This window comes from Larus michahellis, chromosome 20, assembly GCF_964199755.1.
Source record: "Larus michahellis chromosome 20, bLarMic1.1, whole genome shotgun sequence".
Taxonomy (NCBI): Eukaryota; Metazoa; Chordata; class Aves; order Charadriiformes; family Laridae; genus Larus; species Larus michahellis.
This window is the reverse complement of record NC_133915.1, coordinates 6,593,609-6,730,291: the sequence shown is the minus strand read 5'-3', so window position 1 is coordinate 6,730,291 and position 136,683 is coordinate 6,593,609. Positions and strand designations below refer to the sequence as shown.

General features: G+C 51.6%; 7 protein-coding genes, 3 long non-coding RNA genes and 1 other non-coding gene across 17 annotated transcripts; 7 read left to right on the top strand and 4 right to left on the bottom strand.

The window, feature by feature from the left end:
• Positions 1–32,083: 32,083 nt before the first annotated feature.
• On the top strand, positions 32,084–40,896 carry DUSP26 (dual specificity phosphatase 26). Of its 5 annotated transcripts, none has more exons than XM_074563673.1 (8): positions 32,084–32,264; positions 32,398–32,552; positions 34,519–34,585; positions 35,310–35,520; positions 36,678–36,774; positions 38,800–39,072; positions 39,449–39,657; positions 40,121–40,896. In XM_074563673.1, the coding sequence occupies exons 6-8, from the start codon at positions 38,894–38,896 to the stop codon at positions 40,318–40,320; spliced, it is 588 nt and encodes a 195-aa protein (XP_074419774.1). In that variant the 5' UTR covers positions 32,084–32,264; positions 32,398–32,552; positions 34,519–34,585; positions 35,310–35,520; positions 36,678–36,774; positions 38,800–38,893; the 3' UTR covers positions 40,321–40,896. The 5 variants fall into 5 exon arrangements, with proteins under 5 accessions (XP_074419774.1, XP_074419775.1, XP_074419776.1 ...); XM_074563674.1 differs by having other exon boundaries at positions 32,120–32,264; positions 32,394–32,552; positions 35,299–35,520; XM_074563675.1 differs by having other exon boundaries at positions 32,128–32,264; positions 32,394–32,552.
• A 2,736-nt stretch (positions 40,897–43,632) lies between these two features.
• RNF122 (ring finger protein 122) lies at positions 43,633–51,725 on the top strand. The gene is made up of 6 exons (XM_074563678.1): positions 43,633–43,892; positions 49,241–49,397; positions 50,308–50,353; positions 50,597–50,638; positions 50,982–51,064; positions 51,273–51,725. The coding sequence occupies exons 1-6, from the start codon at positions 43,868–43,870 to the stop codon at positions 51,385–51,387; spliced, it is 468 nt and encodes a 155-aa protein (XP_074419779.1). The 5' UTR covers positions 43,633–43,867; the 3' UTR covers positions 51,388–51,725.
• Positions 51,726–51,870: 145 nt separating this feature from the next.
• LOC141733506 (small nucleolar RNA U13) lies at positions 51,871–51,966 on the bottom strand. Its single transcript, XR_012584318.1, has one exon. It is a non-coding gene; the product is annotated as a small nucleolar RNA U13 (small nucleolar RNA).
• TTI2 (TELO2 interacting protein 2) lies at positions 51,927–56,709 on the top strand. 3 transcript variants are annotated; one of them, XM_074563750.1, is made up of 7 exons: positions 51,927–53,102; positions 53,378–53,564; positions 54,064–54,156; positions 54,539–54,723; positions 54,805–54,948; positions 55,461–55,623; positions 55,906–56,044. In XM_074563750.1, exons 1-7 carry the CDS (start codon positions 52,450–52,452, stop codon positions 55,984–55,986), a joined length of 1,506 nt encoding a protein of 501 aa, XP_074419851.1. In that variant the 5' UTR covers positions 51,927–52,449; the 3' UTR covers positions 55,987–56,044. The 3 variants fall into 3 exon arrangements, with proteins under 3 accessions (XP_074419851.1, XP_074419852.1, XP_074419853.1); XM_074563751.1 differs by lacking the exon at positions 55,461–55,623 and having other exon boundaries at positions 52,226–53,102; positions 55,906–56,709; XM_074563752.1 differs by lacking the exons at positions 55,461–55,623; positions 55,906–56,044 and adding an exon at positions 55,163–55,303 and having other exon boundaries at positions 52,226–53,102.
• On the bottom strand, positions 55,995–59,564 carry MAK16 (MAK16 homolog). The gene is made up of 10 exons (XM_074563753.1): positions 59,468–59,564; positions 59,014–59,063; positions 58,670–58,779; positions 58,473–58,537; positions 58,178–58,329; positions 57,821–57,875; positions 57,656–57,730; positions 57,206–57,313; positions 56,924–56,980; positions 55,995–56,644 (listed from the first exon to the last, which is right to left on the bottom strand). The coding sequence occupies exons 1-10, from the start codon at positions 59,480–59,482 to the stop codon at positions 56,456–56,458; spliced, it is 876 nt and encodes a 291-aa protein (XP_074419854.1). The 5' UTR covers positions 59,483–59,564; the 3' UTR covers positions 55,995–56,455.
• A 4-nt stretch (positions 59,565–59,568) lies between these two features.
• On the top strand, positions 59,569–64,386 carry LOC141733416 (uncharacterized). The gene is made up of 4 exons (XR_012584290.1): positions 59,569–59,736; positions 61,098–61,241; positions 62,820–62,983; positions 63,123–64,386. It is a non-coding gene; the product is annotated as an uncharacterized LOC141733416 (long non-coding RNA).
• Positions 61,236–70,736, bottom strand: SLC18A1 (solute carrier family 18 member A1). Its single transcript, XM_074563749.1, has 16 exons — positions 70,624–70,736; positions 69,452–69,645; positions 68,867–69,227; positions 68,139–68,197; positions 67,801–67,884; positions 67,426–67,518; positions 67,040–67,129; positions 66,044–66,087; positions 65,881–65,941; positions 65,626–65,721; positions 63,804–63,882; positions 63,638–63,689; positions 63,364–63,427; positions 63,141–63,260; positions 62,803–62,936; positions 61,236–62,483 (listed from the first exon to the last, which is right to left on the bottom strand). Exons 2-16 carry the CDS (start codon positions 69,573–69,575, stop codon positions 62,370–62,372), a joined length of 1,575 nt encoding a protein of 524 aa, XP_074419850.1. The 5' UTR covers positions 69,576–69,645; positions 70,624–70,736; the 3' UTR covers positions 61,236–62,369.
• A 4,805-nt stretch (positions 70,737–75,541) lies between these two features.
• On the top strand, positions 75,542–85,317 carry ATP6V1B2 (ATPase H+ transporting V1 subunit B2). Its single transcript, XM_074563748.1, has 14 exons — positions 75,542–75,724; positions 78,426–78,481; positions 79,180–79,278; positions 79,917–80,010; positions 80,109–80,186; positions 80,694–80,833; positions 80,967–81,068; positions 81,450–81,547; positions 81,798–81,921; positions 82,357–82,507; positions 82,870–82,952; positions 83,044–83,148; positions 83,364–83,493; positions 83,617–85,317. The coding sequence occupies exons 1-14, from the start codon at positions 75,571–75,573 to the stop codon at positions 83,757–83,759; spliced, it is 1,557 nt and encodes a 518-aa protein (XP_074419849.1). The 5' UTR covers positions 75,542–75,570; the 3' UTR covers positions 83,760–85,317.
• A 5,155-nt stretch (positions 85,318–90,472) lies between these two features.
• LZTS1 (leucine zipper tumor suppressor 1) lies at positions 90,473–110,118 on the bottom strand. The gene is made up of 4 exons (XM_074563746.1): positions 109,973–110,118; positions 95,823–96,310; positions 94,579–95,400; positions 90,473–93,289 (listed from the first exon to the last, which is right to left on the bottom strand). Exons 2-4 carry the CDS (start codon positions 96,171–96,173, stop codon positions 92,624–92,626), a joined length of 1,839 nt encoding a protein of 612 aa, XP_074419847.1. The 5' UTR covers positions 96,174–96,310; positions 109,973–110,118; the 3' UTR covers positions 90,473–92,623.
• Positions 110,072–115,066, top strand: LOC141733412 (uncharacterized). The gene is made up of 3 exons (XR_012584289.1): positions 110,072–110,218; positions 112,572–112,769; positions 113,949–115,066. It is a non-coding gene; the product is annotated as an uncharacterized LOC141733412 (long non-coding RNA).
• A 5,399-nt stretch (positions 115,067–120,465) lies between these two features.
• On the top strand, positions 120,466–134,945 carry LOC141733455 (uncharacterized). The gene is made up of 3 exons (XR_012584296.1): positions 120,466–120,515; positions 132,859–133,820; positions 134,514–134,945. It is a non-coding gene; the product is annotated as an uncharacterized LOC141733455 (long non-coding RNA).
• Positions 134,946–136,683: the final 1,738 nt, after the last annotated feature.

The window sequence follows — 136,683 nt, the reverse complement described above, 5'->3', positions numbered from 1 at the left end:
GAGCACCGTGCCCATCTTGGGTCCTGCCATGTACTATGAATAACCAGCAGTGGAAACCCATGGCAGTTTTGGGCCTGAAGAACACTACGGAAGAAAGTTTGCAGGGCTTTGTGGATAAAAAGGAATTCAGTCTCTGAGGCTTTCAAAGAATTTTATTGAACTGGTGTGAAAACTAATATGAAGCAAAGCTATTTCCTTGTTCCCTGATCTCATAGACCAGATGCAAACTGCTGAAGGTGGCCAAGTTCCTCACCACAAACAAGTGTATCTTTATGTATCTTAAAAGCATTAGTAGGACTGTGAGGCGAAAAGGACAGAAATAGCACTTGCTTTCACAGTGTAATTGCTTATATTCCATCTGGGGAAGAAGTGCGCGTTTTCTAATTTGCAGAAGTCACAATCTAAAATGCTTTAAAATGTACTCTTCCCCCCCGCCTTTTCCACCCATGGAAAAAGTGCTGAGGTAGATTTTTCTTTCCCTGTAAACAGGTTGCATTTTATCATTGTGGTAGGTACACTGCAAACTTTACAAAGAAAAGAGAGTGGAAGTCAGAGTGAGAAAGAGAATCACAAAAGCTTCACAGATTGAATTTGCTCCCCTGTATACTGGAGGGAAAGAATAGGAGCATGTTGGTATGGAATGAGGTCTTTCATTGTATAAAAAAAAAATTGGAGGAAGCTGCAGAGGTAGGGGCAATTTCTGCATAACTAAGAAAAAAATTGTTTGGTGCTGCTCAGAATTTTTTCCTTTCTCATCACTGTCTCTGACTACTTGCTTTTCTTCTGCTACTGTCAGCAAAGTTTCACAGAAGACCCAGGTTCCTTTTCCTGTTTCTTCAGTGACAGGGTTGCATTACTTGGGCTGTGTATTTTGTAAGGGTGAAGCTGCTGAAGCACAGGTTTACATTTGCCCACCTTCTTGACCTACACATTTTCTGCCCACATAGCCTTCTGTTAGCCTGGCTGTACCTCAGGGCTGTTTATTCTTTAATATATGTCTGCGTGGTACCCTAGTATAACGGTTGGGTCCCCAGAGTCTATAGCTGCAGATGTAAATAAGAAGTAACTAGATCTTACTGCCAGGAAATAGCATACCGTGAGGATTCCCTTCTGCAAGACTGACTCTTCCCCTTTCCAGAAAAAGCCATGGAGGTTTTTTCCCCTGAGGGAGGCCATGACTATTGACGAGAAGCTTAAATGTAAGCATCCAGCCTGTAATTTGTTTGTACATCCAAGATCTCTAAGCCTGAGATGTAGTTCAGATGAGATCACACCTTGGAACCAGCTCTGCATGCTCCTGCCCTCTCCAGTGCTTTGCCCATCGATGGCTACAAATCGGTGTCCCCTGCTCTTGTGAGAAAGGCCCTTGCAGGACATGTGACATGGGCTTTCTGACTCAGCCTTTGGATAAATTGAAAGCTCTTCATGACCATCCATCTTGTTCTGGTGCACAAACGGATGATGAGTAACCTTATTCTAGTTCATCCTCTGCCCATCTGTCATCCACTGTGCTACCTGCTGTCCCCTTAATGAAGGGAACAGAGACAGATGAGAGCTAGACAGACCAACGGACATGCGCTGACAAAGGGATACACTCCTGGGTTTCACTGCTCTCAGCACCATATGAATAAGGGATATATGGAGCTAACTGAACTATTTCCCCGTGATGCAAACTGTTCCAATTAGGGTTTTTTCAATATTTTTTTCCTCAGGGATTTGCAGATAACAATTAACTTGGGAACAGTTAGACACGCGTTTGGGGGGTTTAGGTAAAGCAGGACTCATTAACCAAAAGATATTGGTGGGAATGACTCATTCTATAGAATACTTCTGTGCTTTTGTGATACAGCCCACTACAACATGGCGTGCAGAGAAAGACAGGATGATGTCTCTGTACAAGCAGAAGAACCCTGTAGCTTCATGAGGAACCTAACACAAAGGCGATTGACATCTGGGCAAGACTGCAGTGGCCTTTGGATCAAGCTTATATTCGCAGAGTAAGACATCTACAGCGTTAATTGTACTGGGGACTTTTATGGCAAGTAGCTCTTAAAGCAGTTTGCAAAAGCAAGCACTCTCTAGTACACTGTCCCTCGTGCTGTGTTGGTATGTCACCCTGTGCATGCCAGTCATGCAGTGGAGGTAATAAAAAATATCTCTGGCAGCCTTCTCATTTATGGTCTTAGATCAACACTGCCTACAAGGAGGAACTCTACCCTTATGTTTGACTGTTGTCAGAAAAACAGTGACAGAGCACCAGTTTCCTGACAGCCTTATCTCTCCCAGAGAAACCTTACATAGTTTCTTCTAACCCAAAGAAGATTTGCTTCTGTGCCAAGAGAACATATAAGAGGACGTGTAAGGGCACCATCTGGAGCCCCCTGCTACAGTGGTATTAGCAGAGACATCCAACTGAAATGACTTGCAATGAAAGCGCAATTTGTTTTTTAAAGGGAGAATGGAAATTCATTATCCTGCAGGAGGGGGAGGTGATACTTGCATATTCTTGCCCCAGATGCCAGTTTCAGCAAGCAGTGGTACAAGCTGAGAGTAAAAGTTCCCAAACATTTACATTGATTCAGAAAGTTGCAGTAGAAAAGCTGTGGTGTCTCCATCCTGTCTTGTCTGCCTTTCTGCTCTCCTGTGGAGTTATTTCAGGTCAGCTCATGCTGAGAGTTCCCTGCTAAAGACTACTGCTGCCCTCATCATTGCTAATGCATATTGACATGTAGTTATCTTCTCCTGGTGATTACTAAGAGGATGCAGTAACTAGCATGGATGCTCAGTGATTTTAGGGAACAACCTGGTGAGGATGCAGTCAGCATTACTGTGGGGCACATAAAACTCAGCTGCGGAATGCCAGCGCTCTGCTTCTAAACAAACGCTGCCCATTGCCACTGGCAGCTTGCTCTATGGGATGGATGTGTGGTCAAGGCGTAATATAAAAGCAGTAAAAATCTGTTGCAACCTGCTGAGCCACCTGCAGATTGTAAAGTGTGCCTGATTATATATAAAACCAGACCTGATGAGAAGCTATTGCATTCAAGTAGTACTGTGTCCTTCAGAGACAGGTAGTGGGCTCCCCAGGTGGAAGCAAATACCTGATTAACTCTGGTATGGTGTTTGGCAGATCCACAGGACCCTGGGAGAGAGGGATCCATGATCAATAATCAATTGCCATACTCAGTGTTTCACTGAGAAATGATTACACTGTTCCAAACCTGCCTTTTCTTTTTCTCTTCTTGTTCAAGCTTTTCCAAGCTTTCTGTCCATCAAATCCATTTTCGAGTGAGCATCCTGGCAATGACTGTGTTTTCAGTCCTGACTGGGTACCAATGCTATAATAAACACTAATATCTTCCAGGCCTCTGATCACATCCAGTACGAAAGCCACATGAACAGTAATTGTCTCCCTGTGTACTACTTCTGGATGCTGTACACAGGCTGTGATGAACTTACCAGCTTGTTTGGCACCATCCAGATGAAGCAAGTGCACTGCCAGTTGTGCTTCTATACCTCCTTTGCCAGCAGATAATTAGACCTGCACAAGGTGGTGCTGGCAAATAATATGATACTCACCTGATTTAGCAGGAGATACAGGTTATGTTCTTTGCAAGATTAAGGAACTTTTCAACCTGTACAGATTCTCACCCCACTTAGATGAGGATAATGTCTGAACATCTCACTAACACAAATGCTTTATTTTACCAGCGCTGACACTAGCTAAATAAGGATTATTTTGCAGGAAGAACCGAATCACAGAGGGATCAAATGACTTATCACAGGGTGTAGGTGGTGGCACTAGGAATGAATGTAGTTCTGATGCCTATCAACTATTTTGATGAGCCTCTCTGAATCTGGCTGCACATGGTTATTGGTGACCTCTTAGGAGCTTTGCCTCAAAATCAAGTGAAGCTGGCAATTCTTCAGTGTTTCAGGGTAAAATCAGATGCCATTTGTCATTGGGTCCCATTGTTTAGTCACACAATAGGACTTTTTCAGCGTTTAAGGACAGTAAATTTCTTGCACATAATGTTCTACAAGCACAGAGGATGGAAAGAGGCGAATCTCACATTGCCTTGAAGTGAATTTCTCCCTACTCGTCTTGGAGCACCAGAGCATTTGAGGAGAACTGGAAGCTTGTTTAGATCAATGGGAACAAATCACAGTCAGGGGTAGGGAAGGCTGCAGTGATTTTATTATCGTGTTATGAAGGAAAGAGAAAGGTGCCTTTCTGCTTCAGCTGAAGGAAGAATGGGAAAAGACAGCGTTCTCCTTCCCTAAACGAACCCATCTGCAACACTTCCAATTTGAATCCAAATAATATCTGAGGTTTGGGATTCAGCAGCAAACTAGCTTTGAGTCCTTAATCCCAGCGCCTGATGTTTGGGGGTGTTGGGATTTAGAGCTAATTAATTCAGCCACCTGTAATTTTCACTCAGATGTGCTGTCTGCCTTTTTCCTTAGATATATCATATGGTTTGGAAGGCTGCAGACAATGCTGGCCTGAATCCTAATCCCCCATACTGCTTTTTTTTTTTTTTAATCTTTCCCTTATTCTTGTATTTTCACACTTTTTCTTATTTCTTCTTCTTTTCTTCCATCTTTCTCCTGCTGCTGTCCCCCTTGTCTGGGTCCTTACTCAAAAAAAAAAACCCAACAAAAAAATAATCTGACATTCAGTAAGTGATTGGGCTCTTCACGAATGGAATGGTCATGTTTCCTTCAGGGCTTCAGAATGATGCTCCCAGTGCCTGTCCCAGCCTCCCTGGCTGGTTTCATCTAAGCACAAAAGATTCGGTGCTGAGTGTCCCTGTTGGGAACAAGGCTTCAGGTGATAAATATTGCAAGATCTAGAAAGCCCAGGAGTGCTGTCCTGATTTCTTTCCCTTGGCAGTGAAAGGATGGAAGAAGAATGAAAAGATAATTAGTTTGGAGTTTTCAGAAATTAAATGGAAAAGGTTAGTTCATTGCCTTCTAACGCCAAGTGAACGCTTGGGCTTAAACTATCCAGGCTGAAGGTTCTGCAGCCAGCGAATATGTCTGCTTGCTTGTTCGCAAAACACCCTCTGCTCTTTTGTTCCTGTAAAAATAATGCCTTGCAATAACTAAAGCTGGAGTCAGTTTTCCCACATCTGTAGAGCCTGGAGCTGTTATTTTTTATGACTACTTTTCATATTGTATTAGTGCCAAGTGAGCCTGGGAGCCTGATTCTACTGGGTGCTGCGGAGGCAGGCAGCAGGAGGCAGCTGCAGCCCAAGCAGCTCGGAGCCTGGGGCCTCTGTCCAGGAGCGAGCTCTGCGCAGCAGCTCTGGGCTTTCACGCAGAGGCTTAATGGCTTCAGTGGGAGCGCCATGCTGAAGAAGGGCCTCTCTTCAGATCTCATGCAGGCCCGGAGGCTAATGAGTACATGAAAAAATGAAGAGGGATGGAAGATGTCAGAGCAACAGAAACAAGATAGTGTTGTTGCATTGGTTACCTTTACATCCAGCTTTTCAGTGCCTAATATATATGCACGAAACCAAACAACAGCTCAAGGCTCATCTCATCCTCTGCCCCACCAGTATGTGAGCTTCTGAGCTAGTCCATTTGAATTTCCAAATCCCCACCAGATTTACTTTAATTTTGCAAGGGAAAATGATCAGGCTTTGCAGGATTTCCTAGTTCAATCTCTCTTTTCCCAGGCTGTTAAGGATGAGTGGTAATAAAACTTCCCCTAAGCCACATTTGTCATTTCACTTTACATAAATTGGTAGCAAACTTGGGAAAATCCTACAGCTGCAAGCCATTCACATGGTTTGTAAGTCTCCCTTGCAAATATGTGCTATTGCTCCTGCCTGATTTTAGGTGCGCCTGGTAGATTCAGGTGTATGAAACCCCTCCTTTGTCTCCTGCTACCTTAGCAAGCATCAGCTTATATTCTTGTCTCATACAATCAGGCAGCAGCGCTGTACTTTCTGGTGCTGGCAGCTGTTCATTAATATTGTCATCCATGCTTGGATCTGTCTTGAAGACTCGGGTGAAGCACTTTGATACTGGTATGGTCAGACTGCTAATGCATGCTGCCGCTGTTTCCCTTGCAGAAATCTTTCTTTTGAAGGTACAGAGGGGCCACCCAGGTTGTTGCAATTGAAGGTCAGGGGACATTTGCAGTGGTAGCAACAAATAGGCCAAAAGGACCCTGGAGCTCACGGGCCATTGCTGTTTGAATGAGATAAAGTTATAACTATTTAACATTCCTGGGTGTGAAATTAGAATGATCACATAATCTCCTTAGTCTCTAACTACAGGTCCAGCATGGGAATATGAATCTTAATTGGTATTTTCTTATCAATGCAGTTAAGTTGAGGGATTAAGGATAAGACTCTTAATACAACCTGAATTTTTGGAAGATGCTTCTGATTTTAGTGTGATCAAAGAAGCATCAATAGTGCAGAGAGAGCCTGGGGAGAAGGAGTGTAGGAACACGAACGTCTGTTCTCAAGGTGCACATACTCTGTACACACAATCCCACCCATGCTGTTCTTCACCTGCATGCCTAATGTACAGGCTGTGCAAAATGTCTCAAAGAATCAGTAACACAGACAGGTAGGAAATGTAAATGCATGGTTGCTTGGTCTCTAGGTAGTGTTTTAGGCATCTTATTGGTATGACAGCGCTTTAAACGATGTTCCATAAAAAAAGATCTGTGACCATGTGAATAAATACACAAAGGACTCTTGATTGCTTTATTTTTATTTGCCGTTTAAAGTTAAGGGTATGGTTAAAAACTTTGCTGAACAGTGATGATAAGATGAATCCCCTTAATGCATACCAAAAGGTGCGTTACAACCACACATTGCATCTCCTCTGTCTTCTCCTAAATACAGCGTCATGAGTTACTGTGTTAATGCAAGACTCTTGCCATCCTAACAAATGAAGAGTGGCAGGTATAATATACCATCAACCCAGTCCCAGAGCACCAGCTGCTGGCTTTGTCAGGGTGACCTGGAGTAACAACAGGATGTGTGGATTGGTGTGTTTTCCTCTGATTAAGTGCAAACTCAGGGCTCCTTGGAGTACATTAGTGTGCAGGAATGCCCTCTGTGCGAGACTGCCTGCCAGCACACATCCGTGTCCATCTTCATTTACAGTGAAAGGCAGAGGTTTGTACCTTCTGTGGTAGTAAATGGGCAAATATGACTGCAATAACCAAATCTGCAATTCTCTTCTGTTGTGGGAGCTCTTCCTCTCTGCTCTCTCCCTGTCAGCTCCAAGTTGCATTTCTCTCTTCATTATGTCAGCTATAACTATATATCTCAACCCTCTTTCCCTGCTCCCCCTTGTTCCCTAGAGCTTTTCCTGTGAAGTTCTTGTATTTCATTCTTTCTTAACTGCAGTTATGTCCTCTGCCTGACCATCAACCTTAGAAGTTGTATGGGTACAAGAAAATACTGCTATATAGGGGCATATTTCCATCACCTTATTCTCTAAAATGTCTGGGTTCAAAGCACGACTCCATAGACTCCTCTCACAGTCGCAAGATGAATTCCTCTCGTGAGCAATTCAGAGCCAGACCTAACTTAGGAGCAGAGGCAGCTTGGAGTGAGGAGGAGCTGACGGTATCAGTTTAATAATCATCCCTTTGCAAATGAGAACTTCTGTGCAGACAGCCCTGAGTGCAGAGATGATAAGGCAAGCACCCCCACTTGTTTTCATTTTTCATTGCTGTCAAGCAGGAAGATCACAAGATTTGGCTATCGTATCATAGCATATATACGCACTGGGCTGTGTCTTCTCTTTAAAACATCCAGCGTTGAAGGTGGTTAGAGGCTGACAGAGCCATAGCGCAGCCAGTGGCCTAATCCAGCCTGGGAATTGCAGTGGGTCCTGCATTACCATGCATCAGGCCTCATTTTCCTCTCAAATCAATGTATATCAGAAGTATTTATAATTGTGTATTTGCACCTTGTAACCAGTAAAAGAATTGTACTTTCTTTTCTTAGCTTCAGTGGCTGAAAGGTTAGAAAGTGAAGAGGATATTTAATTCCTAGAACTCAGAGCATTTACAATTTTCCTCATATAGATGGAGGTGTGGACGCATGGAGGTGCATGACTGCATATATTAAGGATGTCATACAGAGTCAGTGACAAACTGTGAAAAACTCTCATAACTTCCAAGACCAAATGGTATAAGAGAGATCAGAGGAAAAGCCTGGCAGAAAATGACAAACGCTTCCTTTCCAGGGAGCCAGAATCCCATCTCACTCAAATAGCCACCAGTACTGTTCTTGGCATCATAGCGTTAAGTCTCCTGAAATTGCCCTACTGCTTAATCCTTCAAGCCTAGCATAACATGATGCTTAATTAAATATACCGCTTCCTCTTCCAAGTAACGTTTCAGGAGTAAATGGAACCCTTGGCCTCAATGAACAGGCCATTTTGTGTGTAGTTATTAGAGTCAGTTTGTGAAATGAGCTTGCTGTGCTGCGGAGATGGTTATTATAACACAGCTGTCAAAGACAGAAGCTGCCCATATCGCAGAGGGCGAAGGTAAAGCTGCCTGGCCCCAGCAGCCTCCCTGCTCTGACGAGGCGCAGCCTGGAAGACCTCCAGCCCTGGGATGCATCACGGCATCCCACTCCAGCCCCAATCACTCAGGTTGGAGCCTGACAAAGCAGGACTTTATTACTAATGAGAGCAGGAACAGGCCATGTTACACCACTGTGCAGGGTTGCCTGAGCTCACCCGGACTGTGCTGTTATCGGCCTGCTTTAAATTAACTTTTCTCCTCTGTGTGGCATAGCATCAAACTCCTGAACTTAGGAGCCTGGTGATACCTGGCCCCTTAGTGCGAGATACCTGTTTTTAGAGCACTGCCAGCATAGGAGAAGTGTGCAATTGGTGAAACCTAAACCTGTGTGGCAAAACAACAACAAATCTCTGCATGGTGCAGAGCTATCAGGTTATGTCTACAGCTGTACGCCTGCTTTGCCCACACTCGGGGCCAGCTGGGCGTCAGCCAAGCCTGAAGTGGAAGCTGTATAGAGGTATGAGTGCGGTGCCAGCACCAGGCTGGTAAACTCTCCTGAGAGGCTGGGCACATTACCCTGGGCTCAGCATCGCCCTAAAACTGGTCCACCTCTTTTGGACTGGAGCTGGCTCATATTTTCCCGTAGCTGACCCTGTAGATACTCCTTTAAATCCATCGTTTCCCTGCTAGGTCTCTGCATAGTGACGAATCTCACCTAGTATAATTACTGCCCAACTCCAGTCCCTAAGGTCAGAAGCTGGTTCCAAGGAGTTAAAAGCATATCCAGGGAATTTTGGGTGATCTGGTATGCACGGGCTCAGGCACTATTTGGAATAGTTCAGTTCAGGAGGCTGCACTTAATTAAAACTGCAAAATAGAACAATTAGCTGAGGCTGAAAATTTCCTACAGCCTCAGCTGAGTGTAAAGGGGTGTTTTCTAATCTCTCTATTTATCTTATTGTTAATCTGTAGCTATCAGTTAAAATAATTCTCCAGGCTTTGATGGGTTCGTTTGGAAACTACTCAGATAACAATAGAATCATTTAACTTTTCTTTGGTGAGGTTTAATTTGCCTTCACTTTTTTTTCAGTGCTTGCCATTACTGAAGGGAGTTTGTGCTCTGATCTCAGGCCTGGTATGTTACGGAGGGTGCCATTGGGGTACCAACACTGGCTAGGCTGGCGGAAAGGGCAGAAGTATCATTTAAGGCAGTTTTCAGATGCTGTAGTAACTCCCAGTCGTGCTGATAGTTTCAGTCAGTTGAGGAAAAACATGCAGCAGAGTCTTGGGCCAGGAAAAAGCAGTTGAGGTATGGAGCCTTTGATGTCTGAAAATTGGTTTTCTTCAAAAGGAAAAAAGCTTCCTGTCAGTTCACAGCTACAGTCATGGGCAGTGGTGGCTTTTTCCTGTAGTCACAGTTCAAAACCAGGCTAAAAGTTAAAGAATAAATAGTGTGTAATGCTTAGTCAGTCACAAGGCATTACTTTAGGTCCATTTTCTGCTTGTCACGCTAGGGGCATCTAATTGAATTGGCACCGGTGAGAAACTATATTGCCAGTTCAGGGTGTCACAAACTTCTGCTGATGCAAGGAGGCACAGCGCAGTCATTTCGCATGAGCCACACAGCTTCTGCCAACCTGTCACCCTGGCCGTCTGTCCCAGCCCTTGCAGGGAGGCTCTCCGGGCTCAGTGGAGATTTAAGTCACACCATTCTGTCCTGGATCGCTCCGTTTGCCTTTTAACAAGGCTGGCAATTCTGGTGCGTGTGGATTTTTTGTTTAATCCAATGTAGACGCTGTTCTTTCAGGCCGTTTCACACAAGTTGCTGGGCAGGCAGAAATAACCTGTATTGTTTGCTGGCTTCAGGCAGTGCTCGGGGCTGTAGCGGGGGGGACAACAGCTCTCCCTCCCTGCCCCCTCTGAGCGGAGCCCTCCACTTCCACCTTAGTATTTGATTCAATAACTGTGAATAAACTGTGGGAAGAACTGACCTTTGCAGTGACCCTTCCTGCACAAAGCTCGTGTTCTCGCTGAGAGCTGCATTTTTGTTTTTAGCATGAGTTTTAAGCACTCTAATTAAATCAGGGACCTGGTTTAATAATCCTGGTTGGCTCAGGCAGCTGAGACAATTCGTTCACAGTTGCTTTATTAATGCAGCAGTAATCTCCAGGTTGGGAGTTCACCTCTTTATTCATTCATCCAATTCTTTGGGAATGGGGAATGATTTTTAAAGCAGCACATGCTCTGGCTGGGAAGGCCCAGCCTGCAGCCCAGTGCATAGAATTAAAGTGCTTGCCCAAAGAGGGCAGAGGAGGATGGAGCAAGGAAACCACACTGACAGTTTTCCATCAGGCTTTCACATTATACCACTTTGTATTTCTGCAGCACCCGGCATAGTTCAGGTCCATTAAGTCTCTCATCTAAGGTTCTGGGCACCCACTACAATTAATAAATCTATTGTCACCTGTCCATGGTTTAGAGCGAGCCCAGCAAAACCACCGCCAGGTTTTGAGCTGAAAATCATATTGTTCTATGAGTCATAAGTATGTGGCTTTGACTGTTGAGCTTCCTGTATGTGGCTTGGATTAGAATTTATTTTAGTATCCTCCCTGTAAAACTGATATATTCATCCGATGTCTGATGCTGTTTGCACTCACTAGGGTGTAAACCAGGAGCCGCTCGATTCAAATTGACAGCTACACCACATAAAAATTGGCATGAGCAAGAGGAGAATCAGTCCCCTGTGTATTTTCAAGGTGTAGAATGAAATGCCTTTCAAAATGCTGCATAATACACAACCTAGCGAGTATACAGGATGGTTTGATTTTTCTTGGTTCCAAAATATGTAAGAGAATAGAGATAGGAAAAAAATTTGCATTGTTCAATACATGGAAACTATATCACAAAGTGGCTCTAAGGCAGATATATTTTCTTAGATGACACCAGTTTCTTAGTAAAATATCTGACATCTCAGCTGTTGTAAATCACCATTGCTGTGTTGACACATGTGAAGCTGCATTGATTTACACCAACCAATGATCTGGCCTTTATTCATTATTATGACCTCAAATTAATCCCTCTGGAGAAAAACAGAGAAGTTTGGAAAGTTGGGCTAGTTTGTTTTGCATGTGTATTTAGTCAAGACAACTTCCAGAAACTCAGATAAAGAAAAACATTCAAGTGAAGCAAAGATGAGTAATTGACGATCACAACTGTGATTATAAGGTATAATTACAATTAGCTGCACAAGGGTGTTAATCATGAAAATAATTACATGTCAGCTGTTTCCAAAAGAAAAGAGAATGTAATTAAGTGGCCCAAATGGGTGACAAAAACACAGTGCAGGACTGACAGAGATGGTGTTAGCAGAACGGGGAACAGGAGTGTGCTCAGAGGCAAAGTCCACTGGATATTTGCTGTTGCCTCAAGACCTTCCAAAGAAAGAAAAGCGGGGAGTCAAGCTCTTAGCTCTAATAATGGGCTGTTTAGGTTGATTGAGCCAATTTTACCACCACTAGAAAATGGGGAGAAAAGGAATCTCAGGGATACAGCCACTGGATTTCTAATCTTTGTTGGGTTAGGGCTTGCTTTATTTCTTTTTGCAATGGGATTAAGATCAGGCCAGTCCTCAAGCCACCTCTCCTTTACTGGAAGCTTCTTGGTTTCTCATACAAAATAAGGTTTGAGGCAGCCACCCAGTTTTTAGAAAATATTGAGCAAGTCTCTTCTGTTTCTCATGGGGCTGTTTTAGCTGGTTGTACTGGGAGCTTGTTTTTGGTCCTTTCTCTCTTTTTCCTTAGACAGCTACTTCTTCTTCCAGCTGGTGTTGGGTGAATCAAATGCTGCAGCCTCCCGAGCAGGTCACTGTGCCACAGGGTAACTGTCAGAAAATCCAACCGTCCATTCCCTTACACACACATAGTGAATTATAAAAAGCTCTCTTCAGAGAGCGAGGGTGGCAGGGTCCTGTAATTTATCTTGCATGAAATGAGCTTGTTTGAATGGACTGGAAAAGCCAAACCATTAATTTAGAATAGCTTCTGGACTCTGCAGAGCTGCAATTCCATTCTACATATCCACTGCCGTAAAAGTTATGGCATTTTAATACCCTTTCCTTCTTTCCTTTTTTTTATTTTGTCCTGCTGCGGACTCAGTGCTGGCTGCTCCGGTTGCAAGCTTCTGAATGCTTCTTCACCTCACCAGTCACGTGTGAACAATTGAGTAAGTTTGCTCAGTGTAAATCCTCTTCTTTAAACTCATTAAAGTGTGCCAAGCCTCTCCAAGAGCCATTTGACATACTCCCCTGAGTAGCAAAGTAGTGTTTATTATGATTATTATTACTATTATTATTTTCTCTCAGCTCCATCTGTAATGTAAACACCATTATGTTTTAATTATCTGTTTGAAAAGGAGATTTAAAAGTGAATCCCGCAGGAACCTGGCCGGCATACACAATAGAAATCCCCTTGAGAGTCATTCCTGTAGGTGAAATCTGACATGGGAGGCATCAAAGGTGTGCTGGAAGGAAGAGGGCTGAATGTCACAGCCATCCCGTATCCACAAAGTCTTTTGTCCCGTAGAAGTGGGACTGAAGGCTGATGAATCACCGCCTCCAAGAGGGTGTTTTTCCAGGTCTATTCTCAGCTGTCTGTTAGGGGAAGGAAAGTGCTGGCAAAAGGATGTTTTTCTACCTTTGGTGAAGGGATTGTCACCCATTCAGCAGAGAAGGGACTCGGGAACTAAAGGAGCATCATCCTAAAGACGAGGGAATGAAAATGCATTGGTTGCCATGGTGCCTCATCTCAGACATGATGATAATAACAAGTATGAGATCACACAGGCAGCGTACCTCTGCAGACCCCGTACAGATCACCAGCTGGAGATCTGGTTATTCTTGGCCAGCTTCTCAGATCCCTTTTTTGTTCCCTCGCTCCTACGCCAGCTCTGTCCTCTCCCCTGTCACGCCCTACAAAGGGAACTAGGAGTCTCTGCTCTTTGCTGGTTTTCCTCCCCTTTCTCAAGCTTAGGACTGTGTTTTAATGTGCAGGGTTTGGTGCGGAACACTTGTACTCAGACAAATAAAGGAAATAGGAGGGATAAGTTGTTAGGACAGGTGACCAAAGGGTATGGAAATGCATTCAAGAATTAAAAATGCTGCCAAAAGGCAAGGCACACTGAGGGAGTGGAGACAGATCAAAAACAAGACAGGAATGAATTGTTGCAAAACCTGAAAAACATCTCTCTCACTTCTTAAGCTTGAAGTAAACTCAGCTTTGTGACCCCTTTTTCACACCCTGCATTGGGACAAATCTATTTGCCAATCCTCCTCCGCAATGTAATCACTCCACTGTTTAATGTTCTGCATTTTCCATTATCACTAATCTCCTCAAATGAAAGGCAGGAACCCAGGCTGCTCCTCTGCCCGTGCCAGAGCCAATGTGTTAATCGCAGCCCTCCTGCCTGCCAGGACTGTGGGAGGTGGATTCCCTCCCGCGCAGCAGTCTCTTCTGACCGTCCCCTGTGCTGACCGCAGTGAAGACACCTGTAGGGAGGATGGACAGCAATGCACAACAGTCTTCTGGACTACAAAGCTCTTTTTCCCCTTCCTGCATTCCAGAGAGGTCAGCAGCCCCCTGTAACATCATGACTTACATGTGACCGTAACACCTTAAAACTAAAGGGTTCTCAGAAACTTGGAAGAGGCCCTCCTGTGTCTTGCAAATCCACAAAGCTTAGAATTCCTCTGGGAGGAATGACACCGCGAAGATGTGAGATGAGAATATTAACACCCCCAGGGTTACCAAATAAAAAAAATTGATTTTTAATAACTCTAACCATCTCTTCAGCTTTCATTAGTCTCCTCTTTGGCTTTATAGTGCTGGGCATGAAGAATATGAGGATTTGAAGAATTAACTGAATTAATGAAGGCTGATTATTAATGTTCAGAGCTCAATAAAAAAGGGAGAGAGAGAACTGAAACACAAAAAAATGAGCTGAAAATAAGGGTAATCTTTCATTCCCCCAAAATGAGATACATTGAATTATTGCTGTACTTAAAATTGAAGCACCAGAGGAATGGAAATAAATACGTCCCATTAGCTATTGGAAGACCTATGAAATTTGCTGCAAGCAAATGTCCAAATCAGGAGAAGAGGATGATAATGAGGAAATGGTACCCAGGATTGTCGCTGAGGCTTTGGGCAACTCCTTTTGGGCCCGACTTTGAAAAACACTCAGCCTCTGCATTGTGGCCAGATCACCAAAGAACCCAGTGCCGCTTCTGCCCTGCCTGAGGATCGAAGGGGATCCTGGAGTCAGCAGAACCTGGTCCATAATCGGAAGCTGTTTAGGGGTTCAGCTCCTCTAAAGGTTTTAGCATTCAGTCTTGTAAAAGGCCTGCTCCTTTGCGCCTTTGAATACCTGACCGTTAATTCCGCGTCTCCCATGAGAGCTGTACGGACAGAACCGTTAATGCTCCCATGTGTTTAGGTTGCAAAATCTTCAGGAGAGGGATTGTCTGTGGAAATCTGAACTTAGTCCAGGCCTACAGTCACAACTGTAGCGCAGGTTTCACTAACAGTAATCCCTACCTCCCCTCCATCCCAAAGTCCTAACCAGCTTCGCCCTTATGAGAAAAGCAAAGCACTTAATTATCTGCATAGAAAGAAATACAGAACTGACTGCCATTGCTCCTTCTCCATGGGTGGGATCGTCCAGGATTGTCAGGGCTAATGGTAATTGATGTTTCCTTTCACACCTGCTCTCTTTCCTGCTTTATTAAGCCTCTGCAAACACTGCTGTCTCTGGGGAAACAGTGGGAGTGGAGGAGGAAGCCTGTGGAAGAGAACAATTCCGGTTGTTCAGCACAGCGTTTTGCTAAATTGCATTCAGCCTCTTTTGCAGAGTAATAAAGTGTTGTCTGAAAGGCAGCATGGAGTTTTAATTTTCTCATTGTCAATGGATGCTGTAATCACATAATTAACAAAGTGCGGGAGATAGCCATTTAAAGCAAGCCAAGAAAGCCAGGACACGAAGCAGATGCTTGGGGGAGTGGAACAACTTTTATTTCAGCTCTTCTAGACCTGGAGACCTTTTTAGTACTTGAAAGATGGAGGAATCCCATTTGGTTAACAGGAGTAGTTAAAAGGAGGAGTGTGCTTTGATTTGATCCCTGTACTAACTTAAAAATTCAGGGGTTAAGTTTTCCCCTGCATTGTCCCAATCTGAGAGTCTGGGTACTCAGTGAGGGGTAAATCCCAGCATCCAAACCACTGGCTGCAGGGGACACTGATCCCTGTGGTCCTACACCCTCAAATCTCATGCTGCTTTTTTCTCTTGCATTTTCAAGATTTCTCCTTACCCCGGCAGTCTTCACTATTATCTATTTTTCACAGCCACTGCACTTCTACCATAGTTTATTACTGGTTGGTCAGAGCCTTGACTGCTTTATATTACAATGACACCAGTGTTTCTTCTGCTGTGGTTTTGTGTTTTTCTCACAAGTGAGCAAAGGGCTTTTTGGACCAAATAGCAGCAGTGCCTCCCCTCCTGATGGAGCTGTGAGGGTGTTGGGGTTGTCATGGCACCCGCACAGCCATAGCCTACGTCTGTCATATCGGAGTAATCAGCAATCTTCAGGGAGACAGCAGGCGGTGATACGTAACCAATAACTTCTCATACTCTGTGATCAGCAATAGGCAGCTGATGACTTTTTCAAAGTAACTGTAATAACCCGGTGCACAGACCGTAGGCACAAATGCAGCAGCTGCATCCAGACAGCTCTGGTCCTCGGCCCCGGGGCCTGTTTTACAGAGAGGCCAACGGCTTCTGGGCCTGAGCCCTGGCCCAGAGTCAGATTTTCTGGTGCTGAAGAGACTCATGAGTGCAGTGGTCTCTCCTCCGTTCTGCACCAGCTCACTGCGTGGCTTTGGCAAGTGGCAAGACCACTCGAATTTTTTACTGCAAATTCTGCCTGCCTACATGCTGCGTAAACGCCCTTGTGCTCCTCCAGTGCCCGGTGCCTGCTGCTCGGGTGTGGGGATGCTGAGTGTAGAGCAGGTCTTGCAGCTGCTGAGGACAAGCCCAGATCTGCCGCTGCATCTCTTCTCTGCAATGGCTTTCTTCAGTGTGGGCTGAGAGCTGGAGAGGGTCAGACCACGGTGTGCCCAGAAGCCTCCATAAAGCATCCTCTTCTTACCCTCTCTCTTTCTATTAATTTGTACATATTTTAGGGTGAGGAAATGTAATCTATCTGCAGGGAAAACTTTCTTCTTCAGTGGCTATTGACCAAAGAAAGACCGTCTGGAGGAAGGAGAAGAGAGGTACTATTTTTTATGCAGGAAATGCCTCCCTAAGTCTGGGAACCCAGTAAACAATTACAGCAATGGAAGGATCCCGGAGATTTAGAGATGCAAGAGTGCTGACAGAGGCTAAGCTTGACCCATTTATCTCTCAGCCCCTCTCAGCATATTTAGCAGCAGCTAAGAAGCACCTTGCAAAATTGAAACCGGTGAATTTAAATGATAGCCTCTTCTGTTCTGGCTTTTTAATTTAACATCCCTTGGATGCTCCCCTCCCCACTTTGAAATGTAGAGTCCTCTTCTTCTCCAATGATATATTACGTGTCTGTCCCCACCTCCACGCCACTGAACTGGAAATTGTTTACAAAATGGACATTACAGGTCTGCTGACTTTAATTAGGAGGAGATACCAGCTTACAGGTTGCAGGCAGCAAGTGCAGACTTTGGGACGAGTTGAGGTTTAGGGAGTTGGTTTGTGGGCCAAAGTGAGTTCAAGGAAATGTTGCAGATAATGAAAGGTCACAGTGTTCCCCTAGATGTTTGCTGCTGCGAAGCTCCTTTAACTACCAGACCCCTGTTAAAGTACTTGTTTGCTTTATACCTCATTAACTGAGAAAGAAATCACCCAACAGAGACCATAATTTTGTGTGCCTGACCTGTGGATGCTCTGTACTTATATGGCTTTGAAGAAACCATCAAGATTTGTAGTAGTATTTATAGTATGACAGTGTTTACAGGCCCCAGCTGAGAACAAGACCTACAGTACAAGGACTCATACATACGTAGTGAAAAACATGTGAGGCGCGAGCTTACGGGCTTAAAGACTGAGGGAGCAAACAGGCTGCAGGATTGCACAGGAGGACAGCGCTGGAGAATGGTTCAGGTGTGACACCCTGGTGACAGGGCCATGCGGTGATGACTGTCCATAAGCATCAAAGTAGAATTGAATGGAGCTGTGCTGAAATTCAGTATCTTATCAAGGCTTCAATACTGGGATTTAATGGGGAACAGCATCCAGGTTATATAAAGGTTCGAGACAGAGACCGCTAATGGAACTGCCCCTGCAGTCAATGGAGGGAAGTAGTTTCAATTCTTGCATAAATCACCTCTGGGAGACAACGTTACTGCTTGATATTACACCCCTAAATAGTATGCGATGTGCATCCCACACTGCTATCTTGAATTTAGGCATCATAGTTGGTGGTTTGTCTCTCAGTGCCTCATTTAGTGTTTTGGGTGTAGGAACTAGACAAGGACCTCCAACATTTTTACCCATAACATCACCACATCTGTGCAAAATTGATGCCAGATTTATACACAAGCGCAAATGCACTGGCTCAGTGGAGTGACTCCCAGTTTGTGTGGGAGTAAATAAAAGGAACATTATTTCTGTACGTGCTGCATGCAGTCCCCGTTAAGATTTTCTTCAGAACTGTCACTGTCTGCAGTCACCCTTCCAGATGGGAGAATAGGAAACCTTGCTGGTAGCTACAGTGCTAGCAGCGGTGCAGAGCTTGTCTCATCTGCAAGTCACTGCTTGCACAGCCCGCAGCCACCCACAACAGTAATTATTCACAGCTCTTTAAATTCCTTTTGTACTGCTCCACTGCAATTTTAAATCACTCCATCAGTTGTGACAGTTTATGAGAGCTGATGTGGCTCATCCTCTGGAACAGACAAGCGGGCACAGGAGCGATTATTCCATAAACTCCATTTTATTTTTCACCCTGTGTCTTCCCTGATCCTTAAGCCTTTAAATATCAACTGGTTTCCTTTTTTTTTTTCTTTTTTTTTCCCCCTTGAGCAACTCTTGTCAGCAGGGCTGGAGCCCAAGTTGTTTTTTTCATAATACCCCAGTGCATTCACAGCTCCACCACTCCCCCACAAATGACAGGCTCCATATTGTGCCAGGGAAAGGTAAATTGTTAAGTGCATTTACTTCTGTTAACAGAATAGTCAACACGGTGCAGTCACCTGTTTCAGCTGCCAGGCAGCGGTATGATTTTTAAGCAGCTGTCGCTTAGGTACATTGGAAGGATAAACTGCACTCTGAAAACTCAAAGATGCGGTATTTCCTTATGTAGCTCCTGTGAAATGATAACCCCTATTAATTAATCACTCCCTTTCCAGGGTAGGTGTCAAGATCAGACAAGAGCCAATCAGTAAACATGGGAGCATGAGTCTTGTGCAGGAGCGGTGCTGGCAGCAGCAGGAGACGGGATGAGGCGAACGAGCAGCGGTGCCCAGGGATGATGGCATCGCCCCGCTGGTGTCTTAGCCCACAGGATAAGCTGTTCCGGAGCCAACCAAGGCCTTACAGGTAAACTGTAACGATTCTCCTTAGCTTACCCACAGCAATGTATAACAGGAATAGCCCTACTGAAAGTTAACAGGCTATGCCAATGTAAAAATCACTGAAGCCTAGAATTTTAAAATTCGTTTAAGCGCCTAACAACCATTGAAATCAATGGCAGTTAGATACTTAGAATCCTTCAAATACAGCAGACCTTATTGAAAGCCAGTGAAGTCAGTGGAAAGAATCCTGTTGATCACCACAGATATTAGTCCGAGATGGAAATGTAAGACAGAATCAGGGAACGGTTTGATGTGGCCCTGTTGGTTTCTTCTGGTGTTACCCTACAGGTGGTCCCAGTCTCACTGCACATCTGCACAAGCCAGGACTCTTCTTCAGACAAAGGGGCATGTTCAGATGTAAAACTTGAGCAGTAAATTGTTTCCAAATCCACAGCTAGGTCAAGGGAAGGAGTCAGCAATCCCTGGGCAGTTGTATGATCTAATTTAATTTCTCAAGTATATCAGTCTGTGGTTCATATAGTCCCTGACATATATACTTGGACAAAACCTAGGAATAAGAGTATGTGGGTGGCAGGAAAACTCTGGACGAGACAGGAATATAGACTCTTATCAGCAGAATGAAATCATCAACCCTTTATTGGCTTGAATTGCTTACCTTCAGTCTTCTACAGAGTCAGATCTCAAGCTGATATATATCAGCTGAGGATCTTCCTCATGGCAGCATTATCAGCAGAGAATAAAGTCCTTAGAAATGTGCATTAATCATCTAGGAGGAAGCATTTGCATCTACACACACAGTTGAATTTTGCCTTGAGGTGTGTCAGTTTTGTCTCCATTTAAAATGGCAGCTGTATCAGCACAGCCAAAGGCAGAATTCATGCCAGTGTGGTTTGGAGCAGCAAACGAGACCAAGGCATAAATGTGGCCAGGGCTTCCTCTTCTCACATTTATTTACAAACCTGGCCAGGGTGAGCCTGCATTTTGTTTGATACCATCACTGCATTCAGAAGCATAGAGGATTATTTCTGGCTTTGTGTTGAGGGTTATAGTCCCCTTCTGCTCCAGAAACCAGCTGTACGAGGCCACCCAAGTATCTGAGAAGAGGAATTAAGCTGCAAGATGGCTGGTGAGGTCACATAACACCATGAAAGCTGTAATTTTCCCGCAATTGATTTCCTAAAGACAACTTGTGGTCTGTGTGCAGTGAAAGCTAATTTAAACAAGAAAGATGAGTCTTTCCAACACACCTTGATTGGCAATTGTGATAAATTCCTATAATTACTATTGACTCCACAGAGGGTTTTCGTTTGTTAAAAATGTTGCTGAAATGACAGCCCAGCAATGGAATAAAACAGGCAAAGGGGAAAGTTGCACGAAATGCCTGTCTTTGCAGAGTTCCCTGAGTAGATCTGTGATGAACCACCAGTTTTCCTTCTCTCTCCCACCAGCATCTCACTTCTCACAGTCAGATAATGCACACTGAAGTTGTTTTGTTCTGTTTTCTGGCCAGGTAGTTTCCAACATGGTCATTTATTATTCAGTCCTTGCACTGAAATGCAGAGCAACGTGTGCTTGAATCACATGGGTTTTAGTCATAGGAATAAAATATTTACAAATGTGAACTATTTCACAACTCTCTATGGTCTCCACCAAGCATTGAGAAATTAGGAGTACCATCCAGAAATATTTTGATCTCTTTTTAAAAAGTCACAAGTTTAACAATGCTATAATACGTGTGGCATCTTCGTCTTCTGATTTCTGATTCTTCAAGTTTCTCTCTTGCTTCATGTTTTCAAGCTTTTGTCATTCCCCCTCTCCTTTTTTAAGAAAAATGGAAATTGTGATGTTTTTTGCCATGGTTCAGCCGCTAAAATTGTAAGAAAAAATAAGAGCTGAGACCCATGATAAAATAGCAAAACCAGGCAACATTACAGCACCCCCCCAAATTAATCAGGAGGTTTGCAAAGCCCTAATCTCTAAGGAGTCTTTCCAGATCTGTATGAAAGTTGTTCTTGCCTCAGAGCTTCCAGGACAAGAAGAGCAAGGAAAAATGAAAACTGGAGATGGACTCCCTTAAATCAGCTGTGGCTGAGAGGGGTCCTGGGCTCTGATGTAGTGGCATCAGCAGGATTTGGAAGGAGCCCAGGAGGAAAAGAGCTCCAGAGCTAGTTTGCTGCCATTAAGGAATGAAAGTATGAGGCCAGGTCACTCAAGAGCTCGTGTTGGTGACCGAGCTCTTTTTACAAACAGACCACGCGTCCGCTAAATTCATTATTCCCTTCCCTGCTCTTTGCAGACAGCCCCAGAGCCCATGCTGGTTTGTAACCTCACAGATTAAGAAACACAGGCCTGGAGTTGCAAAGAATGCCAGTCTGCATGACCAAATCCAAAGGGGCCAGATATTTTCCTCCTGAAAAGAAAACTACATGTTTACATCTGCTATTTGTTTCCAAAAGAAAAATAGTTTATAGGCGGCGGACAGACAGAGCCCGTGTCTTCTACGTGAAACACTCAAAAGCAGGCAGGAATCATATTGGCCAAACTTAAACCTGCCTCTCTGCTTTATAAATTTTCATACCCTAAATTTGGACAATTGTGTGGGTGTGGAAAGCTCAGCCAGAAGCCGTGTTTCTTGCAGTGAAGAAGTGAGCGAACACAAAGCAACAGAAAGGGAAAAGAACAGCAGGTAAAATGACTGCCTTGTAGGAGTCCTCCACTCATTACTGCAATGATGATTTGACTTGTGCACTTTTGCTTTTGGGCTTTTTCCCTCCTTGGAGACAGAACACTTAATGATAAAATACCACCTTTGTTAAAGCAGAACTAGTATTTAACAGCTGCAAAGCAACCAGTTCACACTGGAGCCAGCTTCCTCAGTGGAGAAGGAAGGGGGAAATGTCAAGGGCACAGCAGGTGCTGCAGTTTCCTCCCAGCCTGCTCGCCTCTGTGTTTAAAGTGGGTTTATAGATTGCTCATGCCCAGGTCCATGGGTAAACTGCAGATCCAGTGCTACACACATGTGCGTGGATCTGTGACATGCAAGTCACAGCTGTGAACACACTTGGCCGCCTGCAAGATACGGTGTTACCTCTCGCTTCACCTAGCAGTACTGGAGCAGATGTGTCTCCGTGGCCCTCTGTACGGGTGCCACCAGACACATGTACTAACATAGACATACCTTATTGCACATGTCAATATGCCGCTACACAAACTAACGTGACTGCAGCCACCTCGGGAGTATCTGGCCCTGCTCACAGCCAGAGAGCTCTGAGCTTTGCTTCCCATCCCAAAGAAGGTGAGAGCTGGGAACAGCTAAAACCACACCAGCTGTGGTCTGGCTGGCCTCTCTGAGACCTTGCAAGAGTAGCTGGCAGAGACCACTCGCAGGTGAACTTCTTTGTGGGGAATGAACACCGAGGTCCCGACTTAGCCCTGTGTACAAATTGCAGTCCTTGGGATATTTGCACTGGAGGAGGAGGACAGAGCAAGCTGCGTGCAGACACAGAGCAGATTGCTGAGCCAACAGAGGAAAGGAAAGTGCAAGCGCTTCCTGCAGAAATATGTGACAAGACATTGGAAAAATTTCAGGCAGAAAACTCACTGTAGTTTTCTGTTCTGTAAGAACTTTGTGGGCAGAGAAGGAGTGAACTTCTGGCACTAAAGGACATTTCTGAATCAACTTTTCCAGCGAATGCTGAGTCTGTGCTGGAAAGCTCAGCACAGGAATTTCACAGACTGAGCCTTGCCAGTGACCGGGTTCCTATTCTCGGTAAGGGTCTGCTTTCAACTCTAAGAACTCTCTGCTGAAAAGGAGGGAGAAACTTCCCCAAGTCTATGTTTGAAGGCCCAGTTTTCTCCTTTAGATTCTCACTGGTTTTAGTGGGAATCTAGCATACACAAGGGAAGTGAGGGCAGAATCAGGACTTGGAACTTGCTTTGCCCACCGATGAGGGAAGAGGCAGGCTGTGCTCCTCAGCCCACCTTTCAGAAAGGCATCTTGACTACACCTTGCCAAATTGGGACCTTATTTTCACTGGGGAAGCTTCTGTGAACTTGGTCCCACCAGAATGACTTGGAAATAACTGCACAGAAAGCTCAGATACAGATCTGTGTTACAATGCAAGAGAAGTAAGTGGGAAACTGGGTCCTGTATCTGCGATGGGGAAAGACATCTTAAAAGATTAGTGTCCTCACCTATAGTTTGCCAATGTTTCCTGTTAACTGTATCATCCGAAATTAGCCCCTTTCCACTTCTTTCTTAACCACCTCTATGCCAACGCAGCCCTACGATTCCCAGCAGAGTTACTTTGTAGATAAGCTATTTTAGTGAATGGCAGAATTGGTCCTGTCTTGCTGCTGACACACTTTCCTATCATTCCCGCCATTCCTAAGTAATTACATTATTGCATTATTGCAATATATATATTATTGGCTTAATTCTCCTCCTTTTCTGGAATTCCAGGAGTGTGTACGCATATTCCAGATATATTCTGCATTCTAGCCAGAGCTTGGCGAGTGCAGTATGTGTATCACACCAGTTACAGTTACAGCTATAGCATGAGTAATTTGGGGGAGGAGGGAGGTGAGGGAGCAGAAAAAGAAAGAGCTTCTCCAAATCCTTCAGCTCTTCACTTGGACACAGTGAATGAGATATTTAAATGCGTTGCCGTGGAAACAATCAAAGAGGGGGTCGTTGTGTGTGTGTATGCGTGTGTGTGTTTTAGTAATCCCAAAGGGGGTATTTAATTGGAATCAACCACAGCTTTTTAACTGTGTTTTAAATTGGATAGAAATAAAAAGAAGAAGCTGCCAGAAAAGGAACATTAAATGAAACGGGGGGGGGGGAAGCCCACATGAAACAAGATGGGGGGAGAAAGGGAAATCAAAAGAATAAATTTACTGTAACTGGCAAAGGATTCATTAGGGTTACAACAAAGCCCAGTTCAATTTCCCTCCTATTGACATTAACGAGTTTGATGTAGGTCCAGCCTGAAAGGCAGCAAGAATGTCTTTCTCTCCCCCCTCCACCCGGTCCCAGGGGACTAAGCAGCTGTCTGTAAATTGCCCTGCACAGGGGAATAAGGTTTCTTTTCTTTCTTCCTTGCGTTTTTCTTTGTCCGCCCGCATCCCACATTGAGCAGTGCCCTTGGAGCCTGCCTCACCACTTTCCACTCATTGCAGCATCTCTCCTCCCTCCTGGACTCTCCGACTGGGACAAGCTGTTTTATTGCCAATGAACCTGAGATGTTATTTATTACTATCCTGCAGCTTGAATACATTGGGCTCACTGGGGTTATTTCTGGTCCCAGCTACAGCCCCTCTAGGCTCGTAATTAACTTTTATTATTCTTAATGTTAGTATTGAAGTTGCTATTTAAGCTAAAGGACACTGTTAGTATAAGAGCAACCTCACTGTGAGTAAACTTATGCTGGAAATTAGAGAGAATTCTACACCTTGGAAAGACTGGTCTTGGATGAAGGCAGTAGGAGAAGGAAGCGTAACAGCTTTAAGAGAAAATTTGATAGGTTATGAATGAGATTTTATCTCAAAGAACTGAACTTCATGGTCTAGAAGGTCTTTTCCAATCTCTTGCTCCTATGTTTTACGCTTTTTGTATTAAAATGAGATGTCAAAGGGTCTGAATTACAATGCAGTGTGTATTCAGTCACGCACACACAGAGTAGGAGCCAGTTCCTGACCCTTGTGTAAAAAGACAAGATTACATTTGAGATTAATTCTGCATGGACGGAGGTGCCAGTACATGCACATTAAGGAAGGGGCATTGATCCCAGATGCCAGGATCAGACTCTGATGTTCCGCTGCAGAGAAAGCCAGCACAAAATTAGCACACAAGATAGACAGTAGCTGGGAGAAGTCCAGAGGCACAGCGAAAGGAAGGGACTTATTCAAGGTCCAGTTTCGGTGTTATTTTTAGATACACCACATTTGCACCATCCTCTGGAGAGGAAGTGGGAGAATGCGCCTTGGTCCTACTGCCTTTCTAAAGGGCTTGGAGCTCAGGTGACGGAAGAAGTTAGGCGGTTGTGTCATTATTAATAATCACCTATTGGACTCATAAGTGCATTTGTTAGAAACTGGGAATGCCCAGGGAGGTGAAGGAATCAGAGCCTAGAGCAGAACGAAGCTAATTCAGCCTCAGCCTTGTGTAACCTTGCAGACTGGCTCTGTTAGATTGAGAGATGTGTGTGAAGAGGCCATGACTGTGATGGAAGCGCTCTGTGCTTGGTACTGTCCCAACACATGAGAAAAGCAGCCTGTCAGAGATAAGTCTCAGACCCTGGCGCACTGTCAGGAGCAGCTTTACCTCGTGGACCAGAAATTAGGACACGCTGAGCTCCCTTCAGTTGAAATCATTATGTTTTGGCAATATTCTCCCTTCCCACTTGGCCATTCCTTGACTGCATCTTCCAGTTTTCAACCATGACAGCTCCGAGCCTTAGCTCAAGTGCAGAAACCTCTGCTTGCTTCTCCCTCCTTTTCACCATAAGCCAAACTCCTCCCTGCCAGCCTTTCCCCCATACTCCCCCCACTCTTTGCAACCGGCACCTTCCTTGAAGAAGAATAGCAAGAAAGAAGATGTATAGCTGTAATAGATTTTCCCCACTGGAGTGTACATTAAATTTAAGGCTTTGCTGTGGACACTGAATGGTTGGTCATTAACGCACCTCAAACCAGCAGCATAAAACAATCCTCATAAGTGCTACCATGAAAAATGGTGGCAGAGATCAGAAGTGATCAGAATGCAGACGGGAGCTGCAGCTCTCGGCGTAAAAATGATTAATGAAAAATCCCCAGCATCCTTTCTTCTCTTTGCAAGGGATGAAGCGAGTGAGCTTGACAAGAACAACGGCTCCTCATGTGAGGAGGATAATAGCAGGAATGATATGTCTCCAGGAGATTCCCAAGGCCTTGTGCGCACATAATAAATTGCCCTTGTCACTTTTGGGAAACTTATGAAGAAAGATCACCAAAGCCAGCAGAAGCAGTGAGGGAAAAGAACAAAAGATTCAACCCAAAAGAGCCCAGCCTTGCCTGGGACATGCACCGGCTCTGCTCACCCCTTGCCTCCGTTTGCTCAGCAAAGTGATTTTGAAGTGAACAGAAGGAGTTGGGTCCCCAAGCTCATAAAGTATCTGTCAGTGTATGATGGCAGTAAAGCCAAGAAAGGGTCTGCAAGATGCAGGGCTGCAGATCTTAAACCCTGTGTTAGAGCAGAGGATGCCACTGAAATGCTGGCCTGTGCTGCCATGGCAGATGCTGGCAGTCTGGTGTCCAGGTGACCGACAAGGATGTCGCAGCAGGTAAGCACTTTGGCTTAGGAGAGCTTGCCTTCTTCCTGAAGTGAGTCAAATTTCCTACATCAATGGTGCAAATCAGCTAATTGCTTCCTGCCTTAGTTCCCTACCTGGAAAACAGAAATGTTTCCTTTCTATGCTTCCTTGGCTGCTTAGATTCAGATTCTTTGCGGCAGGCACTGTCTCCCACTCTACGTGTGTATCAAGAATGTGATCCTGCAAACAAAAGAGCCAATTCTCATACAAATACAGCCAGGCCTTTTGGTACCGCTCTGGTTCTCCGTTAGGCATGCAGTGCTGTACAAGCGGTGCCACAGAGGCTGAGCTTTATCCCTGTGAGTTTGCAGAAGCCCACTGGTGAGGTGAGGAGGGATTCAAAGAAGGGGGTCACAGTGGGAAATCTGCTTTAATTTCCTGCTCTGCCTCGAGCTTCTGTGTGACATTGTAAATCACTGAAAGCAAGAAACATGAAGATAGATGGACTTTGCAATGCTCGACTGGTACTGCCCAAAGCACACAGGGACCATCTAACAGGGTGCAATCAACACGGCTTCAGGCAGCTATTTGTGCATATGCAGGAAAGGCAATTTCACAGAGCAGGGGTCCTTCAGGCGGTGACTCAGGAGTGAGATAGTTTCCCTTTGTGAATCATCTGGTAAGACTTAAGACCTTGCAAATAATCCTTGTGGATTTTTCCTTCAGCATCTCTGTGTCACACCCTCTGTATTTTAATGATGGGGATGGCAGCACTTGCTGTTATCCTTCTTTCCCATGGGCATTCGTTTGAACACCTGCTGCAGGTGGCTCATCCTCCCTTGCTAAAGTACCATCAACCTCAGCTGTGAGAATATTTCCATGAATGCCTGCCACCTGCGTGGAGAAGATAAAGGCAGGTGCTGCATTGATGGCTGCTCTTTGGATTTCTGCCATAGCTCCAGGACTGGCTGTGAAAAGAGGGCTGGACGGTGGTCCTCTTGGCAGAACAGGTATGACCACGGTCAAACAGATGCCACTAATTCTGCATTGTTATTCCACTGAGAAAAATAGAGAGGAATGGTTTTTGCTCAAGCACCAGCTCTCCCAGGTCTGTGAGGGGAGATAACAGCCCATTGAGGCCAGGTTAGCGCTGTTGTTGGTGAGAAACCTGTTGTGGAGTTGGAGGAGGAGCTTCATTCCACTTTCTACCTCTGGGCAGTATAAATCATCCAAGAGCCACCGCACAGCAGTGGCTCCCTTCACCAGGATGGCCTCACCTGGACACACTTGTTTACCTGCTGTCATAATCTATTAGTCCCAGTGCTTTATGCAAGGCAGGCTCTGGTCTCCCAGGCTCAGCCAAGCTCTTTCAAGGTATTTGCCTTCCTTGTGCAGTGCAGGAATAATAATTGTGCAGTGCTGGAATAATAGTGGCCGGTAGCAGGGTCATTTGTTTGGCCTTTCATTCTTCAGCATGATGGATGAGGATACTGATAAATAGTTGCCCCTCTAAGAAAGTCTGTTTTCGGTCCTTAGCTCTCATACGTGGCTGTAGGAATTGTCTTCCTGCTCACCTGCTTCGTGAACAACTGTTAAAGACTTCTGGATCTTTGAATGCTGCACCCAGGGTTAAAGGCCTTATGCTGTGCCGTATGATAAGGGCTGGGGATTTTCTGCTGCCTAACTGTAAATAAAAGTGAGTTTCTTCCCTGCTTACTGTCAGATCCTTCCCATGGGGCAGTGTCTCCAAGGAGGCCCCACAGATGCCCCTGGGGCCACATCAAATCTTCATGGATTTCACAGCCTGTTAAGTGTCCGATCCCTTGGTATTTCCCAGCTCCGAAGGCGCTCCGTTCCTGAGGGACTGAGCCGCTGTAGCTTCCAGGCCAAGGAATCACAGCTGCAGATCCCGCAGGAGAAGGGCAGAGGGGGGAACATCCTCATCGGTTACAGAAAAGTTGGGAAAAGGAAAGCTGTGGCATGGGAATGGTGTGCGGGAGGCTTAGCTTCAGGGCTGGTTTTGCTTCATCTCCCTGCAAGACTTTGCAGCAGTCGCTGTGCAGAAGTCTGTGCTTTAATTTTCTCTCCTGTTTCTGAGCATATTTTCCATTATTTTCTGTCTTGTCTATGCAAGACAGAACTCAGGATAGATTTAGATACCTGCATTCTGTGACTGTACATTTCCTAGTACCATGGGACACTGATTTCATTTGGATTTCTAATTTATTTCACAATACTGTGGAATAATTAGAATTATTAAAGCCAAAATGTTCTTTGCTGCCTGTTTCTATTAGGCAAAGTAGCTCAGACTGTCAGGTCTTTGGGGAGGGAGGAGAAGGTTTGTTTTTTACCCCCTCCCAATCTTTTGTCCTTCATGACCTTTACTTCTTTTGCTAAAATTAACATTCTTGCAAAAAAACAGAGGTGGAAAATTGGTCCCTCTTCCCACTGCAGCAAACATTCCTGCAGAGGAAAGGTTATTCTTTTCATAGTCGTGCTATAGGGCATATCAGATGATACGATCTGCCCTTTCTCAGGCTAAATCATCAGCTCTAATATGTTTTCCTTCTTTCATTATTACTGTCCTCTGCTTGGAACATGAATGCTTTCCATGTTGACTGTAACGTTACTGTCTCTGCTGGTGGCAGATGGAAAGCCAAGCTGGAGGTACAAGTCATGTTACCATTAAGAGCCAGCAGCGAAATGTAATGGTTTCTAATGTAACCCTTCAAGTCATTGACAGAGCTGTTTCTCAAAACAAACAAACAAACAAAAAAAGAATAAAACCCCCGACCCTGAGGCACAGCTAAGTGTACTGGTAAAATCCTGTCTTTAAGATGTTGAGAGTTTTACAACTGGCTTTGATGGAACTGGGAATTTTTAGCTTTTTATTGGAATAAATCAATCAAGTGAGAGCTTTCCTGGACATAAGGAAGAAAGAATTCTCATACTATGAAATCAAGCAGCCACATTTTCAAAAGGAGGACTATTCCTGACAATCTTATTTGAAACATCGCTTTGGGGTTGTCCTGTCTAACCAGCTGAAGCAGATCAGGCCCACATAATTTTGAGTGCATTCAATGAAGGTCAGAATTTCTATCTGCTGGGGAGAGCCAATGTGCCTGCATTTGTTCTAAGAAAATTAATTATTCCCCCCTGTTGACATTTGTAATTTCATAATGAGCCAAAGGTTCCTATGCAGATACCAAGTTCACATGTGGATTCTGGTCTCAGTTGGGCTGGGTTCATGCTGGTGCTGAGACATCGACTGCAGGGGCATCCTGCTTGTTAACTTGCATGAGCAATGCAAAGATGGTGGCTGGATGGTTGTCACAGAGCCAAGGCGGGGGGTGGTTAAGGTATCCTGCTAGAGGTCCAGGCTCTCTGGTCCCCGCTTTGTTCGATGTGGGTGCTAGAGGCACATCTCCCTTGTCAGGGCTGTAGGAGGCCGCTGGCCGTCTGGGTTAGGGAGTGCTGGAAAGGCTGAATGTCAGCTTGAGCCGTGCCGCTCTCCTGGATCTTTGGATATTAAAGTTAATATCCCTAACTGTTGACTTGTCGAGGCCTCTACAAGCTTTCTAGAGCCGCATTGCTGGGGTCATTCTCACCCAGTTTAGAGATCCATTCCTCCTCATGTTTCCATCCTGCACAGCCAACTGCCCTTAGAGAGCAAGCCCTGAACTGGAAAGGAAAGAGAGGAGCTGATTTTGATTCACTTCACTTGCAAATTTAGTGCCTTGCCATTGTTATATCTTCAGGAACCCTATAGCCGGTAAGGGATTTTAAAAGCTCTCTGTATTAGCCGTCTCTCCCTTGTCCCATTCCCCGCTCCCCCCGAGCCTCCTCGTTCCCTATTCAAGGAGCCGTGGTGAGCCTTTGTGCTCCAAACGCCCAGCAGTCACCCTCGCATCTCCGTTCATCAACAAAGAGAAACCTTATCTTCTGATGGACACATACAGCACATTCTCTCTGACATTTAAATCTCCCTTTGTAGCCAACTCAGATATTTTCGCTGTTAAAAGAAGACGGTACAGCCGGGTGATTTCATTACTGCAAATGTTATTACAGTGAAAGCCTGTTTAAGACATAATGTCACTGAAGGGAAAATAGGATCTAGCAGCAAGTGTGGCCTGATGGAGGGTGCTGGGATTCATCACAGGCTGAAAGAAGCCTCTCAAACATCAGACCTGCTAATGGAGCAGCTTTTTTTCTTCATCAAATCAAACCAGCCACTTCCTCAAAGCCCTAAGGCTAGGAATTAGAAAGAAGATTGAAAGGAATTAGGCACCCAACTCTCGCTGACTTTATATTTGAGCTCCTAAGCTGTTCTTGCTGCTTTAGAAATTATAGCTGAGCTGCTGGGGTTCTTAGTACCATAGACACAGTGAATAGAAATGCATTGTGTTAACAGCAGCCACAGGCCTCAAAAAGACACTGCTGCTGTGTGTCCATGTTCATAATGATTAGTTCTTGGTCCAAGAACACTCAAGAAAAGAAATAATCACAGACAGGTCCCAGCCTCCCTGAAGTCAGTGAGAATTTGCTCGGGGCTTGGCCCCAATTTCCACCCTGACGTAGCTATAATGCCTTTTTTTTCTCCAAAGCACGTTTCCCTAAGGATTTTGGATTTGCAAGAATAAAATTTGAGCTTCTCGAGTCAGAGGTGTCGCGCAGACAGATCAGTGCTCAGCTCTGGCAGCGTGCGGCTTTGCACATGTGGGTCTGAGCTGCACCGTGCAGATGTGGTGGGTAGTTACGGAGCAGAGCCGTCCAAAAGACCTATGCCGTGCTCCCCCACCCTCTGCCTTTGAGGTACTGGTTTCCAGTGTCGATTGGCTCTATTTTGAAGATCACTTTGCTATGCAAGATAGGTGTGACCTTCATCTTAGCCTTTAAAAAGTGCAAGTAGCTGAGACTCCTTGCTAATGGGGATCATGAATGTCTCCTTCCAGGGAGGCTGGGGGTAGTTCTCTTCCATTTGACATCTTTCCGAGCGATGAGTATCAGGTCAACAGCAAACCTCCCACCAGCTTCAAGAAGGTTTGGACTGTGCCCCAGCCTGCTCTGCTAACAAGATGTGACAAGCTGAAGTGAACAGTTAGGCAGAAAGCATCAGGATTTCACAGCATATTTTGCCAGAAACTTACTATTTTTTCACATGTTTTTTTCTTTGATTTTTTTTTTTCCTCCTTGCACTGTAGCAACTCAAATCTATCCCAGGCTGCTTCTGACATTAACAAGACAGTGGATGACAGGCAAAATGTGTCCACGAGCAATTCGGAGTCTCCCCGCTAAGTAATCATAAACACTGCAAGTTTGCAACAAAGCAAGCAGCTGTCTTTCTCCCCGTGGACAAGGACTGCTTCCTCACAAATTGAGGCTGTGCAGGTTTTACAGCTGTCGGACAATGAGTCTGGTGCCTGTTATTTCCTCCTCCTTTTTTTTTTTCCCTTTTTCTTTCTTTTAATGGAAAATATCTCAGCATTGACAGAACTCAAGTGGCCGCCTCCAGCGGTGAATCAATACAGCCAAGTGACGAGGCTTTAACTTTCTGGCTGACGCCACTGGAATGGGCACGGAGGGGTTGTGTTACTTGCGCGTCCTCTCTTCCAGGGGTTTATTACCTTCGATGACATTTCTTACAGGGAAGCAGATACGTATTTGGGGGCTGGGAGAGGATTTAACAGCACTCAGCTTCTGTCCCAGAGATGCTGAGGGTGAGGAGGGTGGGCGGCACTCAGGGAGAGCCCCTGGCAGAGTGGTCGCCTTGAGCTTTGCAGTTTCCTTCCAGACTGCTAGAGCATGTATGGAGCCCCAAAAGAAATCTTTATCCCTGACCTAAAGGTGGGTGAGTAGAGAGTGAAGATTACTCTTTATTACTTCATGACTTTGACAGAGAGTCAATCCTACCTTGGATTGACTGGCAACATGACCTTAGCCTTTTCAGATAAATTTTCTATTATATATTCTAAGGCAGCCTGCAGCGGACCCCACCTTTATGATGCTTTGTCCATGGTGCAGTTAGAGAAGAGCCTGTGCCACAGTGCAAGCGGTGGATTTACATCCCCCAGCTGGTAGTTATTGCCCCCTCAGCCGAGCGCTCAATTCCTCCCTGGGCAGTTTCAGTGCCAGGTAAATCACATTTGTTCAAACCCCTTTCAGTGTGTGTCTGTAATGCTGCTCTGTCGTCCTGCACTACCCTTTTCAACAACGCCACCTTCTTACCCTGACTGTTAACTTACTTATTTTTACCTTGGCTTAAGGTAAAAGGCTTAATTTTACCTTGATATGCTACAGCTATCTGTGCCCTCTGCACTCTCTCCATCTGCTCTCCTCCTCTGCAGTGGGTCTATCAAATAGCACATGTTGGATGAAATACATATATTCTTTCTGTTTATGATTGAGTATAATAAAGTCTGGCTCCTGTGCCTTCCAGGTGGCTTTTGGACATGCAGCATTTAGTGCGTGAAGTGATTGATCTCTGATCTTTAAAATAGAGCTGTGAAGACCATGGTGAATTTGCATGCATGGGGAGTATAAAGCAAGGAAATAGCAGCTCTGAAACTCTCTAACCCCTGCCCTTTATTTCCTTGTGTTGAGTTTTCCATGTCTGACAATGCGCACAGTGGTGATTTATGTATAACCAGAGCAGCCTCCAGTGGTTGGATCTGTGAACTTTTCCAAGCAGCCCTTTATCTTAGCTCACTTGTGGGTTTTCCAGACCCCGACCCTGATTCCTCCCTGCTCCAAGCTCAGCCTGGGAGAAGGGGGGCGAGCTGGGACCAGCGGGTGCCCTGCTTATTCTGCTGGGAGCCTATTTCGTCCCTAATTGAGCTGAAAACAGCTGCTCAGTCCTCGCTGCCGCAGGCCTGCTGTGCACAGCAGTTTTTGACAATAGCTGAGATATAGGGATATCATAGCCGCCTGTGCCAGCATCCCACCCCTGCTGTAACAACAGCACCCCCCACAGCAGGCAAGTCTGCTGGTCAGGGGACATAGGACATCTCTGCCAGTGCTATCCTTAAACTATCCAGCCCTATAGATACTCTCTGCAGCAGTGCCCATCACTGGGGGAAGCCAGACCTACCTCTCCGTGTCTCCATAGCTGTGCTCCTGCATAATCTTTATCTGCCAAGGACCAGATGATCCTTCTCAGTTAAGGGCTCAGGCATAATGGAGTGATAAAGCTCACAGGGAAGTGACATTGCAGGACACCTTTGTGTCCTGTCCTGTAGCTGGATGCTTCCCAGAGGGAACGGCTTTGAGAGAATCACTGCCAGGAAGAGAGAGAGTTTGGGGGTTTGTCTTTTAAATTCTCTCCCTGTGACTTGGTGATTAGAGTGACTTTTGCTTCTCGGGGTCCTTCAGGGCAAAACAGGTGAGAGACAGGACTCCGACCTGGGGATGATTAGAAGGAGGTGGGGAAACTGAGCAAGATGGATGTGAAAATCACAACAAACCCCAAACGGTGTTTGTGCCCCTGCCGAGCCTGCAGACCAGATCCAGTGCTCTGAGTGGCCTCTTGTCTTCAAGGACAGGAGCTTCAGAAGCAATGCACTGAGCTCATAAATCCTACCAGGGAGCAAGGAGCAGCTCAGTCTTTGCTATAGCACTGATGTTTATGGAAAACAAGGAGACGAGGTGAGGCAAAGAGGTCTGAGCTGTGTCTAAGAAACTTCCCTTATAAAAAGATAGATTGCTGACACTTTTCCTTGATGCAGCTGCCCGGGCATTTCAAAGCATCTGAGATTTCATTATCTAAGAAGCAGCCACTGGCTTTGTTGGGGACTTCTGGCTGCCTTACAAAGCAATTCCAGTGTTATTATTGGAATAAAAACATAACAACTACTAATCCTCTGTTTAAATGACCAGTAAGTTCCCTGCAGGCGTTGCTCTGCCAAAACATTTACCCACCTAATTTTATTTCATGTAGTTTTTTTAAATTCAGATTTAACCTTTTGTGATGGGGGTTGTAGGCACTTCTGTTTAGAAGCACGTTTTACGGACTACTGGGAATGTAATTCCTTGGTGCAGGGGAGGGAGAGGGCTTCTGGTTGTCCGCGTTTAAAGGTGTCTCACAGATCTGTGATCCTTTTAGGTCACTTGATCCCCGTTTTTTGGAGGAGTGCCACCAGACAGAAGTGAAAAGTTCAACCTTTCTGCAGGTAAGTGGAATCAAACCCCTTATTCAGAGTACCGGACAGGCCTTTCCCAAGCTGGCAGCATCATGCAGCAGTGAAATACTGTTAGCTCGGTGAGGACAGCAAAGCCAGCCCTCACCCAGGACCTCCTGGGGTCTGTCCCTTGCTGTTGTCTGTGCACCCCTGGGAGTCTGAGCATGGAGGAGCTGGAGCAAACCGTGGAGGAAGGGGATAAATCAGGTCTCTGGGTGCTGCTTCTCATGTGTTGAACGGGAGCCAAAGGGTGGGATCAGCAACTGCTCCTCACTGCCTGTTGCCTGGGAGCAGAGGCAGCTGTTGTCAGGGCAGCATTTCTTGAGGGCAGGAGTTTTTGGAGGCTGCCAGGAGAGGGGAGGGATGCTCCTGGCCAGCCTGCCGGGCTGTACCTAGTAGCTCTGGCTCTCTGTGCCTGGAACTGGTGGCAATGTAGCTACCTGACATGTCACATCTGCTGCCGCAGCATGGCTGATGGACATGGAGTCACTTATGGCTGGGCACAGTCACTCTGGTGGCATTCGCACAGCAGAGCTCTTTGATAAGGAGCATTTGGGATGGACAGAGTTGGAGCCTCTGTTCCCTGAGGATCAGGTGAGTGTAGCTGGCAGAAGGGCTTATGGGGACCCCCTGGGTCTGCAGCTCTGAGAGGTTTGTTAGTCTTGCATCTGGGTCTCTCCTGGGACTTGTTAACACCAGATCAGTATTTCTGCAGGTGCAAAGGAACTTGGAACAAAAAGTCCATCACCCCTGGTATCCAGCTCCTGCAGCATCCAGCAGTTACTGCCTGGGGAAAACAGTTAAGAGCAGGGCATATCCCATATGCCTTCCTGAGCACATCCTCCAGCTTCTGTGTTGTTATCAACTTCCTAGGCTGAAGCTGTATCCAGAACTTCATGGGGAAGGCTGAGAGATCTGAAATCCAGGTGTGTTCAAAGTCTTTTTGAACCCATGAACCTATGTTAACCTCCAGTACAGCTCCTGACAACCCTGTTGTTTAGCTATGCACAATGGGAGGCGGGGGGAACCAGACCCGTGATGTACTGAAAGGTGTGCGCTGCTTTGAGGCTGCACTCCTGGGACCTGTGCTGTCCGTGATGGATGTTGAAGAAGCCCAGCTAAACCTCATCGCAAGCACATAGTGCGGTGCAGGTGGGACGGGACGAGTATCTGGTTATGCTGAGCTTCTGAGGTTGCATCCTGGGATAGCCACAAGTTAAGCTGAAAACAAAACAGGAAATTTTCCAAGGTTTTAATCAAATAGGAGCGTGGGAGGGAATACCATAAATCTTCTTGGGATGTGTCGTTTGGCCTGGAACAGCATGTTTCGATTCTTCCTCAGGTTGTTTTTCCCACCACACTCCTACTTTCTGATTTGAGTGAAACTTTTAAATTGAAAGCCAGCACTTCAAAGGGAAAAGGAGAATATTCTGCCTGGAAAATGTTTAACTGAAATATTGCAGCACTTCTGAAATGAATGGTGTCATTTAGAAATGTCAAAACAAAAAGCTTCAATCATTTGAGTTTCCTTTTTTTTTTTTTTTTTTTTCCCCAGAAAAAAGTATTCCCTGACTTTGACATGAATTTGTAAATAGTTTGTCATCTCACCACATACATCCCCCCCCGGCTTATTTTCTTAGCAAATGAAGAAAATGTCACCAAGCACTGGCTCTGCCAAAGAGACCTTAGCAAGGTGGGGGGGGGTGGACAAGGTCAACTGTAAAAAAAAACCCATAAAGAAGGATCCTCTAGAAACGGCTACAGATTTATGATATGGATAATCATGTCATCAGCACCACTTTATCGGCTTTTTTTTCCTCTCTTCTCTGTGCGCCTGTGGCTTTTGGTTTGCTGGAGGAGGAGTGAGAGAAAAGCTGGCAGGAGAATTTTGATATGTTATTGTTGCTGTTGTTTTTGTCTGCGTAGTAACGGGCACTTATGTGTATGACTGTGCATGCTTGCATGCGATCTCTGCATTTGTGTCCGTCTCCCCCATTCCTCCCTTATCCATCCATGCACAGCATGATATAAACAAACCTGCCTCTGGACATGTCATGGCTTAAAATAGATGTTCATACATCAGCCTTTCTACAGCAGCAGCGGCAGCAGCAGGAAGACATGGCCGACTGGATCTGACTACAACACTCACTTTGAGCCGAAAAATCACAGCTCTCACAAAGGTAGAGTAACGGGGTGGGCGTCTCCTTCCTCCTGCGTGTCTGTCTGTCTGTCTCTGCGGAGTGTGCGGGGCTGAGCAGCCTGCGCTCCTTCAGTGATGCCTCTTCAGAGCTCGCTCTGTGCATCTAGGCAGTCTCTGGCTGTTTCTCCCCTCCCTCCAAGCATGGCACGACTGGCAGAGGGGCTCCGGAGGCAGACATGAGCAGGCTCGGGGGAGCGGGGTGCGAGCCCCCGGGCTTGGCTGCCAAAAGAGGGGGGTACAGCACATGCCTGGGAGGATTTTTGGTGCCAGGAGTCCTTTTGGGTCTGTTCTGAGGTCTTGGATGTGGGGCAGTTTCTCTTCCCCTGCAGCACTTTGAGGGGGCTGGCATGGGGGTGTGTTGGGGGTGGGATGCTGGAAGGGAGCTTTGGGCCTGAGGTTTCTTGAGATACACCCCAGGATAGGTGCGGATCATTATTAAGAGGGTCTGCTGTTTGGCTAGTTACAGCCTTATACGGATGATTTAGTTGCTTTCTTCAGACCCTTCTGCTGTTTGTTTCTCAGTGCTGCCCGGGGCTGGTGGCATGTGGCTGTGCTGCAGCCAAGGTCACACAAGGTTTAAGGGCCCCAGAACACGGCTGTGCTGAACGCCTTTTCCAGGTGGGGTTTGCCAAGTCTGAATTCCCAGCATGAAGGAGTCCAAAATTCATCAGGGCAGGGGAGAGGTGTCCGGGTGAAATCTGGCCCATACCCTGTGCTGGGGAGTGTGGGGCGCTTGGTGCCATGGATGAGCAGCGCAGGCAGGGCTGATCTCTCCTGTGCAGCACCCCGGGGTGCCAGCCAGGGTCTGAGAGGGGAAGGAGACATCCATGAGTCTCTCTGGACTTCCCCTGAGCTCCCCCATGCCCTTGCAATGTTTTCGTCCTCTGCATGTTGCCAAGAAATGGCTGGAGGCTTCTTCCTTCTGCGCTGTTGGCTGCTGGCCGGAGCCTTAGGCAAAATGTCAAAGCAGACAGACATGCTCTGATCCAGCCTGGCCAGCCCAAGGTCACTGCATTTCCCAGAGACAACTGGCTGGTGCTGAGCTGCTGCTGGGGGGCTCTGATGGGATGCTCTTTGGACACCTTCCAGGGTAGCTCAGGGCCACAGCAGTGATGGTGGGAAAGAGAATTGTATTCTCATGTTTGGGGGGTTCTGTCAGCAGCGAACGAGCAAAAAAAAAAGGCAGCTCTGACAAACACCTGGCTGCAAGGACTGTTAACTGCCCCGCGTGGGTGAGGCTGTCCAGGGAGGTTTCTTGCAGATGTGTGACAAGTATCGGCATGATCTAGAGGTTTGAGAGCAGAGCTGCATCCTAGAGGATCCACTCTGCAAAATGAGCTTTCTCATCCCCTGAAATTAACTCTTTTCACCCCAAACCAGTCCTAGATATTCATATGCAGTGTCAGGACTGCTGTACTTGGAGGGGTTAATCCTGCCTCTCCCTCCCCACAGGCTTTTGTGCCTGGTCCGTAGGAGTCTGGGTCCTGGCCAGACTCTGCGTGGTGCCATATGGAATCCTCCACCTGTTTGGGGGTTTCTCCTCCCCAGTCCTGGTGGCTTGCCCAGACCTGGCCGCCTTTCATTGCTTCTGATCACAGGTTGGCAGCATCAGTTCTCGAGCTGGCATTGTCCCGATGGCAGGCAAAGCCCCAGAGCCAGCTCAGAAGGAAGGTGGTCCTGTGTAGAACATCTCTTGCCAATGTGGCCTCAACCCAAAGTCGTGGGGCTGGAGCAAAACCTCAGCCTGTGGAGACTCAGCAATCTGGCTGCTTCTCTGGCTTCCCTCACCAGCCCTGGCATCATAAACCTCTCCCCAGCAGTGTTGCTTCTTGGAAGGCAGTGTAGGTGATACTGTCTCACGCTGGGAACCACTGGGTAGCTGACTTGACACAGCCCTCTCATCAGGAAGGTGAGAACTGGTTGCTTTGGGCCTGTATTTCTACAAAAGTGATGGTGTGAGAGGTCCCCAGTTCTTCTAATGGCATCTTCACTGCTTCCATGACAGGACCGTGGGTGGCAGCAGCAGCAGAAGCGACCTCCAGGCCGCTCTCCGGCCTTCACGAACCCACAGGTATGCCTTGTGGGTCTCAGCAGCTCCAATGGCTTTCCTGTCGAGGTTCTCCAGGAATGGCACGAGGTCACCGAGCCGCAGCTCACGGGAAGAGCGTAACAACCATCCCATCCTCAGCGTCTTCGAGCTTGAAAGGTTGCTGTACACGGGAAAAACAGCCTGTAATCATGCTGATGAGGTCTGGCCAGGACTCTACCTGGGAGATCAGTATGTATCAGAGTGGGACAAGAACTGGGGGTTTGGGCTACTTTTGTGAAATGGGGAAATCTGGGAGGGGGAGGTTGGTAAAAGTGAGGGAGGGGAGGACATGATGGGTGTGGTACATTGGGACAAAGGAAGAGGAAGGACATAAGCATGGCTCTGCAGAGGGTTCAGAGCACTGCTGTGGCAGGGTAGGTGGAGGTGGTGTGCCCGTGGAGTCAGAGATTGACTTAAGAATCTTAAAGGGTCTGGCATTTTTCCTTTGCATCCAGCTTTCTCAGATGTAAATGTTTGTCCAGGACAGCCTTTACACTGTCCTTAGAAACTTTTCTTTAGCTGGTCTAGACTTCTGAATCTGTGCGCTGTTTCTTATTCTCTGCAGAGATATAGCGGCCAACCGGCGAGAGCTGGCTCACCTGCGCATCACCCACATCCTCAACGCCTCGCACAGCAAGTGGAGGGGGGGTGCTGAGTACTACGAGGGCACAGGCATCCGCTACCTGGGCATCGAGGCCCATGACTCACCTTCCTTTGACATGAGCCCCTACTTTTATCCTGCAGCTGACTTCATCCACCAAGCACTGAATGAAGGTCAGTGGTAAAGATTTCTGGGAGAGAAGTGGGGAGCTGAGATGGGAAGAAACTGCTCCGGGCAGGTGGGAAGCTAGATTGACATCCTATTGCTAAGCATCCTAGAAAACACAGGTATTTCTAGCCTGGGATGGTGCCTTCTGCACTGGATCACCTCCTCCAAAGAGGGAACAGGCTAGATGAGAGCACTGGACCTGCAGGTCACAGCCGCAGCCTGTGTCCTGAGCTGTGGCTGGTCCTGTTCAGGCTGCTTTTGGAGATCACGATACGCTGATACCCTTTGCCAAGAGGGGACCTCAGTGCATCACAGTCATATTATAACTGGGGCCCTACATCTAACCCCAGAGGCTGCACACCTGAGCCACAACTTCAGGACACGCCAAGGCAAACAGTTGGGTCCTCAGTATTTTTTTAATTGGGATATTCGGTCTGCTGTGACACAGCCCCTGTGTTTCACCCCCAGGAAGGATCCTTGTGCACTGTGCTGTCGGGGTGAGCAGGTCGGCCACCTTGGTCCTCGCCTACCTCATGATCCGCCACCACATGCCCCTTGTAGAAGCCATAAAGACGGTCAAGGACCACCGCGGTATCATCCCCAACCGGGGTTTCTTGCGCCAGCTGGTCGCCCTGGACAATGCCCTGAGGCTGAAGAGGAGTGCATGAAGGAGGACGAGAGGGGTTGTGCGGTGGGACCATTGTGTGTGCGGTGCTCAGCTGACCCCGATGCTCGCTGAGTGGCAGAGATAGGGCTTTCCTCACGGTGCAGATGCTTGGCAGCTAATGCGTTACACGCAATTGGCCCCTGGGCCTCCCCCTCTGCTAAGGGGGTCCCCAGACATGCGAGCTATTCCTAGTGGTAAAGCATAGGCCCTCAACCTGCAATCTTGCCACCTAGGTAGGCGTAACATATAGCCTCCTTCCCAGCCTGCTCGCTCCAAGATGCCTCCAGAGGGACTCGGCCCCATGTTTCAGGTTATTCTATCCCTGTTGGCTCCAGGAAGCCTTCAAGGCTTTGTTATCCCACATGGCAGATGCGTTGCCAAGCCAGTCCTGTCCCTCCCTCCCAAGAGACTGAAGCTCTGTGTTCCTTGTCTTGTTTCCCATTCGTTTTTGGTCTGTGTAGCAATGTGAATTAGGTCTGGTGTGTGGGCTCAGGCAAACAGGCCTTTTGTCGTAGTGTTTGGATGTCCTCCATGCCTAGTGTTAACGTGTAAAAATAAAGACAGTGCTAAGGAAAAAGCTTGGCCATCCCTTGTGTGCTTTGGGACAGACTTTATGTGTTCAGGCTTGGGATCCGTCGCAGGAGTCGGTGGGAGAGCATCACCCTGAGTTCTCTGGGTTGAGATGGACCCTCCCAGATCCTTGGTCCAGGGGCTGAACCTGTCGTACTCCACTGGTGGCCAGTGCCTACTCTGGGCCTCCCCACTCTTTTTTTTCCAGCAATGGGGACAGAAAGGGGAGCTCCTGGTGGAAAGCAGAGCCGGGCTGGCAGTCCCTAGGGTCACCATCCATCACGAGGTGGCGATGTCGGTCTCCCAAAGGCAGGAAAGCACCAAGCTATCACCCACAGGCTTGCAGAAGGGCCGTCTGTCCACTGGGACCTGCGAAAAACACCTTGGCTGCTTGCAGAGGCGATGGGCAAGATGAACCCAGGAAGGGTGGCCAGGGCCAGGAGCGAGCGTCCGTGGTGGCACATGGGTGCTGGGTGGCCCCACGGGTGCTGGGCTGCTCCTGCACACTGCCAGCACTCATTGTCTGCCTGCTCTTATTATAGCCCCATTCTTCTCTGTTTCCTGAGAGTGCACGAAGCACCACTGGGCTGCCGGCTATATGTTGTGCTGAGATCATGTAAACATGTAGCAAGAGGAGCCCAACGGCCGTGCAGGGTGAGCCGCTTGGCTTGGGGCACACCAAGGCCCGTGCTGTAGCACCCCATCACTGCTAACTGGTGGCCCCAAGCACTCCTGCCCTGGGGAATGCCTGTCTTTAGCTCAAGTGCAATAAGGAGAGCAAACTTTAGCTTGCGGAAGCTGTGGTGTCCTCTGTGTGTGTTGCACAGCTCCCGGGCTGGGAACTCTGCTCTTAGAGGTGCCCCGGGATGCTCAGGGCATGGCACCATCCCAGAAAGGCACCGGCAGAGAGAAAAGACTGACTGCTGGCAGCGGGGCCAAGGTTACCCCGACCAAGGGCTGCAGACACCGAGGCAAGGAGGAACTGTGTTGGGCAATGCGCAGGGGCTGGTCGTGCTCTGCGGTGACACTGGTGCTGCTGGGACTGTTGGGCATGCCAGAAGCTTCAGCAGGGGGGATTGCAGCTTGGCAAGGTCCTGGGAGGCGTGAAATGCCTCCTGTCTGATTTTGCAATTCTGCTTTGTGCTCCTTGCTGCTGCGAAGCTCCCTTTGTGCAGCCTGCTGTAGATCGGCCCCCAAATGCAGAGCGTGACAAAGCTGGGATCAGGGAGGCTCTGAGCACGAGGGCACATTGTGTTTGGAGGATCAGCAAACTAATTCAGAGAGTGAAATCCCTGACAGAGCCTGTGGTGTACCTTGGTACCTTAGTGTGCTTCAGTGGCCGAGCTCCTGTGTTGGGAGATCAAAGTGTAACAAGGGGAAGTACCCCGATTTCAGAAGGACTATCAGCACAGCCCCAGCCACCAGCAGCAGAAACCTGCCTGATCCTTGGAGCTATTGGTGGAGAAGGATACAGCGAGCCCACCATACTGCCATCCCTGACGTGGGGCATGTGGGGGCACACAGAGCCATTTCACAGCCCCACACTGATGGTCCTGCTGCCTTCATGGTCACCAGTCACTGAGAGGATCCACAGTTTGGATGGAGATGCTGATGATGTCCAAAACCATCCCCTGCAGGAGACTGAGAGCCACCAGGAGCTCAGTGCTTTCCAGGAGGGTCCCGCAAAGGGCTGGTGCATATGCAAGGATGGGCAGGGCTCAAACCAGGTGATATGTGAGGCAGGTAGTCCAAACTTGGGTCACATGCAGAGCATTTCTGCTGGATGATGGGGCCATATTTAAGCAGAACCCATGGGAACACACATGGCAGAAAGGTGCATCGTGGGCACATGTACCATGGGGATGTGCGTGGCAGGAATGAGGATCACAAGAGGCTTGAGAGCTGGACCCGTGCAAGCATCATGAAGTTCAACAAGGCCAAGTGCAAGGTCCTGCACATGGGTCAGAGCAATCCCAAGCACAAATCCAGGCTGGGCGGAGAATAGATGGAGAGCAGCCTTGAGGAGAAGGACTTGGGGACGTTGGTGGATGAGAAGCTCAACACGCCCCAGCAATGAGCACTGGCAGCCCAGAAAGCCCCCCCGGAGCCTGGGCTGCATCCCCAGCAGTGTGGGCAGCAGGGCGAGGGGGGGATTCTGCCCCTCTGCTCCGCTCGGGTGAGACCCCCCTCCAGTGCTGCCTCCAGCTCTGGGGCACCAATGGCAGAAGGACACGGAGCTGTTGGAGCAGGGCCAGAGGAGGCCCTGGAGATGCTGGGAGGGCTGGAGCCCCTCTGCTGTGGGGACAGGCTGAGAGAGCTGGGGGGGTTCAGCCTGGAGAAGAGAAGGCTCCGGGGAGACCTTGGAGCCCCTTCCAGTCCCTAAAGGGGCTCCAGGAAAGCTGGGGAGGGACTCTGGAGCAGGGAGGGGAGCCATGGGACGAGGGGGAAGGGTTTTACACTGACAGAGGGGAGATTTAGGTGAGATCTGGGGAAGAAATTGTTTGCTGTGAGGGGGGTGAGCCCCTGGCCCAGGTTGCCCAGAGAAGCTGTGGTTGCCCCATCCCTGGAGGGGTTCAAGGGCAGGTTGGCCGGGGCTCGGAGCAACCTGGGCTGGTGGGAGGTGTCCCTGCCCAGGGCAGGGGGTGGCACTGGGTGGGCTTTAAGGTCCCTCCCAACCCAAACCATTCCGTGATTCTATGAAAACGTGCACGGTAGGAGCGTTCCCCACGGGCGCAGCCTGTTTCTCACGCCCCCGGCCCGAGGAAGCCGTTCCCGGAGCGCCCCCCGCTCTCCCCGCCCCGCTTTCGGGGTGCTCGGCGCTGCGGCCGCCGCGGGGGCGGCTCCGGGGGCGGCTGCGGGGGGGGGGGGCCGGGGCGGGGTTTGCGGGCAGGGCCGCTCTGCCGCCGGCCGCCCAGCCCCGCTCCCGGCCATGGCCCGGCCGAGCCGCCCCGGCCCCGGCCCCGCGGAGCGGCTGCCGGATGCCCCCCTTCCAGTGGTGCTACGGTGAGAGCGGGGTCCGGGGGGGGCGGCGGGACGGGGCGGGGGGTGATGGGGATGGGGTGCCGCTACGCTCCCTCCTTCCCGGGGGGGGTCTGCGGGGCGGGAGTTTGGGGGGAGCTGGCATCCCGCCCCCGCCGCCCCCCAGCCCCTCTCCGTGGGGCTCGGGGACATCCCGCCTGGTTGCCGGTCCCTGCTCGTCGCCGGAGCGGGGAGGGGGTCCCGGGAGCCCCCGGGGCTGTGCGGGGCGGGGATGAGCCGGGGAAAGCAGTTTTACTTGCAGAGCAGCGAGTCCTGCTCAGCTCCCAGGAATAAAGCCAATTAGTAAATGAGTTTGCCATGCTTTCGCTTCGCGGGCTGCTTGCAATGATCTCCCCTCTTTCATGTGTCCGCAGAAGTGGAATAAACTGATTTTTAAAGGACCCCAGACAAGGCCCTGGCTCCTCGCTCTCACGTTTCGCTGTAAGAAATTCTCAGGAACGTGGAACTGAGTTTGCACATGTGAAGGGGGTTTTGGTTTAAATGAGAAGTGGTTTATTTTTATGACTAAGTAGTTGAGAAGCTGCGCTGGGAATTCCACCATCAAAGCCCTGCCTGAGCAACAAAGGCTGGGTTATTTTAATTTATGAAAGGGTTACAGCCTTTGAAGCTAAATATAATGCAACCAGTGGCTTCCTGTCCTGTAACACATACCTTGTGTGTTCTTGTGCGACTTGGGGGGTGGGTGGGATAGAAGCCCCTGGTCCTGCAGGCAGTTTGCTGTGGACATGTGGTGAGTGCATGGGTTTCCATTAAACGGGGAGCATGGAAACGCTCCACAGCAGAAAACGCAAACTTAGTTGTGTTAAAGAAACATCCTAAATAAGAGAGACTTTGCTTTTAGAGGCTCTGAGCAGCCACAGCTCTCCTCAGCTTCCCGAGGCACGGGCTTCAGGGAACACCGCGAACAGAGCCCACCCTTGTTCAAAGGCCAAGATGTGGGTTTAGGAGACGAGCTGTGGGCATCTGATCTGTACATTTTGGCTTTAAGCCCTGAGCTCGCAAATATTCAAATCGGTGGAGTCCAGCAAAATTGCTTATCACTGTGCTGCCAAGGGCCTTTGCAGAATTGGGGCTGTTGCTGCAAATAAGTCTGAGACCCAGTAAAGAAATCACATTTTCAACCTAAATAGGTATATTCGGGGTACCTTAACAGATGGTGTATAATGTCCTGCCTTGGCATTTCAGCTCCTCTTTTGCATCACAGTTTTTCCTCCTGTTACTCAGCTGCGGTTCGGGACACTTTGCAGTCACGGGGCACAAGGCAGGTAACTTTATTTGGAGGTGAGCTGGTGATCCCCCGTGGAGAACTGGGCTTAGGGGCAACTTTTGCAGGAAGCCTATTCCAGCATCACAGCCAAAATTATATGGAAGCTGCATTCAATTTTCTGATGTGAAGCCCACAGCTTTTGTGTGGGAGTAGAAAGAATGGTTTTATTTAATGACCCGCTGAGTTTTCCATTTGTTTTATTGAACAAGAATTGGGGTGAGGGAGAAGCTCTGCTCAGCAAAACCCCTGTGCCTGCGCAGTATGGCCAGAAACTTGTGTCTCTCCTGACTTGAAATACTGCGAAATACAGCAAAGTGTGGTGCCCAGAGGGCCAAACCACGCAGCAGCACTGGAGCACGAGGGTCTGCGTTTGCAGAGGTGTTGGCCAGGCTGTTTAGTGGGGTCGTGATGGTTAAATCATGTTGTAGGGTTTGGTGGGGGGGGAGCAGGGCTGGGGTCACCCTGTTTGCCAACACAACCGGAGGCACCACGCGTCCTCACGGCAGTTTGCAGCAGGGTTGAACCGCACCCCTGCTTACAAAGGGGAAGTTTTGTATGTTTTTGCATGAAAAAAACACTTTGATGGCCAGATGAACCACCTTTCTGCACATCCTTCTTGCAGTGAGAAGGGTCCAGAAAGTCAGTGCGTGTCTGTAGGTACTTTCACAGATGCCTAGTGACCCCTCTTTTCTCATTTTTCAACTCAATAATTGTTATACCACGCTACCTTCAGGGATTCTGGTTTCAGGTACAAAACTGGTAAGACTTAAGCTGGTGAAATGGGTTATTTCAGTTTGGGTTTGGCGCCCATCAGGTCCTCATTTCATGTTGGTGAAAACCAGATTTGATCCGTTCCCCTTGAACTAAAAATACTTTGTCAGGCGAAGGGCTTTGCGCTAATGAAAACCATCGCTCGGCCAAGGCACCCGCCGTGCGATGGGCTCTGGTGGGGAGGAGCGGGAGGGGAAGGGGCTGACGGGGTCGGAAGGACCTCGCTCTTCGCGTTGCCTCCCCGAGACCCGCTGCTCCAGGGCTTGTCCTGGCAGGACCTTCTCATCTCAGCTGAGCCGATGGCTGCTCCCCGACAGGGAAAGGGCACTTCCCCGGAGCCACGCTCGCTTTTCGGCACCACGGCCTGGAGCTCATGAATTCTTGAAAGCCTATTTAACAGGAATGAGCCTTGCTAAGCTGGTGAGTCTAAAATTAGCCTTGCCAGCTGTGTTGCGGCTGGCAGGGACACGTTAGACTGGCTCCTCTCTCCTTCCTTCGGTGCCGGGTTGCGAGTTACGGTGTCTCTTGTTCCACCTCAGGTTTTTTTCCTGCTGCTGGTTCGAGTCCCCCTCTCTTGGTACCCATGTGGCTTTTACACTCAGCTGTTGCCACCTGGGGGGAATTTGGGCTTCTAACAGGGAGCAGCACTCAGTGAGCAACTTGCAGGGTTGAGGAGTATGATTTCTACCTCATGGGACGGGCTGCAGCCAGGCAGAGTGCGGGGACCGTAGGGACAACCCCGTGCAGAGGTGGGAGGTCTGGGGGTGATGTTCAGGGCGTTTGAGTCCTTTCAAAGGGGCGCAGAGGGATGCGCTGGGGAGGTTAGCCTGGGGTCGGTGGATTTCTCATCTCCGGGGCTCTCTTTCCCAGCCTGGTGCCTCTCCTGGAAGCTGCACACGGAGCAGGACCAGTTTGTCCTTCACTGGTTGGTGGTGAGCTGTGGCTGGAGCAGAGCAAGCCCTCGCTGTGGGCAGCAGCAGCCCCTCGAGCCCCTCTCCCCTCGCCTCTCACGAGGCTGGAACTCGTGTTTGGGCTGTTTCTGTCGCCACGGCTCTCGTGACACAGAGGGGAACGGCTGGTGCTTTTCAGCAGATTTTTGGAATAGCTCTCAGTTTGGAATACACGTTATTGTCTGACTTGTGACCTGTTGTTGTTACCACAACCCACCGCGCTCTGTTTGGCCAGCTTCGAATGAGGCTTCCTGCGTCCATCAACAGCTGCTCTGCAGCCTGTGTCCCACCACCGCCTGCACCAGCATTACCTCATTCCTCATTTAGTTGCTCAGTGGGTTTTTTTTAAGAGCTGATAGACTTTTTTCTTTTTTTTTTTTTTTTTTGAGCATTTCTCAATCATTTCCAGCAGGGAAATGGGAAAAAAAAAAAATAACCTTTCCTATTGTCTTTTCCTGCACCTGGTGGTCTTGAGAGCAGAAGGGTGGGAGAGCAGGACCTGACACAAATCCTCCCTTTCTCGCTCTGCAGATGAGGTGGCTGATTGGTCTCTGGCAATTACAGGAGGCAAAGATTGGCAAGTGGCTCTGTAGCAGGAAAACTCCATTTCCTACAGTCCAGACTCTTGACTGGTGCCTGCTCTGCTGCACAGCAGCAAACTGCAGTCCCTGGAGCCAGGTGCCGCTCTGGCCACGGTGGCTTTGGCCATTGCACTGATGGGGTATGTCAGTTCAAAGCGCCCAGCAAAGCAGATACCTGACAAAGAGCCTGGCTGCGCTGCCAGGAGCACCGATGGGACCCCAGGAGATCAGCGTGTGCTCCCTCTCCCAGCCTAGGGGTGCCTGTGCTGGCTGCACCACGGTTGTGCCGCGGTTTAAAGAGCAACCTCATCTGAGCTCGCTGACGCCGCAGCATTGCGTTTCCTAGTTGGCAAGACTCGCTCGGCCTCCTGCATCCAGCGCGTTGCAGATGCTGCTTTATTAGAAACTGCTTTATTAGACCAAAGCTGGTCTGTGGTTTCCCTGGGGATCTGCATTCAGCCAGGCTGGGCAAGCGTGGCCACCCCGGCTCTGCCTATGGGCTCAGCTCACGGCCCCAGCGCCGTCGTGAGGCCAGGAATAGCTGGGAACTGAGTGTCCCAGGGCAGAATCTCACCCCAGGGGTGCTGCCCGTCCTGCTCTGGCTCCCCTTGCCTGGCTCTCCCCTTGCTCTGCAGAGGTCCTGGGCGCCTCTCGAACACACGCTGCTGCCTTCTCTCCCCATCACAGTGGGAAGGAGACCAGACAGGCCAAACCCAGGATCTTGCCGCTTGTGCAGAATTTCCTGTGGAGGATTTTGGTGGGTTGTAATTAAACCCAGAAGTGTTTCTGTAGGAGCTTTTTGATGAGATGGCGCAGCGCGGGAACAGAGGGTGCTGAGCGGAAGGGGCAGGGGGAGATGCTCCGTGGAACACAGATGGGGCTCCGGGGCTGCTCCCCTTTAAAGTCCCATCTGAGCCGAGATCTGATGAGAAATCAAAGCTCCAGCTCTTGTGGGGTCAGCATGATTTCAAGACATGAAAGGCAGTGCTTATTTAGTGCCAGAGCCTGACTTTGCATCAGGTCCCAGCAGAGGCAGCTGCAGTCGTTCTGGTATTTCCCTGCCTTTCGCCCTTGGTTCGCTGGGGACCCTCCTGGGGTGGCCGTGCTGTCACCGGCTCTGCGTGTGACGCCCTCCTCCACGTTTCCCCCGGGATGTCTGACTTGCAGTGGGACGTGGTGGCCCAGGCGTGCGGCTGGTGTGCGCCGGCACCCATGTTTTTGCTCAGAAAGGGGATTTGGTCACTGTGGTGCTGAATGTGCATCATTCAGCCCCGGCGCTTCTCCCAGCACTGAGGACAAACCAGCCACTTGCCATTTCTGGCTCCCGCGGAGCAATGACAGACACCAACTGTTCTTGTTTTTCATGCTCTTTTTTTGCTCTGTCCTTTCCTAAATCCCCTTCCAGCCTCCATGTATTTCTGTGGAGATGAAAGCACAGGGCCTCCTTTTCTCCCCAACGCCTGGATTCTGCCTGGGGTAGGTTTGTGCCGCCGGAGAAAGGTTTCGTGGCCATAGAAAGGCAGCGGTGTCTGTTCTCGGGGGCTGCTGCTCTGCCTGGGGAGGTCTCCAACTTGCAGGCCACAAGACAGTGATGGCTTGGCGTTGGTTTCTGCCCACTTAGCAAACTCCGGAGGGGATGGAGTCAGCCCAGGCTCTCTCTGTTTTCACAGCACGTCTTCTTCACCTCTTTTCCCCCACTTCTTCCATCCTAAAAGCTGAGTTTTTTCTTCCCCCTGCCCAAAGGGTGCTCCTGCAGTCTGGGGCTGATTCATACCAGTAAACCCTGCACGATGCCTCCCATCACGTTCCAGGACCTGCCACTGAACATCTACATGGTCATTTTCGGCACCGGCATCTTTGTCTTCGTGCTCAGCCTCATCTTCTGCTGCTACTTCATCAGGTGAGCTGGGGGGGGGGGCCCATGGCAGTGGGTTGGCGTCCCTGAGGCACCCCCAGCCCTTCCCAGCACCCCATTATTTTGTCCCACAACACGGGAGTTGCTCACCACAAGGATCTGACCCCAAGGAGTGGGGCCAGACGCCTGCCATGCTCGAGCCAGGCGTGATCGTGGTCCCCGCGGTCCCCTGTGGCCACAGCAGGGCAGGAAACGCAGGAAGGGGCTCTTGTTTTTCAGGGGACCAGGCAGAGGGACGCATTGTGTCGGGCAGGGAAGGAGCAGTGCTGCACGGGAGAGGATGTGTCTTTACATTACACTCCCTGTTCAGGGAGGGCTATTTTTAACCCAAAGCCGAGGCAGCAGCTGGTGTTTCTGCAGGGCCCGGGTGGCTCAGTCCTTTCCCCCAGCGATGCCCTGTCTCGGACGATGTCCCCTGAGTGTCTCAGCCAATTTTGGGACTGTGGAAGCACGTTTTGGTGCCTCACTTGGAGGAGAAGCCCCACTGCGAGCGGTCCCCTTCTCCCTGTGTCTTGCTGAGTTTCTCTGCCTTGGTGGGTTTTCCCCGGTGCCCTCGCCCCGGCCAAGGTCACAGCAGGGCTGGGAGGTGCCGGCGGGCGAGTGCTGGAAATACAGTGTTTCCTGTGCCGCGAATGACTTCCTATGGCAGACAATCGGGGCTGCCGGCTCTTATCGCTCCCCGCTGACGATTCCTGCTGGCGCTGGAGGCAGCACGCGGCCCTGCGGCACGGCTCTGCATGGTGCATGGACTCAGAGCTGTTTATCCCCAAATCCCAGTCGGGAAGGTGTGTCCCCCTGCTTCCAGGTGCCTCCCGAATAATTCTGGCCACGCTGTTCAGACGTGACCCTTGAGGGTGCTGTAAAACTGACGGTGTGTTTTTCTCCCTCTCTCCAGCAAACTGCGGCACCAGGCTCAGAGCGAGCGGTTCGGGTACAAGGAGGTAAAGTCGATGGTTGTGTCGATGGTTGTTTTCTGCACAGGGCTGAGCGGGAGGTGGGCGCAGGCGGGTGGGGACACAATGGGGACCGATGCTGCTTGTCCCCAGCTGGGCTGAGGTATTCAAAAGCGGCGTGGAGGGACACACTGCCTGCTGCGCCTGGGCTTGACCTGCCCGGCTCCGACCTTGGGGCTCCTGGCAAAATTCCTCCTGGTGTTAAATCCTCTGCTTCCTTTTTTTCCTCAGGTGGTTCTGAAGGGCGATGCCCGGAGGCTGAACGTGCACGGGGTGAGCACTACCGCATCTGGGCTGGGATGGAGTTGGGGCTGACAGGGAAGATTCTCCGGGGCATGTCCCCTCTGCTCCGTGGGGTTGGAGGTGGCTGGCAGGCAGTGTGAGGCCAGGATGGGGATGTGGGCACCACACAGCTGGCAATCAGGAGGGAAACCCCCTCCCTGGGGGCGTTTTGGGAACTGGGCTGAGCTCTCAGCTGGAAATACCTGGGAAAAGGTGCCACAGCAGTGGGATTTCATGGCCGTGGCATTCCTGCTGTGAGCGGGGCCATGCGTGGGTGTCGCGCCGGGTGCCACGTGTTTGCACCCACCCTCACCCTCTGTCTCGCCTCCCGCAGCAGACCTGTGCCGTCTGCCTGGAAGATTTTAAGGCGAAGGAGGAGCTGGGGGTGCTGCCGTGCCAGCACGCCTTCCACAGAAAGTGAGTAACAGCTGGCGGGGGAGCGCAGGGAGGGAGAATTTCATAGAATGGTTTGGGTTGGAAGGAACCTTAAAGCCCACCCAGTGCCACCCCTGCCCTGGGCAGGGACACCTCCCACCAGCCCAGGTTGCTCCAAGCCCCGTCCAACCTGGCCTTGGACCCCTCCAGGGATGGGGCATCCCATATCCTCCAGTCTTCTGCCCCGCAGGTGCCTGGTGAAGTGGCTGGAGGTGCGCTGCGTCTGCCCCATGTGCAACAAGCCCATGGCGGGGCCGGCACCGCCCCGCGCCGGCATCGGCACCCTCCTGGACGAGCTGGTGTGAGCACAGACCCCCCCACACTCCACACCCGACACATCCTGGCATCGCGGGAACCACCGCTCCCCACCCGCATGTCCCAGGGCACCGAACTCCAAGGATTCTGGGATTTCCAAGTTGGGTTTTTTTAACTCGCAGGTCGTTTTGGGGTGGGTTTTTTTTTGGGGGGGGAGGTGTGTTTGTTTGTTTTTTCACAGAGTGCTCCACGTGGAAAGGAGCCCCCCGCCCCCCCTCTTCCTCCTCCCTCTTTGCTGCACAGAGTATTTTTGTACCTGATCCCCGCCCGCGGAAGGGGGCGGCTGTACAGTTTTGTGTAAAAAAATGAATAAACAGACAATTTCTCAGCCTGCCTGAACTTTAAGCGCTCGTCAGTAAAAGAGAGGGACTGGGGGGCGCGGCAGGGTCCCCACATACCCTCCTTTCTGGTCTACTTTTGGTCACACGGTACATAAACGACGCCATTAGTGACGCCTCACTGACCCCCCCGGAGCTCAGAAGGGAACTGTGCCACGTCGTAACGTAGGGCGCACACGTCACGCAGCCGCGTGCCACTCCCATTCATCATGCGCTATGAACCGGAAGGATCAGGCTTTTGCTGCCGCGCACGGTGCTACCGCCGAGCCACTCGCCCCGCGGTCACGGCGACCTGCCTTCCTCATGGGCTCTTCACTCCAGCCGGTGCAGACTCCTCTGCATCAGCGTCTGCCGCGCTTACAGCCTCCTCGCGCCCTTCCCCGGGCCGCATGACTGCCTCTTCCCCCGTAGCGGTGATTCATTACGTACGCTAATTTATTCATTCATGACCACGCCCCCGATACGTCTTTTACGGCAAGGGTAGGGTTTTGCGACAGCGGCGCGGTTTGCGGCACCTGTTAAAGGAGGCGGGAGCTCCCGGCTCTGAGGGGTTTTTGGGGTTCAGTCCTCGCAGAGCGCTGCTGCCTGCGGTCAGTTCAGGGATGTGGGTTTAAAGGGGGGGCGTATTTAAGGGGGTTTTAAAGCGAGGGAGGTCGCACCGCGGGGTGGGAAGTGGCCGCTGGGGTGTGGGTCCGGTCCATCCCTTGTCAGGCCATGGAGCTTAGCGGCCTACTGCGGGCCCTGAGGCTGGCGGAGCCGCGGGATGGGACGCAACCACCCCCCGCTGTCCCGCCGGCCGAGCAAGTCCTCTTCCAGATCGGGCTGCGCCTCTCCGAGGGGGCTGGCCGTGTCCCCAAGGCCGGCATGGTCAGAGACCTGGGTGCGCTGGTCGAGGCTGCGGACTGTCGGTGGCTCTTTGGAGGCCTGAGCCCTGCGACGGTGGGTGAGTTGGTGGCTGCGCTGAATGGCTACGCAGCACCCCCAACACAGGAGCAAGATGCTGCAGATCTCCCCAGTAAGGACAGCGCATATGCTGCTGCAGCTGAGAGAGCAGCAGATGTTGGCTCAGTGTTTCTACACCTTCTTGCGAAGCTGGAGGCTGCCAAGACCCAGGAGGCTATGGGCGTCCAGGTGGTGGGTCCAATCCTGTGCCGTGTGATGGGACCCATCTACATCTTTGCTGCAACACATATTGTGAAGAGGCCCTGGACAAATGCAAGGTCTCAGTCGGTGGCACAGGAGGTGCTGGCATTGCTGGTGCAGGCTGCAGGCTGTGGGTCAGTGGCTGAATTCCTTCGGGGAAAGAATGAGGATGAGGAAGGAAGATTTGCAGCAGTGATGGGACTCCTGAAACAGGAGCTAACCAAGTGAGTAGGAAGGGGAGGGCAGCAGTGGAGCGGGTGGTGTGTTTGGCTGGTCTCTGCGTAGGAAATACTGGAAACTTTTGGGAAACTGTGAGTTCAGGCATTACAAGATAGTAGATAATAAATATGGGGCCAAGAGCTTTATGAATACACAGTGATGGGAGAGATGGAAGGGGGAAGGATCGGTCAGAGTTTACTGTCAGCTGAGAGGCCCAAATGTGTAGGAAATGAGCATTCTTTAGTTCCAGTGTTTGCTGAGCTTATATTTGTATTTCCAGAGACACTTGGAAGCGTAACCCTGCCACAAAGTTTGTGTTCTCCTGGACCCTGCCTCACATCACGCGGCCCTGGCTTAGCCATTACCTGGAGCGTGTCCTCCCGCCATCGCTGCTCATCTCAGACGACTACCGGGAGGAGAATAAAATCCTGGGTGTGCGCTGCCTGCATCATATCATTCTGAATGTGGTAAGGGATTTGAGAAATCAGGTCCCTTTCTGGGTGTTGTTTGAAGGAAGGGAGGGTGGGTTGGACACCTGTTAGGATTCATGACTTGTAATCCTGGTTCTGCTGTTAACCAAGCAATTCTGCTCCATCCTCCATAGTGTCCCTGTGTGTTGAAATATGTGTGGTTCTTGCATCTGTGAACATGAAGCAAAGAATTGTTTTGCCAACTTTTGAACTCACCAATCATTCAAGCATTGGCTTGACAATGGTTTGCAGAGCAGGATATTAAAGTAATGCCAGTGGAACTGCAAAAATGCAGCTGGGGAGACGAAGGAAAGTGGCTGCTCCAGTGCATGGCAGGACTTCACCTGCATTTATTACAGCACCTGCTCCCGCTTTCTGTAAGCAGTCTTCCTAATGTGCAGTATGTGAGGGTTTGTGAAGGCTGTTCTCTTTTATTAGGTGAAGTGGGTGCTGAATGTGATGCATGGGAATAATGTTCTGTTCTCTGTTGTTGCAGCCAGCTGCTGATCTGTGCCAGTTCAACCGGGCTCAGGTTGTGTACCATGCCCTTTACAACCATCTCTACTCAAGAGAGGCCCCTCTCATCCAGGTAGGACAGCAGAACTTCACTTTAATCTGCCTTGTGGTATTGTATCGCAGCCCCACGAGGGATAGCCAATGTAAGGCATGAGGAGGCAGAACCCATTTCCTTGCAGACAGTCTAGCCAGGCTGTTACTAGCCAATGCTTGTGGCCGAGAGACAAAGTAACTCGGTAGATTTCAGGAAAATATCAAAGTGGAGGGAAGATCTCTTGCTTCCTGTCCGCTTCCAGGCGGCAGCCTTGCTGAAAAGGGCTGGTAACAGGTAGAAGTAGTCAGCTCTGTCAGGTGAACTGCAGCAACTGTGGGTGGTCAGGGGGTTTGGAAGTTACTGGTGTTTTGGAGAGAACATCAGCAGGATTACCCTGATTTTCTGTCTCGCACTGAACCAGGCAGTATTGCTGTGCTTTCTGGACTTGCTGCCGATCCTGGAGAGAGCCCAGCGGCAGCAGAAGCAGGCCAGACCGACCGCCCCCTGCGATGAGGTGCTGCAGCTGGTCCTGACCCACATGGAGGCAGAGCATCGCCTTGCGCTGCGGCGGGTGTACGCCAGGGCCCTGCCGGCCTTCGTGCGGAGGTGAGAGCAGCAGCCTGCAGGGACTTGCTTTGGCCTTGATCTGTATGTCCCTCCTCAGTGTGTGTTTCTTTGTGTCAGCAGACTTGGCATCCTGATAGTGCGGCACCTGAAGAGGCTGGAGCGAGTTATCCTGGGATATCTGGAAGTCTGTGATGGCCCTGAGGAAGAAGCCCGACTGGGAATACTGGAGACGCTGCAATGCACCATAGAGCACGCTTGGCCCAGGTAACAGTCTGGGGGTGAAAGACACTATAGAAAGCGTATCCTGAATGCTGTCCCTCCTTCAGAGACAAAGTTACTGTTGCTTGAGGAAAAGGCCCTGAAATCTTAAGGGAGGATCTCTCACAGGGAGCAATAATGGGCATTACTGCTTTGCTGAAAATCCTGATCGAAAAGTTAAGCTGGGTCCTCATTTTGATCTCTCTTTTGCCTGTTTTAGAAGCATCATCTTGGCTAAAAACTAGACCATCCTAAGGTTACCTCTGTGTTCAGGGCCTGTGTCCTCCCTCCTGTGGGCATACTGAATGTGGAAGCTTCTTCAGCCTCATCGCTGAAGCAGTCACTCATCTTACGTGGCAACTAGCTGCCCTGCGCCTAAATGGCAACTAGCAGCTCCTGCCTGGAGTGTCTAGGAACTGCTCAGCAAGGCTGTGCTTTCAACTGCTCAGCAAGGCTGTGCTTTCCCTGGCTTGCGCAGAGGATTGAGAATAAGGCACGGTTGCCGTTTCCCTCTGCAGAATGCCGTGCAGGCTCCCTGTGCTCCTCAAAGCCCTGCTGAAGATGATCTGGGATGTACACACTGACCAAGGTTCAACACCAGAGCCGGTAAAAGCTGCCTTGCTCCAGGGGGCCACTGAATGCCTCATCCTGCTGGATCGCTGCTCTGAAGGGCAAGTGAAGGTGAGCCAGGACCCAGCACTGCTTCATCTCTCATCCCTTCCCCCTTAGAAGGGGCAGCATGATGCAGGAAACAGCCCACTTGCTCCCTCAGTTCGACAGTACTTTGAAAGCATCGATTTCTGCCCACCTCAGCAGAGTACTTGATCTGATGAGTGCCTTGATACGTATTGATAGGTTTGTGCTTTGCAGAATTCTCATCCAAGAGGTAGCTGGCAGAGGGTTGGTAACACCATAAACCCGAGTGTGCCAAGGCACTGGAATTTGATGCTTTTCTCATTTCAGGTCCTGCTGGAAGGCGTGTACAGCAGCTGTGAGGAGAACCGTGTAAGGGAATGCATCAGAAAAGTGCAAGAGAACACGTGACGCGTGGCTGATCAACGTTCACCCTGCTTTTTGGATAGTAAAATTTATTTTTTTATTTAAAGTTACTGTCTTTCTCATCCCACCTGTTAGCCCCATACCTCCCCTGAGCGTGATACACTTGTGTGCTCGCCTGGCCACACGCGGGCTTCTCCAGCTTCAGAATGAAGCAGCAGTGCCCCCCAGGCCAAGTTCCTTCCCGGAGCACAGTCCAAGCTGAGCCTTGTGTGGTTGTAGAGAAGGTGGGGATTCTTCCTCCTTCAAACTGCGCTTCATGCAGGAGTTGTACGAACTCGCTGCAATTGCCTGGGGTCGGGACAGAAACCCTTCTTTTCTTAAAGAAAAGTATTAGTCTAGAGTATGGAAAAAGTAATTAATGAGGGTCCTGCGGAGAGTGGCAGAAGCTGGAAGGAGTTCTAGTAACAGATCTGGAGTCCTGTCATTTGGCACAAAATGCGGGTTCAGGAAGGAGTCAGGCTGCTTTTGTTTTGGTGGTTGGCTCTGTTTCTTCTTCATACTCTATTTCAATGTAGCGACGTTTTCTTCTGGCTGGGCCTTTCAGGGGAGTTTTCCCTTTAGATTTGGAGTGAGAGGCTTTCTTCTCTACTTCTTCCTCCTCTTCCTGCTCCTCTTCACTGCTTGTCTCCAACTTATCCATGTCCTGAGAAAGACAGACAAGAGTGACGTCAAAGCACGCTGTGTAACTAAACCTCTTTCTGCAAAGTTATTTTGTGTATCTGATTCCATTTTATAATTCCTGGCTGCCAGCTGTCTAGCCAGAGGAGCTGGGGTGTCGTGGATACAGCGCAGTCTGACTGTACCATTATGCTCCACAAATCTGATTTCTCTGGCTCTTATCCCATCACCTGCGACACCAAGGGGGTGGAGGTTACTTTCAAACAGCTTAAGCCTGGCTGTTTATACCTGGTGCTTCACTTACCTCAAAGTCACTGAGGTCACTGTCATCTGCTTCCACAAACTCTCTTGTATCCGTGTCCTGTAAGAAATAACGTCGGCAGCTAGAACACGCACACTGAGCACAATACGGCATCGTGACTCGTGATGGAAGAGCCACCCAGGCCACCACTTGCACACACGCGCTTTTTCTGCCTTCACCTCTCCTCATCTCCTCCTCCCACCCCGACATTCACACTACAACGCCCAGCACGTGGGTGGATCAGAGGTGCTGCCCCAGCTCTGGTGCCGTGGCTGAAAGCATTACCTCGTCGTCTTCTTCTTTCTCTGCATCAGATTCGCTCTCGCTTTCTGCATCCTGCTGTTGTAGAGCTTTGTCAAAGGCGTGAATGGGGAAGTTGTAAATGTCTCCGTACTGAAAAGGAAAATGTGAATTTTGTGTAAGTCACAGGAGGAAGACGGCTGTTGGTAGTAGGGTTATCTAAAGCCCGTGGCCTGCACGGAGGCAGCACCAAGGTAGGCTGAACTTTTGTCTCAGCCCCTTCCCTAATTCTGCACAGAAAATGAGGGGCTCTGTGTTTTGGGGGAGCAAGTCCTCCAACCTGTCATAAAGCCCCTCAAGAAGGGCAGCGTGCAGTTGTCCCCTACCCCTCCTACACGGGTGGTGCTTCTCTTTCATACCAACGCCCGTGTCCCTCCCCTGGAGAGCCAGCAGGACAGAGTTTCACTGCTGCGTTCCGAGGGCAGGGATCCTTACTGTATCCTGTTTCAGTCTTTCCAGTAATTCCTTCTCAATGGCGTTATCCAGCTGGGCGGCAATCAGGGCTTTCTCCTGAGGGAGCAAAGAGGAGCTGTGTCAGTAGTTTGAAAGACGTGTGGAATAGAAGCAACAGACAGGGATTACACGAAAGAGCGGTATTACCTCTCTCCTCTTCTCTCGCCTTTCAATCTTTCTGCGTAAAGGAACAAGCTTCCTCCTGCAGGGAGCAATAAGCGCTAGTTAGCGAATCTGTCAGCCTGTGCAGCAGATGAGCAAACGCTCATTCGGCACAACAACCAGCAGTTACATCGTCAGGAATGTGGCTGCAACTAGTTTAAGTTCATTTATATACTCGGACTACACCGCAGTTAAATCCGTTTCAGCCAGGTTTGTTTGCAATCCTGCCAAGCCTCGGGAGAACAGCCAGGTGCACCAGGGCTCTGCGTACAGCCGGTGACACTGGCGCAGTGGCTCTAAACCGAACCCAACGTAATGGTCACTCCTGGTCATGTCACTTACTGTCGCTTGAGCGTCAGCTTCCGGATGCGGATGAGGTACTGTGTGATCTTGGTGAATCGCTGCTTGCATTTGTGTCGGATGAACCGTGGCCAGTAGATGAGGTTCTCGTCTATCTCTTCCAGTGCTTTCTCATAGTTCTTATTTAGCAGGACCTGGGGCGGGGGGAAAGGGAAAGGGTTGAGCCACGGAGCAGCAGCAAAGCGGAGACACATCTGCTCTTGGGAGGACTCCCATCACTCCCTGCCCTCCCCTGCCTCCTTAGAGCTTGGTTATCCGTCTGCTGTCATTAACTCACCCGCTCCCAGAGCCGACGGGGAAAAGCTGCCCGCTCTATTGTCTTCATGTACAGGTAACACCGCCCTAAAGCAAAGAGGAATGTGATCCCGGGACCGAGCGTGTCCCCAGCAGTGGGACGGTGCTGAGCCGGGGTGCCTGCAGGTATTCTCCCCCTCCCCACCCATGGGGGGCTGGTTGCAGCTGCTGGGCTCTCACCTTTCTCCTCCCTGATGGTGGCATACTGGCTGTTGGCCAGCGGGCAGGAGGAACGGTTGCACAGGCCGGTCAGGTTATACTCATTGCGGCAAAAGTTTTGTGTTTTTGTCCTGGAAAGAAGAGAGGTGACATGAAAGGGGAAAGGGGGGAGGACCCCCACTGCCCGCCCTGCCCCTCGCAGCTGCCCACCCCAGCCTCTGTGACCGTCAGGCGTGGCTGTAGTGGCACAAGGGGAACGTGTTGGTGTCCGAGGGGCTCCCAGATTTGCCCCTCCCGCCCCTCTCCCTACAGCCCCCGACTCCTGGGAGAGCTCGGCCCACCCCGTCCCCGCCAAAGAAACTCACGTTATCTTGTAGGAGCAGAACTGCCTGTTCCCCAGCGTGTCCCAGACAACCTGCGAGGACAAACAGCGGGTGACACACCCCGCCACCCCTCACCCGGGGCGCCCCCTGGCTCCTGCAGCCCCCCGGTGGGGCTCTAACGGGGGGGGGGGGGGGGGACGGGACACCCCCCACCCCCACAAAGATTGGTGTCCCCGCTCTGCACCCCACCGCCAGGAGGGTGCGGTGCCACAAGCTGGGCAGGGACACCCCATTCCCGCTCCCAGCCCGCGGTCCCAGTGTCCCCCCGGGGCGGGGACGGGGACACTCCGCCACGTGCTCGGGGAGGGGGGGGGGGGGGGCAAGGTGAGCCCGCAGCCGGACGCAACCGACTCAGCGCGGGGGCGGGCGCTGATTGGCTGCGGCGCGGCTGCCTGGCGGGGAGCGCGGACGGAACCGAGTCAAGCGGCGGACTCACGTCGTCCGAGTGCATGGCGGCGGCGGGGCCGGCGGCCTAGAGCGCCGCCATCACCGGAAGGGGCGGGGCGCGGCCTGGTGTCGCGAGAGCTGGGGAGGGGCGGGGCCGGGGTGTCATGGCGGCGGCCAAGCGCCTCCCCCGTGTCGGGCCGGGGGCGGCTCTGGGCGGGGAAATAAAGCGGCGGCACGTAAACGTGAGAGGCTGTTGTGGTCGGTGCGCGCCGCTAACGGAGCCCTGTTAGCCGCACAGTCCCTGGCGGCACCGTGCAGGTGATAGTTGAGGCCTGTATCTTGCGTGAGGCACCGGGGTGGCGGCTGAGGGGGGTCCGGCCTCAGGCCGTGTCTGCTCGCGGCTTCTGAGGAGCGGCTGAGGGAGCCGGGTGTGTTCAGCCTGGAGAAGAGGAGGCTGAGGGGAGACCTTCTCGCTCTCCACAGCTCCCTGAAAGGAGGGGGCAGCCGGGGGGGGTCGGTCTCTTCTCCCAGGTAACGAGTGATGGGACAAGAGGGAACGGCCTCAAGTTGCGCCAGGGGAGGCTTAGGATGGATGTTAGGGAAAATTTCTTCACCAAAAGGGTTATCAAGCATTGGAACAGGCTGTCTGGGGAAGCGGTTGAATCACTCTCTCTGGGGGATTTAAAAGCCGGGCAGACGTGGTGCTGAGGGACATGGGTCAGCGGTGGTTTGGGCAGTGTGGGGTGGGTGGTTGGACTCGATGATCTGAAAGGTTCCTTCCAGCCTAGATGATTCTGTGCCCTGTCCTTCCTCCTCTGTGCTTTTGGCCACAGGACGAGGCAGCTGCCGCAGTGACAGGGACGGGGTGACTGACACCATCAGCTCCCGATGCAGACCCACGCTGTTTAATTTTACCCTGCAGAAGCTGTGAGGGAAGTGTTTGTCTGGAGATTCTCTGCCCAAGGGAGAAAAACTGTTTCCTCCACAGCTCCCCAGACCCGCCTCGTCTCCCTCTGTCTCCCCAAGCTGCAAAGTTTATATCGCTGTTAATGCACTCAAGAGTTAGATGAAGTTTTTCAGCAGGGTGGGTGAAAAGATCAGGTTGTTTGATGCAAAGATTACAGCCTAATTCTTCACTCAGAGCAGAGTGAAGTCCACTGACGTCATTGGCGTTGCAGCTAACTTATTAATTAAAACATCTGAGCTACTAACACTGGAGGAAAGAGTCCACCTTGCAGGAACCGGAGGCTCCTCTGCCGTCGTGATGCTCACAGGGGGTGGGTTTCCAGAGCAACCAGCCGTCGGGCACACAGAGGGGTTGAATGTTAATATTTAACTGGGAGGTGCACTGTGGAGGTGTGAATAGATCCCCAAATAGAATGGCTCACTTTTTTTTCCTTCCATCACAGAGAGCGAACACGTTTTTCCTTTTATTCTTGGCAAAGCAGGGAAACAGGTGGAAGATAAAAATAACGCCGTTTTTGAGAACAGGCTTAGCATTAGTCACTTCCAGTCAGCCTAAGAAATATAATTTCATCTTGTATGTGCAAAGCGAGGGGCAATGGGCCCACCGTGGATGTGGGATTGCCTGACAATAGCCATTTATGACCTTTGGTAATGAGTCATAAGGTAACAAATCTTGATGAATTGTTATTACCCTCCTGTTTCCCTGCTGGCAGGCACATCTGCATTGTGCTGCTGGGGCTCCAGAGCAGTGAATCATCTGTTCTTTCTGGCAAGCGAAATGGCTGCGCGTTACACAACTGCTCATTCAAGACAGAAATGAGTTTATATAAACTGCCAACGGTGGAACCGGAGAAGCTGTAAGTTTGAGGTTTCGCTGGAAAAAATGAGATCACGGGAATTTCTGTGATACTCACAAAATTAATCTGGTACCTCTATTACTTCACTCTCTCTCTTAAAATACTTTTACAGATCATTATACTCAGTAATTATTGTTAATAGTGCAGCTGCTCTCTTGCTAAACTTGTGGCCAGGAAGTTGCAAAAGGGCACTTAAATCAATCTATTGTACTTCTCACTGCAGCGCGTTGGGGTCACAAACACAGCCTGTTGCCCTATCTCAGCTGAGAGGCAGGGATTTTTAAAAATGCTGTTAGTCACTTATAATCACAAGGGATTGAACTGGATTTGTTGGCTGAGTCTGTGTCTAAGATTCTAAAACTGCTTTCAGTCTTATTTCTACCTGAAATTCTTAGAGTTCTTCAAATAAATGAATGAATTTAATGGATGTTGGAAAGGACACACAAGCAGCTATAAGTGGCACATAAATAGCGCAACACATAAAGCTGTACCAAGGCAGCGATGAGCGTGTTTTCACTGTGTTCAGAGGCGCGTGGAGCACGTTAGCAGTGCAGTGACATCTTTATTGACGGACTGGCAGTGACACAGATGGATGGTGCCCTGTTGTTACAGAGAGGTTTCATGCTGGGGAGCAGAGCAGAATTCTGGATAAATGAAATCTCCCAAAGCTGATGCCGCTGATTTCATTTTTGTTTTCTCCAGTGCTTTTCTTTCAAGAACAGTAAGCGCTTTAAAGGCATTAACAAATGCCGCTGGACTTGTCTGGGAGAGATGTTGATAGTATCCCCTACTGCATGTGTAGGCCGTGCCCAAGACAAAGTTGTTCTGGAGGACAGTTTGATAGGATTCTCCTAATTTTCCTAACTTTTTTTATAGATGAGATATAGTGAGTTTGGGTAACTTGCCTGGAAGTGACACAGCAGATGAGTGGCTGATAGAGCCTCCAAATCCTGGGTTTCTACTCCCTGCTGTGAATCGCGTGGCCGAGAGAACAAGCCAACAATAACAGCCTGTGTCCGTCCTGTGTCCACAAGTCTTGGGGGAGGCTGGGTGATTCTTGAGCACTAATACATCCGGGTTCTGTAAACATAATACAGCTTCAGAGCAGGGCACCCATCCTTGCACTTGCTATTCTGCATTTTCTGCCTCCACATCACTGTCGTCTGTCAGCGGGAAATCGCGCAGGGTTTTCTGGGTGGTGTAGCTCTTGGTTTGCATGGGGCATTCCTGGCTTAAGATTGCCTGGGGAAAGGAGAGAAGAAATCATGCTTTAGTGAAAGTGGTGATTAATTTGAATAGTTAACGGGAGAATTACCACTTTTAGAGAAAGCCAAAGCAGCCAACAACTTTTGCCCAGGGAACACCAGCTGTGAGTCAGGGAAAGGACCGTAGCTCTACACTTTTTTTGGTTTTATTGTCTGAGTTTTCTGTCCCTTTGTTAAGGGCAAAGTAGAGCCCAAAAGGTAAACACAATCCCTGGCAAATTTATTCTTCTCTCCCCCCAAATCTCTGGGTTATCAATCCCCTATACTTTAGGGGAATAAGGTACACTTAAACTCACAATCTTCTCTTCTTTAGCGGGAGGGTTGCGCAGGCACCAGCAGAGAGGAGCGTAAGTGATATTGATAACTCCAATGATGACCATCAGCCAGGGAAACCCGATGGCTCGTACAATCGCACCGCCAGTGGATGGACCTGCAAATTTAAAAATTAAAAAAGGCTAAGATGGGAGAGAGCAAAAGGTGCCTTTCCAGTTTGGTGTGGGTCTATAAATCTGTGGTGACAGGGTTACAGACTCGGTGCCGGTTTCTTGGAGGGAACGCTGGGTGGAGGACAGGGAGCGATAAAAGCGAGATACACACTGAGTGCGTCATCCCACAGGTCAGAGTTCCTCCATACCAATGGCAAAGCCCATGCAGAAGGCGACATCAGCGATGGCGTAGACATTGCCGTAGACGGAGGTGTGGCGAAGGTCCACGAGGTATCCCATGATAGGCATCATTGCGGAGTCCACCATCCCTGCCCAAAGCAAGAAGGACCTGGTCAGTCGTGGCCTTCTCCAAGGGCGGTGGCGAGAGCTGCGTTTGAGCTGTGATACACAGCCTCAATGCCGACAGCTTACCTATGGCGAAGCCAAGGCCACTGTTCGGGCCAATCAGCCCGTAAATATTTTTGGCCAGAGGCACCTTTGAGAGGAGAGAGGAGGAATATATGAGTGAGGCCCAAAGAGCTGTGCGAGGTGTGACGGCGCAGCACAGATCTGTGAAGCCGATACACACGTGCAAACACTGAACAGGTACTGACTGTAACACGTAACCCTGTTTCAGTGCGATCGCCCACGCTGCCCCTGCTGATCCTTCGACAGAAAGGTATCGAAATTGTCTCGCCGTACTTACACAAAGGAGACTGATTCCCACCACAGCCATGCCGATCAGGGAGCACAGCCACCTGCAAACGAGGAGAGGGCGGATGCTCCCAGCGTGCACGACACCACGAGTGGAATTCACACTGAAAGCGCCGGACTGGGCTGGGCTGAGGTGAAACCTCTTACGTTCCGCTTACCGGCCCATTTTGTTAGCCAGAATCCCGAAAAGGTTGGTGCCGATGAGGTAGGATATACTGGCAGGGAGGAACGCCATCCCTGAGGGAGAGAGGATAAAAAAGCGTGTATCATCCTCAAGCAAATACAGGGGATTTGCAGAAATAATCACTTCGGTAACTGCCTCTCTCATTTGGAGAACTTTGTGAGCCAGACAAGGCAAGCTGACGTCCAGCACCCGCTCCGGGGGTGCCTGTCCGTGCAGTGGGGCTCCTCCTGGCGTGTCCTCCACCGCCATCACTCCGTGTCACGCTGCGCTGGCTGCCCCCTTGCTCCGTGCCCTGCAGAAGGGTGGGGGTCCCTCCATGAAGACAGGGGGAGGCACAGAAAGAGCATTTGCTTATTTGGGGGGGGAACAGGGGCACAGCGGTTCACCCACAGGCCCTGGGTGAATGATCTTGTGCTAAATGCAGGAGTTCTTTGTCCCCTCTGCCTTAATACACTCGTCCTTCTCTCCTGTCACAGTTTCTTCCTCTTCCACCTTTCTCCCCTTGCCTCCTGCTTTTCACTTACTGAATAAAAGAGGAATAAAATAACTGCTTATATAAAAAGCTTAGGGATCACTATGCAGTCAAAATTAAATATTTGCACTGTTTGCTGATTTACCAGTTGTTTATTTTTAATATACTCTCCCACCAACTATAAATAAAACTGATCAGCTCCATTTCACTAAGACAACTTCCTTATTGAAACACACTGATTTATGTTTAATTTTGTCTCCTCTCAGTAACGGCTACAGAACACAGTTAATCCTGCAGGTTTAGCCCAAGCTCTTCTGTTCTTTTTTTTTCCCCAGCGTTATGGGAGTGGGCAAACCGAAGCACGCAAATAAAGAAGCCCCTTGAGCTCATAAGAGCTTGTGAGATGGCTTGCAAGCTTGTGGCTTGCAGCTGAACTGTGTCCAGATCCAAACTGCTCTCAAATCTCAGGCACCTGTAAGTCCAGTGAATATATTTGGGATTTTCTTTGATGGCTGCTGACCTCCTGGTCCTGCTAAATCACCTCAAAGGTTCCCCTCGAGTTCAGTGGTGACGGGGGCAGCCCTGGGTGAATTTCTCTGCTTTACCCTCGCCCAGCCTTGCTCAATCACTTGCTCATGAGAAGCATCGTGGGCTCTTACTGGGATGGATGCTGCTGCCTGACCAGAGGATAACTCGATTAGGAGCGCTCTCAGCCCTCCTGCTCCCAGGCTGCAATTCAATTTGGGATCTAAGTGTAGCCTGGGGCACCCCCTGGGTCATTCCTCAGCCAATTGGGTTTTATAACAATTAGTTTTTATTTTTGTAGCAAACACAGACAATGTTATCTCCACATCACATTTTCCAGGCAGCTGGTAATTAGCCCGTACCATCCTGTCCTGCCTGGGACTCTCTAAATGGCCTTGTTTTACTCAGATCTGCTTCTGCAAAACCCATCTGGCTGCCACGATTCCAGCCCAGCACGATACCATTATCTGCCCTGCAGAAGACAGGATTCGACAGGCTTCCCATGCACGAAACAGCCTTTCTTCCACCGTTATTACTCTTGTGGGAAGTCTGACTCTATACAATTTTTTCAATAATAGAGAAAAGCAGATTGTATAGCTACCACTCAGGACATTTCCAGCTGAAATTGGAGCAACACACAGCCTGGGATCACTCGCTCTGCGCGGGTGAGGGTATATGTTTTCTTCTTTTTTAGAATGATATAAGAGATTATCCAATCCGTCTTGCAGTGCCAAAGCAGGACCGGCTCTCGCTGAACTACCTCAAACGAGTGTTGGAGGCTGCAAAGCGCGGCACCCACCTAGCTGCCATTTCGGGGAGCACATGGTTCGCATCATCCAGATGGGCAAGGTGGGCTCGAGCATGGCCACCCCCATGTTGGAGAAGCAGAGGGCTCCTGATGGGCGAGAAAAAGGAGAAATGCTCCGTTTAAGCCACCTTCTGCTGCTGTTTCAAGCAGCTTTGAGGGAATCTCTGCGATGGGGAGGGGCAGGGGCAGAAAGAGGAGTGCGGGGGCAGAAAGAGGACCGCAGTGCCCGCTGGCGCCCGCTTTTACCTGCAGCGACCAGGATGTAAGGGTCTCGCAGCAGGGTGAAGACCGGGGTGCCTTTGGTGCTCTGCGGGGTGGCAAAGAGGAGGGTTACCTTGGCCGAGAGCTGCCTGGGCGTCCCCCCCCACCCTCGGCACAGCCCTCGCGTGTCTCACACCTCCCTACTCACCTCGGGGCAGATCTTAGAGGGCTGCAGTATGCAGAGCTGCAAAGCTGGGGAGAAAATGCTGGTGTTAGCTCACTTCTGGAGACGGCACCCCTCCAATCCGCCTTTCCCTCAGGCTTCTCCTTCAGCCCGACCCCTTTCATCGGCAGAGCCCCCGGGGATGCGGTAACTGTGTTTGGGGTCATGGTTCAGGCGGGCAGGGGAAGAGATGGGTCCCAGCCCCGCTCCCACCGGAGGGAGCAGCAAAGCTCCCTGAAACAGCCTGTGTTTGCGGCGTTTTGTCAACCCCTGCAGCAGTCAAATACGCAAATGCTCGCCGTCAGGCTGCCAGCCGCCTGCTGGGGAGCCACAACTAGAGCATGACAGAAATTAGATGTGGAAAAGAATAGGATTTAAAAAGAAAGTTTCAGATGTATGGGACCTGCGTTTCATTTCCCCAAAGCTCTTACATGCTTCATTAAAGATGTCTGGCATTACAGCTAGGCAAAAACGGGAACTGTGACTATAATTTAATTAGCTTAATACTTCCCACTAAAAATGCACATTTCTGCTATCTATAACTTTGCCGTTACACTCAGACGGCTCTTGTGGCCTGCATCTCTAATACAGCTACTGGGGAACGAACAGGGATCACCATTTCTGCTGGCAAAGTCTAATTCCTTCGTGGGGTGGTGGAGAGGCTGCAGACAAATGTGCCTTTCACAAAGAATTCGCAGTTCAAAGAGCTTTCCTGAGTGTGCGATTCAAGCCATTAAAGCAATCAGGGGGTTTATTAAGTAATGAGGGACTAATTCTTGCTATATTGCTGTGTCATGCGTCTGGTGGTAGAAAACATATGATTTAGCAATAACAGAATAACCAGTGCTGATGATATCACCCGTGTTGTATTAATGTGCCTCTCCCTTCACACAAACGCTGCAACATTCTCCCCAAAACATCCGCATTTAAATATTTTCACATGTTTTCTTTGGGTAGGATTAAACCATATTGGCTTCTCACCTCCATCTAAGAGGGCGAGGAAGGCCAGGACCAGGAACGGAGACGATTTCCCCACAAACTCGTACATGATGCTGCCAAAGGGGGCCCCGACTGCAAGGGAAAGGCTGTGTCACACGGCGGCGGTGCCACCGTCCCCAGCGCCCGGGCAGCAGCGCTCGGCTCCCGCTGCCGTGGCTCCCTCTGAGTCCCCCAGTGGGTGTTTGGTGAAGGTGGTGGGAAGGTGTCGGGTCCCGCGGGCAGCGAGAGAGCAGAGGGAGGGAGGAGGAAGGACAGCCGCGCCCGTGGGATGCCCGTGGGATGCAGACAGGTGGAAGCCGTGGGCGATGGACAGCAAAGCTCTGGAGATGCCGTAGATGTAAACCCCATTGGGAGCAAGGTTTCCTTACTCAGCACACCCAAGGCCAAGCCTCCAAGAGCGATCCCCATCGCGTTGCCCCTCTCGAAGTCGTCGGTGTACACGCTGGCCAGCATGCCCAAGCCTGGGAGCAGAGGGAAAGCAGAGGCCACGTGAGGCTGGCGGGTGCCGTGGTGACGGGGTCTCCTCTCTGAAAGCAGCAGCCTGGGCTCTGGGGGAGATTTATCTGCTCGCCGGCTGGGCTGTGTGGGTGCACCGTCTGCACCAGGCAGGCAGGCGCAGCGAGGAGGAGGAGTTTGAAGCCGAGAAAGGCACTCGGTGTGTCTGTGCTGCGGATCATTCCTGAGATGATAATCGAACGCAGTTAAGGGGAGCTAATGCAGAGGTTGGGGTGTAACTCATTTACCTGCGACTGAGGAGAACGAGGAGCCGATGCCTTGGAGGGCCCGGGCGATGAACAGCAAGGTGTAGGTGCCTGAGAACGCAAACACTGCGGAGGAAGGAGAGAGATGGCGTCAGGCAGAACTGCAGATGGAACGTTAAAACCCAGCAGAGAGTAACAGCCGCACGGCTTGCACCAGTTTGGGTGCTGGGCTCTGCTCCTCCTTTTTGTCACCGATTTCTGAGACCGGTTGCTCTGCTCTCACCCCTTTCTCCTGCACGGGGACAGCTGTGCAGGCTCGCACCAAAGTATTTTCTCCTGCGGTGCTGTGTAAGAAGGGCAGCCCCAGGGACAATACTCACTGACTGTGGAGAGGAACATGATGACGAATCCGATGAACATGGGGATGTGGTATCCTATCCTGGAAAGGGGAAAAAGAGGCACCATCTCAGGGAGGATTCCTCATTCTAGCTCGAGATCTGGTTTTGCTGCCCAGCCTTCACACACGCGTCCCGGTGGGCTGGTGAGCATCTCCTGAACGCGCAGATGTGACCGTGGGTGCTGTTCAAGGGAGCATCCGGTGTCAAAGTGTCCCCAGGTCGTTCTGTAAAGGACACCCAGAGACACGGCTCTGTTTTGCCAACACATCTGCCCACCCAGAGCATGTGGAGATGAGCCCAGCTCCCCTCACGCATGTCTGCTAGAGACAAAGGCAAAGAAAAACCCAGGGGCAGAAAATCTGAACAACAACATTCTATCCAGAGCAGGGTGGGAATCTTTGTTTGTTTATTTGATGGTTATTGGTATTAAATATCATCTGTCTGCACCTGAGGAGAGCATTGGTGAGGCTTATGTCGTAATAGAAACTTGCAAGCCATTTGTAGGCTTTTAGAAAAGGAAAAATTCATGCTAATTTTTATGCCTATATTCTCCCCCTTGCTATTTTACCCACCAGTTTCTGCAGTTCCGTGATTGCGGTGGCTGCACGTGTGCAGCACAGACCTCCACTGCTCGGCTAATGGTGATTTCATCGTGGGCAGGAGCTGCCTGTCCCTGAGGGGTTACACCAGGTACAAACCCTCTGACCTACCTGTTGGTCAGGAGCCCCACGGAGGGGTTGACCACCAGCTGTACGAGAGCTTTGGAGGCAAAGAGCAGCCCCACGCGGACATTTTCCTTGGCCAGGAACTCCTCGCCCTCCGGACAGCCGCTCGGCAGAGGTGGGCTGGTGGTGGGGGGCTGCGACGACGGGTTGATCTCCGTCCCGTTCACCAGCTCCGTGGCGCTGGTGGAGCCCGAGACAGTCACCGTGGTGTTGTCAAAATAGGAGAACATGGAGGAGAAAGGAGGAGTCTTCAAGGCTGGAGGAGCTGGCTCAGTCCGGGCTGGGGCAACAGAGCTGTTGGCGCCTTCGTATTCTGTTGTATAGAGGAAGGTGGGGACGATCGGTACTGGAAAAAAAGCCAGGGAAGGGATTAGTTAGTGATTTTGCTCCATTTTCTGTCTCGGCATGCAGCTGAACTGAATGGTGCTGGCTCGATGTCGGCGTCCTGCAACCTCCCTGCACCCAGCCCTCCCCACGGCTCTCCCTGCACAGGGACCCTGCCGGCACCGACCGGAGATCGACGGAGGAGCTGAACCCCCCGAAGAGCACGGCGAGAGCCGCACGCCATACCCACGACCGTCAGCAGCATGTTGTCCAGCAGCAGCGCGACGAACACCACCACCAGCACCAGGCTCCGGGACGCCCTGCCCGCTGCCAGCCAGCGCCAGGGCACGCGGTCGGCAGCCGGGGGCATGGCCGGGAGCCTGGAGCTCAGCCGCGGTCCTGCTGGCTCCTGCTCTTCAGGGCTGAAGGTCTTCTGTAACCTTTAAAGAAAACACTCTGCGTTACAACCTCCCGCAGCTCATGGATTCTCCCTTGAGAAAGCAACTCCTGAGGTCACTTAGCGTCCGTGTCCTCCAAGAGCTGGGTGCTCTTCCCTAGGAGCTGGGACCACCAGCTTTGCTCTCAAAGACCGTGGTTTTATCCAGCTGTCATTTAAATTCGCAGAGGGAGTGCGCTCTAACCCATTTCCACTCTCCTGAGACATCTTGTACCTGCTTCAAGGCATCATTTAAGTCTTCCAAAGACTCAAAGCACAGATCAAGCCGGTAGCTTATCTGTGGTAATCTCTACATCTTTTATTCCATGTTTGTTCTTTGGAGATTAAATTAGGTCTCAAAGGAAATTCATTTACCTTACATGTCTTTTCATTTGACCTAATTGAAATGTCATGGCAAGACACAAGACTTAAAAGCCTAACGTACGTGATTAAGATCAGGGCTTCAGAGGGACTGGGAGAAGATTTCTTGCTCGGTCACACTGAAAATATCAATCAGAAATTTGCACTAAACCAACCAAACAATTAGCCATTTACGTTCTTGTAGCTCGTAGGCACTTCAGACTGCCACTAAGTGGCAAAATGGATGGAGTTGAGTCTGAACTATCGCTCTTTCCAATACTCCTGTGGTTTCCTGAAATCCCAGCCAATGATATTTATCAAATTTTAATAAAAAAACACAAACAGTCCAAACCCTCTATCATTGACTATGGGTGCCACAGAAGTCACTTAGCTGGGAAACGGGGATGGTTTCTCACCGTACCTCCAAGCAGTAACAAATGCCAAATAATAGAATTAATGCAAGAGAAGATATATATATAAAAATTAGAGAGAGAGAAGGAGTAAGGAAGCGGAGACAATAAAGACATGTAGACTAACGTAGCCCTTAACATCTCAAGCCACAAACCCCGTCCCTTTCCCAATGCAAACCTGTTGCGTGGAGCAGAGGAAAACGAGCTCTTACCCTGGAGCCCATCTTGGTGTGAGGAGCCGGCTGCTGCTGCGGGAGGCGGTGTGGGCTGCGGCCGCGGCTCCCGGAGGATTTATGATTACCTTTTATCAGAAAAGGATATGAGTGTCCCTCTTCCATGGAGATTTAATTGGAACCTCAAACAAGTTTCATTCAGCCCTGCAGCTCCCTCTGCGTCAGAGCAGGACGGTGAGGTGGGCTGAGGGGGCGAGGAGGAGAGGCAGGAGTGTTTATCTGCAGCAGAGGCACCCGCTCCCCAGGCTTTCATCAACGCTTATCTCTCTCTGAGCACCTTAACTCTTGCCTGGGTCTGAGCACACCAAACGCACAGCCCTCTCGTCCGTGGTTACGAGGGGCAGCGAATGGGTTCATCCCTGGCAGGGAAGGCTGGCATCGTTAAATGGCCCTGGGAAAGGCATTTATAAAATACATGACAGTCTAGGTCTTGGACTGCTGTCCAGAGACTGATGGCCATTCTCTTGCTGCCTAACACTGCTTGTTCTTGGTACGGCCGCCCTCCTTCAACTGTGACCTCATGTTACTCATCCCAGGGTAAAAACAGGTGGATTTCACCAACGAGACCTGCAGCACCCCAGGGATTTTTGGTGAACTCCAAAGCTCAGGGAGCACAATTTAACAAAAGAGCGATATTGATGCTTAGCGATTTGATACTTAGCGATATGGCTTAGTGATGGTTTTTGTCAGTGTTGGGTTGATGGTTGGACTCCATGATCTGAAAGGTCCCTTCCAACCTAGACCATTCTCTGATTCTATGATTCTATGAAAGAGGGCTATTGCATCAGTCGCTCTTCCCCACTCCCTCTGCACATGTTTGTGCGTCACCGAGGGCTGTATGTGTGTGTTGACTGAGTAGAGCCCGCTGATGTTGGCAGCGGGTACCGGTGCGTGGGCTGACACCTGCGTGTTGCTGCCGATGGAGAGGCATCGGCCAGCGAGTGGGGAAGGACTCGCTGTGTGGTGGGCGGGAGAGGCTGCCGCAGGATGCACAGCCCAAAAAGGATCTCCCCACAGCCTGCGGCCCCAGAGTTGCTGCTTCTCCTGAGGGATCATAGAATCATAGAATCATAGGGTTGGAAGGGACCTCTGGAGATCATCTAGTCCAATGCTCTGCCAGAGCAGGGTCACCCAGAGCAGGTGGCACAGGGACGCCTCCAGGCGGGTTTGGGATGTCTCCAGAGACGGAGACTCCCCCACCTCTCTGGGCAGCCTGGGCCAGGGCTCTGCCACCCTCACAGCATTCCAGTCATGCGAGCTGTCCCACCACGTCTCAGTAATTGCGATGAGATCGTGGCCCTGCAACCGCACACAGATCTCCAGCTCTTCCTGCTTATTCCCCATGCTGCGTGCACTGGTGTATAAGCATTTCAGAGAGGGATGTGGTACAAGGAGCTCCCTCCACCACATCCCTCCTCAGGGAAAGGAAAAGGTTTTTCCTTTATATGCTTTTAGCATTAGAGGGAAAATAAACTGAACGAAAGCTCTTCCTCAAAAGGAAAAGAGAAATATTTATGTCTCTGAGTCTCAGGTTGTGGGCTGGCCCATAGGATGCTGACAAGCTGCCTTTGCCTAGTCCACAACACACATCAGCTTTGCAGGATTTCCAAAATTGTAAGCGTGATGATAAGCTTTCATAGTGGATGGAAATATCTTTAAGGCCAGAATGCACTTGTCCGGCCTGTGATTTCTGAGAGCTCTGGGGGGAATTTCGCTCCTCCCCTGGTATCAACACGTCCCTCCACATCGGAGCCCTGCCGTTGCCTCCTCCCCGCAGAAGGGTGCTGGGTCCCCATCCACAGCCATTCCCCATGCGTTACGCTGTCTGCTTTATCTCCAGGGACACGATCTTTCTTGCACTAACAAGGCTGGTTTCTCACAAGCAAAACTGGATGGAAAATTATATCCATGCATGGGTGAGGTACTGCAAATGCCATTTACAATGGGATCTCTTTTCTTCCGTCATTTATGTTTTCTTAAACTTTTGACACTTTGCTCCATGATTTCTTTTTTAAACCAAAAGTGATACCATCATTCATTCAGGATGCAGAGATTTACTGCAGAGGAAGAAAATAAATCCTAAACATATTCACCCTTTCTCTGTCGGCACATAAATCTGCCATTGAGGCTATTTATCTGGCTTCTGCATGGCCAAAAAACTATTGCCAATAACGTGAGATGAGTGCATCCTACCAAGGAATTCCCTGGGTGTGCATTAGAGCAGAAGCTGAAGCCTTTAAATATGTTTCATGAGCTGAGAATTGAATGGCTAGGCCCGGGAATTACTTTCTAAATATCTGCAAAGTAGGCAGAGGATGAGCAGTGCAGCACTACCATCTACTGAGGGAGCTCAGAATTGCTCAGCTGTACCTTGGGCTCCGGATAGAAAATGATTCAAATTCTCCTTCGGGTGAGGAGATGTGGAGATGGTTGTTATTATTATTATTATTATCTTTTGCTTTTGCAGGCCCCAAGGTCAGGACACCACCTCATTTGGCAGCCTTACGCAGCCGAAAGAGATGGCAGTCGTGTCACTTGTTTTGCAGAGATGATGGGAAAGCTTACTCAGATGTGCTTTGGAAGCGTTTCCGTGCATCTGTTAGATTTTTCCAGGCAGTTCGCTTTGAGATATTTTTTTTTTAACCACTATAAATGTTTGCTGTGAATTTTTCTTTCAACAGCCCTACGGAAAAAAAAAATAATTTATTACAATTTTCTTCCTGGCCAGCCTGAGGTAGTACAGTATAGTGAACATTTCTAATGTAATGGGAAGTATAAGAGAATTTATGGGCTGTCTGGAGGCGCAGCGTAGCACGTGGGCCCGAAAAACCGCTGATAGCAGACCTCACGCTGGCTCTGCCGGCTGATTGCAATTCCCGTGAATTCAGTCAACAGCAGGCTTCGCCAGGCGAGATTGCTCTCTGCTGCTGCCTCACCGCGAAGGTGCGGTGAAACCCACCCGCGGTGCAGCGCGGCTCCTGCCTGCCAGCACAAAGCAGTGTTTTACAAAGCAGCTTGAGACAAATGCCTTATAGATGCAATACGGCCGGCCCGGTGTCGACAGTGTAAACAGAGATGGGAACGGGCACCCGTAAAAACATACTTTGCTTTAAAATCACTCTTTGCCAATATTTCCTTTCCTGGAAGGTTTCTATTACCCAGCACGGGAACCGCTGCCTGGGTGTTGGCTGCTGCCTGTTGCCTTACGCTCTCCTGTGGACGAATTTGCATCGTCCTCTCAAATGCTATGAGCTGAATAAAAATATTTCAAATGCAAAAAAGGTGTGTTTTGAGCAATCGGAGTTTACACCCCTGGGCCACCTTGTAGCCAGGCTTTGAACGCAGGTGGGAGAGTTTGCAAAGTGGTGGGGGTTGAAGTAACCCTTGAGGCTGCCATCGAGCGAGTCCTGCTGGTTTGTATTTTGTTAAGTCCTTTCCACTTTTAACAAGCAGGAGAGCTCGGTAATGTGCTCACAATCACGTTGCATTAGAAGGAGAGCTGAAACCTGTCCAAAACCTTCCAGTTTTGTGTTTAATCCACTTGATGGCATTGTCCCTTTATGTGGGGATTATTTATGGTGTTTACCCGCTCCTTAGCCAAACACTTTCTTGTGCCATTGTTTAGGTTTTTTTCCACCAGTCTCATGAGCCCTTGGTACTTTGTATCAACCCCAGAATTGCCAATATGTCTTTGAAAACATATTCCCCCGAAATATTTCTAGTTTTAATGCAGAAGGAGATAGAATGTTGTTTATAACATCAAATAATTCTATCTCACTGCTAAGCCAGGAGGAGAACAAACAGCAACTATTAAAATTTAAGATGTATGAAGAGATACATAACCCATAAGGAAATGGAAGGTTGACAAGTTAATGGTTTCCTGGAAAAAGGTGTTTATAAATAGCCCACTATCTTTTTTTATTGAATTAAGGGTTCAGGGGGTAAGACAGCTCTCATTCTGTCCTTTAAACAGTTGTACCAGTCAGCCCTTGATGTCTGAGTGTGAGGCACAAGTGCTGGTGGGGGGTTTCCATCGACAGCCCTGTCTTGTTGCCAGTTCGTACTTTATTTCTTATCTCTGATCTGCCCAAGCAGCTACCGCTACACTCATCGATCAAAGCACAGGTTCAGACTGGAGCACAGCTGGGCTGTAAGGGCACGTGAGGATCTTGTGGGACCCCAAACCCCACAGCCGGGGCATTGCCCAGTGGGGCCAGCAGGACCCCAATGCCCCTTGCACCCCGGCCTGGGGATGGCTGTGCTGGGGTCACCGGAGCGGGAACCGAGGGCTCTGCTTTCCTTTTATGGCAGAATTACTCCTTTTCTTGTCTTCTCAGTCATTTAGCTCTTCTCTCAGTTCAGTTAATTTTCCTTCCTTCCTTCCTTCCTTCCTTCCTTCCTTCCTTCCTTCCTTCCTTCCTTCCTTCCTTCCTTCCTTCCTTCCTTCCTTCCTTCCTTCCTTCCTTCCTTCCTTCCTTCCTTCCTTCCCCCCTTTTCTTCCTTTTCCTTTTTCCTTTTCCCCTTTTCTCTTTTTCCTCTTCTTCTCTTTTTATTTTTATCTTTTACATCTTTTGTTTTCTTTTTCTTCTCTTTCCTTTTCCTTTTTCCCTTTTCCTTTGTCTCTTTCCCCCTTTCCTCTTTTCCTTTTTTCATTTTCTTTTCCCATTTCTCCCCTTTTCCTTTTCTTTCCCTTTCCCTTTCCCTTTCCCTTTCCCTTTCCCTTTCCCTTTCCCTTTCCCTTTCCCTTTCCCTTTCCCTTTCCCTTTCCCTTTCCCCCTTTTTTCCTTTTTTCCTTTTTTCCTTTTTCCTTTCCCTATCCCTATCCCCCTCACCGCCCGCCTCCCCAGCACCGCGGACAGCTCCGCTCCCCCTCCCCTCCGGCCCCCCCTCGTGCCCGGTGGGCGGGGCCCTGCGCGGCGGCGCTATATGAGCGCATGCGCAGCGGCGCGCGGGGCCGGGGCGGCGGAGAAGATGGCGGCGGTGCGGGCGGTACGCGGGCTGGTGAACGGCGCCGGGCCCGGCGGGCCGCGGGACCAGGTGGCGGCCCTCACCCGCGACTACCTCTCCCAGCCGCGCCTCAGTGAGTGCGGGGCCCGGGGCGGGCGGCGGGCGGGCTCCCCGGGGGCGGCGCGGAGGGTGGGCCCGGCCCGGCCTCCGCGCTGGGCCGCAGGCAGGCCGGGCCGCCCCGCAGCTCCGGCGGGCGAGGCCGGTAGGCCGGGCCGTCCCTGGCGGCAGAGGCGGCCTCCCCCGAGCCCTTCTTCGGGCACAGGCGGCGGCCTGGCCTGGGGGTGCGCGGGGGGTCCCGAGGGCCGGTGTCCTCCGGTCGTGCGGGGCCTTCAATCGCCCCGGGTGCTGCAGCGGCGCTTTCCACAGCTTTGTCCTGTCTAAACGCTCAAATTAGTCACACGTTGGAACCAGGAGCCGGTTTTCCACCGGGTGACGTGGGCCGTTGCAGTGTCCTTCGTGAAAAACTTACGCTTTTAGCAGGAACTGAAAATTACTGTAAATCGCAGGGGGTGGTGTGGATTCTGTTCCTTTAAAATGGAGTTGAGAAATGTGGTGGAAAAGAGGAAATGCAGTAGCCTTGTAGAAAACCCTTTATCGCAGTGTAGTCGGGGGAAAGTCAAAATTGTTTGAAGGTGCCTTTTTCTGGCCTTTTTTTTAATCTAGGTTGTAATTACAGGAGTGACTCTACCTGTGCAGCTGAATAGCGTGAGTACTCACAAGGGGGTAGCCAGGGAGCTTCTCTGCGGTGGTTTCTTTGAAAATGTCCGTCTGGTTTGAAAGCCAAATTGATCATGACCATTCCTGCTCCCCCAAGCCTTCTGCTCTGCTTTACTCAGGAGTGGAGGCTTCTGCCAAGGCCGGAGCCAAGGTGACTTCATTTTCAGTTCATGTTTTTCTATGTGGATTTTGGCTTTTGCCCAAACTGGCATTGCCTGCAAGCTGGATATGAAAAACATTTGAGTTGCTTTTGATTTGCCATAGAACTGGTTGATCTTAATGGAAACAGGAATTTTGGGTCAGTGGCCAGCTGCTTTCAAGGGGAATTGATGCTGATTGATGTCAAGGAAATATATTCTTGTGGACAAAGTGAGGAGTGTAAGCCTCTTCCCGCTGATAGAGGAGGAAGTGCTCATGAGACAGTCATGAGATGAAATTGCTTGCTGAAGATAATGTTTTCCATTTGTTGCGGACAGCGGGCTGCAAACACTCTGCTTAGAGCAGAGTCCTCTCCGTAGCGTAATGTCTGTGTAATTCTCCTTGCTCGGGGAAAGGAGCAGGCCAACTCGTGCTTTTGATTAAGACTAATTCAGGGGCACATGTAATGTCTCGGAGTGTTCAGCAGGATTTTGACAAGAGTAAAACTGAGAAATAGGAGTTCCAGCTTTCGACTGTCTTATACACCCAGTGACCCTCAAACCTTATCTAATACTGTTTTGATTATTGCTGTTTAAGAGACTACACTGCAACAGTTCAAACTGTTTGTTTAAGTGTAAACACAGTGTTGTTGATAGTCTAGACAACACATGGTAAGTGTGCGAGCCCTGGGCAGACTGAGGTGTCTAAGCCAGATGATTCCCTGTGGCCTGGTGCTCATGGAATTTGTGATCTTTCCCAGACCACGAGTGCCTGTTTCCTCTGCCTCGTAGCGTGACCAAGGACGGGTGCTGGTGTCTCTCCTCCTCTGCAAATGGCTCCACTTGCTCATTTCTCCCTCCCAGGGATAAGTGATTAAGAGTCACTCTCTTGGTCACTGTTCCTTGTGACCCTGATAAAGCTTTGACTCAACATTACTTTTTTTTCTGTGGCTCAGGTGATGCTGGGCTCTGGCTGGGATACTGCTGTGTCCTTGGAACAACACAGGAGGATGGTTTACTACATTTTCATGGCTTTTCCACAGGGCTAATAGCAGAGTGGTGAATTCTGGGTGCAGAAGTTGTCTGTAGCACTAATACTTGAGCTGCTGATGTTTAAGACATGAGCTTTCTGGTGAGCTGGCTGGCTGTGGCCTTCTATTGGGTGTCAATCCTCAAGTTAAGCCAGGATAACCCAAGAGTAGGAGGAGTTTGGCTAAGGTGAAATTCTACCTTTTACAGTACAGTGCATTGACCTTTTCTTGGAAGCAGGAAAGGTCTTATAAGGTTTCCTCTTAGCAGTGTGCCAAAAAACAAAACTTGCTGTAGGAGCTCTGTTGATCAGCTTTTGAGCACGAGATCTGCTTGCTTTGCTAAGTCTGGGCTTTGACGTGGGCCATTGTAATGTCATGGAGCAGGACACTTCTGCAGTTAAAAAAAAAAAAAGCCTAGAAGTTGAGCATTGATATTAGGGTCTTCTCACCATTTGTTGGACATAAATTGCAGTGGCATCTTCTTTATCACAGATTACAGCTATTGTTAGCCCTGATTTTTAAAGATCTTGCAACTGTATTTTTCTTAGCTTAAAATGTCAACTCTACATTGTATGGGTGTTTCTGGTGGCATCCAGATTATCCCTGGATATTCACTTCAAGTGACTTTCTGTGACAGACAAGAAAAAGGCGATATCGTATATTTTCATGTTCCCTCGGGTGCTTTGGAAGCAGTAGCAAAAAATGCTGGCCAAGTAATTCAGTACCTCATCCTTCTTCTGGAGTTCATAATAAACACAGAAGAGGTAAGGATCTGGGCCCCAAATCTGCAAACCTGAGACCGGTGATGGGAATGAAACTTGGAAGACTTTGCGTAGGATATTTCTGATATTCTGAGGAAGTACCTGACTTGCAGCTTGTTTTCTTTCAGCTTATAAAACTGTATCGGGTGTGAATGGTCCCCTGGTTATCTTGGATCAAGTTAAGGTAAAGTTTCAGTTTCTTAATGAATGAAGCTTTTCTGAGGGAGAGCTTACGAGAAAAGCTGTGACAGGTTAAATCCAGACTGTGAAATTCATGGGTCCACTGAGCAATTTTTATGGAAGGTATGTTTCTGACTGCTGAGATAAATGAGTGTCCAAATTACTGTGAAGCTAAGGAGAGTTGTCCATGTCCTGGAAGAAAGGGAGGGTAGTTGAGACTATTGGGGGAAAGAGAGGAAGCATTGTTTCAGTTTTACCAAAATCCCCCAAACATGGTTTAAACTTGAATGTGGAAATGTACGTATTCACTTTGTTCTTCGCCTTTTTGTTACCAAAGCATAAGTGCTCTGTAAAAGGGAACTTGTTTTCAAATTACTGGCAAATTACTGTTCAAGGCAAGCAACTGATGGCAAAGCCAGCTTTTTCTTGTCAGATGCTGCATCGTGGCTTTCAGTTAGTACGTCAGGACTATTAGGGTGTTTTGGCACGGATTCTACTCTGAGAGGGGACTCTGTATAGTCCCTGTAAAAATGGCTTAGCCTGATAAAATTTAATTGTCTTGGAATGAGTTTTGTTCTGATGATAAAGCTATTTTTTAAAAACTTTAGTAGTTATTAAGCTTGCTTGAAACTGATAACGTTAGTTTCATGACTCTTCTTCTGGATTTTAATGTTTTCCACCATCTTTTTTGCTCATCTTCAGTTTCCTAGGTATGCAGAGATTGTCCATTTGACTCTTCCTGATGGCACAAGAAGAAGTGGGCAGGTGCTGGAGGTCAGCGGCTCCAAAGCTGTGGTTCAGGTACGACTGGGGACAGGAGTGTCTCCTGTTGCAACAGAACAGCATTTTATTAACGAGCATCTGTCTGAGCCCTGTTGGATCTATCTTGTCATATGTTCTTTTGGTACTGTAAACATTAAAAAAGTCACTTTTTCCAAGTGCAAGTGGCATGAATGATTTTAGAAGGTTAAAAACTGGAGTACAGTGACATTTTTTATTTGCATCCCCCCCAGATGTCTTTGCTGCTAGATTAAAATAACTGTACTGTAGTTGTACAGTATTAGATTCAAGATCAGCTCCATGTGGATGCGGGTATTTCTTCTAAGCAGCTGTTCTTGTTAACATTAATTCTTCTTATCTGAAGAACTTTACCCTGTTGGCAAAGGGAAATACTTGAGATCAAAGGAATGGCGCCGGGTTTGTTGGTTGCTGCCGATACACTTTATTAATTTTGTTTAAAGTAGGTTTTTCTGTGATGTTTCGTACCAGCGAGGTGCTCTTGAAATGCGTTGCTTGCAGAGGACTGCCTTGCTTTTCTGCCCTGTGGCTGATCAAGTTCTCAAGCTGTGAAGCAACATTCTCGTGTGTTGATTTGTAAAGCACAATACTTACTCCCTTCTCCTGTGTGTGTTTTTTTTCTTCTTGTGGTATATTTACAGGTATTTGAAGGAACTTCAGGTATTGATGCTAAGAAAACATCTTGTGAGTTTACTGGGGATATTCTTCGAACCCCTGTCTCTGAGGATATGCTTGGTAAGTATTTGCATCTTGCTTTGAAGAATGAACAGACTTATCACATGCTAACTTATTTTCACAGTAACATATTTTGATTTTATTGCTGTTTCTTGTAGGCAGAGTATTTAATGGATCAGGAAAACCTATAGACAGAGGCCCCATTGTCTTGGCTGAAGACTTCCTTGACATAATGGGTATGTTCTTAATCCATTTCTGGTATGGAGTTAAAGACAAATCTGCTGTCTGATTTCTGAATGTTACCATAGTTTTAGTTTTGAACATAGGATCCAGTGGTTAGGGGGAGTTTAATCTTATTTTTTAAGTATGTGTGTGGCATAAAACTCAAATTTACACAAGTGCAGGATGATGAGGTAGCAGAAAATAACCGTTTTCAGTAACGCTTGGAAGCTGAAGTATTTGTAGACTGTCTTAATTATACAGCCTCCAAAGATAAAAAGCTAATAACTTGGCAGGCTTTTCTTGAAAGCACTCTTACAGTTTACACAATGATGGAATGGCAGAGTCTTGCGATCTACAAAAGGCTCGGGGTTGACCAGGCACATCTATAGATTTGTAGGTCTAACAGTGGGGTGTGCATCTTTTGACGTGTGCCTTAGATCAGTGCTCAAGGTCAGTGGTAGCTTGATCAAGCTCCCGACATGTGCCTGGAATAACATGTGTTCTCTTAAAAAATATAACAGGTCAGCCAATCAATCCCCAATGTCGTATCTATCCAGAAGAAATGATTCAAACTGGCATTTCTGCTATAGATGGTATGAACAGTATTGCCAGGGGGCAGAAAATCCCCATATTCTCAGCTGCTGGCTTGCCCCACAATGAGGTGAGTACTCAAAGCTACTCTCTAAACGGTTAGCAGCTTGTGTTTCAGTGAGGTTAAAAAGTCAACTAAGATAAATTCTGGTCTGTGTAATAGCATCAAATATACAGATGGACTGAAACATTCTTCTGTCTAGATCGCAGCTCAGATCTGTCGCCAGGCTGGCTTGGTGAAGAAGTCCAAAGATGTGATGGACTACAGTGAGGAAAACTTTGCCATCGTGTTTGCTGCTATGGGTGTAAGTCAATATTATTGGCAGAAAAAGATGCTTGAGTAATAAGACAGTGCTGAAAGTAACTGAACATTACTTTTTTGAAAGTATTCTCAGTAGGTCTTACAGCTATAACTAAACAGTGCTGAATTGTTTGGCTGAATGGTGGAAAAGCCCAAATGGCCATAAGTACCAGAAGTGTGTCTGATCAGGACAAAGTATCTAAAACTTAAAATTTCTAGCCTGGAATTCTAGAAATAACTCATTCTGTTGGCAATGTTGGGGAGTCTTCGTGATACAGAGTGCTTTGCTTATGGATTACTAATGAGGTGTTTAGACCTTGATATGATGCAAAGCGTAACATACTAAAATGTGGTGTGGCACTGATGCCTTAATATCGTGATTTAGGTGAACATGGAAACTGCTCGGTTCTTCAAATCAGACTTTGAGGAAAATGGGTCCATGGACAATGTGTGTCTGTTCCTGAATTTGGCCAACGATCCGACGTAAGTAGTCGCACTATGATGGTTGGGAAAAGGCTGAAAAGAACAAGTAAATTGGAAGCTGAAGCCTTGCTGGTGTCCTGCTGGATGTCACTTATGTTGGCATGTTGCAGGAAAGTTGAATATGAAATGCTGGCACTCCAGTTGGTGCACATAGCAGGTTTTCAGAGGATTTAAGTATTTGTAAGTTCGGACTGTTACCTCGCAGCCTTAAAGCACTTGCCATAAATAATGCCATACCATTCTGTTTCAGCATTGAACGCATTATCACGCCTCGTCTAGCTCTAACGACAGCAGAGTTCTTGGCGTATCAGTGTGAGAAGCACGTGTTGGTCATTCTGACAGATATGAGCTCCTATGCTGAAGCTCTGCGAGAGGTACGCAGTTATTAACTCATGTGCCAGGTGTTGGCAAAAGGGGTTTCTAGCATAAAGTGAGAATGTAGACTTCTGCTCAAGCTGTTACAATTAGTATTCTTTGCAATGTTCTTAAATAGCCAGTGAGGCTTTTAGTTACTCATTGATGGTCCAGGTTTATGTTCAGTCAAAAAGCCACTGCTTCTGTGATAGCTAAACTTCCTTGACTAGTGGTATTCAGCAGTTTGATATTATAATTTCTGATGGGCCTTGGCATCTTGTCTGTCATACACGGTTGTGGTGACACATTTCTCATAATAGGGGTTTGTGTGGCTGGATTTTGGTATCACCTGCAGGAGGAAGTCCTTGAAGACACTAGTGTAGCTTAATTAGGGGAGACAGCAGGTCTGTGTGAGTGCTCTGACTTCTTGGAAATGTTTTTCTGGGTTGCCTCAGGTTTCGGCAGCTAGAGAGGAAGTGCCTGGCCGTCGTGGTTTCCCAGGTTACATGTACACTGACTTGGCTACTATATATGAGCGCGCTGGGCGTGTGGAAGGCAGAAATGGTTCCATTACTCAGATTCCTATTCTTACCATGCCCAATGATGGTGAGTTATTTTCAACTGTTTTTAATAAATAGCACTTTAAAGGACTCCTTTGGAGTGACCTGCCTTACCTTGGACGTACAGAAAGATTAGGAGGTCCTTTGGCCTTTAGGTTTCCATCTGAATATTGCAGTTCTTGGCTGCTTTCTCTGTATTGCTAATAGAAATGTTCAGGCTTCAGGACTGTTCTCCAGGCCTTTACCAGGAGTGCTTACAGCTCTAATCCTGGCATAAGAACACTTGGTGATATATGGGGGTACCAACTGATGGCATTTTACTGTAGAAGTCACAGCAAAAAAGCTGCTGCATCAGTGCTAGAATCGATATAAAAGGCCTGAAAACTGTCAAACCACTCTTTTCCTCAGATATTACTCATCCTATCCCTGACTTGACTGGATACATCACTGAGGGACAAATCTACGTGGACAGGCAGCTGCATAACAGACAGGTGTGTACCACACTGGTTAGAACATATTTAAGATTACTCTGTACTCTTTGAAATACTAATGTTGGAATTCGTGGATGTATCTTTCCTCCAGATTTACCCACCCATTAATGTCTTGCCCTCCTTGTCTCGACTGATGAAGTCAGCTATTGGAGAGGGTATGACCAGGAAGGACCATGCAGATGTATCCAACCAACTGGTATGTAAAAACCTCCTCAGAGAAGCAGAGTCATCGTTCAAATACACCTCTCGTGAAACAGCCTGCGAAGGGTGTGCCAGACAGCTGCAACCCAGAACACTCCTGAGGCTGCTTTAAAGCACTGACTGTTTAGTTGAGACCCTTTGTTTGGGTTTGAACACAAATCATTACAGGGGTGATCAGGGTAAAAGCACTTCTGTTTCTATCCCTTCTAGTATGCCTGCTATGCTATCGGAAAGGATGTACAGGCTATGAAGGCTGTAGTTGGTGAGGAAGCTCTTACCTCGGATGATCTTCTTTATCTGGAGTTTCTGCAGAAGTTTGAGAAGAACTTCATTGCTCAGGGTAAGTGTCTTATTCCAAGAACATCACAGGATGCGTTAACACCTAGCAGCTCTTGTTCTCAGATCTGCCTGGTGGGGAGGCGCTTTCCTGCCCCGTATTTCAGTCTGCGGTTGCTGTCTGCAGGTCCTTATGAAAACCGCACTGTTTACGAGACCTTGGACATTGGATGGCAGCTTTTGCGAATCTTCCCCAAGGAGATGTTGAAGAGAATTCCTCAGACAACACTGGCTGAATTCTATCCTCGAGATTCAACTGCAAAACACTAGCCACAGCTTCATCTCTGATTCCTTGCTCTGTGAAATGCTGTTTGTTTTCTTTTTTCATGTGTTGGTGTTTACTTGTTGCCCTTACAATTAAAACCAAGAATAGGTGACATTTGTGCCAGTGTTCCAATGTACACTGATACCAGTTTTTAAAATATCCCTTCTTCCAAAGCCTGGATCTTCAGGAAAATACTTAGGCCAGCTCTTACAAATGTGCAATAGCTATTACGAAGCTTGTTCTTTGAACTGGACTTTTTGTAGACATTTCAAGGGGAATGTCTGAGGATTACCAGAAATTGCAAATCTTTACTTTGAAACCAGGAGCACGTGGTTTAGAAAACATGAAAGAGCCAATGTGACTTCCTTTGTCCAGAGCATCTGCTCAGTACGGTCTTAGGCGGTTGCTGAGCTGCTGGTAGAACAGATGGCACTCTGCTGTCCTGCTGCTGCGCCTGAAGACCAGGCTAATGTGTGGAAAGCGTGGTGTGTGACAACATACCTTTCTGAAAAGTGCCAGTTCCTGATTTTTTTTAACTATGGCTTAAGATTCTTAAAGGTGTGCATGAATTGAGAACACTAGTAGGCACGCTAGGTGCTTTTCCACAAGCAAAGGGTCTCCTCAGAGGTCACAGGCCAGTGTGTTGCTACCTGAACGTAGCATGATAAGGCTTAATTACCGAATCGAAGGTTTCAAATTGAAGTTTGCAGAGTAGGTTTCCTACTTATCCTTGTCTTTTTTTTCCTTTGAATTCTGGAAATGCCAGAGACACAAAAGAGCAGCTAAAGCATTATGAGATCAGTAGTGTCCCAGCGGGCAAAAACTGTAGGTAATTCAAGGCTTTGTGCTGCTACTGAAGGGGATTATGAGATGTAAAAAAAAAAAAAAAACCTTATATCTGACACAGTTGTATTGGTGGGAGGTCAGCTTTTAAAGTATGTCTTGTACTAAACGATGCAACAGGAGGAAGCAACCGAATGTGTGAATGGATATTTTGAATTCTGTTATAAAGCATGCTCCAGGTGGCACTGGGTCCCGAGTCGTGTTTGAAACTGTTGTGGTTTGCACTCCAGGCACAGATTTGGCTAGCCAGGAGAGCTCAGCATTCCCAAACACTGCAAACTTGGCTAGTCGATTCGGTGTTGTGTTTGTTCAGATTGGCTCAGACGAGGCTCGGAGCCCAGTGCTGGCAGGCTTTCTTGCTTTTTTCCAGGCTTAATGTAGTCTAAGCTCTGGTCTAGCTAACCAAAGCATGTTGCACCTCTCGAAACGCCTTCGGGGCTCGTCTAGGAAGGTGCTAACATGACTCGAACGATGGTGTACTAATTCCAGCTTTCCCTGACGTCTCCTGTGCGCAGTTCTTTCTAGAGTTTGTTCAGTGTTCTCTGTAACCTGTAACTTGGGCGCAATAGCAACTTTATTCCAGTGCATTCCACCCTAAAGCTGTGTCAAGTCTATTTTTCTTGAGGTAGGGATGGGAGGTTGGAAGTGTTGGCATGAGAATACTTTAATGTAGAGAATATCTAAATAAATTAAATATGGAAGGTGTTAAAAAAAAAAGAAGTTTTTGTGATTCTGTGGTTAAAACCAACTTTGGGTCTTTCAGCAGTGGCTAAGGTGTCCTTTGCCACTGGGGATGCTGTTTACCTGAACGAAACTATTTCATAATGTGCTGAAAGCGCTTTTCAGTTCCTTTTCTGCCCATGCAGTGAGGGCCACTTGAGCCACCCCCACATTATTGCTAGCGCCGGTCGCTTTTGATGAGGAGGATTTGGCCTTCGGCTTCAGGACGGAGTGCTTTGTGCCGCTGGAGTGGGTGGGAGACGCAGTCACGGGTACAGGCTTTGCAGGAATGTTGGAGGGAAATGCGATACCCCAGGGGTCTCGGGGGGCAGTTTGCACCAGAGGAGGGTGGGAAACCTTAAAAAGCATCTTGAAAATGAGCTTAGATGTGTGTGGACTTTAAATTTTCTGTATGAACAGCACTACTAAAGGTAAGGGGGGCCTGGGTAGTTTATTCAGGTGATCCCTGCAGACAGCCCGGGGCATGACTCTGCTTAAATCCCTGGTGTCTGTCCCTCTCTGTGAGTCACTTGTGCGGGTTTGCAGCAGGGGCTGCTGAAGGTGAGAGACAGAGAACGGCGTGAAACGAGGAGATCCAGGATTCTCCCTGATGCACTCCAGGGAGCGGAGGGAAGCCCCAACACGCCTGCCTTTGCTGAACAAGGTGCACGTCAAAACCAGGCGCTTTGAGGGAAGAAAGCCCCTTTTCTTGCTGCTGAATTTGCCGTTCATCTTTGAAAAGCTGTGCCCTGCTGTGCTGAGCTGTGCCCTCGCCGTCTCCGTAAACAGAGTTTGTTCCGACTGATAAAAGCCTGAGGCTGTCTCAGGTCTTCTATTAAATGTTGTACCAGGCTATAATTCGAGCTGTTTCTTGTACAGAAATACAAGTCCTTGAGGTAGACAGAGACATTAGCTCTTTTTTTTTTTTAAAACTCATTTAAATGTCCAAGCTGGTTCCTGCAGTATATTTTTCACCAGGAGAGACGCTAAGTTACAAATCCCACATCCTCAGTATTAATAACGGCTTTGATTGTCCCACAGAGCTTGAAAGGCTGCTCATTTGGTGTGAAAGGAAGATCGAGTATGCTGAAAACATGCCTGATGGCTTAAAAAAAAAAAAAAAACCAAACTTTGGGCAAGTGCTTTTGACTTTTTCTACCCATTTCCCCCCTCAGGAGTCACTGTCTGGAGGGAGCCTGTGGTTGGGGCGCAGGAATAACCACGAGCAGATGGCAGCCGCCGGCGTGCCCTAATGCAGGTTTTGAAAACATGAGTAAGAGGAGAAATTCCAAAGTCCGGTGAGTTCCTGAAACCCCCTCAGCAGGTGACCGGTTTTGGGGACAAAGGTTGGACAAGCATTCCTGAGGGTGGGTGAGCACTCCTGAAAGGTGCGTGTGTTAGAGCAAAGCAAAAGGAATTCTGCAATAACAAGCATATTCCCGGCAATTAAGCTCCAATGAGATGCGTTCTGTGGCTCAGGGCAGGCTGGTGAGCAGCTCCCATGTGAGCGAAGCTGTCAATGAGAGTGTGGCTTGTCCGAGCCAGACAAAGGTTTGGGATGAATATAAATAGCGAGGGTGGCTTTGTGCTGGGGATAAAATAGGTGTTGTGGGCAGCACAGGGGAGCTGTGTGCTCAGCCTGCCTGGCGGGGAGAGGCGGGATGGGCTGCGGCGGACGCCGTGCGGGATGGAGCGTGGCAGCCACGCAGCGGCACTGTGCGCCCGAGCGGGGATGGAGCCAACTGCCACGTGTCGGCTCCCCGACCAGCTGTCTTGCTGCAGCCACAGAATCCCAGAGTGGCCGGGGTGGGAAGGGACCTCTGGAGATCCCCTCGTCCAACCCCTGGCCAGAGCAGGGTCACCCAGAGCAGGTGGCACAGGGACGCCTCCAGGCGGGTTTGGGATGTCTCCAGAGACGGAGACTCCCCCACCTCTCTGGGCAGCCTGTGCCAGGGCTCTGCCACCCTCACAGCAAAGAAGTTCCTCCTCATCTTGAGATGGAACTTCCCACGGTCAAGTTTGTGCCCGTTACCCCTTGTCCTGTCCCCGGGCACCACTGAGAAGAGCCTGGCCCCGTCCTCCTGACACCCCCCCTTGAAGTATTGATCAGCGTTGATAAGATCCCCCCTCAGTCGGCTTTTTTCCAGACTGAAGAGCCCCAAATCCCTCAGCCTTTCCCCATCAGAGAGATGTTCCAGTCCCCTCGTCCTCTTGGTGGCCCTTTGCTGTCCCCTCTCCAGCCGTTCCCTGTCCTTCTGGAACCGGGGAGCCCAGAACTGGACCCAGTATCTCCATCCTCCCCCTGTCTCATGCTCCCCGGCTGCTGGAGAAAACCCATCTGCCGAGGCAGGCGCAGCGTCTCCCTCCCCCTGCACGCAGGCAGGTCCCTGGCTCGCAGCAGAGCCTGTCCCACAGACTAAAGCTCGCAGGTAGTGAACAGCCTGAGCCTGGCACAGGGCCCTGGAAGAGGGGAACGACAGAAATAGCTGTAGCCGCCATCAGCCGGAGGCCCCGGGAGCAGGCTGGGGCTTGCAGCGCAGCTATTCAGTGCTAAGCCGAGAACACAGCCCTTCGCTGGGAAAATAGGGCGGGAAAGCTGAGGGGCGCTGAGGACGGGGAGGAAGGGGTGCCCCTCCACGTGGCGTCGGGCCGGGTGGCGCGATGAGCCCTCGACACGGCGCTCAGCCGGATGCTAAACAAACAGCCCAATATTTCATGGCGCAGAGACAGCAGGTACCATGCTAAATGGGACGTGCTGATCTCCCAGCTGCTGCCTTAGTGCATTTACATGCTGTTTTTTTCTTTTTTTTTTTTTCTTTTTTTTCCTTTTTGGTAATGACTAACGAGGACTGCCTGGGGGTCTGATCCCCCTTCGCCAACTGATGTCAGCCCGTCAGGTCCCCTCGAGAAGCACACGCCAGCTGTCGGCTCATTTGGGGGGGGGTGGGGTGGGGGAAGAGCAAACATTGGGCCCGTTTCCCCCCACCCTGCCCCTTGGGTTTTCGGTTGGGGCTGGCAGATGTAAGGCAGGGGAGCGGGCTGGTGGGGAGAGCTGCCGCAGGTTATTTGCACATCAAAAGCAGCTTTGCCTCCGACCCTCCATCACCCTGGCGAGCAAGAGGTGGCTCGGTTTAATTGCTCTTTCAAAGGCAGCCCTGGTCTTGTCTCGGCTGAGATTTTTAGGTCTGACTCTGCCTCCCTCCCCCCCCCTCGCCCTCCCCAGCCAGAAACGGGTGCAGTGACACCGGGGTGTTAAAAGAAGATGCAAATCAGCTTTTCTCCGTCTTGAAGCTTATTTGCATCTGCTGATTAGTCCAACAACTAATTCAGACTCCTTCTGTTTGAGGGCGGTTGGTGCTCGGGCAGCTGGAGCGGAGCTGGCCCGAAGCAGGGACCCCAGTGACTGTGGGGGAGACGCGCGAGCTGGTGCTGCTTCTCCCCCTTTGCCCCCCATCCCCCGAGCCATCCGTGCCTGCCGTGCTCCGATCGGCTTGGGAGCCCTGGCACACACCGATGCCATCCTGCTCATGGTCAACTGGGCACGGAGAAAGCGCTGGGTATGGCGGGGGAATGGCTTTACCCCGGTGTTATCAGGGCTTTCTGCTCCTTCCTCCCAGGGCAGCAGGGACCGGGCTGAGGTTGTCTTCTTCCCTTCAGCTTTCCTTGCAATCTCACGGCGTCCCCATGCTGGAGCCGGGCCTCCATTAGAGCTGTGCTCATGTGTAACAGCCCTACGAGGGCCAGGTGGTGCCCGCTCCCTGATTTCTGCCGCCCGAGCCCTTCCTGCGGGGGGGACACAGCTTCTTCTCATCAGTAGCTCCATTAAGGTTTTGGAGGAAAAGGGGTGGGACCCTCACCTGGTTCAATAGGAGAAGCAGCCCGGGGTCCCCAGGGCTGGGGTTTTGGTTTCTCAGCGTCCTGGGCGCTGACAAGAAGCTGTCCTTATGGCGGGTGTGCCCTCAGGGATGCTGCGCTGGCTCCGGGACCTGCCCTGGCTCCTGCTCAGCCCTGGTAAGCCTCTGCTTTGCTGCGCTGCAGCATCTGCAGTTCAGTTGTGACCTCTGCAGGACAGGGATGGCCCCTGGGATAACCCGGGATAACAGGGGGTCTCCTCCCTGCCGCTCCCCTGGCCCGGATACATGGATAAGCCTGGGAAGGGCTCAGGGGAGCTGGCAGCAGCCGGGGCAGGTGATGGTCAGAGGTGGTTTCTAACAGAAGGTGCCGCTCAGGAGAAAGAGAGCCCTCGCACGTGGTTTTCCATCTCCTTCCTCCTCGGCAGCTTTCAAAGGCTCTAAAAATAAACTTCCCTCACGCCTCAGGCAGCGTGAGCAAAGCCAAGGTTTCCCTGGAAAGTGTCGGCGGGAGCTGGGTGCCCTTTCTGGGGGGCACAGAGCGGCTTGTGTGTGAGTTGGGCCCCCCCCCCACCCTGCGCTGCGGTGGGGTGACTGCCCCGTGGGGCAGCCGGAGGAGTCGGGGCGAACAGTGTTTTCCTCAATTTGAGTGTTTCCCCCTGTTTCCTGCCCCCCAACCTCCCCCTTTATCTCCCCCCCATGCTGTTTAGACCTGTGAAACCGCCAGATCCATGCGGTGCAAATTGTGAGTCGATCGGTTTTGAAGGAAAACAGCTTAAATAGTCAAAACATGCCCTTGTCTTTCGTTAGGGTGTTTCCACTGCATTTCTCCCTCTGTGATTCTTTTCTCTGCCGGCCGGGGGGGATGGACCTGCCCGCCCTGGGGATGTCCGGGGCTTTGGGCTGTGTGGGGTTGGGATGAAAGTCGGTCTCACCTGCAAAGCAGGGGGGAGAAGCCGTGGGGCACGGGCTGGGAGTGGGTCCGGGTGGATTATCTCCTCCTCTCCAACACCCCCACGTTTGCCGGAGGCCAAGTCGCCGCTTTTCCATGCATGGGTTATCCCAGCTGCACAGCGGAGATAACGCCGCTCGCCCGCATGGCAAAGTGCTCGTGGGGCTGGGAACAACCAGGGCCAGGTGGAAGGATGTCCCCAAAGGGGACCTTGGTGTGCCGCGATAAATGGTTTGTGGCTTGGGGGGGGGGTGACGTGAGAGGGGCACGGTGAAGCCCTGTGCCGCGTTGCCGCTCACCGGCGATGAAAACCCCCCGAGCGCTGCTGAGCCGGGCACTCCCAGAGGCTACGGAAGTTTTTAAAAATTTATTTATAAATAAAAACATAAAATTACCAGTAGTTTACATCGGTCACCAGAAATAACATCCGAAAAACCTGCAGAAAAATAATTATCTGTACAGGCGGAGCCCGGCCAGCCACGGAGCGGGCAGGGCGGCCGCGGCTCAACCGGGAGCGACACAGCTGCGATGCAGACGGTCACACACAGCGTTGTGCAAAAGGCAGCACGTCGACGCCTCCGGGCGATCACATCACACAGCGCTGGCTGGGGGGACACACACGGGGCTGGGGTGATGGGGACCGGGGCTGGGGACATGGGGCCAGCAGGAGCAGGGCTGGGCAGGCGGGGAGGGCTCTGCCCCCCTCGCCACCCCCGGTGTGTTTGGCACTAGAAAGCTCCTGCTCACCGTGCGCTGGCTCTGACGTGGGGCGGGGAGGGGGTGCAGAGCCCTTGGTGCGGGGTTATGGCTTGGATGATGCAGAAAATCCCTTCTGTCTTCGCGAGCCGGAGCGCAGCCGGGTGCCATCCTTCATCCCTGATCCTTCGGCTCTCCAAAGCATCCCTCCGCAGGGCTGGGCAGAGGCCGGCTCACCCGGCGTGGCCCCGACCTACAGCTGTAGGGCTGGAACTGGGATTTGAGGTTGGCTTTCCTCCCGCGGACCCTGGCTAAGGATCGGCTTGTGCTGTGCGCTGGGACTGTCCGGGATGCCCCGGAGCGGCATGGTGGGGTGTGGAAGGCACAGACTGGTTTCCATGTGTGGCCTGTGGGGTGAGGGATGCTGAATTTTGCTGCTTGTGCACAGCTTTGAGCCCTTGGCCAAATTTTTGGTATGGGATCACGCAAGAACCCCACCCCTGCAACCCTGGGATGGGGCTTCCTGGGCTGGTGCCCAGCTCGCTAGTGGGCAAACAAATGTATTGCAGTAAAAATACCACTGGATTTGCACAAAGTGATCCCGGCTGGAGACCTCCACCTTGGCAAGCTGGATGCCACCTGATGCCCTCCCGGCTGCAGGGGGACGGGAGAGTCACCGCTGGTGATGTGCAATGGAGCCTTGTTATCCGCTTGCGGGCGGCAGGAGGAAATTTTAAGAGCTGGGGTAGAAAACATAACAAAAGTGGTTGGTTTGGGTTGTTTAACCCGCTCCCATTGCCAGGTTCCCATGGACATAAGGGCACGGGAGGAGATAAGGCAGCCGGGGTTCCCAGGAGGGACGGTCGCAGTGCGCAAGTGAGAGCGTGTGGGGTCAGGGGGCAACGACAGCCCATCTCCCCCCTGATCCCTCAGGTCAGACTGTGGCTTGGAGATTTCTGTTAATTCTTCGATCCAGTTGCCCGTCTGGCAGCTGGAGAAAAGGGACACAGAGCCCTTGTCCGTCAGGGCGGGGAGCGCTGGGCTCGCCATGGCTGTGCGGGTCCGGGGAGGAGGGATGTGCTGTGGCCCAGGGATGGGACGGGTGCAGGGTGGGCTGTGCTCGTTAGTGAAAGGTGATTTCAGTGGGGGTGTCGGCTGTAACGAGGTGGAGGGTGTGCGTGGGTCCCTCCTGAGGCTCTACAGCAGCCGAAGGACAGGAGAAGTGGATGTGCAGCCTGCACCGCGGCAGGAGGCGGCTCCTCGGTCCCACAGTGCCCCGGAGATCGGCACCGACCGGAGGAAGGTTAAGGAGGTGTGAGAGCAGCGCGGAGCTTCCTCGGGGCTGTGGACGGTGGGAAGGGCTGTGGCGTCCCTGTCCCCAGAGCTGTGCCGTCACGGCGTCCCCCCCAGCCTGGAGCAGAGCATCCCCTGGGAGTTTTGCATCATCGGGAGACTATTTGCTGAAGTCCTGTTCCCTGACCGCTCCCGTCACCGGCTTCTCAGTCCTACAAGGGGGCAGAAGGGATGCTGCCGAGGCGGCAGCAGGGGCACGGGGGAGCTGCTGGCACGTCACCATTGGCACGAGTTGCTTGTTCACCTCTGTAACACGACAGGCGACGGAGGGCACCGCCACGGTGCGACACGGGGAGGGGAGAAGGGCTGGTGAGCTGGCCAGGCCACCAGCTCCACTAATAAATACATGGCTCATCTGAACTGTACAAGGCATGGACCGACCGAGCCGCGGGGCAGCGCTTCTCGCCTGGAAGAGATGCCAATCCCTAAGCTGCAGGGAGAAGGCAGACCTGGCTCAGATCTCAGTGGCGATGATGTCCTCGTAGGGGACGTCGGCGCCCGGTATGTCCAGCTCGATGGGCTCCTTGCCATCTTCCCCTGCAGCAAGCTGCTGGAGCATCTTCTCTAGGTTCTGGTTCCTCTTGTACATGTGCAGGTAGCTCTGCTGCAGCTGCTTCTGGTAGTGAATCACCTTCTCCTTCTCCTCCTTCCACGTCTGCCGCTCGTGCTGGAAGCTGGAGGTCATCTGCTCGTTGTTGTCCTGCTCAGCCTTCAGCTCTGCCCTCAGCCTCTCCACCTCTCCCTGCAGGGCTTGAGCATCGTCCGCCATGGCGCAGGGCCTGGCCACCTCCCGGGCTTCGCTCAGCTGCTCCTTGAGGACGGCGAGCTCCGTCCGCAGGTCCACGATCTCCTGCTCCAGCAGGTTCACCTTCTCCCTCAGCAGCTCGGACTCGTTCTTCTTGCGCTGGAGCTCGTTCTCGCACACCTCCAGCTCCATGGCTTTGGTGCGCAGGGAGCCCTCCAGGTCCTGGGTCTTCATCTCCAGCCCTTCCATCTTCAGCCTCACCTCCTTCAGCTGAGCCTTCAGGCTGAGGATCTCGGTGGTCTTGGTGTTGAGCTCCGTCTGGGACTCCTTCAGCTGCTGCTTCAGGAGGGAGATCTCCCCCGACTTCTGGCACACCTGCGGGGAGGGATGCAGCACCCGAGTTAGGGCTGTGCCTTGGAGAATGCCAGCAGCACCCGCGGTACCCCGTGCAAACCATGCGGGACACAGCCGGGGTTTGGCATGCAGAAACCAAGGCTGTGAAATCCCACCCAGGGAGATGCCCCAGCACAGAGAGTGATGCCCCAGGCTCTCGTGGGGCTGGAGGGGGCCCCAAGCTCTCCCTGCGTCAACACCCCAGGATTTAGTGAGCTGACACACCTCAGCTGAGGTGTGGAAATGGATGGCGTTGAGGAAGTGCTTCAAGTCTCAATACCCCATCCAACACGACAGCTCATGCGGTCAGTTAAACTCGCTGAGCTTGTTTCGCCAAACAGACACCCAGCTGCACCCTGCAAAATCCCAGCTGGGAGCCAAGCACGTAAATCCGGCTGGAGCATCCCGCTGGAGCCTAAAGCGTGGCTGGTACAGCCGCTCCCCGAGACGGCTGCTGGGGGTTCGGTGTCCAGCCGCTCCTGGTGGGACCCTGCAGCTGCAATTTCGGTAGGGCTGGTGTCCAGCCTGGGAAAGTGGCTCGAAAATGCAAATAAACTAGAGATACTGACAGCCACGTGAGAAATCCTCGCATGCGAGGGAGCGAAGGTGAACCCCACGCTCCTCGAAGCATGTCGGGCAACAGCTCTGCCTCTCCCTGTGCGGCCGCAGTGAAATGCTGTCGGTGGATGTTATTCAGGCGGGTGAGCAGGCTCGCTTCTGAATTTTCAGCGGTTTAACGGTCTTTGTTCAGCGATGCCCAATCAGTGAGAAAATTAAGCTTAAGCACAGAGTGGAAGGTTTTACTGCTCTCTAATAAACGACCATGGCAAGTCCAAGTAGTTCTTATTTACACATGGGAAGGCAGCTTTACTGCTCCTTTGGGGCAGGCAGCCTGAAAAACCCTGCGCTGGAGGTTGGAAATGCGAATTTATTTTAATGACTGGGGTTTTTATGCAGTAGTTGTTTCCTTATACGATGTGAAGTGCTGAGGGGTTAAGAGGGGCAGTGAGTCACTCAATTATAACTTGCAGAGCCTCCACGCGACAGACCAGGGTTCTCCTTGGCTTTAGTATCTGTCTCCTACAGCCTGGGCTTACTGTGGGCGCCATCTGCTCTGCTCACACCCTCCGTGGTGCCGCGGGATGCAGGTACAGAAATGGAGAAGAGCTCCATGGGTTATTGCTGGTGCTGGAGCTATCGCCTTCCACGCGCACGCTTTGCTTTCAGCGTTGGCAGCCCCAGATATCTCTTGGTGCTACGGTGCCACTTACCTCCCACTGGGTCTCCTCCAGCGCCGGGGCGAAGCTGGTCTTCTCCTTCTCATAGGACCTCAGCTTGGTCTCCAGCAGGTTTTGCTCTTTCATGAGGTTCTCCAGCTCCTCCCGGAGCTGCTTCTTCTCCTGCTGCAGCTGGAACACCTGGAGGTGAAGGACCTGCTGCGTCCGCTGGGTTTTCTGTGAGGTTTGTTTGAGCTTGCTATTGCATTTCTGCTTGAGGCCCTCCAGCTCTTCCTTGCAGCGCCGCTGCTTCTCTTCATAAGCCTGGCAGGAGCTGACTTCCTTCTCCTCAAAGCTTGACTGAAGCTCCTGCAGCTCTCCCTCCCTCTCTAGCAGCTTCTGCTCCAGCTCCTGGATGGTGGACTCGTCTGTGGAGATGGGTGAACGGATGCAAGTGGTCTTCTCAGTGGCGTGGTGGTGGGAGGCTTTGCCAGGGTTGAGGATCTTGTTTCCCCCGTCGGAGAAGGACATGGCCTTGAGGCTCATCATGTTGCTGTCCTGGATGATGGCGCACTGCAAGATGTTGTGGGCTGAGCCCCCGAAGCGGCTGATGGGTCCCATGGGCGTGACGAGGGGGTCGAGCTGGTAACTGCTGCTGGTGCTGTGGGTGGGGAGGCTGGACATGGAGTTCCTGCCGGAGTCGGACAGACCCCCCGAGCACAGCACCGGCTTCAGCTCCTGCTCCTTGGCTTTGTCCGAGGCGTGCAGCGGCTGGGAGAGATGACCCCCGTTCTCTGGGGAGGAGTGGAGGATGGCGCTGGACCGGGGCAGCACCGGCTTGAAGGCGGTGGGTCGTGCAGCCGGCTTCTCCGCGCCCTGGGGAGAAGAGCAGAACCCGTAAGCACAGCCCGACAGCACGTCATCTGTTGTCCCCCAACCCTTCTGCCCCCAAGGATAAGACCCCCATGGCGGGGATGGCCCCATCAAGGGCTCAAAGCTCAGGAGGATACTGATGGCTAAATCTGCCTCTGCTGGGTTTGGGAATGAAGGGATACGGCTCGTATTGCGATCCAAATCCCCAAAAGCAGAGGGTGGGCAGGGTGCCCTCAGCACGTCCCCGCTGCCCCTCTCCTCCCTCTTCCTCAGCACAAATCATTGTCTCTGAGCCTTCTCCTGGACCAGGACGGCCCTGAGGTGGGACCTGCACCTGCTCTGAGGGCAGATGTGGTCCAGTGGACAACCTCCCCCCGCCCCCGCCGTCCCCCCCCGAACCTGGGAACACCATCTCCCCTACTAACCACTTCCAGCTGGCTGGGGAAGGGCATCAGCTTCTGCGGCGTGGGCGTCCCGAAGTCCATGCCGCTCGTCCCGGCTTGGCTGCCCAGCTCCCCGCCGGCAAGCGAGGTATAGTCCGCTCGGTGGGAGCCGTGAGCTTTCTGGCTGACCTTGATGTAAAAGAAGTCCTCATTCTTGCTGCTTTTGGAGCTGGATTTGTGGCTGGAGTCCTGGGAGAAGCCGAAGCGGAGCAGCCCGTCCGAGTACCTGTTGAGCTTTTTCAGGTGGGATGACTTGCGGAGCTTGTACTGGGAAGCTCGGCAGTGCTTGCTGTGGAAGCTGTGGCCGGAGATGAGGCTACTGACACTGCCCATGCTGGTCCCGGGCCGGGGGCATGCAGCGGGGGGAGCGGAGCCCGGCTGAACCGTGGGGCGAAGGGTCCGGGCAGCGGATAGAGCCGGCTGCTGCTGCGATCATAGCAAAGACCTCGCTGCGCCCTGGAGCTGCCAGCCTGGGGGAGGCAAAGAGAGCACGGTGAGGACAAGCGGCGTGGGAGGCGGGTGCCATTCTGCGCCCGTGGTTTGGGCATCGGCGGGGGTGGTTTCTGACAGTATGAGTGCGTAAACATGTGCTTTACGTGCACGTTTGGGTGCAAGCTGGCAGGGGCATGTGAAAGGGCTTGAGCAAAGGGGGTGCGTGCACCTCAGAGCACACTCTTACCCATGTGCGTGTCCGGGGATGGGTCAGTGTGCGTTGTGTGCAAATGAGCCGGTCGGCTCTCGGGAGGGTGCACAGGGAGAGGGACGCTTGCCGAGGCTGGTACCCGGCTGCCAGTCCTGGGCTGCTCTTCCCCATCCCAAAGCCCCGGCTGAAGGAGGGCGGCAGAGGAGGAAGGCAGGGAAGAGCAGGGCTTTCCCCTGTGCCTGGGGATGGCTCCGGGAGCCCCCCACGAGCCGCCTGCGTCTCCCAGGCTGGCTGGCACCTGCCGCGGCACGGCTCCATCCTGCCCTGCACCCACCACCGGGAGCTGCTGGGTACAGTCCAGCTCTTCCAACAAGCATCCGTGCCTCCTGCTTGTGCCATGCCGGATGGATCCCTTCTCCCGACAGCCGCGCGCTTGGTGCTGCGAGATGCAGTCACAGCCTCTCCTGCATCAGCCTGTCGCTCCCTGATTTCTCTCCAATTGTCAGTGCTCCTCTTAACCTACCTGAAAAGGGATGCTGTGAGGCTTAATTATGCTTCATGTCTGCGCAGCACTTAAGAAAACGAGAGGCGTTATGTGTGTGCTAAGTATTGTGATTACGGTTCAGAGGTATGCGGGGCTGTGCATTAATTCTCTTTGCTATGGGGGGAAAATACATAAAATAAAATCCTCCTGGCTCCTGGTGGCCTTTGCGATGCTCGGCTCCCATTGTCAGGGCTGTAATGGAGATGAACCTTCCATCTAGATAATTAAAGGGTGAGGTGGGGAGAAGGGGGAAGAGCCTCTCATGGGCAGAAGTTAGTCCTGAATCAAACTGAGCTAAATTCTGTTTGCACAGGATGATGAGAGGGACACGTTTCTGCTCTCCGCTGCATGCAGAACTGCTCAAGGCTCCCACTCCCAGTGGTGTCGGCGCCGTGCCCTCTGGTCCATGTTGGGCTCCCATCACCAGAACAGGCGTCCTGGGGGTAAAAAGTGCCCTGGGAGAGGGCTGGGTGGTGGAGGGGACGCAGACACGGTGTGCCGGGTCATCCTCGCTGCCTCATCCTCAAGGTCTAGAGAGTTGCTCCTGTGCTTTTCCCATTCTTCATTATGTTCTGCCTTAGTCCTGCTCCCATGCAGGCTCCTCTGCATCCTGAACAGGGCAACACAAACCTGTGCTCATCCCTCAGCTTTATTTGTTTTCCTTTCCTCTGTGCCCTGAGGACCCAGATTGAATAAGTGTCAAAGAAAAGTCACAGAAAGACAGAATATCCTCTTTAATCCCTAAATCCATTTTTGGGGAGATTAAGAGAAGTAAGTAAGAACCAAGGTCTGAACTGCTGCCTGGATGCTGATGTGCTAAAAGTGATCGATGACTTTGGCTTCATTCATTTTTACAGGGTAAGAGGCATAATGTGCGCGGAGGGGGAGGAATCGCTGCAGGGAACGGGATAATTGGCACAGGAGGTTGCTCTGCCAGCGTGTGTTCCCGACACCAGGCTTGTGTGTACGCGCCTGCAGAAGAGAAAAGGCAGTGTCACAGCAGCCGAGCTGCCAACTATAGCGACAGCAGCCCCGAGACAGCGCTCAACATGTGCGAGTAGCGGGGGGGAAAAGCAGCCGGTGTATTTACAGACGCCTATGGCAGCGCTGTCAGGGAGGTTTGATGCCTTAAAGCACAGAGCGATGCAGGGTGCATGGATCTGGTGCTCCGGGGATGCCGGACTCGCTGTCCCTGTGGCCAGAGCAGCGAGTCCCCTTGGACAGACGCGCCTTTGGGTGCCTGCAGAAGACAGGAGAAACGTGGGGAGGGAGAGCTGGGACTTTCCAGCCTCTTGGCAGGAGGCGTTTCAATCAATCCCAGCCCTCCTACACATGCCTGAGAGGGTTGGGCACGTCTTTTTCTTCTTCTTCTTCTTCCCTCTTTCAATTTTAAAAACGAACACTTCGAAAGGCGTGGAGGAGTTGGCGTTCGTGCACAGTGTTAGCAGAAAGAGAAAGGCTCTGGAGACGGCACAGCTGGGAGCGCAGCAAGGGAGCAGAGGGCACAGGTTCTGCTCCAGCTTCGGGACACCCCCAAAAGAAAAGGGGGGGATCAGGCGTGTCCCCCTTCCTTGTTCAGCCTCTGTGGCACGTGCTTGCATCTTCCCCTGCGTCAAATCTAGTGTGACTCTACAGGGAGCCAGATCGGTTTGCTGAGTCAAACAAAAAACTAGTCATTATGTACATACATATATATTTAGATGCACGTATATATGTATATTTTAAGGGCTTTTGCATGCTTGGCAACAGCCACGGTTCAGTTAGGTTAGGCATATTGCACAGTGTAAAAGGGGGTAGGAAAAAAAAAAATAAAGAAAGTGATACTGAGAGAGCAGGGTCTGGAAACACCCCGGCGATGGTGGGTGTCCCAGTCTGTGCTGGTGTAGGGGGGGGCTGCTGGAGGTGGGGTGCGTGCCGGGCTCAGTGGGGGTCTACGTCCGTGGGCACAAGCCGGGAGCTCACACTGTGGCGAGCGGTGCAGGCAGCCCGGAGAAGCGTGTAGGGTATCGGGGCTGGGTGTTTGTGGGGTGCACGTTGTCCCCTGTGGGTCCGCATGTCCCCCACCGGCGTGCGATGGCCGTGCCACCGAAGCCAACTGCGGCAGCCCCCCAGCCGCTCAGCTCCCGGCGCTAAATGTGATTACTTTGAAATGTGATTTTCCCTGTCACTCACCAATTAACCAGGACAGAAAGCCAGAAAAGACACAAGCCTTTCCCTCTCGCTCTGCCGCCTCCAGCAAATGAGCCCTTCAAAGCCCTTTTGTTGGTGGGGTTGGGGGGTGGGGGCCGGGGCGATGGTGATGGCACGAGCCCCGTGTCGGTGGGACCCCCGGGGCGATGCTGTGCCTGTGCTGCGTGATCCGTCATGGGATGTCGAGGGGCTCTTAATGAACCCCATTGAGGTGAAGGGGTGAGCCGGGAGGTGGGGGGGTCCGGCAGTGATGGACCCCCCAGTAAACGCCTGGGCAGTGTGGGCAAAACCCATGGGATGAGGGGCTGAACGCGTCGATGCACCCACTCTTATTTTTGCAGAAACAGAGGGGGGAAAAAAATGAATGGCATCCCACATTCATTGCAGTCATGCCTACCCTGCAATCGCACGTGGGAGAGCGGCTCTCCCCATCGCCTCCTTTCTGAATGGGCTGTAGGAATTTAATCTTATCTCCTCGCAGCATAGTTTCTTTGAAGCCTTTCCCTCTTCCTTGCACCATTTTCGCAGGCGGTAGCTTTCTCTCTGCCTTCCCCAGACAGGTCATCTCAGCAAGAGCCTTCCTTTCCTTCCAGGCTTCGCGGCGTTACTCCCTCCCTGCTGATCCTGTTCTTCTCCCCTCGGTATGCGAAAGCTTCCTTCTCCCCTGCGCTCTCTCGCCTACTCTTTTTCCCCTCTTGAATTATTATTCATCATTTCTGTGCAGATGCACCCACACATTTGGGTGTTTGTTGGGAGATGCAGAGATAATACAGAAGCAGCAGCAGCTGCCAAGAGCCTGGATCCCGGAGCAGCCTCCTTCCTCTTTCCCTCCATCGCTGCCAGGTGATGTGCCCCTCTTTTACTTGGTGATTTGGGTCTTTGAGACACCAGGAATGTGACCCCAGGGGAAAAATCTGGCCATTTCCATGGTGAAAAGCCATGCACGTGCTACCTGGAGCATCTGACTGATGTTTAAATGAAGAGAACGGCTTAATCCAAAACTTGGGAGCGCGGCAATCCTACTGAGCTGGATTTGGGATCTGCAGTCAAAACCGGGTTCTGATTTCTGGACCCCCAAGCCCATGCCCTAACGAACACCATGCTGATGAGATGGACGCACCCTGGACTACATCAGCATCTGCCTGTCTCCGCTCAGACTTCGGAGCTCGGCCCGCTCTCCCCGTGCCCAGCTGGAGCCAGGCTCTCTGAATCCTGCTCATTTTGGTCTCCAAAGAAATGGCAGCAATAGGGCTTGGAGAGCCCCATCAGCAGAGGCGACCTTGCCCCCACCCTGTAATCTTCACCCTAATCGCGCTAATGGGGATGAATTCAAACACCGCCCAGGCAGACGCCATCCTTGCGGTGCTCAATTGTGGCTCGGTGCCGGCGAAGGGCCCCATTACAAGGCTTTCATTCACTCTAATTCATTGTCCCCCGCTCATTCATTGATATTCATTGGGATCATTTTGATCGGAGGCAGGGAGTGAATTGAGTGCAGGACTCACAAAGCGCACCATGTGTTCTGCCCTGATTTGCCATTAGTGAAGGGGGACACTCCAGATGAAGAATAACCAGCCTCAATTACATGTTACATCCACTCTAATAGCCCAGGAGTCCATCACACTTAATGTTATTTCAATGAACACTAAGAGAATTCACACCCACGGGCTGGTGCTTGTTAGAGGAGCCAGCAGTGGCTTTGGCAGGGAGTTGGGTGGGCTTCGTGCCAGTAGTAGACTGTACCGTGTCTCTGCCGGTGTCCCCCGGCAGCTGGGCTCTTACGCCGAGGCCGGTGATCCTGCTGCAGGCCCTGGAGGTGAAGGCGCAACGGCAATAGGAGGGAAAAAGGCAACAAAAGGGGATCTGCATCCGTTTTGAAGCCCATCGGCAGCACCGAGTGCTGCCTCTTTGCACCCAGCTCCTGCAGGAGAACGGCTCAGGTCGAGGTTACTTAAACCCCTTTTCTCCTGCCAGCCCTGCTGGAAAAGCCAAAAAATCAACGCTGAATTCCGCATCAGCTTTGGAAAGAGCTTGAAGGAGCTGCGTGTGCCACTCTTCCATCCACCAAGCAATTGAGGCAGCAGTCCTGACCGTGGATGAGTCAACAAGCGGCTTTAATGGGAGAGCAGGGCAAAATCGTCCCTGTGATGATGTAGGCGGCACTGAGGCGACTGGCTTGAGCTATGTTTGGGGAAGCCAGCACTAGAATAAGAGGAATTTCTCAAATTAACAATGAATCATATTGGCAGAGCGAGCTTTAGAGGATATCGGCTCAACACCCGCTGTGCTGTGCCTATTTCTCCACTGTCTGGTCCCTCGGTGGGGAGACGGCAGCGTTTCCGTGAGCGGGGAGAGGCTCCGGGCCCTGCCCGGGGACAATTGCTCAACCCACAGAAAATTGGTGTAAGTCAGCAAAGTCCCCTGACTTTCAACGTCTGCGTTTCTGCAGAGCCTCGTGCTTTCTCTCCAGCAAATGCTTACTGGACAGTTAGCCTGAGCACAAACTAGTAGCACCAGCAAATATGTGGGCTAGAAAAAGTGATGTATTATTCTTTCTGTCTCCCTAGCCCGAGAGGGATGTAGAAGGGAGACAAACCGGGATCGCTTGGCGCTGGTGGCCGAAAGGCTGTAACCCCAGCCGCCAGGCATTTATTCCCAGGAAAAGCTGGTGTTTGGCCTGGCAGCCTGCGGGGAGTTACAGCCCGCAGGGAAGTCAGGAGATGAGCAAAGCGACTTGTGGGGAGAGGGATGGGGCAGCACAACCGGGCTCGGCACATCAGCAAACGACGCGGTGATGGGGGACAAAACATCGCCAGCTTCACCTGCTCCCACCTGCCAGCCCAGCAGTGCTCAGCGATGGGATGGTGTGATTAAAGGAAGGCTGTGCCGGGATGGTGATGCTCCCCGGCCAGCCTGTGAGCGCCGCTCCTGCCGACCCAGCGCTGCTTACGGAGCCAGCCCGTGTTTTCTGCGCACAGAGCGACGAGGGATTTCTGGTGCCGAAACGCCTCGGCTCTCCCCCGCACAGCTGCAGTTTATATTAAATAGCTTCGTATGCAAGCAAATCCAAACAGCGTTATCAGGAGCTGGGCTTGAGACAGTCCCGGCCTCCCTCCTACTGTCCCTGTACCGCATCTGACCCCGGGGAGGGGTCGTTCCCAAGAGGAGCTGGTCCCGTACGATGCACTGCCCTCGCTGGATGCAAGTGCAGCAACAGCAGGGCATCATGGGAATATCCAAGCGCTGCTCCGGGAGCCTGATCCTCTATGTTATCCCCACCTCAGCTTGGTCTACAGCTCTTTATGTTCCTGATGCCGTGTATTTCTCCAAGTAACCCTCACTCCTACCTGTGATGTCCCCAGCTCTCCCCTTACACCAGCCCAAAGGCTTTCTCACTTTGTTTTAGGTTAAACGCAACTCCAAGATGCTCCAGCTCGACCCAACCTTGGCTCGACCACATGCGAAGACGCCCCACCCGTGCCACCCAGAAACACCCAGACCCCCTCGCAGCTCCGTCCCCGCTCCTGCCGGCAGCCTCGCGTCACACGGATTTGGGAGCTCAGCGGTGATTCAACAGCCGAGCACAGCACCCACACAAGTCATATCAGTCATGCTCTGGGTACAAAGGAAACACTTGTATGAGACATAGTTAAATATTCCTGGGGTGGAGAGAAAGATCTTTTCAGCTTACTTAATTCCTAAGAGCATCTGGCTTTTCCCACTAATGAGCAACTAATACTGCAATTAAAGCCCTGCTAATTGGAAACTCAGAAATGCTCTGGTCCCTGCTTTTGTCTTTCGCAGGTCTGGGGACTCGCCGGGGCTGTGGCAGGCACACCTGAGCTGCGACGCCAGCGCTGGGGAACGGCCACCACCTCCAGGCTGGTGACTTCACCCCCATCCCATGATAGGCTCCGTCACTCCGTGGGAAACAGCCGAGACCCCACCGTGCCATGGCACCCGGGGCACCGGTCACCGCCGGCTGCTCGCAGGACCCCCCTCTGTTAACGGGGCAAGTTTCGGGGAGGGGGTTTTGGCAGCCCTGGGGATGCTGCCGGGGAGAGGAGCCTCTTCCCCAGGGAGGACCTTGCAGAAGGTACCATCCACGGATGGATCCGTGAGGCTGGAAGGTGCGAAACGCCCGCTCCTTCCCTCGGAGGAGGGCGAGGGGGCCTTCGCGGCCCCGCCACGGGTTAGTTATTTTGGGAAGCGTCTGGGGCTGGCAGCTGGTGCCGGGGTGGGTGACAGCTGAGCACGGCTTTCACTTGGGATCTGCGAGGCCCCTTCTCGCGCATCTATTTCCGACCCTGTAAAACACAATCTGCCAGGGTGCGGGCATGGGGGGGGGGGCGGGGGGGAGGAGGCACCCAAAAAAGCTGGTTACAAGGAACTGGCTTGCCCAAGGCAGCTCAGAGCCTCCGTACATCTTGCAGGTGCCTCCGAGCGTGGTTGGGAAGTTGCAGAGATGCTGTCCTTTAATTCCCGCGGCGAGGTCTGTGCCTGGTGCTAATTAGCGAAGCTGCAGCCCCGGTCCACAGCCTGACCAGTGAGGTTTGGTGTCCTACACATCTCCCACGCGCCTTCTCCGGGGTCTAATTGATGGAAAGGGTTTGCCTGTCCAGCTAAAAATAGCAAGAACTTCATGTAACTTGAGCTGAGCCCTAAATACTTCTCCTCCCAGCTTTCCGCTTCCACGGGCTTTGCATGTGTCTTTCTCTGTCCCCCTAATGATGGATAAAACAGCAATGAGGGACAGTGAGCCCATTGCCCCCAGGTTATGACAAGATGGTAGCACCAAGGGTTTCTCCCACAAGCCAGCCCCTGACTAGCCACCAGGGAATACTTGGACTAAGGACTAAGGTTCCTTCATCTGCAAAACTCCCCCAAGAGCGTACAGGGGAGAAGCATCCTCTTCATGTACAGGGAAAATTTAGAAGTGGAGCTGCAGGCTGCCATGGAGACAGGGCTCTGTTTGCAATCTTCTCGCCTTCCATTGTCTCTCCTCCTCTCCCAAGCGGTTGAAAAGCAGCCAGGAGCGTGGCCCGTGTTGCCTCCCCATGTTCCTGCTGGCCACGGTCGCCCAGCCCACCTTTGCTGTAAGTACTCAGGGGGCCCAGCTGGGTCTCCTCTCTGGTCCTCCGCCTCCTCTAGCCTTTTGGCACCTCCTTGGTGTATCTGGGGATCATAAAGCAAATCTGTGCTGCTTCTCCATCAGCCTTGTTGGGTTGATGTGCAACATGAGCACTGTCAGAATGCATGCACCCACCGTCTGCTCTCCCCTGCCCTTCTCTCACTGGTCATGGCCATGAGCAGCCAGAGGCTGAGATAGGGCTGGTTCTCGTGGGACATACTCCTAAAGTCATGGTCTGGAAACTGCCTGCTGCACTGGGAAGCTTTGGCTGCTTCCCTAAGAAAAAGGAGGGGAAATAACTGACCCTGACAGCAGCTAAACCCCCTCAATCTCTGTCCTTAGCAGTCAGTGTCAGAGGAAGAATTTCTCTGAGGCAGGACCTAAAGATCTTCCTGCAAACTAAACTTCTCCATGTCAAGTCTATGCTTAGCTCCACAACACTTGAGCTCTAAAACTAAGCTGTGCATTATTTCCACGCTGTCCTTCCTTGTTTGCGACACCAGTTATCCTGTGGCTTGTCTAAACGCTGGGTATTTTTGTACCCTGCATGATGCTCATCCAAGTGGGAGCCGAGAAAAGGCAACTTCTGCGTGTTGATGAGGAGCCAATCCCGGTCCTCGTTGCGAAAAGCATCTGCTGCGCTGCCGCTGTCTTCGCATCCTTCAACTCCCTCTCTTGCTCTCCAGAGCGCTACATGTCCCTGTCCCTGCTCTGCTCAACCAGGCTTCGATGCGGCAGCCACAGAAGGGGAAAAAAAAAAAAAAAAAAAAAAGACAAATTCAGCCCTCGCTTCCTATTTGCCGCCTCCTCTTTTTTTCAAACTTGGCCCGTTGTGAAAACCACCCCTTTAATGCCTGGCTGCCAAATAGAGCAATTCTCTCAATAGAGGAATGTACATCAAAGTTGCAAGGAATATTCAATTAACCTTTAAAGGAGATCATCCACACCTGGCTTACAGAGATGTCACTTAATTGTTTAAAAAAATAAACACATGCACTTGCGTTGCAGAGGAGCATGTCTGTTGAGACAGTTCGGGCTTCTGCCGCTGTTACCACTGATGTCTTGCTAAAAGGCAATTAAATGTCTAAACGTTCCTTCCAACTTGCATTCTGCGCCGGAACCTCTGGCATAGGCAATATGGCAAGTGGCCAAATTCGTCCCTTCTGCATCTAGGAAACCTCGATAAGCTTCTCTGAGAAATTGCCACTGCTGGCAAATAGCCCTGTGTCGTTGCACGACAGCAAACTAAGACGGACCTTTCGGAGGCTTATTCTCTTGCAGCAAGAGGGAGGCTCTCGGAGCTGAGCACCGCCGATGCCCTACAGGGCAGAGATGCTCAGTGCTCCAAAAGCCAGAGGTTCAGGAGATAAGGCTCTTCAATAAATGATTAAACCCCCTCTTACTCTCAGGAGGAGAGCGTGCACATGCATTGCTACCCTCTGCTGGAAGGAGCTGGCTTTCACAGAGGCCTTAGGCTGCTAAGGAGATGAATGGAGAACTCCTTTTAGCTCAGGAGGAAAACTTGTGTGCGTGAGGAAGAGGAAGGTCTGAACCGGAGTGCTGCTGTTGAGAGGACCCGGTTGCAAAGCCACGCAGGGTCGGCGTTTGCTCCCGCAGCTCGGGAGTAACCCCGGCACTGCTTGTGCATCGGGGTGCCCCCCTTCCCCCAGATTTTGCTCTCCAAAACCAGGCGATGGCCATGTGTGCACGCATTCAGGCCTTCCCCGAAACCATTTGTTGAGCTTTCCTGCACAAGGGGGGGGCGGGTTTCTTAGTGTGAGCAGGCATAAAAACCCAATGGTAGCAAACAATCATCTGCGTTGCTGGAAAGGAACACAGGAAAGACTTTGTGACCCACGTGCCAAATCTTTGTACATTCCCTGCTATTTTTAACTAATCCCTAATGGCAACCGTCCACTTTGGTCCTGCCCACTCCTCCCGGCCGCGCGCCTTCGCTGCTGCTCTCCCCGACCAGGGGACCGCGCGCTCCATGTCTCCTCCCTGCATCCTGCTCTGTCCCTGCCCGCAGAGGTCTTACACCTACTGGTCTCCTGGGAGAAGCCAGGACAGCAAACCCAAGGGCAGCCGGCAAACAGAAAACATCGAATAAATTAGGCAGGGGGGACTTTTAAGACCTCCCAAGAGAAGGAAATATTTACAAACACATGCGAGTCAGTGGTTAGGGGGGCTATTAAAAAAAAAAAAAAAAAAGCCTCCAAGTTTCCCGTCAGTGCTAAGCTTTTCCTGAGGGCTGGAGGATTAAGGTCCCACGCCTGTGGGTGCAGGGCATGGGCGGCACTGCCCCAGGAAAGCCCGGGTGGCTCCGTTATGGAGCAGTACAGGGCCACGCTCCCCTCCCTGCCACTCTGTGCCGCTTTGAGGAGCGATTATAGCACCGGTTTCCTGCAATGGCTGCAGTGATACTATCTTTTCACACTTGTCCACGCAGCACCTTGCACCACGGGCTCAGAGCTCTGCCGGGATGTCTGTGGGTGACAGCGTCCCATGGAGCAAAGCCTGGAGCTCAGCTCTCGCTGCCAGAGACAGGGACGGGTTTTTTTGAACGGTCTCAAGGAAGGCAGGTACAGGATCCAGCCCTCGACCGGGTTTTGCTCCCTGTTGCGCCGAGAGCGGCTGCTCGGCGGCTGCCCACCTCTCTGCATGCCGCGGATGCCTTACCTGAGCCTGTGCTGAGCATGACTGTACCTGCCCGCAGCAAAATAGAGGCTTTCAAAGAGGGGAAAACAGTGATTTAGGGCAAACGATATCATCAGAGCAAGGGCTTCGGGAGGCACGGGACGGGAGAGCAGCAGCAGCTCGCTGGGGCAGCATCCCTGCCTCTGCCGGGCCCCGCTCTGCAGCAGAGCATCTGCGAGGGACGGGCTTTCCCCTTTCTCACCAGTGCTGTGGTCTCTCTGCCCCAGCCTGGGCTGGGGGTCTGCCCCTGGCGGGGGGCTGGGGGTCTGCCCTGGAAGTCCCTACACCCGCTTGGGCGGCTCACAGGAGAGCTGGCTTTTCTTGAAATCTCATTTTCCTGCCCGAGTTTCACATTCATTTGCCTCCCACCGCTCCGCAGCGCTGCCTGCCAGGGAAGAGTGACTAAGGGGTGGGTGGAAAAGAACGACTCCAGACCAATTCAGCAGCCTGCGGTGCCAAGAGGAGGGGGTCACCCGGGGAGCAGGAGGGGCACTGGCACAGCTGGGGGCTCCGAGGACGAGGGAGCTGCCATGGCAGGGAGCGCAGCCCCTCGAGCGTGTGCGTGCTGTGGGGCTGCGGCTGGAAGCCCGGCAGGGAGCTGAGAGCATCCCCCGTAGCGTGCGATTGTGTTCCTGAGTGCACTTCTGCAGCTGCCATTAATTGCCCCCACCGCTGATTGCACCGATGATTTTGCACTTACAATTCTTTGTCCCACTGATTAATGGCCCTGGTGATTAATTGCAGGGGTGAGACCACAGAGTGGCTAACGGAGGGCTCCGCAGACCCTTGGAAGAGCCTGGCTGCAGGCGTAGGTGTGAGCCGGGCAGGTCGGCGCGGTGGGACACGGAGGGGCTGGGGGAGACAGTGCTCGTCGGTGCGTGGCCGTGACCGCAGGCTGGTGTGGGAGGCTGGGGCCAGGCGAGGAGCAGCCGGGCAGGCTCTGCCCTGGCAATGGTTTCAAAGGGAGGTTAATCAGCGTCTGGAGCGATGGTATCAAAAGGACAAGATTAGTGGAGACTCGCAAGGACTTTTTTTTTTTTTCTGCTCGTATTCCACTTGCCGCAGCCTTCAGTGAGGAAAACGAGCTCTCGGGAGGAATTTGGAGAGCCACGGAAACTACTGCAGAAACGCAAGCCTGCCCGGGAAAATGGGTCAGGTGCTGGTCCCTCTGCGGTGAGCACACTGAGTCACACGTGTAAGGAGTTCACAGGCCTCAGCTCACTTGTGAACCCAGGAGTGAGAGAGAAAAACCCCCTCAGCACTGCTCTGCTGGGGCAGACCTGGCTGAGAAGTGCCCAGGGCTTGGCACTGCTGGAAGGGGCTGACGCCAGGGCCAGGAGGGTGTTAGCAGATGGGAACAGCAGGAGATCAAATACAAACTCCCCAGGGAGAAAAGGGTTCGTAGCAGGGATGCAGTGGTAACGCCGCTGCAGCTGGGATCCAGGTGTGTGGGCACAGCCGTGCGGGGGAATCGGGGCTGGGGGGCTCTGGATGGGAGCTGTCAGGGCTCCCCCACAATCCTGGGCCAACTTCTGTGTGTGGGACCCTCCTGCCACTCCATTGGGAACCTGCAGCCGGGGCCAAACATGCCTGAACTATGAGGAAAAGTGAGGTGCTGTCTGCAGAACCCAAGCAGGCATCCGCGGCCCCTTCGGAAATGGCAAGGTGCAAGCTCCTCGGCTGGCTGAGCAAAGAAGGGAGCGTCGTGCTCCGAGCCTGGTGCCCATCTCCGTGCTTGTTCCCCACCAGAGTTGGCAGCTGCCGGGGCTGTGCAGATCTGGCACCAAATGCAGAGCATCAGCAGGGTGAGAAGTGACAGCCTGGAGACGACTTCTGCCACAGCCACGGCAACGCTCGGGCACTGCTTTTAAAGGCAGAGGTTAATCCCTGGCTTTCCAGGACCTGGGTGGGCACCCCCGGGAGCTGCAGTGACCTCCCCTCCCTGCTTTTACCTGTGTGCCCAAATAGGCACGGACCCTGCAGCCTGCACAGGGCGCACGCACACCGAGGAAAGCACCGACAAACCCGCCTGGCCATGCCTATGTGCACCCAGGGAAAGGCTAAAACACTTCCAGCGATACCTGGCTGCACGCTCACACGCAATACCTGCATCCAGGTGCAATTAATATTGTCACACAGAGGAACCCGATGCCCACACGAGCCCCCGTTCTTGCTAATCCTCTTCCACCCATGCTGCCCACCCGCTTGCTGCCCGTCCCACCCCACGCACACTGGCGCTACCGGCAAATAATTTCTACCAGGAGCGGGCAGCCCCTTTCCCGGGGGTGGCTCAACGCTGATGACAACAAACCAAAGGCATCTGCCCCCTTTTTTTTTTTTTTCCTCTTCCCGGAGAGTTTGGGGACTGTGTAACCAGAAGCAGCCTGAACCAAGGTGCTGAACAGGCAGAATTTTCTCGTTGCCTTGAAAAGAAGTTTTCCAGACTTCAGAGGGAAGTGAAAAGACGGAGCTGAGCCCTGTGGGAGCCGCTGGCGGCTTCGACCTGGCAGAGGGATGTGCAGCCGAGGCGGGGGGGGGGGGGGGGGGGGTAGGACACACACAAAACGACACACATTTAACCCTCTCTCCCGGGCAGCTCCGACCCCGCGGGCTCGGGCAGCGGCTCCGACCCTTTGTGCCCGTTGTCCCTTGTCACCGCTGGGTCGGGCCGGCAAAGCTGCAGCGCCGGGCACCCCCGGAGCTGCATCCCCGGTTAACCCCAAAGCGACGCGCTCCGCTCGCAGCCCCTCGGGGAGCGAGGGGGGGTCCCGGCCGCGCAGCTCAGCGCATCCCCCCCCTCCCCGCCCCGTCCCCTGCCCGCAGCTCCCCAGGCAGCGGTACCCTGGGGGCCGGCAGCGTGACCTCCCTCCCCACCACCACCTCCTTCCCCGCGTCCCCCCCGTCCCCAGCCGCGGGGTTTCGCCCACCTCGGGTGGCCGCTGGCTGCTCGGCGCGGCGGCGCGGCGCTCGGCGGGGCTCCCGGTGCGGGCCCGGCAGCAGCATCCCCGGCGCGGCGGCGGAGGAGGAGCCTGCAGCCCCGCGCATCGGCCCGCCCCGCCGCAGCCCCCGGCCTTTGTGTCCCGGACCGCGGGGTGTCCGTGTCCCTCTCCCCCCGCCCCGTCGGTGGGTTGGGGAGCGGGGGGGCGCCTTTGCTCGCTAAAGGAGAGCAGGAGGTGAGGGGGCTTTGGGTGAACGCGGCCGGGTTTGGACCGTCGGTGCGGCCGGGGTTCGGGCTGGCGCCTTGGGAAGCTCGTCGGGAAAAGAGCCGAGAGCCCGGGGAAAGCAGCCAGCAGGGAGGGAGCTCGCCCGGCCGGGAAAGGTCTGGGCTGAAGTTCCTGTTTTGCTTGATTTGGAGCAGGGACTTGAAGCCGAGTCTCCGATATCCCCCGTTTTTGGGGTGAGCACCGGGCTGGGCCGGGGTGTGTCTCGCTCATGCCACAACTAGTCCTCCCGGCAGAAACGAGGACGCGTTCCCCGGGCCTCTGACCACGGGGAACAGAATTGGCGGGACTGTGGCCACAGCCGTCCTAGGTGCAGCTGGGGAAACTGAGGCACGGTACCTGCAGACCTGCCCCATCCCTGGAGGGGTTCAAGGCCAGGTTGGACGGGGCTTGGAGCAACCTGGGCTGGTGGGAGGTGTCCCTGCCCAGGGCAGGGGGGTGGAATGAGATGAGCTTTAAGGCCCCTTCCAGCCCGAACCATTCCATGATTCTATGATTCTGGGACCTACTTCAACCGCGACGGGCGCAGAGGCAGCTGCGCTGTCAGGTATCAGCAGAGGAGCCTCACCTTGCTCACGCTGATGCTCACTTAAGTGGCTTTGGCTTCTCAAACAAGCCACCCCCTTGGCTGTTCTGCTGCAAGTGCCCATCTGGATATGTTTATGGGCCGAAAAGCAAATAAAGGCAGGAGAAGGGGAGAGCTGAGCCACTGCAGCGTGTGCACGGGTGGCTGCCCCCATCCTGGCGCCAGTGCTGTCAAGCCTGGCAAGAGTTTGCTCTCTGCATAAGCAGGTACCTAAAACATCCCAAAAGCAGGCTGAGGTCAGTGCGGGCTGAGGACCTCCTGTGGGGCTGCGAATTGCTGTGCCAAGGTGGAGATGTGGGGGGAGCAGCCTCCTCACCCCTCCTGGCCTTTCCTTTACTGCTGAACAGTGGGGAGGGATGCTCTAAAGAAAAATCCCTGAGCGTTTCTGCTAAAGCACCTTCCTGAAGCGATTCAGGCTGGAGCCCTTGTACTGATTTCTGTAGCCCAAGCAGGCTGTGCTTGTCCACAGGCAAGGCCCATCCTCTTGTGAAGGTTTTTTTCCAATATCAGGAGGAAGCCGAGCGGGTACCCACACGGACTATGAATTCCCAAGCACCGAGCAGCGTTTGGCGTGTCCCGCTGCTCCCCGGTAGGCTGGAGCCCGGTCGGAGGTGCAGTTATATTCCCACATCCCTTCCGTCCCGGTACGTCTGCCCCTGGGGAAATCTGTTTGCCTCCTTTTTCCTCACCTAGTTGTTAATCTCTTCCTACACGGAGGCAGGTTTCCTGCCTGCCTGCGCTGAGCCAGGCCTGTTTGCCATCGCCAGCTGACGCAGCGCTCAGGAATTCGCTGGCTGGCTGGCAGCACATCTGGACTTGCCCCGCGCAGGGTGCTGCGTGGCCGCGTCCCGGTCAGGTATGCAGCAAGGGAGGCTCCCCCCCAGCTCCGGCACACACCTGCGGCTCTCCCGAGCCCCCCGTCGCCTCCTGCCCCTCTCAGTGCCGAGATGGAGTAGGGAAGGGGGTCTGGGAAGACGGGACCCCCAGTGTGAGCTGGCACATGACGGCGGGTGTCTGTCTGAATGGCAGGAAAGCCACACATTCCCTTCCCAAAGCCAGTGTGGGAAACCAGCCAGGGCACAGCATTGAGTGTGCACGTCCCTGCACACACACAGCCCCAGCAGCAGCGCAGGGAGAGGCAGGTGGGTCCTGCAGGACCCCCAGGAGTGAGAGGACCGCAGGTCCTGAGGGACAGGGACTAAACCGGTCTCAAACTGGTCTGTGCACCCATCAGCCCGGTGGGACTGGACTCCTGTCTTGCGGACGGTCCCGCCGCGGTTGCCAGCCTTGGGCAGGGCTGGAGGAGAGCGGCTGGGGCTCGGCGCCGGGGTTTGCTTTGCTCCCGCTGCAGGAGCCCGGCCGGCGCCCCGCGAAGAGGCCGACGGCGCGAACCAGAGCAGCGAGGTCTGCCGCCGCCCTGCCTTCCACCAGCGCGCGCCCAAATCCCAGCCCGCGGCTCCCACTATCAGGGCATTTGACACCGAGCGAAAATAGTTACGCCGGGGTGGAGCACGGGAGAAGCGAGGCTTTAGCTCTGCACAAACCGCAGGGCTTTGATTTATGGAGCTGGCGCTCGGCAGACGAGATCCACCCCCCTGCTTTTTTTAATATTGTTTCCTGGCAGCTTAGTTGGTTTCTCTGCTGATTTGAGCAACGCTCCCACAATCCTGCGGGTGCCTCGTTGCCTTGAAAGCAGTCAGCTGGAATTTGCTATTTTAGGACCTAAAAATTGAAGAGAGGAAGAGGAAGCAGAAGAAGGAGAAGAAGAAGAAGTGGAGGAAGAAGAAGAAGGGGAAGAAGAAAGCGTATTCATGTGAGCGCAGAGGAATGGTTTAGCAGGATTTCACTCGAGGGGGAAAAGGCACAAAAAAATAATTATGATTCATTTTCAGTCGAGCGGAGCTTCGTGTTTCTATAGTAAGTCATAACAAAACAAGGGTGGCGAAGCCAAGAAGTTATTTGCACCAGATGGGCCAGCGGTTGTATCTGCAGCTTTTCAGGAATCGTCCTGACTTGGGCAGATTTTGCAGCCGGGAGTTCAGGGGTTCAACCACCATGGGGGGGGACGACACACAGGGTGGCAGGGGGGGCTGCAGCTCTGCTGTGTCCCTTGGCTGTCCCTGCCTGGCTGTCGGGGGGGGACCGCTGTCCCCCCATATCGTCACCCGATGGGCCCGGTTGCTGGAGCGGCTCCTCCTGGGCTGAAACTCGTCCTCCCCGGCTCATCCGTCCCGTTCATGTCAGCACTCGCCCCGTCTGCCGTGTCCTCGCCCCCGCAAACGAGTCTGACGACGGGGTGTTGCCTCAGCTCCCCGAGTCACCTGGAAGCTTTCCCAGGGCAGGGGAGCCCCGGAGAGTAATAGTAAAGGGCCCTCGCGGAGATTTGGGTTATTGAGGATCGTGGGGTGCTCGGGCAGATGCAGAACCCCTGGGGTTCTGTCCTGCCAGCACGGAGCTTGGATTTCCCCGGTGCTGGGAGCTGAGCCCTGGTGAAAAACCTCCCTGCAAACACGTCCCTGTCTTCCACCTTCATTAACGGAGAAATGAAAAATTCCTCCGACAAAATCCAACCCCCCCCAAAAAAAAAAAATTTAAAATACTCCACTTTTTTCACCCTCGCTGCAAAGAGGCGATGAAGCACCAGCGACTTGTTTCCTGGGGGTGGAATTTGGGCAGGGGGTGGATGAGATGCTCACCCGCCTCGCTGGAGTCTGGCACCTCCGGCGGCTGCTGGCAGTGCCGGGACCGGCTGCGTTCAGGGCGCAGGTGAGTCAGTCCCCGATCCCTTCCACTCGATACTAGTCTTTCTTAATCACTTCGCATCGTCATCCTGGATACAGCCCTAAGTGGATTTGCATGGATAGATTGAATAAGAGTCCCCTCTCCCTTATATTTTAGGATAAAGGATAAGCAGAAATGACAAAGGCAGGATTTTTTCCTCTTTTTTTTTTTTTACTAACAAATTATTTACAAATCCATTGAAATTGGATATAACTTAGTTCATACTAATTTACTGCTCTGTAAGGGTAGTTCAAGATAATAAGATCAGCGATAAAAGCAAGAAGTAGGTGTATTTAATGACTTTTTCCCCTACAGAGCTATGAAGCAATATTGGAAGAGTGAGGCAAGGCTGGGAAAAGGAAATGAACCCGCAAAATGCTCCGGAGGGTTGGAGGGCTCAGATGGCACCCGGATGAGCAGGATGAGGACGCCAGTATAATAAATAGTACCTTTTGCACATGAATTTTAAATAGCAATAGAAGCACGGGATGCGAAGCCAAGCCGGGAAGCCCTGGGAAGGGGCACCCAGTAGGTTCATCCTCCCGGGAAACACGGATGCTCCACCGGGGAGATGCACCCTGCTTGGCCCTGCGCGGGGATTTGGAGGTGAAACGCAGCAGGGAAGAAGGAGCGTTGGGTGTTTGGTCGTTTCGGCTGGGCAGGTGCGTTACAAATCACAATTAGCCTGGGAACCTGCTCGGCATAATTGCGGCGGAGCTGCAGGGACACGTGCGCGCTCACACGGGCGATCCTGCAGAATGAAAAAGAAGCCGGTTTAGCCGTCCTGTCGGGGGGTAAATACTACGGGAGCGATCGGCAAGATAGCGAGAGCTTATGTATGCGGCCAAGGAGGATCTCGGCTGATGCTAGTGGTGGCGACTTCTGTGTCACGCTGGCTTTGCTTTGAGCTTTGCAAGGCTGTTGTGCAGGGGGTGATGCATATTAATGCATATTAATCAGCTCAGCCCCGCTGTGGCCAAGCCACCAGCTGATATCCCTGACGTGACCGTGATATTGTCCTCATTGTGCCGCACAAAGCGGTTTCCAGCCAGGGCTGGGGGTATTTCTTGTTTTGGATGAGGTGGAGGGGGGAATCCACCCAGCTGATCCCCTCCCACCGGAGACCCTTCCTGACGGGGCTTCAGCGAAGCGACGTGGCACTTGTCAGCGCTCCTCCGTGCTCTCTCCTTGCACGCTCTGTAATTTTAGGGAAAATAAAGCCAGTTGATGCTGGAATGAAAAGTAAACTCCACGTGGCCTTCCCAGCCTAGCAGCAGAGTCTCGCTTGGGGAGTTCAAGCCTCCTTAGATGAGACTTTGCTCTCAGCTCCCTTTCCTGGAGCCCCGAGAAGCAGCCAGCAGCCCTGGTTTCCATCCCAGGCAATTGAGGAGCAAAAAAAAAAAACCCCAAAAGGTCATGAGAAAAGCGTATCGCACCCGAGCTTATAAAGGCAGACTGAAATTTCCACTTCTGGGATTCAGCCTCTCCTTTCCCATTAAAATTAATGATAAGAGCACATCTCAGCTCCTTGGTAGCTCTTCGGCCTCTTCCTTTGCTTGGTGCTAAAATCGAGACAAGCCCAGGCTGCGTCCCCGGAGCCTCGGAGCACAGTTTGCTTTCGCAGTTAAACAAAGCAGCTTCCTCTGCCCGGCGGAGTTGCAAAACAGCGATAAGTCGCCGCATGGTTCTCGGTATTGATCTGCGATGCTAATCTGGGTATCTGTTAGCTGGACACCCCGGTCACACCGCAAAGTCTTGCTTGTCGAGTCCAGATCTCACGCAACCGGGAATTCTTCTGAAGCGTCATCCTGGCGTCATTTCATTACACGAGCTCCGATAGTAAACACAGTTTCTAGTCCTCAGGGCCAGAAAGAGAAGCTGGAAAATTTGGCTCCTGGGGGCATTCAAGACAAAAGGCAAATGCGCCCAGACCCTCAGATATATTATCTTTTAGAGCGCCGTGCGCTCCAAACCCTGCTTATGACTTGCGGAGGGGGGGTGACGGGTGGTGTCTCCGTGGGTGAAGGCGGGGAGAGCGGGTGGGGAACCCCAAGGTGGAGGCAGGAGCTGGCGCCGGGCGTTACATCTGGGCTCAGACACGGAAATCAGCCGCGAAGCTGGAATATCCCAAGCCCCCGTGCCGTCCCGACCCTGGAGCTCCGGCGGGGTTTGTCACGGGGCAGAGAGGGGCAGAGAGGAGCAGAGGTTTTCCTTCTTGCAGCCTTTTCCTCCTGCTCTTCCCCTCCTCCCCGGCATTACTCACTGGGTTATGCAATGCTTATCTCCCAGCCCTGCACACACGCCGGTAACCAGTTGGGCAGCAAAAAATACTCTGCTGGAAAAAGCAGTTTGGCTGCCTCTGCCTGCCTGCCTCCCCGGGCTCACCCTGAACGCTGCACAGGCTGCTTTTCTGCCGCTTAGCAGGGGAAACAGCAGAGGAAACAGGGCCTGGCTTTCTCTTGGGACTATTCAATGTGCTGCTCGGCTCCGTTTGCTTCTGCTTCATTGGCCTACAAATCCAAATCCTCCTAAATAATTCAGCAGAGCTGCTGCGCTACAGGTCTAAATAATTCATCCTGGGTCTTTGAGGAGGGAAATGCGGTTACATCACCCTTCAGAGCAAAGCTTTTGGGGCTCCTCCACCCCCTTCCAGAGCAAAGTTTCCCTCTGATCAGGCCAAGATGCTCCTGCTGTCGGGAAAGGCTGCCGTGGTAAGGGCTTGGAAGGGAGCTGGATCCCACACAGCCACCAAGGGCCCGGCTCCCTGGCATCTCCCTTTGCCGTGGGACCCTGAAGATGGAGGTGTTCAAGGCAAAACCTGGCTCCTGGGGACACCGGGGCTGGGGAGGGGGCTGTCCCGTGGGGGCTGCACCCACGGGTGACAGCATCACATAGGGGCACTGGCCGTGCTTGGCGCTGGGATGGCGGAGAGTTGAGCTTCTCCTCTTCTCCTGTGGGATATTTGGGATGCTGCTGGGCAGGGAGGGAGGTGGGTGAGACAGGCTGGTCCTCGGGGAGGACATCAGGGAGGACAGGGGCAGGGGGGCCATGGCTGTCGAGCAGCCGCACGTGAAACATGTGTGTTTTGGTTTTTCAAATCCCTCTTGCCGGAGATGACTCTCCCGGGGGAATCGTTGAGCAGCTAATGTCAGCAGCCGGCTGATCTCTCCATGAGCAGACATATGTGCCTGCTTTTCCAAGGGGCTGTTTAAATTAAAAATTCCCCCTCAGTGGCCAGGGCAAAGCAGTGATCATGAAGAACCCAGCTGGGGACAGAGCGGCCGCAGAGGGCATCTGCGAGCGTGGTACCCACGCGGACTTACCCCTATATATTTCAGTTTCGGTGCCGGCTGTGAGTAGCTCACACCGTATGCGTATCATGCTGAAAGCACTTTGCTTAAATATTTATGAAATCCTTCCAGGCCTGAGGCACAGCCAGATCCGGAGGTGTGCTGAGCTCCGCAATGGTGCGAGATGGGGGCTGGCGGGGAGATTTTGGGGGTGACGCTGTGCCGTGTCAGGCAACAGAGTGCTGGATGCTTTTGTGACTTGGAAACAGGAAGAAGCAGGATGCTGACAGATGCTTTTTCCTACTCTGCCAACACAGCCCCGGCCTGTGTCCTGGACCCCAAACCCATCCCGCTCTGCATCCCGGACCCCAAATGTGACCTGGATCAGGGAGGAAGGAGAAATGCAGCCTGAGGTTCAGACCAAGCTGAGGGTGACAGCATTTATTTTGGAGGAAATAGGGGTGAAAGAGCTTGAGCAAAGGCAAGGAAAAAAATTATATGCCCTTCCACTGGGCAATTATTATGCCCTCTTCATTTTCCCGACCAGCAATGCCCCGCTCTGCAGGCTGCAAAAAAATCACCTAAATCCCCAACTGATCTCCTTATATTTCGCATCCCTTTCTCTTCTGCATCCCGGTGATAAAAAGCTGCCCCCACCCTTGTTGTGGGGCTGGGCCTTGGCCTTATCTCTGCACAGACTAATTTGATTTTCACGGTGGTGGAAGCGTTGGCAATTACCACAATAAAAGATGAGCTTTGCAGCCAAATGGGTGAGCGGTGGTGGCTGGGCTGACACCGCCTCACCCTCTGCAGCCCAGGGGTTCCCAGCCTCCTGGGCAAGTGGGAGCCATGCATTAGGGAATATCCCTCCCCAAAAAAAAAGACTGGGAAGCGTCTCCCTTTCTCCCCGCCCTGCTCCTTTGCTCTGCACATGCGGCAGCAGCGGGACATGCTGCTCCCAGGGTCCCCCGGGAATTGGGTGCAGGAGGGGGATGCTGCTCCCCGGGGGCCACTTTGCCCCACGCTGTGGGGGTGTCTGCTGCAGCAGAGGGGAAGGGGCTCGGATAAAATCCCCAGTTTTGGGTTCACCTGGCGTTATTTGCTCTGCATCCCGACGGACATGCTGCTCCCAGGGTTCCCCGGGGACTGGGGGTGCAGGAGGGGGATGCTGCTCCCCAAGGGCTCCTTCGCCCCACGCTGTGGAGTGTCTGCAGCAGCAGAAGTGAAGGGGCTCAGATAAAATCCCCAGTTTTGGGTTCACCCGGCATTATTTGCTCCGCATCCTGACGGGGACACGATGCCCCTGGCACTCTTTCAATGCCCGGCCGCTCTTTCCCAGGCGCTGCCGCTCCTGTTTATGGCGCCCATAAACCCCAAATGCGCTTCGCAGGTTGGCTTCATATATTATAAACTGTAATCCAAACCCCATAAAGGAGCGAGTCCTTTGCATAATGAACACATACGTCTCTTTATGTGCTTTTATAGCGTGCCAGGGCTGTGGTTACAGCAGCTCTTCACCTCGCAGATATGCAATTAGAGCAGCGGGAGAGGCCGGTTGGGGCTCGGTGGACCTGTCCCCTGCGGAGATGTCGGTCCCTTGGTGGGAAGATGAGCAGAGCTGGGGGCACCTGGCAGCCTGGGGGGGTCTGCCCTGGGGGGAACCAGCTGGGCTGGGAGGTGGGAGGCCACGGGGAGAGGGGCTGTACCAGACACGGTTGCCATGGGGACCGCTTCCCCAAAATGATGCTCTGATGCAGCCCGAGCTGAGTTTTGGGTCGGGACTGGAGGATGTGGGGTTATTTTGCCATGTGCTGGAGGGAACCGTGGTGCGTTTGTGCAGGGCAGGAGGCCACGAAAGGATGCCAGGATGTATTTTTAGGGAAGTGTTTTTTTTTTTTCCCCTAAATTGTGACTCAGTCCTTGTCTCTGCTCCGGTACAGTCACGGTCCAGGAGTCCTCAGACCTGAGCAGCGCCAAGGCAACAGCAGTGATCGTTCAAAGCGAACTGGTGATGTGTTAATTTGGTGCATGCAAAACCCCCCTTGCATTTACCTTTGCCTGCACCCATGGCTGGACCCTACATCCTGCCTTTGCCAAGGCTCCTGGGGGGCTCACGGCACGTTTTGGCCGTGGGTTAACCCCAGCTCTCTCTGCGGGATGAAATATTTGTGCTCTATCCACTGCAACTCGACAGAAAACAGCCTGGTGGCACAGGGAGCATCCGCTGCTGAGCTGAAAGGAGAGCTTTCGTAAGGAGGTTTTATCCCAACTCAAATACAGGATGTTTAAACTGGGTTAAAAGGCCCCGCGGGGACAGTTTGGGGGACGCAGCGCAGCCCGTGAGCGCTTCCCCGGCTTCATTTGGGGAGGAGCGGGAGCCAGTGCATGTAGAATCAGTTTTAGTGGGGTCTAAGAGCTCCTCTCCACCGTTTGTTTCTTTATTTTGCCCTGGTGTGAAATACCAATTTGGCTACCCTGTTGCAAATTCGAATCCCTTAAATCAATTTAAATCACTTATAAACGCAAGCAGTAATCCAGGGATTTACTGGAGCGGCGTCTGCATACACACAGCTGTAAACTGGTTTCACTAAATCAGGGTAAAACCCGAAGCAGCTATTCTTCTCTGCCTTTTCTCTGGGGCAGTTTACAGCAGTTTCAAGTTGATTTAAGCTAAACCCGGTCGGGGGCGGCGGGAGGCTGATGCTTTCCCCATCCGGGAGAGCTGCCTCTGCTGCAGAGAGCCATGCGACCCGTTAGCAGCTCTGCAGGCTGCGTCTCAGCTCACTCCCAACACACACCTCCTGCATTTGCACGTCTGTGGAAGATAACCCTGCCCAGACACCAGCTCATAAGGATGTGTCATTTTTTTCCCCCCAAGAGCCCACCCCGGCAGTCACAGCAGCGGTGGGCCTCTCAACACAGGGAAGGAGGCTCAGGTGTGTAAAAGCTGGTTTTTTGGTGAGACAGGGGGATCATGGAATGATTTGGGTGGGAAGGGACCTTAAAGCCCACCCAGTGCCACCCCCTGCCCTGGGCAGGGACACCTCCCACCAGCCCAGGTTGCTCCAAGCCCCGGCCAACCTGCCCTTGAACCCCTCCAGGGATGGGGCAGCCACAGCTTCTCTGGGCAACCTGGGCCAGGGGCTCACCCCCCTCACAGCAAACAATTCCTTCCCCAGATCTCATCCCAATCTCCCCTCTGTCAGTGTAAAACCCTTCCCCCTCGTCCCATGGCTCCCCTCCCTGCTCCAGAGTCCCTCCCCAGCTTTCCTGGAGCCCCTTTAGGGGCTGGAAGGAGCTCCAAGGTCTCCCCGGAGCCTTCTCTTCTCCTGGGCCAGGGTCTCACCACCCTCAGTGAAGTGCCCACAAGAGCAGAGCTGTGAACGTGCAGGTACCCCCCAGCAGAACTGAATGGGTCAATTCGGAGCAGTGGGCAATTAGGGAATTGCTGGCACCTGGGGAGCACCCAAGGGTGGTACAGGTGGGTGGGGTGGGATGAAGCCCATAAAAGGGCTCGTGGGGCAGCATAGAGGGTTTGGCTGCAGGTGGAGAAGCTGGAAGGTGAGGAGCGGTGGCAGAGCTGCAGAGCCAGGTGAGGTGCGTGTGATGGGGGTCGATGCTGCTGCTGCTCTGGTGGTTGTTACCGGGTTAAGGGAGGTATGGCCGGTTGTTGGCCGGGTTAAGGGAGGTATGGACACTGTGTGCTTTGCAGTTGCTCCTCCTGTGGCAGGACAGAGCGGTCCATGGACATGGAGCCACCTGAGCGTGTCGGTGTTGTTCTCTGGTTGGGAATTAACAGCCCAGAGGAAAAAAATAAAGCAGAAACAGCCATGTGAACCCTTTTCCTGGCCACTCTCCAGAGCGAGGAGAAAAGGAGATGCCTGAGAGCTGTGTTGCAGGTGGTGGTCTGCAATCTGGCCTGGAGCCTGCTGTTCTCCACCTTTTCGAGGTGTGGGAGAATTTGCAATATGAAATGTCCTGGGGAAAAGGGTCTGCTGTTTTCCCTGCTCGGGGGACTGTTTGTTTCTGAGAAGTGCGAGGGGCTGGGATGTTTCTGGAGAAAGAGGGGTGGTTTGTCCCGTTTGCTTGCACTTGGCAGCTCCCTCCAGCCCCCTGGTTCATGGAGAGAAAGCCCCGGGAAGGGGCAGAACTGAGATTTTTTTGCTAAAAACCCAGGAAAAGGCTGGTACCTTGTGTGAGGTGGGGCTGACAGGAGGATCGTGGAGGGGGACCAGCATGGTGGTGGTGTGGAGGAGATGGTGTTGTCCTAGGTTGGCTGCACCCCACTCCCCAGCGTGCCTGGCAGAGCTGCTGTGGGATGGGTGTCCCCTCGGCTTCAGTCATCTCAGGTCTTTCCATAGATTTGTATCCTCTTGAGAAGGTCCATCTTACTTCAAAAGCTGTGTTAGGAAGCTGGAATGTGATTGTGTGGGGTTGTAGAGGTGGGCACAATGGGATTTTAGTGGGGAGGAAGCAGAATTTAGCAACCTTGTGCTTGCTGTGAACCGAGAGGATTATGCTGCTGGCTTTGGCGCGGTTCTTGGGTTTGGGTGGTCTTGGGTAAAATATTTGCCCCCTTCTCGTCTACTGAGTCCTTACTGTGCTTGTGGGCTGTCTCCTGTATCTATAGTGTGTTTATCAAGCGGCAGCAGGTTAAAGGCAGTGCTCTAAGTAAATCCCAGGTTAGCCTGGAGCAAGATGAGCGGCATCTGGTTTGAGTGGTCCTTGTTGTGTACCGTCAGATAAAATCGTGGCTGTGCCTTGCCCGCGTGGGAGACGCTGGAGGAGAAAACAGGATTGCTGACAAGATAAGGTCGCGCTTATCTATGCAGAGTGTGACTTGAAGCCAGCACTCGGCCGAGACAGCGCGATAGGGAGAGAAAGCTGATTTAATCTCTTACTCGCAAGGTAGTTTTGTCAGGTGAAGCCATTCTGATGTAATGTCTTTTACGTGTAATTCCCGGTTAATTCTGTTAGATCTGTGCGCTGAGCAGAAGCATAATGTGGTCAAGGGGTGGTGAGTTTGGTCTTAAGCGTTTAATTGAGGCAAGACTCCAGAAGCGAGCATCCTGCCTGTGGATAAGCGCTTTGTTTTACTTTTATATCTTGAGGGAAGGAGAGCTGAGGGCCTGATGGTGCTGAGCTTCCTTACCCAAGTGTTTAATCCCTGTTGGAGTGAGCAAGGAGACGCCTTGCCCCGGGCCCGAAGTTGGGGGGCTCGCAGCTGCAGCACTCGCCTTGCCCACAAGAGGCTGCTGGTGCTGTTCCCAAGCATCCCTAATGCCCGCTTTCCCTGGTTTTTTGAGTGAGAATTTAATAACAAAAAAAAAAAAATTAACAGCAATAAAACGAGACCAGAAAAGCAAGGGAGTTGTTTTCTCTCCAAATGGGTGAGAGACTGGGAGCTTTTCAAACGTTCTGGGGGTCACCCCTGGGAAAGGGTGCTGGGACCGGGCAGGGCAGCGCTGCTGGGGGGTTCCCTGGGGACAGCCCAGGGGGAAAATGGCTTGGGCCATGGGGAATAGTGTCAAAGTGAAAAGTCATGTGCAAAGAATGAAGGAATGGGAATGGGGCTGCTGCTGAGATCCTGTATGACTCCGCTGGCTGCACCTTTCCATTTTGCTGGCTGTTTGTTTGTGGTGGTGTGGGTATCTGGGACCTGTGCTCCCATGGGAATGTCCCACTGTAGGGGAGGGAAGAAAAGCTCCGTTTTTGAACCTCTCAGAAGCTGAGTGGTTCTGCTTCAGCCGGGGGAAAGGGAGGACCTTGATGTCCACAGCATCTCAGTGGGGGAGCAGGTACCTGGAAAGAGGTAGAGATGAGTGGCTGAGGATCTACTGGCCCAGGGCTACAAGGGAAGGCCTGGCCAGACTCCTCCTTCTGTCCTGGCCTCCTGCGTGAGTGGTTTTGGTCCTACTCCTCCTGCATACTAAAATGTGTTTACAGTGTGTGTTATTTCACATCAACAAACCTTGTTCCATGCCAAGGGGCCTGCTGAGAGCCACCTGAGAACGGCACCGCTAATAGATGGAGCTCATGCATTTTGCATGTGAATAGTTTGGGCTGGATGATTATAAAGCACCACCGCCCTGTGCTGGGCTTTGCTGCCTGCTTTTCTCCTGCCTATTGGTGGCAAGCGGCTCCTTGGATCTCGTCCTCCACATTAGCTTGAGAAGGGATGGCACAGAAAGTGGGAGCATCAATCCTAAAACCAGAGTGTAATTAAGAATACTTCAGCTCTTTACCTCCTGCAATCTGCTCTGGACACTGGTCTTTGCGCTCTCCCAGTGACAGGCCAGGCACTGCTGGTCCTAAAACCTGTGCTCTCCCGTAATCAGCAGTCAGGCTGCCCCGCAGTGCTTTTCCTGTCCTGTTCTATCTCATTTCATCCATGAAACTTGGTGTGGTTGCTCCGTGAAACCCCTGTGGATGTTTATCTTTTGAATCGTTGTGGATGCGCCCGTGCATTCGAGCAAAGAGGGACTGGAGACAAACGGAATGAGCATTCAAGGTTCAGCCTACCTTTCATGTGGTTATAAACGAAACACACAGGCAATGCTGCAGCCGGTAATCCTTGGATGGCTTTACAAAAGCCTAGCTGCTGTTGAGAGGCTTTCTTCAAAAAAGCTTAGATGGCCCTTCAATTAAAAAGGGCTGAGCTGCTGCACTGGAGCAGGTCGCTCCTGGTGACGGCTGGGACCCTGAACCCCCTCGCCCTGCTACTGCGTGGCCGTCAGTGCCCTTGGCACCTCTCGTGTGCCGAGTCCCCAAGGCAGGGACTCCCTGAAACTCCCAAAGAGAGGAAAAACTCTCGTGGCTTCCCAGGAGATTCCAGCACGCAACAGGTAATTTACTTTAATAAGAAAAATCTAGGAAATTGATTCATAACTAGACTTACATTTTGCAAACATCAAATGTCATTTTCTTTTTTTGATACCGATGCGTATTAAAGTAATTAGGTTATTAGCAAAGGTTGCTGTTCCTGGGAACACAAGCCTGACTAGGCTGAAGCATCCCTGGCGCTGGGGCAGGTTTTGCTGTCTGCCCTTGGCCGAGCCTCCGGGCTGGCACTCACCGTGGGCAGCCTCTGCCCATTTCACCGGCCAGCCTGGGCTGTCTTCTGCTGCGGGTTCCTAGTGTGACCTTGACGATGCTGTCTGACTGCCTGTCCCTCCATTTTCCAGCCTTGGCCTTTGTTTGCCGTGTCCTGGCAAACACTGTTGGCTCATGGGCTAGAGACGTTGCCTTGCTCCCCATTAGGAGATGCTCCTCGTCTTTCTGTGGAGATGCACTGCAGCTCAAGATGCCCTCGTCCTCTTCTGGGCACAGGGCTGGGAGGTGGCTGTGGCATTCAGAAGTTGGTTTCTTCTGGCCATGCCACTTTGGCCGTCGAGGAGAAACCAGGAGCAGAGTTCAAACCATCTGCCCAAGCTCAGAGCTTCCAACCTTGTGAGCACGGCGTGGAGGGGAGGTAAAAGCCAGCCAGGTCCCCCAACTCTTCCCCGACCACGGTGACTAAAAGCCCCTCTAATTTCCTTGCATCTCATTGTGTATTGATGGCCAGGGATGTCGGGTAACTATGGCAACTCATTGATTAGCATCCAGCCCCTGTGAAATGAAGAACATGCAGCCATAAGAATTACAAATGATGCTGTATTGTCTGCTGCCAATAGGCTGATTACTGCCATTTTCTGCCAGGTAGACCAGCTTTTACAGGCAACCCGGTGGTGTGTAATTACCATGCTGTGATTGATGCATTGCTATAGTTACTATCTGCTGTGTTCCCTGACTAATAGTTTTTAAATTCCTCTTCAGATGGAAATGCATTGCCTGTAAATGTGAGAGGCAGAGGTCTACAGAGCCAGGAGATTCATCCTGAGAGGAGCTAGTTTGGGCGTGGAAAAGCATCTCGTAATATAAAATGTGGTGGTCGAGTGTGTGAGTCACTTGGATCAAACCACTGATGGGGCTGGATGAATGGGGGGGATAAACCAGGTGGAGAGGGAAGCTGTGATGGCACAGGCAGTGGAAATCTCTCTCCAGGCCTAAAACATTTGTCACCTGTTGATGCCACATGGTGGTCTTAAAAAAAAAAAAAAAAGCTGCAAAAAACACCAAAAGACCTCCCCTGGATCTGAGCAGGATCTGGCATCCTGTAACCCGAAAGCCTCCCAGAGCGGGGATATTTTTTTTATCACCGAAGAGACGGAGCCTCAGACAGCAAAACCAAGTGGGTGGGCATTGAAAATAAAGTCTCTAAATGCTGGTGCTTCTTACACCCACCATCCTGCAGTGGCCAGGAGGAGGGACGGGGGGTGTGCAAGGGCAGGGGTGGGTGGATGGGCTGCAGAAGTCGGCGTCTTGTCCTCGCAGATGTGGATGTGGAGCCGTCCCAGCTGCGCGGAGCCCGTGCTGCTGGCAGCAGATGAGTCAGTGACTGATGTTCAGCCCTCGGTACTCCGTGTCTGTCCTGGGAAGGGATCAGGTGGATCTTGGCTCAGATCCGGAGGGCTCCCAGCTTGGGCTTTGCCTCTCCTGAGGTGGAGGTGCCAAGCAGTGCTGCAGACCTCTCCCCTCCTCTTCCCTCCCCTGTGTTTAGACATCTGCATAACCTACACAAAGCTAAAAGGGGGTTTGTTTCTTTTCAGGCTGAGTGCAGCCAGGGTAATTTAGTAGAAAAATGTCATGCTAATGCAATTCAAAGTTCAAATGATCTTTCATTTTGAGGGAAGGGAGAATGTGTGTGCAGTCAGAATGTTAAAACCCACTACTTGCCCTGCAATTCAAATAGAAATATGAGCTTTGGGGGATACATAAGTCACATGAAGTACTGTGAGTGAAACACAAAATGAATAAAAATGATCCGGAAGCCATTATTAGCATTGCTGGGGGGCAGATCCAGCTCAGAACAAGTGTAGCGGCAGTCAGGAGCGGTGTTGGAAAGGAGAAGTTTGCATGAAATTACAATAACATGGAAATAATGAGAAAAAGTTATCAGTAAGACGCTTTTCATATTAATATCTGAATGTTGCAGCCCAGGTGCTCCTACCTCTCTCCTTTCCAATCCCCATCAATGTTCAGGCGAGTACTTAGTTGGAGAGTGGCACATCGTAACGAAGCTCTGGTTCTTCTGCTGGGGTTGTGTCTGTGGTAGCTGCTACTTTGGCTGTGCAAGGAGGAGCTCTGCTCGGTGGCCGGGGGACACTCTGGGTTTGACGTCCCTGGGATGGCTTTTCTGCGCAGCGGTCGCCATCCCCTGGCACTTGTTAAATGTGCTGCAATCTCCGGGTGAAGGTGGTGGTGGTTGTTTGAGAGCCTTGTGCTCCCAAAGGGCATGGAAGGGAGCGAGCGTCAGCGCCTGGCAGGGCTCGGCCTTGGAAAAGGAAGGGCTCCAGCAGGAGTGAGCCGCGGGCAGCCCTCCTCTCAAAGCGAGAAATCGTCCTGCTTCAGTGAAAAGCAGCAGTCTGCCCTCTCCCTCTCCCTTTTGAAGCAGAGGAAGGGGGAAGTTATGTGCCATGGAGGGAAACTGCTTCTAAACAGAATTGTTCGAGCATCTCCAGGAGGCAACAGCAGGGCTTTTAATCCAGGAGAAACCGGCGGAGCCTCCACTGCTGCCTGTGAAGTTGACAGAGGAAACTCCCAGAGGCAGAAGTCCTCCTGTCTCTCCTGAAAATTGCAGGCGAGTTCCCTGCCAGCTACAGAAAACCAGCTCTCAAAGTTTCCATTGTCTTTATCTTCCCTCCAGAGCGTTGTCCTTTGGGTTTCCCCAGCTCTCTCTCCCTCATTCTCCTCTCTGTAGTCATCCTCCCAATGGCAAATACTTCCTGCTCCATGGCTTTATTAGCACCGACAGAGGTTTAAGACTCACATAAAGCTTTCAAGACCCATGATTAAAAGTCACTAGTGGAAGTATTCACTGGCTTGCTTAGGAAAGGGAAGGGAAGATGGCAGGAGAAGCATCTCCTAAGAGGTGGCCGGGGAGCCGTGGGGCTGGGAGGAGGCTGCAGGTCAGAACATTCGCTGCTGCAAAGGCAGCTCGGACGCACGCTCAAGCTGAAGGGGATGGATGGGAACGAACCGAAGTTGGCTCTTCAACAGCGAGGGATTCAGCCCACTGTTCCAATAGGAGGGGAAATTTAGGATCTCAAAAATAAATTGTTTGCTGTGAGGGGGGTGAGCCCCTGGCCCAGGTTGCCCAGAGAAGCTGTGGCTGCCCCATCCCTGGAGGGGTTCAAGGGCAGGTTGGCCGGGGCTTGGAGCAACCTGGGCTGGTGGGAGGTGTCCCTGCCCAGGGCAGGGGGTGGCACTGGGTGGGCTTTAAGGTACCTTCCAACCCAAATGATTCTCTGAGATTCTCTGAGATTCTCTGAGATTCTCTGAGATTCTCTGAGATTCTCTGAGATTCTCTGAGATTCTCTGAGATTCTCTGAGATTCTCTGAGATTCTCTGAGATTCTCTGAGAGATTCAGTTTGCTATTAGTTAAAATAATGATCAGTAAACCCCTCCTACCTGGACACGCAGGGAAATTCCGTCTGGTGAGGCAACACTTAAGAGTTGTACTGAAAACGCACGTCATTACCGAAATCCCTAAGCAGAATTGTGTCTTTACCTAATGTAATTGTAACTGCGTATAATTTTAAGGCTTCTGAATGTTAAATGTGTGCGTCCGGAGAAAAGGTGTTACTGAGGTAAGTGGGCTATAAAATAGTACGTACACACTGAGGGGTTCTGTCTGGTGATACCCTGGTAATCTGGAGAGGAAAATTTGATTTTCTATAATCCTGGAATGTGTGTGCTGCTGAATTCAAAATTTTCTCTGCGGTATTGTACGTATCTGAAAGGTAATGCAATATTTTAACAAGAAATTTTTATGACAATCCTGCATTTAGCATAACTCTTCTCTGAGTCCTCTGGATGATTGTTTGCAAGTGTCTGATTGTTAGAAAGAAAAGGTAATTGCGGAAAGAAAATGAGACTCAAGAAAACTATTTTGGAAGTTGAGCAGAGTCGTGGTGTGAGCAGTGCCGTGGCTGATTGCCTACAGTTGATGAAAATCATTTGCATATTCCAGTTTTTCTCACTGCGTTTGACATTTGTCTGCCTCTTTCACCAGCATGTGAAACCGTCCCAGATGGTTTTTATGGGCTGAAACAAGAAAATCAATACCCTAGTGATTTTTAATCCCTTATGTTTTGTGTCTGTGTACATGTACGGTGTCTGAAATGTGCTTGGCTCGTCCCTGCAGCAGGGAGAGGTGGGATCCATCTCAGAGCTGGGGTGGTGCGCGGTACCGTGGAGCCTCACACCACTTTGAATTTTCCTTTACAATAATCTGTCAGGGCAAGACCGTACATAAACGCAAGATGACACAATTTCTGGCCTAAAGAGATTAGGATCAGCTTTAATAAATCCATTTAAACATCTGGCCCCTCCTGGAAGCAATGGAGGAAGACTCCTTGCTATGCGCCATCTGGTTCTTAGGGGTGGGACAGCAAGGACTTCATCGTTAGGGAGCAGATGAATGAAGAAAATGCATAATAATAATAATAATACTTGACAGCAGTAATGTAAATAGCTGTTGCAACCCACTGCTTGAGCCTATATTTCTTGTGCTCTAAAATGCAGAGCTGTGTCCATGTGTGCTGGGGGGAGCTGGATGCAGTGGGGTGAGAGGGGGCTCTGGGAACCTCTTCTCACAAAGCCTGTATTGGATTTTGTCACTTTTTGGCTTTGGCAAACTGCTTAAATGCCTCTGGGTCTTGCTCGCTCTCTTTCTGCAGGAGGAAGATAATATTTACCGATCTGTGCTATCGTTCATCTTATTGTGGCTGGTATGATAGTGGTGTCATAAACATAAGTAATATAAACTGAGCTAAGACAGGATGTTTTTTCACCTGGTATTTCATATTACTATTTTCCCTTTTCATCACCAGAGAGCTGCTTATTATTGTATCACGGGTTTTAAGTATAATACGGTCTTTTGTTTTTGATCTGTCTCAAAAAGAGAGGGAAGGAGGGAGTTTTCTCCAGACTGGGGAGGGGGCGGCAGCTCCCAGGGAGATGACAGCACACAGCGGGGCTGGTGACGCTGCCGTGTCCTGCGGCTCATGGGGACAGCTTCTGTAGTGCAGGGACGATGCCTCTCAGGTGAAAGTGAAGGCAGGCACCCGGTGGAGGTTTGTACGGGGCCCGCTGAGCCGTAGCTCGATGCCGCTGGGAATCTCTGCCCGCACCCGCTGTGCCCGCAGACGTGTGAAGGGGGGCAGCCTTTGAGAAACCCGGGCTGGAGCTTGGCTCAAATCACTGCTGGTGCCTGGGACGGTTGGGAATATATCCTGGCAGCGAAGCGGAGGCATTTGCAGCCTCAGGGAGTCTTGAATCCAGGGATGCCAAAGTAAAACGGCGCTTCTTTCTGGTTAGGTTTGAATTTGGGTGGTGGTGGTGAAATCTGTTGCTGTATGGAACAAAACTGCTTCAGCCACGGGGCACATCTGTGCTGGAGCAGTGATTTTTATCGTGCGTAATTATCGCTGTGCTGGGGATAAGCAACCTGCAACTGAGACTGGCCTGCGGAGGCAGATCCTGCCCTGGGGAGTTTGTGGCAAAACTATCCTCTCCCTGGACAGAGAGCCGAAGAAAGATGCCGAGTCTGGTTAGAGGAGGGCTGTGGGAAGGGGGGGAGCATCCCGTGAGCCTGTCCCACGCGTGTGCGGGGGGGCAGGGGCAGATTTACTCTCTGTTTGGCAGCGCCCATCACCGGGGATGTTTATTGGGTGTGAAGCGCGTTTGTTCCTTAGATAACACAAGATGTTTAGTAGCAACTGACTTAACGCCAGCAGCGCTGCCTGTGCCATTAGTGCCCTCGGAGGATTAATTACAGGGATATATACCCCTCTCTTCAGATGTCTCCGGAGCAGGGCGTTTGTAAATCAAGTGTGCGTTCATTGTGGGCAACCTCGCCAAAGGCTCTTTGCCAAAGAAAAGGGAGGAGAAAATGCAGTGTCAGGATGCTGATCTCTGCCGTGGGGGTGGCCACGGGGCTGGGGTGGACAACTTGTGTGGGAGAGTGGGTCTGTCACTAAAGAGATTCCGGCCTGGAAGTGATGGATATAAGAAGATGGGGGGGAAAAAAAAAATACTAATTTACTCCTTTTGCTAAAGCTCGTCGAAAAGTAGAACTTAATAGCTTAACTCCGGTGGTAACAGATCCTAAAGCACTTTGTAGTGAGCGCTGTGGATTCTGCTCTCATACCGCTATAAATCCCGAATAACTCCTCTGAATCGATGATTAGATCGCCAGCTACAGCGACAAGGCTTGAAACGGTTTAACCAGAGTGGGAAAGTAGTTTGGCTGAAATCAAAGGCTTTGTGAAGATAACTCGGTATTGATGACTTTCCAGTAAAAGTGATTGCTTATTGAAAAGGTGACTTTGTAACAAAATCAACTTCCTCAGAGGTTTTGTTTCATTTTGACTTTTTGGGCCAAAACTCTTAAATATTTGGGATGAGATGATAATTTCCAATAGCAAAATTATCTCAGGTGCAAGACAAGACTTCGGAGATAAGACTGCGGACTTCAAATAAGCCGTAGCTGTGGGTAATACCTGGTGTGAAGCCATTCGTCATTGCTGGGCAAGGTCGTCCCTTCTCCCTGCTCCCGTTGTCCTTTTCCAGCCCCGCCGGGAGCAATGTGAACCTTCATCCCCGAAGAGCCCTCCTGCTCCGTGGGAAACATTCCCTGCCATGGCTGGAAATATCCCCTGCTTTTGAAAGTCCGTAATTTCTTTGTGGAGGGAGGAATGATTCGTGGTAATGACAGTTCCTCCCCCCCTGCAGTCTTTTCCTTCCTCCCCTCTCCATCCAGGTAGGCTGCGCGTTGGTATCTCGCGTTTACTTAATGACTCTCATCTACAGAGGAATTTCCCAGGCAGAATTCACAAGCAGTGGTATTATGAATTCCTCCTGCCTGGCGATAACTTTTTTTATGAGGTTCTTATTCTTTAGATAATATATTAAAACCGTATTTTTTTTTTTGCCAAGTTTGCTTCTGCTCATTCCTTGCCCTTGAATTTTCCCCCCTTTCCCTCCCCCTTTTCACCTGAGTGGCATTTTCACTGGAGATGTTTAATACATCTCTAATCCCCTCATTCCCCGAGGTACACGAAAGCAGCTTTACGAACCCATAAATCCAGAAAGATAAAGTGCATTTTTATTAGTCGTGTTGCCATGAAAGTACGAAATAAGTAGTCTAATATGAAACAGTCAATAACAAATTTGCCTAATAGTTCCGCTTGTTACAGCAAAGGCACTCGGGGAAAGGCTCTGCCAGGGTGTCGGCGGTGGGGAGCGACGCTGGGACGGAGGCGAGCAGCCCCGAGGACGGGGAATGTCATGGCTGGGGAGCTGGTGGGGTGCAGGGGGTGTGAGACCCCCCCGCAGCCCTGCGAGCATGGCTTAGGAGCACAAACCCCTTGGTTCGCGTGATGCACGTGTAGCTGAATGGCTGGTGGGTGGACCCAGCTACGGGGAAAGGGGGTGTGCGTGGGTTTGGGGTGAGCGGGGAGAGGTGAGAGAAGCTGCAGGACTCAAAAGGTGCGAGCTGGCCAAGGGCTGTGCTGTTCTTGCCCACAACATGTGTGTGACCCCACCTGCATCGCCAGAGCAATGCCTGGGTGAGCGTGGGCTCGCAAAGACACAAAGCAGTGATGCAGGGCAGGACCATGGAGCAGCTGGGGGGGGCTTTTCCCACTCAGCATTTGTAACCCCTCTGGCCTCAGTCCCTTCTAAGAGCTCTGAGCTCCCAGGGCAGCCTGCCTGGGGCTGCCGGTGCCCACCTCTCCTCCTCGGCACGCGTGCAGCCCCTGCAGCAAACGCACCCAGGCTGATTTTGCGGGTCGGTGTAGCCTCTGCCTTCGAGCTGTGCTGGGCAGCGAGGAGCAGCCGCCGGAGAAGAGCCCTTGTTCTCCCTCCCCCCTTACAGCATCGCCGAGACCCTCTGACCTCTGCTCTCCTGTCTGACCTTCGTTGGGCTCTTCTTAGATTTTTGCCCCAAAGCCCCGACCCATGTCACGACCCGTTGGAAAAAATCTGTTTCCCCGGGTCCCTGGCGAGTTTTCGCGCTTGGCCTTCGGCCTCGCCGCGGGGTTTGTGGGAGCCGGGGTTTGCGGGGAGCTGGGGCTGCCGAGCAGCACTAGATGGCAGGAGTCAGTCACGCAAAAGGATGAGGGCTGTCTGCCTCTGAAAATCCACTTGAAGCTGCTGAGGTGGGAATCTGCCAACTCACTCGGAGCTGCCTGGGCCAGGATGGGCTTAAGTGGTGAAAATCCCTTCTCCAGCCAGACTCCAGGACTCTGCCTCCCATCCTTCTCCCAGTTCAAGAGTGTCCCGCTCGAGGATGGTGGGATTTGGCAAGGCTTTACAAACTAGGGTTGTATTGTCCCGGTGAATCTTGGCTTGGATTTTGGATGTGCTCAGCGTGCTGGTTTGGATGGAGGATTGTCTGGTGTTTGGATGTCTGCGATTCCTTTGGGGGATGCTTTTGTTGAGAGCTGTGGCCGGGTACCACTGGTCTTGCCTCGCTGAGGAGCATCACCCAGGTGGTCCCGAGAGCCCAGCTGAAATAACAGCAGATTTTCACACACCCATCCCCATTTAGATGCCATCTTTAGCTGCCCAACAAACTTCCCCTTGCTTAGACTTTTTCAATTCTGCCCGTTCAGCCCCTGCTTTCCAAAGAGCAAAGAGCAAGAGGAGCCAGGTGTCTGCTTGAGGCACTTTGCTGCATTTCCAGCCCGTGCCCGTCCCTCCCGGTACGGCACAGACAGCCCTGGCTCTGCGGTTCAGCCAAGGAGCCATTTAAGGGGGAGGCTCAAGGAAACGCTCTATTGCTCTAAGTCTTGTTATAACTTTTATCTTGCTGTGACTTTGCTTTTAGAGATGCTCTCGGTGGCTGGCACCAGCTGTAGGCAGCAGCAGGAAGGCAGCAGCTGTCACATATCCCACTCCCTAATGGGGTTTCCTATCGAGCACGTGCCGGTGCTGCTGTAACCTTTCTGTAGTCTGTGCTGTGATATTATCGGGCCAGAAACCTGAGTGAGAGACGGATGATGCAAAATCAATCTCCGGAGCACCTGAAAGAGGGAAGATGGGTACCAAATGTTGTAGCGGCAACAAAAGAAAACAGTTTCTTCCTCAAATTCTTTGCCTTGGAAATGCCTCCTGGGATGGAGATGAAGAGTTTGCTGCTTTACCTCTTCTAGGCTGAAGGAAACGGGGAGAGGAATAGCACCAGCCTGTGCCTCAGCATGCCAAAATCGAGGGGCAGAGGAGCTGCTGCGGAGTAAACGCAACAAAGCTGGTCTGTGCTCCAGGGAGGTGAAGATCTGAGCAGAGAGCAGCCTGTCCCCTGCGGCTGGTGCAGAGGAGGCACCAGGCATTGATTACTCCTTTCATCATGGCACAATTAGAGAGGAGCGCTAATGATCTAATTGTTCCTCTCATCCCAGCCCTAAGAACTGTGAGGAGATAGCCCATTGGTACTAATCCAGGCTTCAAAGCCTTGCTCTGCCAAGTTATCCCCTCTAATACTGTCTAATCTTTGTCAACCGGTAATGGTAAAACAAGATGCTTCCAGTGCCGCGTTGGGAGCCCAAAGCAAGAGAAGCATCCGCCAGCTGAGATGGTGTGAACTTCACATCGCTCCAAACTCTTCCAAAGCCCCAGATTTTGTACCAGGGCATGAGCCGTCCCCTGGTGCCTGACCCAGCCCATCACTTCCAGCTTGCAGCCTCCCCAAAAACCTCCTCGGTGCTGATGTCCCCCCCGCAGAGCAAAGGCAGAGCTGCGCGGCGGAGTTTGCAGCCACCGTCTGTGGTGGTGAGGCGGCACACGTGGCGGGTACGTGGTAAGCCTGAGGGATAAGTTTAAAGCTGATAGGAATCACATTGCAGAATACAGGCTTATATCTGCTGCTGATGGGGAGGTTTATTTGCAGCGAGGCGCATGTTTCCTCTGGGAAGGGATTAGCCCCAGCACGGGCTCTAAACCTGATGTTTCCCCATGAGGTGGGAAGCTCTGCATATTGCTGTGGTTATACACGGGGGGTACAGCCACGGCCATTATATTTTTTTACATAACCTTTCCTCCTGTGATAACCCACAGTTACTGTAAAGGTTCTCCCAGATTAGAGGTTCCCGGGCTTTGAGGCTGGGTCCTGTGTAGAAGCGAGTCGGGAGTTTCCCCGCAGGGATGGGGGATGGAGTGCTGATGTGGGGCTGTACCAGGCAGCAGGGTGCAGTTGTATCCTGGGTTTTGGGCTGGCCCCTTGCCAGAGGGGACTGGCAAACATCTGGGCAGAGGTAGCACGTACAGACAGCTGCTTTCTGCCGGAACATCTGTCCCTGTCCCTAGAAAGCATCCCTGCAGATCCAGAGATGTGCAGGCACAAACACTGCTTGTAGACAAGGGTATTCTGAAGCTTTTATCCCCTCTGACTCCAGCTGGTGCCTGGGGATGCACTGAAAGACTCTTAAAATGGGAAACATTATTGGCAGGCCGTTATCCAGCTGCATTTTTTTAATTCCTGCCCAGTGAGGGAGCAAGGTGGGAAGCCAGCTGCTTTGATGAAAGATGGACACAGCCTCATTCCTCCAACCCAGCTGGGTTCAGCAGGCTCCTGGCAGCCTTGCCCACTTTCGGCAGGGCTGGAGCTGACCTTTCCATACAGAGGAGAGAAGAAAACAAGAGGGGGAAGAGTCTTTGTCTCGTGCTCTCCGTTCCAGGAGCAGGAGGAAAGCAGACGCCTCCGCAGACCGTCTCAGACTGAATGGGAGAGCCAAAGCCTGGGGTTAATCATCCAGGCTGGGCACTGTCGGGGCATCTCTATGCACGTAAGAGCTCTTCAGGAGAAGCGTAATGTCTCTGCATGTGCACCACTCACAAGAACAAAACAGCTCCCCGGAGCTGGCTGCAATAACGGAATTGTCTTCTGAAGAGAAATCAGAAAGCCAGAGGGCTTTGGAAAGGGCGGTGCGGAGGCTTTTAATGTTTTTCTTCCTTCTAAAATAAAGATGATGTTTACTACTTCCCCCCTTTTCCCTTGCCCATGCAAAACAGATGTTGCTGTGCGAAAGGCAACCACAGAAGACTAATTATGCTTCTGTGCACGGTGAGAGTGCCGGCGCTGGGAGGGGGGCACTGGGGAAGGGCAGCAGCTCCAAGCGGAGGGGCACGGGCAGGCAGTACCGCTGCGAAAACTCGTAGGTGGGTGCTGTGTTTGCAGAGACTGGGACCGTCACCGCACGTGTGCGGGATGGGGAGGGGTGGGAGGGAAGCGGTGGATCTCGGTGCCTTGAGCACGGCGCTGCCGGGGTGAGGATGCGTACGGTGTTCACCACTCTGGACAACGTGCTGAGCTACTGCCGGGGCGAGCAGCTGGATAATGTGGAAATAACGGGGCTGTGGGCATCACCCCCGGCTCGTCCCACCTGTATCTATCGCTCGGGCTCACCGAAGGGGCTGGGGAGACACTGGGGTCTGCTATGCGGAGGGAGGTGAGGAAAGTGGGAATTTAAGCTGAGGGGGGAAAAAGGCAAGGGGAAGAGAAGCAGCAAGCGGCAGGGATGAAGGCAAGTGTTGCTAATGTTTGGCAAGGTCTCCAGGGTTATCCTGGGATTGGGGATGATTTATGTGCCGGAGGACTCCTCTCTCTGTGGTCTGCTGGCCAGGCGATCCGTCACTGCCTTGTGATGGACTGCCTGGCTCCCATGTGTCACTGTTTTAAGGTGGGTTATTGATGGCCCGCCTTTACAAACCATTCCTCCTAATTACTTTTTGGCCTGGGAAATAGCCGTCAGAGCTGGCTGGAGAGAGGGTGAAAGGGTAGGGCTGCAGCAGAGGCTGTCAGGAGATGGCTAAAACCCTTGGCCCAGCGTGTTTGTGTCCCCCCCCATCCCAGGGACAGCAGCTCCAGACCTGCTGGGTCACTTCTGGAGGTGTTTAATCACCCACTGGTAGGGCTGGGCACTGGCTGAGTGGGTGGATGCTCCTAATCAGGTCAGGTGCAGAGATGTCTGAATTTTTCCATCGTTACAAACCTGCTCTCAGCACACCACATCATCGGCCGGCGATCGGTGCCTTGCGGTCCTGCTCTGCCTCCCCTTTCTGCTGATTGATTTGTTACCCGCGTCAGACCTTTCATCTGTGACGGGCGGAGATGCCGGCGGATCCCGTTCTGCCCCCTCGCCCTGTACTTGCTTGCTTTGCGCAGAGTTCAGATTAGCTGAGTAAAAGCCACTGCTGGTTTGATTGACTCCCGGATCAATTAAAGCAGCATGCGGACAGGTGGAGGGCTCAGATCCTGAATTTTACCCCGATCTCCTCCTTTCTGCTTTCTCCAGGGGCCTTTCAGGTTAATTGCCCTCATCGCTTGCTGCCTTTTCCTGCTGGCCCTGAAGGACCGTCTGGCTAATGTTGGCCAGCGCTGCGGTGAATCCGGGCTGGGGAGGTGCTGGGGAAAAGGAAGGAGGGAGAGAATTGATTTACTCCATCCGGCAGCAGCAGCAGTTGCTGCCACTGTGTAATTCTCAGTTCAAGCCCCGTGGAGAATGCAAACAGCTCCGCTCCTCGGCCAATTTACAGCTGCTGACAAGCTGCTAAACAACATCTTTGTTATGTGCACGTGTGAGTCCGGGGGCTCCTCTCCGGGTGACAGCATGATGCACAGGTAAGGAGCGCGGATGCTGCCACCATGTCTAATGAG

Excerpts from the sequence above, each read along its gene's own strand:
- DUSP26 (XM_074563673.1), top strand. The coding sequence starts at position 38,894 with ATGGCTTTCCTGTCGAGGTTCTCCAGGAATGGCACGAGGTCACCGAGC. Across the intron at positions 39,073-39,448 it reads GGACTCTACCTGGGAGATCA|AGATATAGCGGCCAACCGGC; the intron begins GTATGTATCAGA and ends TATTCTCTGCAG. Across the intron at positions 39,658-40,120 it reads CCACCAAGCACTGAATGAAG|GAAGGATCCTTGTGCACTGT; the intron begins GTCAGTGGTAAA and ends TTTCACCCCCAG.
- RNF122 (XM_074563678.1), top strand. The coding sequence starts at position 43,868 with ATGCCCCCCTTCCAGTGGTGCTACG. Across the intron at positions 49,398-50,307 it reads TTCTGCTGCTACTTCATCAG|CAAACTGCGGCACCAGGCTC; the intron begins GTGAGCTGGGGG and ends CCCTCTCTCCAG. Across the intron at positions 51,065-51,272 it reads CAGCACGCCTTCCACAGAAA|GTGCCTGGTGAAGTGGCTGG; the intron begins GTGAGTAACAGC and ends TCTGCCCCGCAG.
- TTI2 (XM_074563750.1), top strand. The coding sequence starts at position 52,450 with ATGGAGCTTAGCGGCCTACTGCGGGCCCTGAGGCTGGCGGAGCCGCGG. Across the intron at positions 53,565-54,063 it reads ATCATATCATTCTGAATGTG|CCAGCTGCTGATCTGTGCCA; the intron begins GTAAGGGATTTG and ends CTGTTGTTGCAG. Across the intron at positions 54,157-54,538 it reads GAGAGGCCCCTCTCATCCAG|GCAGTATTGCTGTGCTTTCT; the intron begins GTAGGACAGCAG and ends GCACTGAACCAG.
- MAK16 (XM_074563753.1), bottom strand. Across the intron at positions 58,330-58,472 it reads CCCGTCGGCTCTGGGAGCGG|GTCCTGCTAAATAAGAACTA; the intron begins GTGAGTTAATGA and ends CCCCCGCCCCAG. Across the intron at positions 56,981-57,205 it reads AGAAAGAAGAAGACGACGAG|GACACGGATACAAGAGAGTT; the intron begins GTAATGCTTTCA and ends TATTTCTTACAG.
- SLC18A1 (XM_074563749.1), bottom strand. The coding sequence starts at position 69,575 with ATGCCCCCGGCTGCCGACCGCGTGCCCTGGCGCTGGCTGGCAGCGGGC. Across the intron at positions 69,228-69,451 it reads CATGCTGCTGACGGTCGTGG|TACCGATCGTCCCCACCTTC; the intron begins GTATGGCGTGCG and ends CTTTTTTTCCAG. Across the intron at positions 62,937-63,140 it reads CTGCATGGGCTTTGCCATTG|GTCCATCCACTGGCGGTGCG; the intron begins GTATGGAGGAAC and ends TTAAATTTGCAG.
- ATP6V1B2 (XM_074563748.1), top strand. The coding sequence starts at position 75,571 with ATGAGCGCATGCGCAGCGGCGCGCGGGGCCGGGGCGGCGGAGAAGATG. Across the intron at positions 82,508-82,869 it reads TCTTACCATGCCCAATGATG|ATATTACTCATCCTATCCCT; the intron begins GTGAGTTATTTT and ends TCTTTTCCTCAG. Across the intron at positions 83,494-83,616 it reads GAAGAACTTCATTGCTCAGG|GTCCTTATGAAAACCGCACT; the intron begins GTAAGTGTCTTA and ends TGCTGTCTGCAG.
- LZTS1 (XM_074563746.1), bottom strand. The coding sequence starts at position 96,173 with ATGGGCAGTGTCAGTAGCCTCATCTCCGGCCACAGCTTCCACAGCAAG. Across the intron at positions 95,401-95,822 it reads TCCCCAGCCAGCTGGAAGTG|GGCGCGGAGAAGCCGGCTGC; the intron begins GTTAGTAGGGGA and ends TCTTCTCCCCAG. Across the intron at positions 93,290-94,578 it reads TGGAGGAGACCCAGTGGGAG|GTGTGCCAGAAGTCGGGGGA; the intron begins GTAAGTGGCACC and ends CCCTCCCCGCAG.